The sequence below is a fragment of the Ochotona princeps genome, chromosome 13 (genome assembly GCF_030435755.1).
Source record: "Ochotona princeps isolate mOchPri1 chromosome 13, mOchPri1.hap1, whole genome shotgun sequence".
NCBI lineage: Eukaryota > Metazoa > Chordata > Mammalia > Lagomorpha > Ochotonidae > Ochotona > Ochotona princeps.
In genome coordinates, this window is record NC_080844.1 from 3,780,136 (window position 1) to 3,910,492 (window position 130,357).

At 50.1% G+C, this 130,357-nt stretch overlaps 3 protein-coding genes, 1 long non-coding RNA gene and 2 pseudogenes across 4 annotated transcripts; all 6 read left to right on the forward strand.

Moving 5' to 3' along the window:
* Positions 1–27,516: 27,516 nt before the first annotated feature.
* Positions 27,517–45,446, forward strand: LOC131481757 (USP6 N-terminal-like protein). The gene is made up of 16 exons (XM_058671881.1): positions 27,517–27,861; positions 28,430–28,499; positions 28,656–28,741; positions 30,256–30,295; positions 30,727–30,807; positions 31,230–31,337; positions 32,012–32,121; positions 32,471–32,519; positions 33,491–33,611; positions 34,245–34,339; positions 34,743–34,808; positions 35,460–35,559; positions 35,876–36,028; positions 37,574–37,958; positions 45,192–45,291; positions 45,378–45,446. Exons 1-16 carry the CDS (start codon positions 27,839–27,841, stop codon positions 45,444–45,446), a joined length of 1,656 nt encoding a protein of 551 aa, XP_058527864.1. The 5' UTR covers positions 27,517–27,838.
* Positions 45,447–61,316: 15,870 nt separating this feature from the next.
* LOC131481758 (USP6 N-terminal-like protein) lies at positions 61,317–79,050 on the forward strand. The gene is made up of 15 exons (XM_058671882.1): positions 61,317–61,614; positions 62,183–62,252; positions 62,409–62,494; positions 64,010–64,049; positions 64,474–64,554; positions 64,980–65,087; positions 65,763–65,872; positions 66,222–66,270; positions 67,254–67,374; positions 68,008–68,102; positions 68,506–68,571; positions 69,223–69,322; positions 69,637–69,789; positions 71,818–72,013; positions 78,963–79,050. The coding sequence occupies exons 1-15, from the start codon at positions 61,592–61,594 to the stop codon at positions 79,048–79,050; spliced, it is 1,386 nt and encodes a 461-aa protein (XP_058527865.1). The 5' UTR covers positions 61,317–61,591.
* An 813-nt stretch (positions 79,051–79,863) lies between these two features.
* On the forward strand, positions 79,864–80,994 carry LOC131481641 (ribosome biogenesis protein BMS1 homolog; annotated as a pseudogene).
* A 16,227-nt stretch (positions 80,995–97,221) lies between these two features.
* LOC131481759 (TBC1 domain family member 26-like) lies at positions 97,222–103,088 on the forward strand. Its single transcript, XM_058671883.1, has 10 exons — positions 97,222–97,358; positions 97,931–98,000; positions 98,157–98,242; positions 99,506–99,545; positions 99,970–100,050; positions 100,476–100,583; positions 101,259–101,368; positions 101,718–101,766; positions 102,738–102,858; positions 103,054–103,088. Exons 1-10 carry the CDS (start codon positions 97,336–97,338, stop codon positions 103,086–103,088), a joined length of 723 nt encoding a protein of 240 aa, XP_058527866.1. The 5' UTR covers positions 97,222–97,335.
* A 282-nt stretch (positions 103,089–103,370) lies between these two features.
* LOC131481642 (uncharacterized) lies at positions 103,371–104,723 on the forward strand. The gene is made up of 3 exons (XR_009246468.1): positions 103,371–103,586; positions 103,989–104,054; positions 104,706–104,723. It is a non-coding gene; the product is annotated as an uncharacterized LOC131481642 (long non-coding RNA).
* An 11,050-nt stretch (positions 104,724–115,773) lies between these two features.
* LOC131481643 (ribosome biogenesis protein BMS1 homolog) lies at positions 115,774–116,927 on the forward strand (annotated as a pseudogene).
* Positions 116,928–130,357: the final 13,430 nt, after the last annotated feature.

Consider the following 130,357-nt stretch of genomic DNA (forward strand, 5'->3'; position numbering starts at 1 on the left):
GCAGTTGATAAAATACAAAATTGAAAAAGCCAGTAATTAAACCATTGCACAAATATTAATGCAGTTATCTGTTGATGCCACACTACTTCTATGGAATTATTGTTAAAACCCGTGTTCAAGGTTGCTAAGAAAGGTGAAGGTTGTGAAAGAACTTAAGAATAACCAACTGATTTGGAACAATTAAAAGATAATATAAAAGCTTTTCAGAAATAAAGTTAGCCCGCAAAGAGAGGAGATCTGGAACTAGACCTAGTATAATGAGGTACCCTGACACTTTGGACCATGAAACCAGTTATTAAACAAACAAACAAAAAAACTTGTTTTGTCTGGACCAAAGAAAATCCCTGCATTCCTTTGTTTGATATGCAAGTTTTGCAGAAGGAACATGGCTGATGTAGGAAGCATTAAGTCAGTGGAGCCTCTGACTGACAGCACTACAGTGACTCTGAGAATTACCTTGCCAGTTATGCATTGAACAACAAATTTCACCTCAGCAGAAGTGGCAGGAATCGAGAGTGACCAACAATTGTGGACCTGGAGTGGTATATCTAAGGAGGGATGTGCCCACTGAGGGACAATATGCAGGCCCCGGTCTCCCAAGGAATAACTCCACAGCTTAGCTTGTTTCTCAGAGCATAACAGGATTGGTAATTTTGGCCTGATACATCTAGCCACTGGCTTAACCGCAAGTTCCTGCTTCCTATTTGTCAAGTTATCTGCCAGGGGATTGGATAAAACTCAAGGGATTTAGGGTGGCCACTAGAGGATTGGATAAACACTAGGAGGAACTGAAGGGATTTAGGGTTGCCACTACTGGGAGGAACTCGAAGGATTTAAGGTGGCCGCTTGAGGACTGGATAAACACTGGGAGGAGCTAAGCAGAGTATAAAAGAAAGCCTGGAGTTGCAATAAAGATCAATCTGTCATCGATCGGCATTCGGTGTACTGCGTGTTGTCTTGTGTTGTCTCTCTCTGCGTTGTCTTTTGTGTAACCCTAGTCCCTCCGCTCGGCTCGGGGTACGTGGCGACGCGGGCGTTGCCAACAACAATATGGATTTCTCACAGAGGAACTTCATGGGTCAGAGATAGACATGCCAGAAAGCATTATGATGGAGGAGCAAATCCATACCCTCTGGGGAAATGGGGCTCAGCCTGGTGTCCTGCCTTGTAGAATTGTCGGTGATTTGGTACGGGGATTACTGGCTACAACTAGACTCACTGAGTCACATGAAAGTATCAGGGACCCAAGCCTTTGAGGCATCAAACCTGCCTCCCTGTGCACTTGTCTTAGTCGGAAGTTGGAACTAACTACAGAGCTGAGACCTGAACCCAGGAACTTCCGCATGTGATGTGGGCATCCTAAGGGACATCTGCAGTTCTAGGTCATACACCTGCCTGGAAACAGGCACTGTGAGTGACGAAGGCTTAGTAGACAAAGAGGAAATGGCCCTCTCAGTGGAGCTGCAACCTGCATGAACAAATGGGCAGAACTGAAAAGAGAAATAATATTTTTTCTTTTTTAAGATTTATTTTGGTTTTTATTGGAAAGGCAGATTTACAGAGAAGGAGATAGAAAGATCTTCTGTCTGCTGGTTCACTCCCTAAGTGTTTGCAGTTACTGGAGCTGAGCTGATCTGAACCAAGGAGTCAGGAGCTTCTGGGTCTCCTGCACAAGTACAGGGTCTCGGGGCTTTGGGCCATCATCTACAGCTTTCCCAGGCCACAAGCAGGGAGTTGGATGGAAAGTGGAGCAGCCAGATAGGAATCAATTCCCATAAGATATCCTGCTGCATGCAGAGCAAGGATTTCACCACAGCCATTGTACTGAGCCCAAAACATAATTTCATAACCCCAGCTGGGGATTTAAATGTCTCTTAATGACTGTCAGAAGATCTGTGATGGAGTGCAGCCAAGTGGTTTGATAGCTTCCCATAGCAGACCCTGAGCCCTGCTCTTCCTGCCTCCTCCCTTGCCATTTAGGTTAATTGAATACTCCAAACCACCTCTAGAGGTTCAGCAGGCTCTCCCACCCTTCCTTCGTCTTACACAATATTCAAGTTGATTGACAACACAGAAATGTCTCCTGAGACTGAGCGTGTGGCCCCTCATGCCTCTTAACACACTCAAGTTAATTAATTATAGGAAATCTTGGGGCTCAGGTGGATCCCTTCCTGCCTCTTGCCATTTTGTTAATTGAATGCTTGAAAACTATACTGCTCTTTTCAATCTGATCAGTGACATCCTGTGACTCCTGCAGTGTACAGGGAGCTGATATTGCCAAGCTTGGCCAATCAAGACTCCTAACAGCTCAGAGTTGTATCCGGTGTGATCCTTCTCACTGTCTGCAAGATCTCTGGGATCAGCAAGGCCCTGGATGCCAATACAGGAGGATACAGGAGTCAGAGACAGTGTCCAAAGTGTTCAGTGCTGCTGCTATCTGAAATGGACTTCCCTGGCTAGTTGCTTGCTTGGTCAGCTCCTTTTCTTCCCACATGCCTCAGCTTTATTGTCACCTGTTCAGAAGACAGCTTGTGGGGCCGTGAGGTCCAGGTGATCACACCCATATGTCTGGTTATGCTCCAATCCAGTGTCCAGGTTACTTTATTCACAGTATTTGCACTTTTACTGGTTTGCCTGCGACATCACTATCCCTTGTATCTGCAGGGAATTGGTTTGGGGGCAACCCACGGACACTACAGCCTGCATATGCCCCACTTTATTGTATAAAGTAGTATAGCATTGGCATAATATAATGGAGCAGCCAGGTAGAGAGCTCTAATATCATGCAACTTAGGGTTTTTTCCCCTGAATATTTTCTTCCTGTAGTATGTTGAAACTCTGTATGTGTGATATGTGGACACGTAGGGCTGGCTGTACATTGCACCTTTTATCCGTGTGAACTCAAACGTGTCTTGTTCACTGTATGTCCCTGGATGTGACAGAGGGCTTAGCCTTCAAAGGGACCTGAAGAAATATTTCTTTGATGAAGGACATGAATGCATGAAAATTCTAGAGTCTTAAGTGGCTTTTTTTTTTAGTTGCCCATCTACTAAGTGGAGATAGCATCAGGTGGGCATACTTTTTTTAATTCAGTTTTGTTTTTATTCTGACAGTTTGATACTTTGCAAAGCCAGAGAGAATCATAAGGTTTGCTTGTTTTTTTTATTCTTTATTTTATGACAGTTTAATAGGCATTAAGGTTCCCCTCCCAACCCCATCCCCGTTGTTCTCCCCTCCAGTCTTTCAATAGGTGTCTCAAGTATCCTCAGAAGTTCATCACACTGCCACAAGTATTCATTATTTATCTCAAACTCAAATTAAGTGGGACTAGATATTGTCTCTACTCACTTAGCCATGCGGTTATTTTTGTTTAAGATTTACTTCACCTGTTTTAAAGGTAGAGTTTTACTTATTTGAAAGGCAGCCCCAGCTTGGGCAGGCCAAATGCAGGAGCTTTCTCTGGTTTCCCACGTGGGCGGCAGTGGCACAAGCACTAGCATCCACTCCTAGGCCATTAATTTGAGCTGAATTGGAAGCGGAGTTAGCTAGGAGGTGAACCTCTTCCCCTTGTACCTCATCAGTTCTGGTCCCCAGCACCCTGGAGTGCTGAGAGGACCAGGAGGGGCCAGGCCTCTGATGCAGACACACACCTGCCCACAGCTTCCCACCATCGCCAGGGCAATCCCTCAGGTCAACCCAGGCAGGCACCCCAACCCTCTTTTCCAATTCTACCATAGAGGGGTGTACAGAGGGAGAGGACTGTGTGACATGGGACATACTGTGTCCACAGCCTGTCTGAGGCTGCCCAGGGTGGACATGCCATGCGCTTGGCACCCACCTGAACTATCTTCCACTGCCTGCAGGGCAGTGGTTCCCCATGCAGGTGCAGCCTGGGTGTTAACAACTGCCTGCAGAGCCTGGGGCCAAGGAGCCACTGATGGGTTCCGAGGCCTGAGCCTGGCATCTCTGTGTCACTCTCAGGTACAGTCCAGCCCCTGAAGGGCTGTGAGACCAAGGTCTTGTCATCCCGTGTGCCCCTTCAGCCCAGGCTGTGGCAGCAAAGTCTGTACTGACTGTGCATGAGGAAGACTTCCCTGTCTGCCCTGTGATCTCAGCAGACCGAGGCATGTATCAGAGCTGCCGGTGGAAGCCCAGGTATGTGTCATGTCTTTAAAAAAAATAGTTTTTATTTTCAGATGATGTGGTTATTCAAAAATATCACTAAAACAGACTATAATAAATAAATTTTTACAAGATCATAGGATGTAATTCAATACAGAAATCAAAACCTTGTATATATAAGAACAAAAATTAATTCAAAATACATATATATGTATATATTGTTATTTTTATTTGAAAAAGATGAAAGAGAGCGGGAAATTTTTTTTTAAAGATTTATTCATTTTATTACAGACAGATATACAGAGAGGAGGAGAGACAGAGAGGAAGATCTTCCGTCCGATGATTCACTCCCCAAGTGAGCCGCAACGGGCTGGTGCGTGCCGATCCGAAGCCGGGAACCTGGAACCTCTTCCGGGTCTCCCACGTGGGTGCAGTGTCCCAATGCATTGGGCCGTCCTCAACTGCTTTCCCAGGTCACAAGCAGGGAGCTGGATGGGAAGTGGAGCTGCCGGGATTAGAACTGGCGCCCATATGGGATCCCGGGGCTTCCAAGGCGAAGACTTTAGCCGCTAGGCCACGCCGCCGGGCCCGAGAGCGGGAAATTTTTTTGTGTGTCTTGGAACTAGGTGTGGAGCCCCAGTTTGTTCCTGATATTCTAATAAGAAATCTGAGTGTTCCAGATGATGTCATAACTGCCGTGCCAAATATTTACCAAAAAGTTTAAGTTTTAAAAAGTCCCTTTAAAGCAGCAGGAATTCACAGGAATAAATGTAACAGAAAAGGCAAAACCTCTGTCTTTAATATTACAAAATATTGTTGGAAAAAAACTAAGTGGAAATACATACCATGTTCATAAATAACTAATATTGTCAAAATCAATTCTTTCTAAATTTAATAGCTCTAACATAATCTTACTAAACCTACATAAAAGAAGATACATGAATTATCAGTGAGATATAAAGATACCTCATACTATTCAGGCAAGTTGGGCAACCTTTATTCTGCCAGGGGCTATTGGATATTTATGAAGTCATTTGCAGGCCATACAAAGTTATCAACTTCAAAATTAACGTTGCCACAAATTTCTCGCATTTGGGTATCTCCCCAACCCCCCGGGAAGTAGGTTGTTAGGGTGCATTCCTGGGTTAAGTCTGTGAAATCTAGAGTCGGAGACTTGAAATCCCAGAGCGCTGAGTTTATGGGAAAATAATTTCATCAGTGAGAGCATGCCCCAAAATGTGAAGTGGCGGTATTAAGAAAATTCGAAAATCAGGATTTAAAAAATTCAGTTTCAAAGCAATGTGTAAGTTTCTGAATTGTTTTATTGGAGGCTGGAATTGTTCAGGCATTTACCGAGACAGCATGCTTGGTGTTGGGAAACTCACCCCCTTTCCAGCTTGTCCACTTGGCGCCTCTGAAAGAGCAAGAATTGGAGGTTGCCTGGGTGGAGGGTGCCCTAAGGTCACCTCACGGAATCTGCTTTCTCTATTCAAAGGAGGCTCACTTTCTTGTTCATGGGTTGCATTTGGGCAATCTACTTCCTTTCTCTGGCTTTTAGTTTCTGTTACAAAGTTGGTTATTGCTTCATCTTTAAGGATGCTTGTCGCGAAGCTGCTAGATACAGTTTCCATACAAAATCAAACATAAGTAAGAAATGCATTTTTCACAAGAATATCACATGAGGTCAGACTGATCACTAAAACTAATCACTGTGTGAAAAGCATGTTCAGCCAGGCTTATTGTGATTTTTTTTTTTGGCAAATTTGCTCCCACATTTTTCTCTCCATTATGTTAGTGCCAGGAAGAAATTAACTGAAGTATACCAGATAAAAAAGCAGTTAACTGAGATAAGAAACCCTCCTTGTTGGTAGGAGTTCCTGGGAGTGATTCCTCTCTCCCTGTGGCCCTTTTACTGTTTTTCTGCACTGTGTAAGTTCTGTTTCTGTGCCAGGCATTCAGGGCGGCAGGTGAGCTGCCACTGATGGACTTGGGTTTGGTTCCTGACTCCAGCTGGCTGCTCATGTCACCCTGGAGACAACAGGTGATGATGGAGCACGTACTTGGGTCCCTGCCACCCACGTGGGAGAACTGCATTTCCTTGTCAGCCTTGTCTGGAACCAGCTATTGTGGGAATCTGAGCAGTGAACTAGCAGGTAGGAGATCTCTGTCTCTCTTTCAAAGAGAATTTTTAATAAGTAAATAAAAGTAAATTCTGTTTCTGCCCTAATACATGTTTAGTTCTTTATATTTGGTGGTAACAAAATGTCTGAAAGCAAATATTTTCAGAATTTGTACAAATCTGAGTTTGCATCTCTGTGTGTGTGTTTATGTACATGTATGCTCCCCCTTGTAGTAGATAGTTTACAACCTTGCCTGTTCTCCGGCTGTATGATTGGCTTTTGAAAGCAGTGAACTGTCCTGATGACATAAAACCTGCCAGGAAGTTGTTCTGATCCTGGATGGAGGTGGTGTTGGGAGTGGAGTATGGACAAAGACCAGGATATAGATGTAACCATTTATATTTTAGCCACTTGTTGTCTTCACTGTGTTGAAGAGTTTCCTTTTTTATTTTGTGAAGGCAGTATTTTATTTTATCTGGAAGGCGGGAGGGAGGGAGGGAATGAGAATGAATATGAATATGAATATGAATATGAATATGAATGAATATTAATGAAGAGGAGAAGAAATCTTCAGTCCACTGGCTTACTCCCCCAATGCCCACAGTGGTCAGGAGCAGTCTCAGGTTGAAGCCAGGAGTCTAGATCTACATCCAAGTCAGCAGCAGGGGTGGCAGGTCTCAGTCCTTGAAGCTTTCATCTGCTGCATTAACAGGAAGTGAAATTGGAAGCAGAATAACCAAGACTCCAGGCACTCAAAGCCTTGACAACCCCTGTACCAAATACCTATGCTAGGAGTATAATTTTTAATGTTTATTTAATTGTATTTGTAACAGGCCGGTATAGACACAAATGCAGATGGGCAGGAATCTCCTTTCTGTTGATTCACTCCCCAGATGCCTGAAATTGGTACCCTAAACCCCAGCCAGGTCTCTTGTGTGACAGGGATGTCACTACTCCAGTGATTCCTCTGCCTGGTCCCTCTGCTTCCCAAAGTGCACATTACAGGAAGCCCCAAACCAGAACCTGTGTGGTTATCACTTGAACCACCAGGCACACTTCTGGAGAGTTTTGTTTTGTTGTTTAAACTAGACCAGCTCTTTATTCCTCTTATCATGAAATGCCGGAATTTTCAGGTTCATCTATTCCCTCAGTGGTAAGGAGAACATCTCAGTGCTGTGAGCCAGGCTGGTGTGGAGACCAGGCCCTGGCTGTCCAGGTGCTTGTCTCTGCTGAAAGGGTGACTTCCCATGCTGTGCAGGTTATATGAGGAGGCCACAGGGCTGCAAAAGCTATAGGGATTGCAAGCAGGTGACTGTCCCTCAGGTTGATAGGTGGACAGGGCTCCGCAGAGGAGGTGGCATTTAATCCATGCCACTGGTTGGAGTTGAGTCGGGGAGACAGGTGGACAGAAAGGTGCGAAGTGGTGAAGGGCAGGGAATCCCTCTTCTGGGGTCTGTAACACACACACTGTGTTGGCTGTAATGGGTTCTTGGTAGGTAACTAGTTAGTGAGCATGGGACCTGAGAGACTCCTGGCAGGCTCTGCTGGAGCCCCTCACCACACAGGAACACACACACACCCTCCACTCCCTTCCAGGATGACCCCATGTGGCTGAGGCTCAGCACACCTACTCCCATGATGACCAAGTGAGCTCCCTCCCCATGCAGGTGCCAGGAAGTGTTCTTGGAGGTCCCCACACCCATGGAGCCCCATCCAAAGCCCCAGCCCCATCTTCATTTCCACACCAGCTTGGGAATACTTGAGTGCAGTTGTTGGTGTGTAGTGTTTTGTTCCCTGTGGTGCTCTTGTGTGAGTTAATCTGTACTGGAATGTCACTACTTCACTGTCTGCATATGTTAGAAAGACCTTCCATTGTCTATGAGGTTTTTTGAAAAGTTATCTGTGAACTATGTCACATGTCAAAAAAAACCTATATTCAAAACAAAACCTGATTATCCATACAGATGAAACTTTCTGCATCTGTTTCACTGCTCTCCTTGATAATATTAACTTACCTGCATACAGCCCCCAAATATTGCTTGCTTTTTAATATTTTTGAGCTGTACATAAATGACATCATGTTCTGTGGATTTTTCCCATAATTAATTTTTGGCCGACCAGGTTGCTCAGTCTGTGCTGTTTTGTGTTGAGACAGTCTCTGGGATCTAGAACTAGGCCTGAAGTTGTTGCTGGTTGTGTGTATACATCAGTAATCAAAGCATATTTTTCAAGACTTATTATTTATCTTTAAAAGGCAGCTTTACAGAGCAAAGGAGAATACATGAAGAACTCTTGTACCTCAACTGCAATGAGAATGATCATTTAAAAATGGACAAAGGATTTGATTAGATACTTCTGGGACAAAAGTGGTCCATAGGCACTTCAGAGTTGTCATTTAGCTGTGGTGCTGAGGTCAGGATCCTGGCATGCCACCCTCACAGAGAGGAAGGGCCTGGGACAAGGTCATGCACAGAGATCTGAAATCCATCCATAGGCTTAACAAACTATTTTCCCATGAACACTTTAAGGTTTTCCTGTTTAGAGCTGTCTCGGTCTCACTTGAGTGTTAATGGTTCTGGGGAGAGCCCTGGCTGGGACCACCAACTCTGGGAAAGTGGTCAGGGTGTCTGGGGCATTTGCAGGAAAGATGCTGAGTGTCTGAGTACTGCAGACACAGGGTGCATTGGAACAGGTGCCCCCACAGTCTGGGGAAGGGGAATCAGACGCAAGCAGGCAGCCGATAACCAAGATGTTTTCAGGTAGCACCAAGTGCCATGAAGAATATCAATGAGGGCAGGGTGGTAGCTGTGGCATGGAGGATGTTCTTCAGGTGGGATTGCTAGAGAGGCTTCATCTTGGAGCTGGTATTTGAGCAGAAGCAGGAGAGCTGTCAGGCCATGCAGGGGGCAGTACATGCAGACAGAGGCTATTTCCAAACACATAAACAATTTGCATACACAGCCTGGTGAAGTATTCTGGTTGAAATAAGATTTTAAATAGTTTTTCTTGTGTTCCTTTTTGTTTGCTTGACCTACCAAGGATGATATATTTGCTACCAAGAAAAAGAGAGAAAGAGAAGGAGAGAATGATGGAATTCAGCTACTTGATGGTAATATTGATATCTTTGTTTTCCTACCTGACCGTAAAACTGAAAGAAAGACCCAGAAAGAAAGTGGAAGCTCATTCCATCATTGATGATGACATGGCACTAGAAAAGTGTTGGGTATTCTTCTCTGCCACCTTCATGCTGGCTCTTTGATGGAAAAAGTGTCCTGGCCAGTTTCCTTCAGATTTGTCATGCAGTCTTGAGTTTTAATGAGGATGGGTGAGTACTTGGAATCCTTTTTGTGAAGCATCAAGTAACAAGAAGATGCCTGGAATTTGGCCTTCCGGGACAACTGAAATTGTAGCTTAGTGCACTCTGCCAGGCCCGTGTAGTACTGAGGTAGTAAGGGACTGCTCAGAAGTTACTTTGTGGGCTACCACATCCTGAGAGTACTGTGTTGGGGCTGAGGCAGCTGCCTGAGTCCAGCTGTGTCCACAGAGCTTGGACAGGGTGCAGGCAGCAGTCTGAGGGTACTGTGTCAGGGCTGAGACAGCTACCTGTGTCCAGCTGTGTCCACAGAGCATGGGCAAGGTGCAGGCAGCAGTCTGAGGGTGCTACCTCAGGGCTGAGGCAGTTGCCTGAGTCCAGCTGTGTCCACAGAGCATGGACAGGGTGCAGGAGAGGCACAGGACTGCCTGGAAGGGAGTTGCTGACACAGCATTCACCTCACTGACCCCTGAATACAGCTGAATACAGTTGTCTTCCCTCCATGGCACAGCTTGATTTGTGGGTTGGGACACATGGCCCACCCACCTTCCTGATCTGGAGGTTGACTTGGGGTTGACATGGTGTCATGCCTTTCTGTAACCTGTGTGCTTGTCCCCACCTGCTTTCTGGTGCACAGGAGTAGGACCTTCATCCATTTCTGTTACTACCGAGAAATAAGGTGTACTTAACTGTAGCAGGGTCATACAACAGACAAGATGTCACATGTGAACAACAATCCTTGAGGGCAATGGACTTTAGCAGTTGGGTGTGTGACACGCAGGCATGGTGACATGAGTTTTTGTACCTGTAGGTGTAGCCCTACATGCTCTAACTAGAAGACCATGCTTCTGGTGCATCAGCTGCTGGATGTGTTTCTGTGCAGGTGCAGAGAGATCCACTTCCTTGCTGTTCTGTTTCAACTTGATTGGGCTTACAGCAGATATGGTAGTATTTGGGGCATTTAGGAAATGAATCTGCGACTTTCATGGGTAGGCAGGGAATCCCGGTCACAGCAGTTGTCAGACAGGTGAGTTCATCATTGCTTGGGAGCTCCAGCCTAGTCAGGACCTGGTTGGGTGAAGAGAAAGACAGACTTGATGAGGCTTAGCAGTATGAGGAGGTTTCCACTGACACCCAAAGAGTCTTCTGTGAGTCCTCGGGGACTTGTTAGGCACTCCCCGATTTTGTAGAGTTTTGTGCGGACATGGAGCTAATGTTGTGGAAGATGACCCATGTGTTTGGGCTCCTGCACACATGTAGGAAAGCTACGGTCATTTGGAGAAAGTGCCAGTGGATGAAAGATCTGTCTTTTATGCTCTCCTCTGTGACTTTTTGAAATAAGTAAATCTTAGAAGTGTCTTGTTGGGAACACAACCACCGTGTTCATTACTGTCTCACTGCCTGCACTGCAGACTTGAGTAGATGTAACAAGAAACTGGGTAGCCCACAAGTAAACATAATTTTGCCTGCCACTCTATAGAAACAGCTTGCTGGTGGTTTTGTTTCAGGACACCTGCTCCACCTTTGTGGCTCTTACACTGTCCTGAGGCTGAGGTAGGAAGGACCCAGGTAAGGGCAGGGAGCAGGACAGAGAATGGGAATGTGAGGCTCGCAGCAACAACACCACCCAACAAAACTTGATCTGCGCGCCCCCAAGAGTAGCTGGCAGATGCCATGGCCAGCCTTACTTGTCCCTTAAAAGCACAGTGGGTGTTGTAAAACCTGTGGGGCAGGGTCATGCCCTGGGTATATTCATGCATGGTCATGCACTAAAATGAGCTTGACTGCCAGAGCACAGTTCCTGGAGCAATGCGGTCCTTGACCCTAGATGGACCAGATAGCCTCACAGAAACCCTGAGGAGTGCCTCAGCTGGGATAGTGAGGGCAGGGGGCCTGTGTCAGATTGGAAGACCCAAGTTGAGACCATCCCAGTTGGTACGAACTGGCAGGCTTGTGACTAGGGCATAAGGGCATTGGCAGAGCTGGACAGGCCAGGCTGCTGATGCCCCCTGGCTCAGCTCCTCTTTCAGTTATAACCAGAGGACCTCCTTCTAAGAGCCCAGTGGGTCACATGGGTCCTGGATTCAAGTGTGTGCCGGAGTCACATCAAGGAAACAAGGCTGCTGGGCCTTGTTTCCTCCCAGCCCACCATGCAGCGTTACAAACCCCAGGTGAGTCATGCTGCTGCAATGGTGAGGGAAGAGAATCTTGGCTGGAGCAGTAACATCAGGTCGGGATTGAGAGGGCTGGCTGGAGTTGGCATAGAGGCCTGAGCCCACATCGAGCTGCCGAGTTGGATTGAGTTGGAGGGCCCAGGCAGGTCGGAGGTACCTGGCTAAGGCGGAGTGGCTGCACTGGAGCTGGACAGCTCTTCCTTAACCCCCACACCCCCCAGGCTCAGCTCCTTTTCCAGTTTTCTTAGACCTGAAGGACTGCCTACCAGAAGCAATGAGGGGTCACGTATGAGTGGGCTCACATATGGATGGCGTCCTACCCTAGGACCAGTCTGGCTACCATGACTGGGTTCCCTCTGTGATCCTTGTCCTTGGACAGACTGACATCCCCCCAGAACCCCATGTGAGTTGCGCTGCAGAAATGGTAAAGGGTAGAGGGACCAGACCAGGACAGACAGGCTCTGTCAGGATCCAGAGGACAGCCTACCCAGAAGTGCACAGGATTGCTTGGGTGCCAGGCTCACATGCATGTCAGGGTCACGTGAGTACAGTGACCCTGCTGCAGGGCCAGCTGGCTTCTGGGACTTGAGTCCTCCAGTGGATTATGTATCCCCACGTAACCCCAGGTGAACCTTGGGAACTGAGGTGATGAGGGTGGCAGGCAGGACTGGAGAGGGTAGAGTGGTCAGGCTGGTGCTAGAAAGGCCTGCCCAGGCCAACTGGGTTCCCAGGCTCAACTTTCTTCCAGTTTTCTAGGAGCCAGAGGGCTACCAGCCCAGAGCATGTGTGGGGTCACATGCTAGGGTCATGTTCTGGTTTCCGGGAGTTGATTTCCCTGCCAGGACTCAGTTTCTGAGCAACAGTGGCCTTTGAACCTGGACAGACCGCATGGCCCTGCAGAAGCTCAGGTGAGCTATGTGGCCTGATGGTAAAAGTGGAGGGCCCACACTCCGTGGTACATGCCAGGCCCAGGTAGCAGCAATCTCCAGAAGTGAACACCCACTGGGAAGGGGCCTGCCAAGGATCCATGCTTGCTAAGGTCATCTTTGTGAGGGGTCACACCACAGGACCAACTTGGATGCTGGAACTTGTTTCCTGGAACACTGTGGTCTTGGCCTTGGATGGATCATGCAGCCTGTGGAAACCCTGATGAGCAGTACAGATTAGATAATGAGGGTGGAGAGCCTGGGCCAGGATGAAGACCCCAGGCTGGGGCCTAGGCACTGGGTCTAGTCAGGGCAGATGGGTAGGCCTGAGGCTAGGGCATGGGGGCTGGGCTAGGGCTGGACAGGCTGGGGTCTCAACTGCCTCAGCCTCTAGGCATTGCTCCTCTTCCTGTCTTTCCAGTTGTGGATGAACAGGTGATGGATGACCTAAAGTATGGGAATGTCCCAGGTTGTTGGAGGAGAGCCCCAAGGAGCAACCAGAGCTGGTTGGTGGCAGCCGACATGAATGTGAGAGACTGGCCTGAGGATGGTGGATGGTGCTGGGAGGATGGGAGCCCTGAAGACCCAGGCACCCAAGGCAGCTCAGTGAGGGCAGTGGCCTCCAGCTGCCACAAGAAGAGGGCAAGCCCGCAGGAGCCAGGAAGCTGAGGCTGGTGACTTAAAGGGCCCTGTGAGCAGCATTTATGAATGATAACAGGGTTACTGCACACATGGTGTGTCCTGTAGCTTATAGGACGGCAGGAGAGCTGCAGGAATTGGTGGCCCCAGCGTCTACTGACCGTGCCCTGGTATTGTCCAATGCCACCTAGTCTTGGTGCCACCAGGAGAAGTGTCCAGCACACACCACAGCTTCTTTTGTGTTGTGAGGATAACGTGTGTACTAGCTAATGCGTGTGCTTGCCTTTGGAACAGCTGCTGCAGTGTCTATGGGATTTCTCCCAGCAGACCATCTCTAGGACATGTGAAATCGAGAAATAAGTAGACAGGCTCATCCGGGAAGCCAAACCCACAGACCCCCATCTGCACCATGCGCCTTCACTGACTTCTAACACCCAGGTCATCGAATATGTGAGTTGTTTTGTTACTTTGCCTAGATTATTCATCCTTCCATGGGGAGCTGGAGATGATGGGGTTTGATGTGATATGTTCTTAGGCTGCTATTCAAGCTTCTTTTTAGAATTAATGCCAGAATTTTTTATTGGTGCTACATTTTTTTTTAATTTTTATTTTTCATGAATCAGTTCCATAGTCTCAGGGATTTCCCCTGCCACCCTCTCCATTTCTCCTCTCAGCCCATTGTTTTCCCCTATGCTATGACAGTGGTGTAGTGCTTCAGTAACAGTCACAAGTCCATCATCCTGCTATTTAAGTATATCGTCACAGGGTACATATAGACAATGGTAGAAAGCTCAACATCTCAGGGTCAGGATATGTTTAACAGTTTCATTGGGAGTTCATCATTTATTCAGGAGTAGAGATGCATACTACAGTGTATCCTGGTATGCTAGCCTCCAGTGCGTAGCTATCCATGAGAATGTCTATATGTACTTGCTTATCTAATATCCATTTGTTTTGTATTTTGCGTGAAAACCGCCTTAATTCAGAGAGAACATATGGTATTTATCCTTTGGGGACTGGCCATAATCTCCATATGGGGCAATTTTGTTGCAAATGGTAGAAAACTGCTTTTACTGGCTGTGTAGTATTCCATTGAGTCATTGTACCACAGTTTCTTTATCCATTTCTCTTTCAATGGACCTCTGGGTTGTTTCCATGATTGCTATTGTGGATTGTGCTGTTGTAAGTAAGAGGATGCAGGTCACTTGCTCATGCAGATTTTACTTCCTTTGGAAATATTCCCAGGAGTGAGATAGCTGGGTGATATGGTGGATCAGTTTTCAGTAGTCTTAGCATTCTCTCTAATGACTTCAATAGTGGCTGCACTAAGCTACACTTCCACCAACAGTGGAATAATGTACCTTTCCCCATACCCATGCCAGCACATTTGTTAATTGACTTATGAAGCCAGACCAGTCTCACTGGAGTTAAGGGGAAGCTCTGTGTGGTTTTTCTTTGCAGTTCCCTAATAGCTAGAAAGCCTGATCATTTTTTCATCTCTATTAGCCATTTAAATTTGTCCTTTTAGAAAATGCTCGTTCTCTTACCCCATCTTTTAAGAGTTGTTTGTTTTGCTGTCATTGAGTTTCTGAAGCTCTTTGTAAATCCTAGACATTATTGCCCTATCTGCTGTGTAGTATGCCAAGTTATTTTTTTCGTTCTGTTGGTTGCCTGTTCAGTTTGTTGATCATTTTCATTGCTGTGAAGAGGTAGTCTGATATAGCTCCATTTGTTTATTTTGGCTTTAACTGCCTGTGCCTTTAGTGATTTTCTCTAAGAAGTCTTCACCTATACATATAAGAGTGCTTCCTATGTTGTCCGCTAATGGTTTGATTTATGTCCTTGATGCACTTAGAGCTGATTTTTGTTTAAAGTGAAAGGTGGGTATTTTATATTTTCCTTCTGCAAGCAGATACCCAATTGTCCCTACAGCAAGTTTGAAGAGACACAACTTATTTCCCTGGGTTATTTTCTGTCCAGTTGTGGAAAATTAGTTATCTGTACATGTGTGGGCTCACTTCAGGGGTTTCTGTTCTATTCCACTGATCTCTGTTTTTTGTTGTTGTAAATTTATTTCTTTTTATTATTATCATTTTATGATACAGTTCCATAGGCACTGGGATTTCCCTTATCCCCTCTCCAATTTCCCCTCCCCACACTGAGTTTCCCTAAATCATTACTATAGTATATATTTTCATACACAGTCATATGTCCATCATAGTGGGCATGGACAATGGCAGAGAGTCCAGCATCCTATTGTCAAAATACAGTAAACAGTTTCATTGGGAGTCCATCTTTGGAAGTAGAGATGCGTACTGATATCCTCACATCTGGATATGGTAGCCTCCATTACACAGTTACCATACATCCCCTCAAATGAAAAGTCACAAAACAAAATCAACAACAGGAAGAAAAAAGAAAAAAGAAATTAACAACACCATGAAGTTAAATAACATGCTACTGAATGACTAATGTGTCGCCAAAGAAATGCAAATCAAGTCCTTCTTGAAGAAAATGATGCTACTATATGATCTATGAGTCATTCAAGAATTTAATCAGAAGAAAATGTTTTGGAGAGATAAAACTGACAAAAAAAATTAACATCCATGAGATATAGTTCCCGCTGATCTTTGTTGGTGAAATGTGTCTCCCGTTGGAAACAAATGGATTGATTTTGTTTTTTAATTCAGTCTACTCATTGTGACGTTTGATTGATAAGGTTAAGCTATCTACATTTAGAGTTAATAGGTATGGATGATAATTTGGTTCTGTCATTTTAGAAATGGGTTGCTCATTGATTTAGTCTTCTGTTACTTTACTGGGATGTTCTTCGCATTTGCCTTTGGTTTCAGTAGGCACTATTTATTTTCTCTGTCAAGAGAACATCTTTGGGCCCGGCGGCGTGGCCTAGCGGCTAAAGTCCTCGCCTTGAACACCCCGGGATCCCATATGGGTGCAGGTTCTAATCCTGGCAGCTCCACTTCCCTTCCAGCTCCCTGCTTGTGACCTGGGAAAGCAGTCGAGGACGGCCCAAAGCTTTGGGACCCTGCACCCGCATGGGAGACCCGAAAGAGGTTCCTGGTTCCCATCATGGGATCGGCACGCACCAGCCCGTTGCGGCTCACTTGGGGAGTGAATCATCCGATGGAAGATCTTCCTCTCTGTCTCTTCTCCTCTGTGTATATCTGACTGTAATAAAATAAATAAATCTTTTAAAAAAGAGAGAGAACATCTTTAAGTATCACTTGGAGGGCTTGGAAGAGGCATTTTTTAACTTTTCTGTGGAAGAATTTTCTTTTTCATTTTCAAAGACAAAGGAAAGTTTTGCTGGGTACGTTATCCTGGGCTGACAATGTTTTGCTTTTAGAATCTGGATTATGTCACTCCATTCTCTCTGACCTGTAGTTTCCTGTGAGAGGTCTCCTATGACTTTAATTGGCATTCCTTTATATGCCAATTGATTTTTTCATGGGCACATTTAAGGATCTTTTCCTCATGTTCGATTGAAGAGAGCTTGATTACCATGTATTGTGGTGAAAAACGCATTTGGTCAACACTATTGGGAGTTCAGTGTCCCTCCCGCATGTTGTTTCCCAATGCTTTCTCCAGATTAGGGAAATTTTCCTTTATTATTTCATTAAATACATTTGCAAACTCAGCTTCTCTTTCTGCACCTTCTGGAACTCCCACAACTCTTAAATTTGGCCTTTTAATAGTGTCTTCGAATTCTTGAATAGTTTTTTAAGTCTGATACAGCTGTGCTTCCAGCTTTGTTTGTTTGTTTCTCCCTGGTGACAGGAATATCTTCTAATTCTGACATTCTTTCTTCTGCCTCCTTCACTCTGTTATTGAGACTCTCTATAGTACTTTTAATTTGCTCCACTGTATTCTTCATTTAATATATATTAGCTTTCATTTGATTCATTTTCTATGTGATATATTCCTTAAATTCCTTCAATGCATGCTTTACATGCTTCTCATTGTTGACAAAAAGTTTTATAACAAGTGTTTTAAATTCTGTATCCCCCATTTTCTTGATGTCTTCCTCAGTGAACACTAAGGTTGACAAAGGTTTTTACTCCTTTGCAGTAGAGTCTTCGGTAATATATATTGGGCCTTTGTCTCTTATTTTGCTCTTGGTCATTGTGCTTCTGGTTAGTAGAGGCTTCTCCTTGGGGCAGGTTTCTAGAATGTGTCACCCACAGGCCTACAGTTCGATTTTACTAATTGCAGTTGGTACACGGCTCTTTGTTTGCAGTCACTTGTGCCTCTCCCTCCAGCAAATTCTAGGTCTGGGTTGTTATTTTGTATTTCCACCATTCTCTCCATAACACCAGCTCCTGGCTCACCAGTCTCCACCTCCTGTGATACCGTGCTGAGGCTGCACTGTTGTCTACACAACCTTTCTCCCACTTCTGGTTGGAGCAGTTCCCAGGATTAGGGAGACACCAGGTGTCCGATATAGCTAGAATGTTGGTGGTACTGATCTTGCCAGAACCTGTTGGCCGTCAGATCTGAGGGCCACATGCACTTTTTATTTTGACCCATACGATAACAACATAGTTGGTATTATTTTCCTGTAGGACCAGTGCAGTTCACTCAGCTCAGTGAGTTCTCACTGAGTTCAGTGCATGCACAGCTCACTGTTGTCCCTGCAGTCCTAAATTCTTTGCTACACTGTATAAAATAGTACCTGATGTGCCAGTACTAGAGTTCTTGATCTGCTGGCCATCAGATCTGAGGGCTACCCATACCTGTATTGGGTAGAACCTGCAGAATGCCACATTGTTGCAATTCACTGAGTCAGAAATGAGTTTACTTCCAGCTCCTTGCATGCACAGTGCTGTCCATAGCCTTTGCCTCCGTAAATAAAATGGCGCACAATATGGCTCTAGGGGGTTGACTGGGCTGTGAAATTCACCCTGTTCCCGCACTGCCCATCTGGGATCTACTGCTCTGTCTCTGCTCCTGGTCAAATCAAACGGACCAGCAGGACAGGCAGTTCTTTATCTGGGTTCACCCCCTGAGCTCCCCCAGTGAAAGTCCCTGCCCACCTGGTTGCTGGTGGAGTTCTGGCTGCCGTTCAATTCAGATTGCCATTCTCTGAATGCTGCTGGAGTATCCATCACGGCAATACCTCACGTTGTGTCTGCTACTTTCTTGTTTCTACCAGTCTCAAGGTACCCCTCCACTATTGTTCTGTCCTCTCCTGTTTCCTGGAATGTGGCCTCTTTGCTTCACACTAGCTAATATTTCTCCATCTGTTTAAATGTGACCTTACCCTATTCTGCCATCTGGATTCTCTGATCTCTGTTTTTGTAACCATTATATGTTACTTTATAAAAAGTTCTGTGGGCACTTGATTGGAATATTTTTCCTGTTCTCAAGTTGTATACATGTTTTTCTACATTTTTATACTGGTCAGACAGGGATAAAAACACACTGGATAGTGGACCTAACCTGGAAAACTTTTGTAAAAAAACATTTTGTGGTAACATAGCCAGGACCATTTGCAATGTGTGAGACGTGGCTGTTTTCAGGCAACAGGTGAATCGAGGAGTGCAGCAGAGGCTGTGAGGTCTGCAAACCCCAATACATTACCAGTTGGATGACCCTTGCATTAGAGCCTATACTAGATCCTCTGGGTCTCGTTTACAATTTTAACCATATTAATTGTACTATTCAGATTTCTTCATATATTTTCCCCTTCAAAACTGTTCAGTTCCATTTGTTTAGAACTGAGTAGCATGTTAAATGTTTATTCCTTACTTAGAAAGTTTTTCTTTTACACATTTACAAGTGCCAGGATCCCATATGGCCACTGGTTCATGTCCAAGCTATTCTACTTCCAATCCAGCTACCTGCTTGTGGCTTGAGAATGCGATACAGGAGGGCCCAAAGCCTTGGGACTCTGCACCCGTGTGGGACACCCATAGACGCTCCTGGGTCCTGGATTTGGATCAGCTGTACTCGGTCCATTGTCACCATTTGGGGATGGAAGATCTTTGTGTCTTTCTTTCTCTCCATAAGTCTGATCTGCCTTTCCTATAAAAATTTTTAAAATTTTAAAGAAAATATAAGCCAGCTGTTGCATATATCAGTAGATATAATATGACATGCTGACATAAATATCTTGCAACAGGAAAACCAGTGATTTACTGATAGAAGTTGTAAGGATTCTAGAGTTACACAGTCCAAGATGACCAGACTAAATGTAGTGGTAAAATTTGGGGTGAATAGCATGTTCATTGAAAGGAAGAAAAACTCTACAATATTTTGATAAAATAAAAACCTGAAAAACTCCAGTGATTAATCTATTGTACAGATGTTAATGCGATTATCTGTTGATGCCACTCTACTCCTTCTAAGGAATTATTGTTAAAGCCAATTTTCAAGGTGGTTAGGAAAGCTTAAAGTTGTGAATGAACTGAAGAATAACCAACTGATTTGGAACAATTAAAAGATAATATAAAAGCTTTTCAGAAGTTAAGTTATCCAGCAAAGAGAGGAGATCTGAAACTAGACCTAGTATAATGAGGTACCTTGACACTCTGGGCCATGAAACCAGTTATTTAAAAAAAAACACACACACACAAAAACAAAAACAAACCACTTGTTTGGACCGAAGAAAATCCCTGCATTCCTTTGTTTGATATGCAAGTTTTGCAAAAGAAACATGGCTGATGTAGGAAGTGTTAAGTCATTGGAGCCTCTGACTGGCAGCACTACAGTGACTCTGAGAACTGCTGTGCCAGTTCTGCATTGGACAAATTTCACCTCAGCAGAAGTGGCAGGAATCGAGAGTGACCAACAATTGTGGACCTGGAGGTGGTATATCCAAGGAGGGGATGTGACCACTGAGGGACAATGTGGGTTCCTCACAGAGGAACTTCATCAGGCAGAGAGACTTGCCGGAAAACATTCTGAGGGCAGAGCAAATCCATACTCTCTGGGGAAATGGGGCTCAGCCTGGTGTCCTGCCTTGCAGAATTGTTGGTTCACGAGTGGATCAGTCACACTGCAGAAGGTGTTACTGAGTGGTAACAGCTATGTGAGGAGCAGACAGCCTTGTCTTAAGAGAAGGAACTGGGATTGCATTGGCCTAGCACGCAGAAGGGGAAGCTGCAGTGCTGGCTGTCAGATGCTCTGCAGAGGAAAAAAAACGCAATTCAGTTATTTACTTGTTTGTGCGCCATGACTAGTGGCTTTGCCATGTGGCCACAAAAATGGAAAAAACCATGTTGTTAAAGGAATGGTAAGGTTATTTGGTCCAGGGATTACTGGCTAAAGTAGACTCATTGAGTCACATAGAATTGATGTTACCCACGTTGCAGCCTACTGAGACGGTAATACTCCTGAAGAGTATTAAGCGAATTAGGCAGACAGATTAACCAGAACTAAGCAGTTGAGATTCCATTAATTTTGGACCAACCAAAAAAGGAAAGAAAAATTATGAAATTGAAAAAATTTGAGGTTCCTGTAGTAAAATTCATATAGCACAGTTTATACCAAAATCATGTGGGGTTTTTTTTCCTGTTTTTCATGCATTAATTTTGTTGCAAAGTCACCAAGTGTATTGATTTTATTTGAAAGGCAGAGTTACCAAGTTAGAGGGAGAAACAGAATCTTCCTTCTCTTAGTTCACGCCCCAAATGGCCACAGCAGCTGACGCTGGGTCTACTCACAGCTGTGAACCATTAGCCTCTTCCAGGTCTCCCCTGTGGATGCAGGGGCCCCAGGATGTTGTAGCAGCCTCCGTTGCCTTTTCCTGCCATAATCAGGGAGAATCAGAAACGGAGCATCCGCAACTGAGAGTGTTGTTTAAATGGGATACTAGCAATCCAGGTGAAGGCTCAGTGTGCTGTGCCACCATGCCACCCTGAGCCCCATATCCCCCAACTACACATTAAGAAAACATCGGAATCCACAAGAGTCTATGGCAGAGTTAAGTTATGTTATTAAGTAGGACATCATCTCAAACACGCACATGGACATTTCACAGGTTCATCTTAAGACTTTTAGAACAATAGAAATGTTACCACTGCACCATGGTTCTCTCACTAGTGACAATGCTGTGTACGAGGTGGAGTCTTCCTGCTCCAGGGCTGTAACCACTTTCCCAAGGCCACGCCTAGGTCAGGTGGGGTGAGAGCTGCACAGCCCACATAGGCTGTGGGTCAGCAAAAGCAGCCTGAAGATGCTCCACGTGATGAGACCCCAGCCCCCTGAACTCCACAAGGCTTAGGAGGATTGTTTCCGTAGGAGGGTGAGGCAGGGGACAGCCAAAAGGGAGCGTTAGCTACCTGAGGGGGCTGAGAGGAGTGCGTCCTTACCTCATCCACCTCTGCCTCCACCTGAGCTTTGCTGCTTGTCCCACTTCTGCTCTCCTATGAAGTGCACTTTCTTTTCCTACAGTAACCTTTTGTTGTAGACATGGTCTCTGTGAGCTGCATTTAGTTCACTGAAGTTCCAAAGAACCTGCACCTAGTCCCTGCGGTGCTCTTCTTGACTCTCTCAGCAATCTCTTAGATGAGCCTGTCAGGTCCTGTGCCTTGAAGTAAAGCATAACAAGAAATCTGCCACCTTCCAGAGAGCTCTCTCGGTCCTTCCAGCTTGTCAGTAATGCTGGAGTGCTTGGGGAAACCCTCCAACATTCAGTAGGCGTCATAAGGCAGGGCCATCTTGTGGATGCTTCCTTGTCCTCTATAGCTGTTGAACCTGAAACCTTGCCAGGCTCCTGTGGGAAGACATTAGCCTGGTGGTGTCTGGGAAGGTTGTGACTCCCAAAGCACTCAGCTGGTGGCTGTGAAACTGAGGGAAGGAGACATTGCACCAGGCGAAAATATGGGGCTTGCTCCCTGTCTCGGGGGTGCTTGCCATGTGGTACCCAACTTGAGGGCTCATGACGGAAGCCTTGTTCCTTCCTTTGCTCGTGTGTCAGTCTGTCCTTTGGTGGGTAGGTGTGCTTGGCCGGGCTCATTTGCCTAACCTACATCTTGCATTTTTTGCTTTTTCCTATTTACACATTATTTACCGTAAAGAGATTTATTAACAACAATAAGATTCAGCCAAGAGAACATTTGTTTCATCTCTGAACATATACAGGTCATAGACAGGGAGCAAAGTTTTGCCCATGATTTCTTCTGTCGCTTTGCTTGGTGTAGTATTCGTCTTATCCTGTAAGAAGCTACTAAGTGACTTTTCAAAGTATTCAGGGAGGATTTTCCTAAATGGCAGTTTTTGAGTCTCGATGAAGTGCAAATATAGCTGCTTCAACCTTCTTTCCTCCATTGGCAAGTGAATTATTTAAGGAATGGGCAAATGGAAGTTGTTCTCCAATGTTATCAAGTGTAGGAAATGTCAGCTTTATGGGGAGAAGGGAAGGAATGCTTCACGTATGATTTGATTGTAAATTTAGAGAAACTGCAAACAATGTGCAGGGGTGGGGTTAAAGAGAAGTTTATTTAGGTGTAAACATTTTTGGCATCCAGGCATTTTTTAATGTGTGTGTTCATAAACTGAAGGCCATTTCTGTAACTTTTCCTAAAGATTGCATAAGTAAATGTTTTTATTAATGCTTATTTATGAATTTTTGAAAGGAAATACATAGGGAGAGTGGAGAAGAAGAGAGTTCTACCATCTGCTGATTCACTCCCTGAATGTCCTCAACAGCCTGGAGCTGGTCCAATCTCAAGCTAGGATATTCTTCCGGGTCTCCCACGTGGGTGCAGGAGCCCAAGGCTTTGGGCCGTGCTTGACTGCTTTCCCAGGTCATTAGCAGGGAACTGGATTAGAAGTAAAGCAGCCAGGACATAAGTCAGTACCCATATGGGCTGCTGTCATGGCACATGGAGGTATACCCTATTACTCCATAGTGATGACCCCAGAACTCATTCTTAATCTCCAGTACACTAGGACCTCTTGTGAATGCCTTGCCATTCATTTCCGTTCATGAGTGTTTTGGTACTTCAGTTTCAACATGTGAGGAAGGAGACATAAGGATGACCCCAGCCACTCTCCTCAGGCTTTGAGTGCATCCCCCAGTGCTAACACAGCAGAAGCTCTGTCTTTTGCTGAACCCCCCCAGCCTGCAGGATTGTGTTACAGCAGCATACCACTGGCCCATGCACCCTGTGCCATGAAGAGGAGACTGGCCATACCCAGAATGTAAAGGTGACAGTACACAGGCTGCTACAGAGCTTAGAGGGGGTGGCTCAGGCCAGGAGAGTCCAGCTGTCCATAGTGCACAGGGTGGCAGCTGAGCAGGTGCCTCACTGAGAACCAGGACTACTTGGTTCACAGCAAAGTGGAGCCCACAGTGACTTGGAGGCGACCAAACCCTTGTCCAGAATCCAAAGGCTGCACCCCTTGCTCCGTACGTGGTTCCACAGTGAAGCTCTTCCACTGGTGGCTGAGGCTGGATGCTCTCCCTGGGTCTCCTCTGATGTGGACACAGGTGCTGAAGACTCTTGTGGTCATGGCTGGGATCCAGTGTGAGGAGACTGGGAATAGCACATGGGGCAATACATGAGTGCTGTTTGGTGAGGCCTGTTTAGGAGTTGAGGGGCTTCTGTAAGCTTCCCAGATGGTAAACTCAGAGCTGGATCAAAAATAGAGCAATGGTGCAGTAGCCTAATGGCTAAAGGTAACAATTGTAGGGCTTAATTTCTCAGTTGTTGTTTGCTTTGAAGTATTTTTATGTCATTCTCAAATACCAATGAGAGCTTTGCTGGGTATTTTATTTTGGGCTGATAGTTTTTTTCTTATAGGATCTAGAATATGAGATTCCATTCTCTTCTGGCCTGAAGGGTCTCCTCTGAGAGGTCAGGAGAAAGACTCATTGGTGTTCCTCTCTGAGCTATCTGGCCTTTCTCATGTGCGTGTTTTAATACCTTTCCTTCATGTCCAGCTAAGGGGGCTTGATTTACAGCATGACATGGTGGGGATCACTTCTAGGCAAGACTATTTGTGACCCTCTTGCCTTCCTGTATTTGTTTTCCTATTTCTTCAGATTGAAAAAAGTTCTCATTTATTATTTCATTGGTTGTATCCTGCAATCCTGCTTTTCTTTCCATGTGTTCAGGAACTCCTGTCACCCATATGTCTGACCTTTGATGGTGTCACTCAATTCTTGCCTGGTTTGCTTAGCTTTACGCAATTGCTTTACTCAATTTCTTTTCCATATTTCTGATCAAATAAGGTATCTTTCAGTTCTGGAATTCTTGTCCCTCACTCCTCGTGTTGATGCTTTCTGTTGTATTTTTAATTTGCACTGTTGCATTCTTCAAGTATTTCAAATGATTCTGCTTTAAAGCTTGTTTCTGCTGTGTAATGCATTTTTTAAATTCTTGTTGTCACTTGTTCTTCTGTTACCCATGGCCATTGTCTTTCTGATCTGTGTGTTTTTTCTTCATGTAGGCTCAGTGTTTACATTGTTTCTTTTCCTAGTTTATGGGCAGATCTTACTGATCCTGTTCAGAACCTGCTTGCCTGTCATTCCCAATCCCGGAGGCTGGCCAGGCACTAAGCCGATCACTGCAGGGAGCTTCAGCCTCAGATTCCCATGCTGTGGTCCCACCTCGGCTTCCATGGTCAGCACAGCCCCAGTTGCTTCTCTGCACACTGGGTGTTCCCAGGTCATGGCCATAGTTTCATCTGCTTAGTTCTCTCTCTCTCATGGGTCCAGCAACACTCATGACCGGGAAAGCTATTGCAGTGACTTTAAACTGTGCCTCTCTTGGATCTTTCCTTATTCTGCCCTAGTCATGACCAGTCTAGCTTCAGATGAATTGAGAGACTTCTCAAAAATGACAACAAAATTAAGTCCCTTTTCTTGGATGAAGGGGATTCAAAGTGGACTTACTTTTGTTAATACCCAGTAGCAGAGACTCCTGCTGTGTGCATCTATACTTCCACTGTGGCACTAGGCCCAGGATGGGGCCTCTGGGATCCTGGTGCTGCAGACTTTGGGGTGGGCCTTTAGGAAGGCACCAGAGTTTGTGGAGCCACAGAGCTGCACACCAAATTATAGCTGCTTTACTCTGTCCTACCCCACTCCTGGCCCATGGCACCCCAAGGCTGTGTTGGGATAGCAATATTGTTCTTTTCTCCAGCTGTGGTGAGAACCGCTCACCATCAGTATGTGTCCACTTAAAAGCCTGCCTTCCTGGCAACTGGCTGAGCAATGAGAATCCAGCATTGAAAAAGCCCTCATCCTACCTCATCCAAAACTGGAGTGCCTGGGATCACGACCTGCTTCAACTTCTGATTGAGCATTCTGCTAAGTGTACCCTGGAAGGCAGCTCATAATTTGTGTCCATGCTAACCCTTAAGGAGATCTGAATGGAGCTCCTGAATGCTGGTTTTGATCTAACCCAGCCTGGCTGTCCTGGGGATTTGGGGAGTGAGCCGGCAGGTTGAAGACATCTCTGTCTCTTACCTCTTTGTGTGGCTCTGCCTTTCAGCTAAATAAGAATAAACTCTTTTTTGAAAAAGAAAAAAAAATGCCTGCCTTCCCTGAATGGTTCCTTCCCATCACACCCAGCCTCCTGGTGCCCCAAATATTTCTCTATCCCTAGGCAGCCTACACTTCCCCTGCTGCCTTGTGCATGCCTGCAAGAGTGTCCTAATGCATACCTGTATACATGATCACACTTGGACTCTGGTTCTGCATTTCCTGCCAGAATCTACACAGCTGATTCAAATCCAGGCTCTGCCGTGGCACCAAGTTGGGTTCACACAAGTTTGCTGGGAGAAAAGGGCCTCGGGAAGTCTGGGTTCTCCGGGCTCTGAGCATCAAAGGTGAGCATAACCAGTCCACGTGCTGGGAGGGCTGAGCTGCTGCTGACAGTGACACCTCTGTCCTACAGGACTGAGCAGCCTGGCAGTCAGCACTGTGGGCAGGTGTAAGCCTGTAGCTGCTCCTGACCCCACGAGCTGTCCCTTGTCAGCAGTAGCATGGTGTCACCAGGATGTGGCTGCATCAGGAGCTGCTCTGCAGAGTTCACAGTGTTTCGTCCATCAAGACCTAGTCTGTGTCAGGGAAAAGAGCCTGCTTCCCGCTCTGGACAGTGTGGGCCAGGCCAGCGTGGGGTCCTCTGCAGTCCATGCTATGCTGGCTGCTCCCCTCCATCCCAGAGGACCTCCTGGTGCTCAACAGCTGAAGCAACAGGAAGAGAGGCAGGAACAAAGCAGGGGAGCTGGCTGGCATTGGAGGTGCGATGGGGTGGGCATCTTCTAGGGCAGCAGGTTGTACCCCTGGGAATCCCTGGTCAGGACATTGCAGTCACAGCCACAGATGTGTTGCCTAGGTGTTCTTAGGCTCTTCCCTTTTACTTAGAAAGCCTTTTAGCTGCAGAAACCAACACAGCAGAAATAAGTGGAAAAGTTTATTCAGAGAGTGAAACAGAAACTAAAGTGGAGAAACAGGAAGAGGGGTGAGGGAGAGAGGATACATTGTATCCTGAGGGAAAGAAATTGCTCCCTTTCTTAGGCTCTGCCTGCAAGACCCAAGACAGCAGGGGAGAGGAGCTGAAGAGAGAAAAGCCCAAGGCATGAAGCAGCACCAGAGGGCCAAAAGGACCAAGAGAGATTAAACCCCTCCTTCTATGGACTTTTCTAGGGCTTGAGAGGGTGTGGCCAATCACAGTGTAACCCTGCCATGCCCTCCACATGCCAGGCCCAGGTGATGATGGGTACTCACTAACTGACAAACTGACACATGGTGGGTGAAAACTATTACCCTGGTGGGGAAAGTGTGTCTTCCAGACTCATGACCCTAAACTACTGAATGCCTAGACCATATCATATGGACAGGCCTGTGTGGATTACCCGGTGCTGACTTGGTTCAGAAGGAAGAAGCCTGTGCTACAGACATGTCATGTGGGCAGTGGTTGGACTCCAGCTGCCACACTCCTGACTCAGCTCCCTGCTCATGTGCCTGGGCGAGAGGAGAAGATGGCCCAAGTGCTGTGGATCTACGCCCTTGTGGGAGACTCAGCTGAAGCTCCTGGCTCCTGACCTCAGCCTGGCCCAGACCTGCCTGTTGTCATCTTCTGGGGAGGTAACTGACACATGGAAAAGATCTTTTTTGCGGTTTTTTTTTCTCATTCCCTTTCTAGGACTTTGCTTTCAGGTAAAACTTTATCGTTATGTAATTGAAGATGCTTTCACACTTGTAGTACACTCTAATGAAAGCAGGAAAAGGAAGGAGAGCTTGAGGTGCAGGTTTCCTGGCATGTGGGAGTATCTGAGCAGGTGGTGCAGGGCACTGGCACCCCTGGGTCCATGGGACCCCAGCCACAGCCTTCTCTCTTCAACTGGCCCTGGGGAGGCCACTTGCTCCAGCTCTAGTGGCAGTTAGTGAAGCCATGGTTTAGAACCCTGGGCCGCATGCCAGATGCTGCCCTGTGATTGGCTGGCAAAATGCCGTGACATCACAGTCACTGGGAATTTTAAACCGGGACATGAGGCAGTCTGGCCAGTAGTGCATCAACTGAGCTGCTGAACTGCTGTTGGTAGCGAAGGCTGGAGCACAGCTGAAGGATGCAGACTGGTTCGCGATGGAGGTGAGTGGGACGTGAGCTCTGTGTGTGCTGTGGCATGGGGACCATCACTCCCAGGGGGTGACACTGATCTCAGCTGTCTGTTTGCATGAGTGATGGCCCTAAGCCCTCAGTGGAGACCTGTGAGTAGGGCTTGTTTACACTTGTCCTTTCTCATGGCTGTGCTGTGTGTTAGTGTGGGTCCGTGTGGGTCTATGTGGGTCATGGGCTCAAGAGTCCAACTTATGGACAGATGTTATGTCAGGTGGGGGGCAGAGGACACTGCTCTGAGAGCCCTGGATGTGGCAGTGGAACGGGAGACCTCTGACCTGAGTTGTGGCTCTCCTATTAGTTGGATGCTAAGCAGAGCAGGAGTGTCCTCCTTGGGCAGGTGAGGCTAGAGGGTGGCTGTCCCTGCCCCATCTTCCCTCTGTCCACATGCCCTGAGCAAGTCAGCATCCTCATTCCAGGCCACCATGGGCCTGCAGGTTCGGGTGTGGGGCTGCGCCTTCTGTGATCATGGGGACAGATGTGAGACCGCAGTCCCCATGACTCTGCTAGGCTGGGTCACATTTGGCCATTTGTCTTCCAGATTGGGCATGGTCGCTGTGAGGGCCCGACGGGACCGTGAGCAAGCAGCGACAATTGCCAAATATGAGCAGGTACAACCAGGGTGCTGGGCAGAGGAGGTGGGTCCTGCCTGAAGTGTGTGTCTGTGAGTGCATGAACCAGCCTGTCTGCGGGCACAGAGGAGAGTGGTTCAGCTCTGAGGGGCTCTGAGCACCCTGGTTATTCACCCTGTTCCCTCTTGACTGCAGGGCCACCAAGGTGTGGCTCTATCTGAGCCTGAAGAAGAGGATGATGACAGCGGCCGCCTCTTCCCAGACAGGCTTGGATTTCTACAGTGAGTCATTCGCAGCCCTGCTCCTTCCAGGCCAGGGAACCATTTCAGTGTGTCCTGCTTGAGGCTGAACACCTGTCCCCAGGTCCCTACCTGGGCCCACACTGCAGTCACAGTGCAGGCTCTGGTCAGCATTGGAGCAGATCAGAGACACCCAGCAAGTGACTCAGGACTCAGGGAGGGACCGAGCTGGACATGGGGCAGCAGCTGGACACTCAGAGGCCTGTTTGTGTTGAGGACAGAGGGTAACCTGAGGGTCCAGCTCTGTTTCCAAGGCCCATAGCCTGGGCATCTGCATTCCACTGCTGCATCCAGTGTCAGCATATAAGCCTGGCAGATGAGCACACATCCTGGGTGTTTGTGGCCATGCTAAAGTCCTGCTGAAGGGTTAGGCCTGAGGGAGAGCCAGGGCTGTGACTTCCAGGGCTCTACCCAGCACAGGTTGCAACAGAGATACCAGGCTGGGGGGCTTGCAGGTGAGGGCACAGGAGCTCTGGCTGTGCTGGGAGGAGAGTGGTCATTGTGGTACAGGACCTAGTTTGAGGCTGTTCAGCCAGTTGTCCAGGGTAAGAGAAGCCCTGTAGCTGGGGTGCTGGGCTCAGGTCACCAGGAGGGGCAGAACCTCGAGATGCTTCAGGATGTGTCCTTCTGGCTCACCTCAGGACCAGGATTAAGCAGGGCTGGTTCTGGCTCCTCGGTATGACAGGAAAAGTGTCCAGAGAGGGTGGTCATGGTCTCAGCTGTCAGATGAGGGACATGGATGGGAGCTCACATTTGGGTGACAAGTGCACCAGGGAGGAAGGTGAACAAGGGAGACACACCAGGGAAGGGTGTGATGGTGTCCTGTTCATGGGCAGGTGCACCCTCCCTGCACTGGGTACTGCAGGGCAGGTGCTGGATTTGCTGAGTCCTCAGATCACTTCTTGAGGATGGCTGATGGTCACACCCAGACCCTCAGCCCAGGGCAGCCTGTCCCTCCTCAAGAGAGCACTGTCATGAATTTCATCTGGATCTCCCATGAGGGTGACAGGGACCCAAACACTTGGGTTATCTTCCTCTACTTTCCCAGGTCATTAGTTGGGAGCTGGATCGGAAGAGGGGCAGCTGGAATTTGAATTGGCACCCATAGTGGTTGCCTGCACTTCAGAAGGGGGATTTGCTTGCTGCACCACAAATCATCTTTTAAAAAAAAAAAATAAAAATTTAACACAAAATTAAAAAAAAAAAAAAAGAGAGAGCACTGTCCCAGCAGCTGCCAAGGGGCCTGCTGCACTCCTGAGTTGTGGCCTGACTTGGGACATTGAGCCCCCATGGACTGTGAGGGTGGGTGCCTGAGCAGAGATGCCCTGTGCTCACGGTCAAGGCCCCTCCTGGTTGTGCACTGGCAGCATGGTTGCCTCTTCCGTTCCCTTCTCTGTTGCCTGGACTGAGGTGGGACACTGGTTCTTCCCCAGCCTGCTTTGGATGTAGAAGTGTGTGTGTGGAACCTTCCCTCACATCTGCCTCTCCCCTTCCAGTGAGAAGATGCTGCTTCAGGACAGTGTCCTCGGGACTAAGGTGAGAAGGAGTCCTTGGCCCGGGGCATGTTCTCAGGGGGCCACAGGAGTCCCTGGCTGTGGACAGTTGAAGCCCCTTGAGGTTTTGCCCATGCAGAAATGACAGGCCCGAGTGGGGACACTAACTCATCACCTGTCCCAAACTGACTGCAGCTCTGGGGAACCTGGCCTGTAGCCACCTTGACCCAATGGTGTGATGGTGGCAGCCTTGACTGTAGTTTGGGGAACTCAGCCTTGACAAAAGGCTGTGCTGTGACAGAGTCCAAGCCCCAGGCGCCCCTCCACCCCCAGAGGCAACGGTTTCAGGGCTCAGGGTCTGCACCTTTCCTTTCTCCTCCCATGAGTCCTCCCAGGGCTCCAGAGTGGCATCCAGGGGCCATCCTCTGGGGTCAGCAGCTGACCTCACACCATCCTTCCTCTCTCCTTTTGCAGCAGAAACATATGGAAACTCGGAGACTCCAAAAGTGGGTCAAAATGTTGAAGAATTATACCAAATATTGTGACAGCAAGAAGGTACCATGAAGGGAGGGTCCATGGGGAACACATGCAGCAGAGCAGGGATGGGTGGTGGCCTTTGCTGGACTGGACACCTGCCTCCCAAAAGCCTGGGGCAACTGTCCTGCCGTAGACATGGGTCACCTGCACCCCTTTACCATTCTCACATGTGACTCTCCTGGTACACAGTCCAGTGTCACCACTGGGACAAATCCCAGACATGGACCAACATGCCTCCTCATGCTCCATAGGGAGCAGGCAGTGCATAGCAAGCCTGGATCCTCAGCCCCTCCTCTCACCGTGGGTCACCAGGCCCAGGCAGATCCTCCCTCTGCTGACACAGCACGAAGTCCATGGCTTCCCCCTCCTGACACCTCCCGCTGCACACCCTTCCCGGAGCAGCCATGGACCCATACACCTGATCTCCTCTCTCCCTGCAGTTCCATCGGAGATGCTTCAAAGGAATCCCCAGCCAGGTGCGGGGAAGCATCTGGATGCTAATGCTTGATGTGAACACAAAGAAAGCCCAGAACGTGGGGAAGTACAAGGTATGGATGTGCACTCAGCCCACAATACACCTGGCCTGCCAGGTGGCATCAGGCAACTGGGTCCCCTGTGGTAGATAGTGCTGCATTGGAGCCTGGGGAAACATCCTGTCTTGATCCCCATGGATCTTGGGAGCAGGGTCCAAGTGGTGTTGCCAGGCTTGCCCTCCCATGTCTTGATTTTGTGCTACCCTTGGACCTAAACTTGAAGACTAATCATTGCCCAGAGAAGGCTCAGCGCCAAGGGCAACTTGTGATGTCTTGATGGGGATGGGCCCCACTTACACGGATAGCACTGAGAGCTCGTCATGCTGGGACAGACAGGACCTGAGCTGCTGTGAGGAGGCTCTGGGGCCTGAAGGTCGCTGAGGTGGAGATGCACCTGGGACGTGCTGTGGGTGGCAGGGTGTACTACAGAGGGACCTTGCTGGCTTGACACTCATTGTGCAGACCCTTGGACGGTTCCTTGTGCAGGGCTGTTGGGCATTGGGGGTGACATGGGTGCTAAGGTGAGGTGAGCAGCCCAGACCCTCCCTAGACTCCAGACCCCCAGGGCAATAAGCTTCCTGCAGGACCCTCCCCATCACCTGAAGTGCTGCTATGCATGGGGTGCCTGCATGGCAGGGGGCATTTTCCTGCTCCTCAGGCTCCTTCCTGCCCTTGGCCCTACCCTGCAGGCAATGAAGGAGCAGTCCAGGCTGCAGTCAACGCCATTCGACCAGATCAACTGGCCTGTGCGAGGGAGCTTCCGAAATCACCTGCTGTTCCAAGAACGCAATGGAGCCAGGTGAGGCCTGTGGGCTGGAGGGGCCCTAGGGATGAGGAGGAGCCAAGGTCCTGGGGAGATGGGGTTCTTGGGAGAGGCTAAGCAACAAACCTCAGAACAGTTCATTTACAACAGAAACAAAAGGGATGCAAGTGTCTTGATTTGCAGCAAACTCTGATTCCTTGCCAAAAGACCCTGTGGAGAGAGTGCAATGAAAAGAAAACAAAGCAACCAAAGTGCCCTGAGTACATCCTGGCTTCTGTGGCAGAGAAGTGTCCTGGGCCTTTGGTGGGCTGGCAGTGTCAGGGAGGCAGGGCTGCACTGAGAGCCTCAGCAGGGAAGGAAACACCACCCCTCCTCTCTCTTACAGGCAGCAGGCTTTGCTTGATGTTTTGATGGCCTACACCGTGTACAACCCTGTGAGTATTCCTGGATCAGCTCCGCAGGTCCTGTACCCAGGCTGCGCATCCAGGGTGAACCTTGTCACAGAGAGCCAAGGCTGCCTTGTTGGGGCCTCTCCAAACCACAAGTGAGAGAGCAAGTGTAGAGACCAAGCTAATGGCTCCCTGGGACCAAGCCCACGTTCCAGAACGGTAAAGTTGTTCCTTGCTCCTGGACTGTGCTTCATATTCCAGATGCAGGCAGGGTTGGTGATGCTCCACTGAGTACCGGCATTCCATAGGCTGATGGGCAACCTGGGTGACTGTGCTGTGATGTTCCTTGTTGAGTTTTGATCCTCCTGATGCCATTGTACCCGTCAGTCACCTGTTCAGGTGCCACTGGTCTGAATTCCCCTCCACAAGTGCCACAGCCATGCCCACCCACTCAGACCTTTCCCATGAAGGGAATGGCTGCCAGACTCCTCAGCTGACCCCAGCAAGGTCTGGGCCTCCCATCCTCCTGACCTGTCCCAGGCACCCTGTCGCATGCCTGTGAGAGACATATTCAGGCAGCCTGGATCCACACCCAGGCCTTGTCCATTCTCTTTCCTAGCCCGTGCAGGCCTAACCCTGCTGCTGCTTCCTCCTGTCTGAAATGGTGCCCTTGTAGCGTGCACACACAGAGCACAGAGTTCCAGGGGTTTCTGTGGGGTGGAGACTGGATTCCCACAGCTGCCTGCCCCACCCTGAGATCTAGGAGGTGCACATGGGTTGTTGCCTCTGGTCTCCCCAGTCACTGCCTGTGCTCTGGCCTTGAAGGCTTCTCTCCAGGGACTCTGAGACCTGGTGTATGCTCCAGTGCTCAAAGTCATGGCACCCAGGGACAAGAGAGGCTCAGTGACTCCCTCCAACATTTTCCTACTCTCTTCAGCACATGAGCAAACCCTCCCAGGAAGGTGGCCGAAGCCCTAGCCAGAGAGGTCTCTGAATGTTGTTCTGGGTTCTTGCAGGAGGTGGGCTGTGGCCAAGGCCTGAGCCATCTAGTGGCGCTATTGCTGATGTGGCTGAGCGAGGAAGACACATTCTGGGCTCTGGTCCAGCTGATGGAGAACAAAAAATATGCGATGTCTGGTAGGTGGATGGGAAGGGTGGGCTCCCTGCACAGCCCAGTACTTCATGGACACAAATCCACATGACTAGAGCTTTAATCCTCACTGTCATGCCCTGGGTGTGGAAGCCAATCTCCCCTTGGAGGATTGCTGAGAAGCCAGGGCTAGCAGAAGCCTCCTCTATTGAGCTGTTCAAGCCTTCCCCATGATCCTGCAGTCTTCCCTTACTGTCCTGTGTGTGGGAATCTCTAGGCCAATGAGTCCTGTCTGTGTCCACGTGACTCATGCCTCCACTTGCCTCTGTGCCTCACATTGGTCTACATGCACACCTGCCACTAAGCCACACCTGATACTCCAGGAGGCAGCATCCCCTCTAAGGTCACCCCCTTCTCACTCCTGCTTGTTGGAATGGTTGTAAGGTACCTAGCTTGAATATGTTCCCAGCAGACACTTGGGGGCAGTCAGGGTTGGATCCCACACAGTCCTACATGCACCCACATTCTAACGTTTCTCGGCCCGGCTCTCTGTCCACCCTCCTGCCCCTTGAGAGCCTCTCCCAGCCCTGGGTGCTCAGCAGGATCTGCTCCTCCCTGTAGCTCTGTTGCCTTCCTGGGTAGAAGCTCTGACCCAAGGGCTGGGGACTGATTCTTCTCAGGTCTCTACGCACGCGGATCACCAAAGCTGAAGACACTGCAGAACCACCTGGGAGATATTGTGCACCGCACCCTCCCGGCTCTCGAGCAACACCTGGTGAGCAAAGGGCCTCCTTGACTTGTTACTAGGGCTCCGCAATCATACCTGCGGGGGGGCGGGGAGGTGGGGGTGGGGCGGGGTGTAACAATAGGCTCTCAGGCCCGTTTGTTGGTGTGGGAAAGTCATTCATTCAACAAGGTTTTCCAATCACCTAGATGTGTGGCAGTGGGGGCCTTTGTTACCCTTTGCAGCATGTGGTCCCTGGGGTTGCATAGATGTAAGGGAGACTCTCCTGAAGGAGAAGAGATTGGTGGCAGTTTCCCTTCAGGAGCCTGTGTGGCTGTGAGGAGCACAGACACCTGCTGCTGGGCTTGCCGCACCATGGGGCCCTGCCATGGGCTCAGGCCAGGGGGAGTTCAGGCCTGCTTCTGGCCCTCACCTCCCTCTGCCTCTTCCTCAGGAGCAGCAGGGACTCAACCTCCAGGACTGCACGGCACACTGGTTTACTCAGTGTTTTCTGGATGTGGTAAGTGCAGCCCCAGTGACACCTTACCCAGAGGAATTCCTACCTCAGTAACTAATCTCCCACCCCAGTGTCCACTTGCCCACAGCAGAGAAGAGCCCCCACAGTCCCAGCAGACAGTATAGAGGGCGAAGCCTGTACCCAATCAGCTGCCCTGCCCTTCAGGATTTGCCAGGTTGAGTCTGAGGCTGAGGGCCAGCAGGGAAGGGACAGGTCCCAGGAACACACATGCTGCGAATCCTGGTGAAGGCCAGAACCCTGCAGGAGGAGGCAGGAGATCCCCAAGGCCCTGGGCTGTCCCCCAGGATGCAGCTGGGCTAATGCCGCCTCACTCCTGGAAGGTAGCCTGGACTTGACCCTGCTGAGCCCTCACCCTCAACCAGGTGTGGGGTCTCTAGCATCCCCCATGGCTCCAAGGGCACAGAGCTCTTGATGGACCCCTGGGTCCTGGTTGTGCTCCTGAGGTCTCACCCCTCCTCTCTCTGGGCCTCAGCCCCTCAGTGAGCTGGGAACTAGCCAGCAGACATGGTCCCACCCAGCAGTGGGATAAGTTCCCGTGATAGAGCTTGGGGCCTGCTGTGATCACCACTCCCTCGTCAGGGCCTGCACACCCTCCCCACTGTGGCCCTGCTCAGGCCCTGCTCTCTCCCCCAGGCTCCATTCCCCCTGGCACTGAGGATGTGGGACATCTTCGTCCTGGAAGGGCAGCATGTGCTCACCACCATGGCCTACACGATGTTGAAGGTTCACAGAAGTAAGTCCTCAGGGCCCCAAGAAGGCAGGGTGCTGGGGATGAGGAACTGGGTCCTCGTTTCCATCCATCACAAGTGAGCAGGGAGGAGGCTGGCAAGATGAGGTCTCTTGCTTCTCGGGCACCTTGGGAGAGGCTCTGGATGCCCCTGCACTACCCCACACCAGCCGAGCACACAGTCCACAGGGAGACCTGGGCAGGGCATTCTCCCCTCGTCAGTCCCCTCCTTTCACCTCTGGGTAACCCAGCAACATCAGCAGTCCTGGCTGTGGGGAACCCCTGTGACCTCTCCCAGCCTCACACCCTCCCTCATGCCTAGGGCGCCTGCTGAAGATGACCAGGGACCACCTGCAGGAATTCCTCCAGGAGAGCCTGAAGCAAGTCTGGACCCCGGGCGATGACATTGTCATCAAGCAGCTCCAGGCCTCAAAGCATGAGCTGCGGAAGCTGCACTGTCTCCTGCCTCCCCAAGGTGAGTCCAGCACAGGAATTCAGCCTGATTTCCCTTGGGTGTGTCCACGGTTGGAGGGCCCAGGGCTGGCCATCAGACCCCAGGGCCTTCTCCCTCTTCTGTGTCACCCTTGGTCTCCCCCTGCTGCTCAGTTCTGCTCCAGAAGCTTCTGAGCACAAGGCCTGGCTGGGCCCCAGGCAGTCCCAATGTGTTCCTCAGGGTCGAGAGAGGGTTGGGGTGATGGCTGGCCTGCTTCACCTCAGTAGCACCCAATGCCTGTTGTCCAGGCTGTGGGGGTGTCCTAAAGGCCTTCATAGACTTGTGTCCTTGGCTGAAGTCATTGTGGGGGTGAAGGCCAGACCCTGCCTTAAGCACCCCAACTCAGGACAGGAAAAGAGCCCTCATGGGACTGCAGGGTCTTCCTGGGACTCCCACTCTTGAGCCACATGAGCAGTGGTCCTGCCTGGCCTGGGGTGGCCTTTCCCTGATTGGGACCAACACAGGTGCGGAGCGTGATGTCAACAGCTGTGTGCATCCAGGATCCTCATAGGACAGAGGTGTTGGCAGGGATGGAGGGAAATGGGGTTGTGGCTGACTCTGTGCAGTGGTGGCCAAGGTATGTAGGCGCTGGATCGCTCCAACCATCAGAGATCCCCTGGAAGGCCCAGGTGCCCTGGGAAGCAGGGACTGCAGAAGCAGGGACTGTAGCTCCCAGGGCAGACACCAGGGTGTAGCTGAATGCAGGGGTATAGGCCCAGCGTGGAGCCCATGTCTCTGAGGACACAGAGGGCAGCATGACCTGAAGCATCACCCTCCTGTGTGAGATGGTAGGGAGGGTCCTGGTTTTTGTTGATGCTTGCTGCTGTAGCTGACCTGAGAGCCTAGATGGGCACGTAGAACAGAGATGGGTTTGTGCAAGTATGGAGGCTGCAGAGGCAGGCCCAGGTGCAGGCCTGTGCATGTCCTGGTGAGGCACAGCTGTGCGTCCAAGCAGGTGCGCTCCTGTGTCTTCGGGCACAGAGATGCTGAATGTGAGTCTTGCAGCTAAGAGCCAGTGCTCTGTGCTTGGGTGGCAGTGACTCAAGGGCAGAGGACACAGCTCAGCCCTGCCACCTTTTGTGAGGTGTATGCCCTGACCCCAAGTGCTCTGCCTGTGGCCTCATCTGTCCTGAAGTCCAAGCTCCGACCTCAGGCACCTGAGGAGTCACTTCCATCCCTGCCATTTAGGAGGGACACAAGTGCTCCTACTAAGCCATTCCCATGTCAGGGCACAGGGCAACCTGGGGGTCAGCTTACAGGAACCTCACTGGGTCCTGAGGGGATGCCAGGTGTCCCCAGAGCTAGACTGAGAGGCAGGTAGGTGGGCCATGCACCCCAAGGGGTGTGTCCGGCATAGCCTGAGGTGTTCCCAACACTGTCCTGTTTCAAGATACACATATTTTCCCTCTGGAGTCAGCAGCCTAGAGGGTGTCCTCAGTGTCACCCCATGTTACAAGGTCCCCAGGGACCCTACTCTCAGGCCTCATGGTGTAGGTAGAGCAGCCAATCTCTGTCTTTTCCTTTCAGCAAAGCCCAATGAGTCCTGCAGCCTGTGTCTGGGGCTGCCACGTGTTTCTCTGGAGCAGATGCCTCCTCCAAAGACACTGAAACCTTCCAATATGACTGCAGAGAGCTCATGCGAGCAGAATAGGGAGATAACTTCTCACCCAGAGGGGACTGCTCATCCTGAAAGTTCCTCTCTCCACATGGTTTTGAAGAGCAGCCCAGAGGAGGAGGATGAGAACTCTACAGAAGGAAACACCAAGGGCCGGGGCTCCGGCTCCTGTGGGGTGACCTCCGAGTGTGAGGGATCTTCTGACATCTCCCCGCACTGCGGGAGAGCATGGAAAGGGAGAAGGCTGTCCACCTGGGCCAGCAACTCCTGTCTCAGGCTGCCTGCCAAAGGCACAGGGTGCCTGTCCCCTGTGCTGCGTAGCCAGCAGGGCCTGGTGGCCCCTTCCACACCTGCCCTAGTCTGGCTGGTACCTGTTCTCATTCATTCACCTGCAGCCCCAGCGGTGGGGCTCAAGACCTCACACCTAAAGAGCGTCCTTGGCAGCCCACCTTGCCGCGGGGACAGTCCCAGCCTGAAGCCTGCTAGAGTCATTGCTTTGCGAGGACCACAGCCCTGGGTGCCCTCGCCTACCAGTAGCTGCCTTGCCATCCGCTCCCTGAGGCAGCTGCAGCTCTCCAGGATGCTGCAAGAGTGGGCTCACAGCACACCCTATTTCTCCGTGTTGGCCTCCATGATGCAAAGAGCTCCCTTCAGGGGCTTCTGTCCCCTCTCCCTGAGGGGTGTCACCCTTGGCCAACTCATGCGCTGAAACCATTCGGGTCTCATGGTTGTTTAGAGTGCCCTGAACAGTCCACACTCAGGGTACTATGCCAGGCCCCGTTGGCCGGCAAGCTCTTCACCCCGAACCTCAGACCTTTACCCATGATCTGACCCTGCATTAAATCATTTGTTTTGAACATACTTGCTCCTGTTTTGTGTCCTCACACCCAGCTCCAGCTGAGCTTCCCCTGCTTCCTCACGTGCATTTAGGTTCTACACACCCAGCCCCTGGAAAGCCCTGCTCAGGACAAGCACTGGTCATGTCTGTGCTCTGTCCTGGGCTGTCCTGATGCCAGGGCCCCTTGCTTACTGCCCTGGCTCTCCCTGTCTTGCTGAACCTCCCAGAGCCCAGCTCCTCCCCTCCTGGGCCAGGGAGAGGGCACCAGGCCTGCTGGGTATGTGCCAGGGTAGTGGCAGAATCCCACCAGGGGAAGGGACTGCCGTGGACACGTAGCACCCAGAGCCTTGGGCAGTGGGAGGCGGCAGTACTGCTGCTTTTTCTCATGAGTTTTCTCAGCTGTCCAGTGCCAGTTATTCAGCATTGCATGCATTACTTCCAAGGCATTTGTAAGAACTAGTAGCTGGGGTCTGTCCTGCTGGCAGAACAGGTTAATCTTGCCAGCGCCTGAATCCTGTAAGAGGACCATTTCTATCCCAGCGCTTCCAATTTTGATACATCTCCCTTCTTTGTTTTAGCATTTATGTATTTTGATTGCAACATCATACATACAGAGGAGAGACAGAAAGGACGTTCTTCCGTCCAATGATTCAGTCCCCAAATGACTACAACATACGGTGCTGAGCCAATCTGAAGCCAGGAGCCAGGAGTTGTTTTGGTTCTGCCACACAGATGCAGTATCCTAGGCTTTGGGCTGTCCTCTACTACTTTCCCAGGTCACAAGCAGGGAGCCAGATGAGCAGCAGGGCTGCCAGGATTAGAACCAGTGCCCATATGGGAACTGGGTGTGTTCAAAGCGAGGACTTTAACCTCTCAGCCTCTGCATTGTGTCTCTCCATCACTCTTCTTATGGCCTAGGAAAGCAGTGGAGGATGGCCCAAGTCTTCGCACCCCTGCACCCATGTGGGAGACCTGGAAGAAGTTCCTGCCTGAGGGTCCGTGAACCCTGGGAGCAAGGGATCCCTTGGGGCATGGGTAACCTGGCCCAGGTCCTTGGCCCACTTGCCCAGTACTTGCCAGGTCCATGAGCCCCTGGGGTGAGGGCTCTGGCAGGGCCCTGCTCACTTGGCCTGAGTCCTTAGGCCCACCTGTAAGAACTGGTCCTCCTCAGTGGAAAAGATGGACTAGTGGACAGCCGGCCCAGATCCACATAGAGCTGCACATTGAGGCCTGCAGAGGACATCTGGTACTGTGCAAGAGGAAGGAGGCAGAACAAATTGGACACCTACCCTAGGAAATATCTTTGTGAATGTAGACTCTAAGGCCGATTATGTCCAATGGACAGTGAAAGGGTTCCCTCATCCTTGGACCAGCGAGATCAGCAGCATTTTAAAATTGTCAAAGCCACCTGGTCAGATCCCTCAGTGTGTGCCACATCAGGACCCTAGGTTAATATCGGGTGGCAGTTTCCCATGCCTGGGGACTGGGACACTTGGGAGGTTATCATGACTTCTGCCATTTTTCTCTCCACAATAACCCCTCCTAGTGAAAATCAGAAGGAACAACATTTGGAAACACAGATCACATGCACTTTTCCCTGACCCATCGTCTTCCGGCTCTGATCAACTATGTACATGATAGCTAAAAATATTTAAAATTAAAAAGCTTTTTAAAGTTCCTGGCTTAGGATTGGCTAAGCTCTGGCCATTTCAGCCATTTAGAAGTATATCAAAAAGGAAAAAAATAGGAAAGGAAAGAAAACGGGGACTTCTTTCTTTCATTCTCTTTGTAAATCTGGTTTTCAAATAAATATGAATAAATTGATTTCAAAAACAGGGTACTAATTGAAGGAAAGTGTTAAAAATGAAAATGTCGGCAAAGGTGATCTCAGCTAATTAGGTATTTTCAATGTTCACCCCTCCTAGCTGCACTGTACACATTGATTGATTGATTGATTTCCTGGCTAGAAAGCTAGAATGTAGATAGGAAAAGCAATGTCATTTCATCTTAATGACAGTCCTTGAAACAGGGGTTATTATGTTTAGCCTACCTCTTCCAAATGGGGAAATGGGCATCCCAAGGCTCAAGGCCTCTCTGCTGTCTCGTGCCAGCACTTCTGCTTGTGCTAACAGCTTACTCCGCCTGCACTGGGACTTGAGTGAAGAGGGAAGCTTCTTATCCAGGCTCTTGAATGGGTCTGGAAAGACAGCAATGAGGCTCCTGAGTGGAGGTGTTGGGTGAAGAGCAGGGGCAGCAGCACCTTGGAGCGAGAAAGCCAGGTCACTAGGTACCATACGAGGTGTGGATGACTTCTCCATTTCCTGAGCCTGTCCACCTCCTGTTGGGCTAAGTGAATGATGTGCCACCACCTGGTAAGGAATGTCCCTGAGGAGCAGCTGGGTCAGAAGAAGGGGGAAGCCTTTCAGAAGTCATGAACAGAGGCTCCCCATTCAGACACTGACTCTCAAGTAGAGTCATGTGGCCTTGCAATGGCCTCCCACAGCCTTGTCTGTCAACTGGGACTAGTAGCAGCCACCTGTCTCACAAAGCCATGGAGAGGTTTAAAGGAATATGTTGTAGTAGAGTACACCAAAAGGTTTATAGAAACGTGAAATGAAATACACATTTTTGTACAGAAGATTTTTGAAATTGCTCTTTTTATCCTCTGACATGTGTTTATTTGAAAGGCAGAGCCTCCCACATGATCGCAGGGAACTAAATACTTGAGCTACCTGCCACTATTCCCTGGCATATTAGCAGAAAGCTGGACTGCAAGTGGAGCAGTTGGAACTCAATGTAGCTCCCACGTGGGCTGCTGGCACTGCAGGAAGTGGCCCACCCTGCCTACAGTGCCAGTTGCATAGTTTTTTTTTTCTTAACATGCATTTGTCATCATCTTTTTGAAGAGACACTCATGTGCCTGGATTTCAACATTTTTTTACATGGAAATAAACTCACTCTTTCATTGCATTTCCATGAACTCTCTGAAGCTTCCTCGCGTACATGCAAAACCCTTGGCTCAGCAGTTCCTGGTGCACACTATACATATAATGCATGCCACTCCTTATTCTCTCTCTCTCTCTCTCTCTCTCTCTCTGCCTCTCTCTGTTTCTTTATGTTTGACACTGTATTTTTTTAAAGATTTATTTTTTTTTATTACAAGATCAGATATACACAGAGGAGATACAGAGAGGAAGATCTTCCGTCCGATTATTCACTCCCCGAGTGAGCACAACGGCCGGTGCTGTGCCGATCAGAAACCGGGAACCAGGAATCTCTTCCGGGTCTCCCACATGGGTGCAGTGTCCCAATGCATTGGGCCATCCTCGACTGCTTTCCCAGGCCACAAGCAGGGAGCTGGATGGGAAGTGGAGCTGCCGGGATTAGAACCAGCGCCCGTATGGGATACTGTCGCGTTCAGTGTGATGAATGTAGCCACTAGGCCACGCTGCCGGGCCCGATACTGTATTTTCTTTTATTAAGGGGAACCTATGATATCTGACCATTTGGGATTGGCTCATTTCCCTTAGCATAAGAGAATCCAGTTCGGCCCATTTGCCTATGAAGAAATGTATTTCATTTTCTTTCCTTTTTTTTTAAAGATTTATTTATTTTTATTTCAAAGTCAGATATACAGAGAGAAGAGACAGAGAAAGTTATTCCATCCAATCATTCACTCCCCAAGTAGACGGAACAGCTGGTGCTATGCCAATCTGGAGCCAGAAGCCCAGAAGTTCCTCCAGGGCCCCACATGGATGCAGGATCCCAAACCATTGGGCTGCCCTCCACTGCTTTCCCAGGCCACAAGCAGGGAGCTGGATGGGGAGGGAAACTGCCAGGATTAGAACCGTTGCCCTCATGGGAATCTGGCATGTTCAAGGTGAGGACTTTAGCCGCAAGGCCACGCTGCCGGGCCCCTCATTTTCTTGTAATAGCTGAGTAGTATTCCGTAGAGCAGATGAACCAAAGTTTCCTTATCTAGTCTTCTGTGGATGGGCATTTGGTTGCTTGTGTGTTTTTACAATTATTGATTGTGCTGCTATGAACCTGTGGGTGCATGTTGCTTTCTTGTGTAACAGGTCTTTTGGATATATTCCTAGATGTGCTCTTGCTGGTCATATGGAATGCAGATTTTCAGCTGTCTGAATATTCTCCATACTGATTTGCATAGAGGTTGCACACCCTGCAGTCCCACCAACAGTTCTGACTGTGGTCACTGTGTTCACTGGCTCTATACTTGGGGGAAATATGATGGAAGTGTGGCAGAGACTGATATGTTCAGATATGGAGACAAAGTGCTGTATGTCTCTATGCATCCAGAGCAAAGATGGGTTCCCAGAGCAAGACTTAAAAATATGCTAAGTGTAGGATGATGGACTCTCTGACGTTGTCCAAGGCTACATTGTCTGGAAACAGATTGATCACAGCGTGATGGACTTAGGACTGTTCATGAAGGACACCCATTGTAAAACTAGAGGGAAACCAATAAGGAGCAGGGAACTGGGGAAGGGGTGGGTGTAATGCCAGAGCCTATGGAAAAGCATCATAAAACAGAAATACAATAAGATGAAAGAGTGAATGTTCTCTGCTGTCAAACTACATGGATTCTATGACGTGTTCCCCCATGTTGCATCTGGTACTCACATTCGTGGCATATTGCACCACTGTATTAGTACCATACTTTTAAAAAAAGATTTATTTTATTAGTATAGCAAAGTCAGATATACGGAGAGGAGGAGAGACAGAGAGGAAGATCGTCCACTCACTGAATCACTCCCCAAGTGGCTGCAATAGCCAGAGCTGAGCTGATTCGAAGCAAGGAACCTGGAGCCTCTTCCAGGTCTTCCACGCAGGTGCAGGGTTCCCGGCTTTGGGCTGTCCTTTACCGCTTTCCCAGGCCACAAGCAGAGAGCCAGAAGGGAAGTGGGGCTGCTAGGATTAGAACAGAACTCATATGGGATCCCAGTGCATGCATGGCAGTGAGGACTTGAGCCACTAGGCTAATGCATCCAGTCTGAACACATATTTTGTACAAAAAAGATTTACTAATCTTTATTAGAAGGGCAGATCAGAGAGGAGGAGAGACAAAGAGAAAAACCCCTGCCCACCGGTTCACTTCACTTCCCAAATGGCCTCAATGGACAGAGCTGAGCAAAGCCAAGAATCCAGTGCTTCTTCTGGGTCTCTCATGTGAGTGCAGGGTCCCAAGGCTTTGGGCCATCCTCTAATGCTTTCCAAGGCCACAGGCAGGAAGCTGGATGGGAAGTGAAGCAGCAAGAACTTCAACTAGCGCCCTTTGGGCATCCCAGAGCTTGCAAGGGGAGGATTTAGACACTGACCAGGCACGTAACTTGCTTCTTTTCTTCACATTTTCATCAATGGTTTCCCCCTTTTGACCAGTGCTATGAGCTTTCTTGTAGTGCCTTTCAGTGTCTGTTCCTACTGCCAGCATGGAGGAGATGTGCATGCTGTGTCCTGAGAGATAGGCTGAGCCACTTTCAGGATGGTCACCTGAATTTACATTCCCGTTAGAAAGTTAGACTTTCAGGCCCGGTGTGGTAGCCTAGCAGCTAAAGTTCTCAACTTGCATAGGCGAGAATCCTATATGGGCACTGCTTGCCATCCAGCTCCCTGCTTGTGGCCTGGGAAAGCAGTCAAGAACGACCCAAAGCCTTTGGAATCTGCAGCTGCTTGGGAGACCCAGAAGAAACTCCTAGTTCCTGGTTTTACCTTGGTTCAGCTCCAGCTGTTGCAGCTGCTTGGGGAGAGAATCATCTACGGAAGATCTTCCTCTCTGTCTCTCCTCTTTGTATGTCTGATTTCTCAAAAGCCATTTAAAAAGTTTAAAAGATTTATTTACTTCTTTATTTATTTTGATTGGAAAGGCAGATATACAGAGAGGAGAAGAGACAGAGAGGAAGATGTTCCATCTGATCGTTCATTCCCAAGCGGCTGCACAGGCTGGAGCTGAGCCAATCTGAAGCCAGGAGCCTCTCCTGGGTATCACATGTGGGTGTAGAGTCGAAGGCTTTGGGCCATCTTTGACTGCTTTCGCAGGCCACAAGCAGGGAGCTGGATTAGAACTGACGTCCATATGGGATCCTGACACATTCAAGGCAAGGACTTGAACTGCTATGCTATCGCACCAGACCCAATAACAATTTTTTCGGTTTAAGAAAAGAAGTTGACACATGCACAGGATCCCTCTGCCTTCTGTTCGAGGGCAGTGGTGGGTGCAGGAATATCCAGCAACAAGTTTTGCAGGAATGCATGTGATTGGCTGGGCTGGGGACAGCTCTGAGTGGTCCTGTTGAGGGGTGGGCATAAGGTGCTGGTTTCTGGGTGTGCTTTACAGGTTACTTGGTGCGAATCTCCTGACAGGTTCCACAGCACAGGAAGAGCGACACTGCAGCTGGCGAATGGGAATCGCCAGGCCTGGGGTTCCACATGGCCCCTTCGGGGTTTCCGTCCCTGAGCGAGGATCCAGCTGGCACTGCCCTGGCCCTTGGCGGGGCTCGGGGTGCAAGGCGCGGGTCACCCCAGCAACCAGGCCAACACAGACACAGCGCCTCCTCAGCACCCCGCGTCCACAGCGTCTGCGCGCGCTCAGCGCCCACCGGCCCCGCTTCCGGCTGCCGCCTACAATGCGTTCCTCCGCCGGCCCCTTTCTTGTTCTCCCTGTGTTTCCGTAGCCGGCGCAGTGAGTGTGGGACCGCCTTCCGCTTCCGGCGGCGTGCGTGCGGGCGTGAGGAGGAGCAGCAGTTGCGTGCGAGCGGCTCAGTGGCGCGGGCTGTGCGGGCGTGCGGGGAAGGCGCGTGTGGGTGCGGGGCGGGCGGCGCGGTGAGACCTCCCGCGGGCCTCGAGGGCGGTCCTTGCAGCAAGCGGCTCGCGAGTGGGAAGTGGACAGTGGGGACCTGCTGGAGAGGGGACTCCGGAGAGGTGAGTGAGCAAGGGCGGGGACAGCGGGGTGTGGGGTGTGGGTGCTGAAGTGGGGACAGTGGTGTGGGGTGTGGGTGCTGTGTGGGGAGAGTGGGGTGTAGGGTGCTGAAGTGGGGACGGGGGTGTGGGGTGCTGGGTGGGGACAGCGCGGCCGTGCGGTGTTGGGTGCTGAGGGGCCGACAGTGGAGTGCTGGGTGGAGACAGTGGGGTGTGTGGTGCTGGGGGTGGGGACAGCGGGGCCTTGAGGTTGGGGTGCTGAGGTGTGGATGACACAGCCGTGGTGGTGGGGGCGTACTTTGCTGTGACAGTGTGGCCGTGGATGTGGGTTGCTGTGTGCGGACAGTGCGGATGTGGGGTGTCGGGTGCTGTATGGGGAACTTCGCTGCCATGGGGTGGTGAGTGTTGTGGTTGGGGATAGCACGGCCATGAGGTGTGGGGTTCTGAATGTGCATCGGCACATTCGTGGGGTGAAGGGTGCTGAAGTGGGGACATCGCGGCTGCGGTGCGTGGGCTGCTGGGTGGGGACAGTGGGACTGTTGGGGGTGGGGAGAGCGCGGCCGTAGGATGTGGGGTGCTGATTGTGGACAAGGAGACCTTGCAGTGCTGGCTGTGCGGTGGGGTTTGTGGAGGGCATTTAAACACATTGTGGGATGGCGAGCTCCTGGCAGAGATGCTGCGGGCAGGTTCCTAGCTGCTTCTGTTCATTTGGGGTCCTTTCCCATGGGGTACGGCCGACTGTAAGCTGCTGTGTTCACTGCCGGTGCCAGGTAGTTTTGAGTCAGTTCCTTGTGCAGCCCTGAGCGCACACCATGGAGACCAAGGACCAGAAGAAGCACCGGAAGAAGCACAGTGGGCCCAAGGCCGAGAAGAAGAAGCAGCGCCATCTGCAGGAGCTACAGCTGGGAGAGGAAGAGGATGCCCGCAGGAGGAACCCCAAGGCCTTTGCCGTGCAGTCGGCGGTGCGGATGGCACGCTCCTTCCACAGGTGGGTGGGAACAGGGAGCTGGTAGTGCTGGCACTTGGGCTAAGGAGTTGGCTGTGGCTCTGAAGGAGCTGCGTGTTCCGGCAGGTGCCTTGTCTCAGATCCGGGTGGGCGGCTGTTCCCATGGAAGCTTCCTCTCCTGTGAGCCCTTTCTGCTGGTTTGTGCATACTGGCTGGTGACTTTGTCTAAGAGAGAAACATTGGTGGAATTTAATTGATAAAATAAAATGTTTCTCTGAAATGTAAGCGACCTCTGTCCCTTTTAGGGTGCTTTCATGTCATTGTATGAAATACTGAATTGGCAGTATTGAATCCTTGAATAGCTTTAGGGAGCGAGTCCTTGCTGTGTGTCCCACCACCATGGTATAGTTCACACATTATGCATTCATGTCAGTTTAGGAATTATTCTTGTCCTCATTTTACAGGTCAGAAATTGGAGGCCCAGCAAGCAAGTGACTCTACTTTTATACCCAGGAAAGGAGGAGAATTTAGCTCCCAAATATCAATTCTTGTCCATTAGTGATATACAGCCTCGGTGTTTCCGTTTTACTTAGGAAACAGATTGATCTGTCTACAGTGCTCCACTCCCTAAGTCCTGTAGGCTTGTGTGTGTTGACTGTTGGGGCCAGAAATGATCCAAGTGAGTTAGTTCCACCTGTCAATTGTCTGCTCTGTCTGAGATCTATGCTTGCAAGGGCCTTATCTTCTTTTCTATTGTGTAAGTCAATGTGCTTTTTTTTTTCTATTCTTTTTTGAAATAAATAGGACCCAGGATTTGAAGACAAAAAAGCATCACATTCCAGTGGTTGATTGAACTCCCCTGGAGCCCCCACCCATAGTAGTGGTGGTGATGGGGCCCCCGAAAGTTGGCAAGAGCACTTTGATCCAGTGCCTCATCCGGAACTTCACCAGGCAGAAGCTGACAGAGATCAGGGGCCCTGTGACCATTGTATCAGGTGAGGGGTGCTGCTGCGGAGCCTAAAGCTTCACGTCCCGTTCCCCGGGAAACTGATGGACACGTGCTGGTGGCAGGCATTAGTTTGTCTGGTTGATTTGGCCTTGGCCAATGAGCTGCTTGGGGATGCTGTTGGGCCTGGGCAGGCTGGCGTGTCATGGTGAGCCGGTTGATGTAGCAGACAGTGTGCACCTGCTGTGTGCTAAGTGCCGCTGGCCCTGGTGAGACATGTTCTTGTGATGGTGAGAGGGGAATTTCCTTTTTTGCTGTAAGCACTTGTGCTTTCTGGGGGTGGAGGGGAGATGTTGGATTTTGTGCTTGAGGTAGCATTTGGAGTCTCGTGGCACAGGGGTGATACAGATTGAGACTTTTCCTTCTCTTTGGGGCATTCTTGGTCATCTCCTGTTTATCTTGATGCAGGGATGGTTGTTCGTCGGTGGACATGTAGTTGTGTTAGGTTTGTGGGTGTTCTTGGCTGTAATGAGAGCACAGAGACATTGGATGGGGCTGCAGACCAGCGGGGCCATGGTCTACATGGAGCCCTTCCAGTCACCGTCTTACCTGTTGGAGCGCTTTACTCACCTGGGTAGGCTTTTCGTAGTGTTCTAAAAAAAAAAAAAACCCAGAACAAATAAACTAAGATGTGATTTGCTGTACACAGCTTGTTCTCTTAAGAACAGATATTTTTTGTCTTGCGCAAGTCAACTGATGCAACATTTTATTGGGTGTGATTTTAAAGTGTCGGAATTAATGGGTGTAAAGTCTTTTCCCTGGGGTTCCCTAATAGTAAAATGTAGCTGTTTTCATTTACAGGTAAAAAGCGCAGACTCACCATCATCGAATGTGGGTGTGACATTAACATGATGATTGACCTGGCCAAAGTAGCAGATCTGGTAAGGCAGTGGGTGTGGCCTGGGTTTCTGACGGGGACTGAGAGCAGTGTGTGACAGGCTGTTTAACCCTCGTGGAAGGGAAGAATGTTTAGTGATTAGGAGGTTTGGTGAGTATGCTAGTGGATCCAGAAGATGGGGTTGAGTTATTGTTGTTCTTAGCATAAACATGAAGTTAGTAAAGGGAGAGCTATTTTAAAGCAAACCACAGGATGGAGAAAATCTTTGGTGAACGTTGCTGATCAAAGCTCATTAGTTTATAGACGCACATTCCCACAGATGAAGCAGTAAGAAAGGTGCAGGGCAGTGTTAGAACAACCTTCTGCAAGGTTAGTTTGCATAACCCTGAGTGCGTCCTGGAAGTGAAGAGGTGTGAGCTTCTTATCACATAGACATTGCAGCTTCCAGCAGTTAGAAAACATGGAAGGATGAGAACCGTGCTGTTCAGCAAACATGAAGTCATGTACACACAGGCCAAAACCATCCCGATCAGGAATTTGAGGGTGGGAGATCTCTCCTTTTTGTTTCGTGTATTCAGTTTTGCTGGGGAACTGTTTGGTTTAGGGAGCTGTGAATTTTGCCTTTTGGTGGAAGACTCCTAAAATTTTTTCAAAAAGCAAATATAGTGTTATAAAAACTGTCAGAGTCCGAAGTTGCAGTCAAGTTTTGGACCTCTACTTACTTGCTATGAGTGAAAACTCATACTGTTTTCAACACAAAATAGCATGAACTAACTCAGTGTGTGTATGTAAATGATTGAAACAGTCAAATGTAAAAGTTATTAATTTTTCTTTATGTAAAATATATCACATTCTATTTTTTAATAGCATACATATGAAGAGAGATTGTCTTTTGTGTGTGTGTTTTAATGTTTTCCAAAGGAACACATGCATTTGGTACAATACTCAGACTGGATCCAGTTTCCACAGACTACATACACATTATCTTTGACCTCTGGTTCCATTCAAAGCAGTATCCTTCCAAATGCCTAGGAACCCAAGACTCCTTCAAAACCACAAATAGTAATTCGTCATATGTACTGTTTGTGTTTGAATTGTATCCCATATTTTTCAGATCCATCATCACGGAGTACCGTGGCTCAGACTTTATTGTGTGGTTTGTCTGCACCATCATTCATGAACATGGCTCATGTGGTTGCTGTGTTCTGGATGGCAGAAAGCCTCCTATATTATGAGGAAGGCCCATCTGTCACATGGGGTTCAGTGTGTGCATGCTCATGTGTGTACTGGAAGGGTCATAAAGACTGTGATTTGGTCAATGGAGGTTGGCAGCCAAGGAAGCCAAGTTGCTTCCTACCTGTTCTTCCTGTCCTACAACAAATGGGTTTGCCTGTTGGTATCTCATGGTGTGAGGCAGAGTGTCAGGATACTCTGTAGCAAGTCCCCTGGACTTGAACTTGTTCCATTGTGACTGCGGAATTGTGCAGGCTTGGCCTGTAGTCTGCAGAGGTTTGTGTGCCTTCTCACAGCTGCTAGTAACCCACCGTGGTGTCTGTCCAGATGAGAGCGTGTGAGTGAGATGCAGCCAGTGGGCCAGGCATAAATGATGTGTTTCACTTCCAGGTCTGAAGCGCAATGGTCTCCGGGGCAGCACTTGTATTCTCTTGTTGTCTGTGAGCTTCTCTCATGCTGCCCTCCACCGAGGGTCAGATGCTCACTGCCTGCCAGGGACGCCTTCAGATTCCTGTTCAGATGTGCCATCCGGAAGCCACACTCGTCAGAGAGAAGCAGTGTGGAGATGACAACGTAAAGAAGCCTTTACCAAAAAGTGGTTTCTCTTTGAACCTCAAGTAAGTAAAAGTAGAGTAAGAACCTCCACGACAGCTGCTTTTCTGAAAAATGGCAGGAAAATGTGCCTAAGGCTTTTTAAAATAACTCATAATGAGGAAAACTGAATTTAGAAAACACAAAGGAACCAATTTGGGGGAAAAAGTGTTTAGATTGTGGTAACAAATTTTTGGTTAAATATAAACTATTTGCTAGTATGTAAGGCACTTCAGAATCCATACTTTATAAAACATCACAAATGCTTGGGATAAATCAGGCATAGTAAAATAAGCTTATGTAAAAGTTCTTGTGCTGTGGAGAACTTTACTTTTACGTGGTGAGCACATTGCATGGCAGATATAATTTCTGCATGTTTTCCTTTTTCATTTTTCTGGTTTTTTCAAGATTATCTTTAGTACAAAGTTAGATAAATAGAGACAGGAGGAGAGACAGAGAGAAATCTTCTGTCTAATAATTCACTCCCCAAGTAACTGCAACGGCCGGAGCTGAGCTTATCCGAAGTCAGCAGACTGGAGCCTCTTCCAGGTCTCCCACGCAGGTGCAGCATCCCAAGGCTTTGGGCCGTCCTCGACTGCTTTCCCAGGCCAAGCTGGGAGCTGGATGGGAAGCGGGCCTGCCGGGGTTAGAACCAGTGGCCATATAGGATCCCAGCACCGTTAAAGGGAGGATTTTAGCCGCTAGACCATGGCACCAGGCCTCTATTTTTTTAATTTTTCTTTGAAAGTCAGATACACAGAGAGGAGGAGAGACAGGGATGAAGATCTTCTGTCCGTTGATTCTCTCCCCAAGTGACTGCAGTGGCCAGAGCTGAGCCAATCCAAAGCTAGGAGCCTCTTCCTGGTCTCCCACAAGGCTGCCGGACCCAAGTGCTTTGGGCCATCCTGGAGTGTTTTCCCAGGCCACAAGCAGGGAGTAGAACAAGCGCCTATATAGGATTTCGGCACTTGCAAGGCAAGGACTTTAGCTGCTCGGGTACTCCGCCAGGCCTTGTATTTACAATTTCGTTGGAACTAAACAGAATCACTGAAATCTCAAAAACTTATAATTCAAAACCCCAAGCGATTTTTTTTTTGAGATTTATTTATTTTGATTGGAAAGTCAGATTTACAGAGAGGAGGAGAGACAGAGAGGAAGATAATCCTTCCGATGGTTCACTCCCGATGCGGCCACAATGGCTGGAGCTGAGCCAAATGAAGCCAGGAGCCCAGAACTCTTCCAGGTCTCCCACATGGGTGCAGGGTCCAAGGCTTTGGGCCATCCTTGACTGCTTTCCCAGGAGACATACAGGGAGCTGGACGGCAAGCAGGGCTTCCGGGATTAGAACCGGTGCCCATATGGGATCCTGGCGCACACCAGGCAAGGATTTTAACCCTATGCTATCACGCCAGGCCCCCAAACAATTATTTTTAAAGACTTCCTTTAATTTTATTGGAAAACAAAAGAGTAAGAGAGAGAGAGGAAGACAAAGAAGGATCTTGTATCTGGTATTTCACTCCCCAAATGCGGCAATGATGGACCTGGGCCAGTCCACAATCAGCCTCTTCTGTGTCCTCCAAATGGGTGCAGGGTACCTATGGGATAATAGCATCATAGGTGGTGGCTAAAACCCATTATATCCCAGTGCTGGCCCCAAGGACATATTTCTCTAAAGCTACTTCCATGCAAATGTCATAGTCAAGAACACAATTTTTATATTCAGCACAAGCTTGAGTTAATTTTGAAAGCAATCTAGGGCACTGCCCACTCCATGCAGTAACTTTGAACCTTACAGAGGCCCAAGAGTTCCTGTCACTTCTTTTTCATCCTCTAAAGCTGTAAGGATTGATTCTTAGCTCCTGGATCACTGAAGAACAGACTATGGGCCGGGTTTGACCTGTGCGTTGTGGTTCGAAGACAGCTACGGTCTGGTTAACAGCTCATCTAGACTTTGGAACCAGACTTCCTGGCCTCAAATTTCAGGTGTGTGGTATGTGACCTGTGACAAAGGCCTGTGCATCTGTTGTTCAGTTTTCTTCTGAGGAAAAAGGCAGTTTCCGGTAGGGATTAGGTTCTATGAGCATCTGCTAGGGGCTTAGACCCAAGCAGAGAACATTGTAAGTGTTAGCTCTTGTACAGGAGAGTAACTTCCTTGCATCAGATCTATAAGAATATTTACAAAATGTTGCTACACCACACACAGCTGCTGCTTTGTCAATTGTCAAAAATGGTCCATGTTTTCCATGACTTTCAGTTCTCCTTCTTCCATGCCTACGTCGACCCAGCCTTGGCATCTGGGGACCCTTTGATGTGGATTACCATGTTCCTTGGACTTGCCCTCACCGATTTGGTTGTTAACATAAGTGTGAACATATGTTTACATATCATACAATTCACTCTTTGATGGAGTTTGTAAATAGACACAGTCACATGATGGTACACCATGTTTGGATATAGAACATTTCCATCACCACAAATGTCTTCCACTGTCTCTTGCAGCTGACTTCTTTCCTCAGCTCCAATTTCTAGCAAGATTCCTATATTAGCAATCCCTATACTTTTGCTGTTTGTATGGTGCCATGTCAGTAGAATCAAATAGGATGCAATCTGTCGTATGTGGGGTGCGTCTGAAATCCATTCATGTAGTTTCCGCATCAGTAGATCATCTCTTTACTGCAGAGTGACATTCTGTTGTTTGGGAACAGCTTCATTTGCTTTTGCATTCACCTGGTGAAGGTCATGTGATTTTTTTTTTTTCCAGTTTTTGTCTATTATCAGTAAGGTTTGTCTGAACTTCTATATGGAAATATCTGTGGGTTAGATTTTTCACCTGTAATGCAAATATCCAGCAGTGATGTTGTGGCGCTGTATGCTAGATGCCTGTTTAGCTTCATAAGAAGCTACTAAACAGCTTGTCAAAAGGTTGTAGTCCATTGCATTCCTACCAGCAACATGTGAGAATTCTAGTTTCTTCCTATCTTTGCCAACACTGCTCATTGTCCAGTTTTTTACTTACAGCTGTCTTATTGGCTGTGTACTGTTATCCTACTGAGGGTTTGATTTGCATTTTGGGGAACTGATAGTGCTAAGAATCTTTCTGGACTCACTGATCATTGATACACTTGCTATGGTCAGTTGCAGTTCTTTTGCCCATTTTGAGGGGGTAGCTCTTCTGATGTTTAAGTTATGAGTGGTCTTTACATTTCAGGATTATGAATTCAAGTCTATAAGTAAGTGTTTTTGCAAACATTTTCTTTTCTCATACGGTCTTTCTCTTTAGTTTCTTAGCAGTTGCTGTCAGAGAGTGAAAGCTGAATTTTGATGTTGCCCATTTTTTTTAAAGATTTATTTATTTTGGGCCCGGTTGCATGGCCTAGTTTCTAAAGTCCTCGCCTTGAACGCCCCAGGATCCCATATGGGCGCCGGTTCTAATCCCGGCAGCTCCACTTTCCATCCAGCTCCCTGCTTGTGGCCTCACAAAGCAGTCGAGGACGGCCCAAAGCTTTGGGACCCTGCACCCGCGTGGGAGACCCGGAAGGGGTTCCAGGTTCCCGGCTCCGGATCGGCGCAGCACCGGCCGTTGCGGTCACTTGGGGAGTGAATCATTGGACGGAAGATCTTCCTCTCTGTATATCTGACTTTGTAATAAAATAAATCTTTAAAAAAAAAAGATTTATTTATTTTTATTGGAAAATCAGACATATGGAGAGGAGGAGAGAGAGAGAAGAAGATCTTTTGTCCGATGATTCACTCCCCACATCAGCGCAGCAGCCAGTGCTGAGCCAATCCAAAGCCAGGAACCTGCTCCACATCTCCCACACAAAAGAAGGGTCCCAAAGCAGGTAGCTGGATCGGAAGTGGAGCTGCCGGGAATAGAACTGGCGCCCACATGAGATCCCAGTGCTGTTCAAGGCGAGGACTTTAGCCGCTAGGCCATCATGCTGAGCCCTTGATGTTGCCCATTTTATGTGGTTTTTTTTTTGCTTTCTGGATCATATTATGAGGATTGACCGTGTGTTTGGAACCCGGCACGTCAGAGACCCACAAGATTGATTTGCTGTATTCTTTGAAAAGTTTGATATTTTAGCAATAAATATATATGTATGATTGATTCATTTTAGGTTAACTTTTTTGTAGTATAGGGTCAGATTTCAAGTTAGCATTTTCGTCTATGGATATCTAGTTGTGCATAAGCATTGATTCAGAAGACTGCTCCTCATTGGCATCTTTGTCAATGACTTTAATCTGTATACCTATTTCCATCCCTGTCTGCTGTTCCTAAAGTTGTGTTTTTCTACAGTGTCATCTAGGTGGAATCCCAGACTGCATAAGCTTTTATGTCTCTGCGGTGCACTTGAGGTGTGTTGATGTCATTGTATACATCCGTAGTATATGCCCTTTGACCCCTAAGTGACATTGCATTGCTGGAGATATCTCAGTTTACTTTTTCTTTCATCTGTGGAAGATAATTAGATTTGTTTTCACTTTTTTTAACCTGCTGTTAGTAAAGTTCCTGCTCTGTTGCAGTCAACTCTGTGTTTATTCTTATTCATGTCATCCTGACAACTATAAATAAATTTAAATTGTGAGGTCACATACCATTTTCCCTCTTTCATTTCCCCAAGTGGTTTTCTCTCTTCTAAGACCTTGGTTTCTTTGTACAGATTTCAGGATCAGCTTGTCAATCTCTTAAGAAAATGCAATAGATTTTTTTTCTTGGTATTATCCACATGCGAGTTTCTTCAAATGAGGCTGTCATTTTTTTTTTCTTTGATACTAATGCATATTCCAACCTTTGTTCTTAGGATTGCATGCACTCCCATGTGCATGGCACTCCAAGGCAAGCCTGAATGAAGTGTAACTTGCACATGATAAAGTTACGACTGGTTCTTTTGAAAGATATCTGCCTTTTCCCACCCCCAATCCTCTAATGCATCAGAAACAGCATTGGGAGCTCATTGTGTCAGTCAGCCTGTTGTGTGTCCTAGGATCATCATTCACCATACATCATCTAACCCTCATAGAGCTCAGTGAATGCCCCTTTAGGATCCCATTCTCACCATTGAATGAGCTCATTCAATCCCGTGTATTCCCTTCTGCATTCAAACTCTTTATGTAAGCCTTGTGTTCACCGTAGTGGTTGGTTGGTATGTCTTACACATGAATTTCTTGACCATGGAAAATTATATCATCTATCCTTACTCATATTCATCTGTTTTATAGGTAACTGAGAAGAGTCTATTTTAAAACTTATACCCAGGCACACCCCTAGTGGGCAGGGAGCTCAGTGAGTGTGGGCGATCACCCCTGGATCTGGCCTGCCACCTGTTGTGCGTGACCCACAGCCTGCCTGCCAGCCGTGAGTATTGTATGTGACCTATGACATGATTGGAGGGTCTAAAGAGATAGACGTGCCTACTAGCCAATGACAGTGCCATTGCTCAGTGGCAGGACTGTTGGCAGACAGACCCCTGCCATCCCCTTTCTTAGTGTGTATAAGTTTGCACTTGCATTACAATAAACGGACATGTTGCATCAGACTGTGTGGTTGTTCTTGATACTAAAGAACACTGTCGCCTTACTCCTGGATGTTTATGAGGACCTGCAGCTGGGAATGCCCTGAGAAGTGGGACCACACTGCCTCGGGCCCAGATCCTTCTGGGTTGTGTGGCATCTGGGAAGAGCCTGCAGAATGCCTGGGGAAGGGAATTTGTAGACATTTTGAAGAGGGTGCCGCCAAGAGCATGTTTCATAGGTGTAGGATGACTTCTGGGGACTTTGCCCGATCAAGCCACTGCATTCATAGGTCGTCAAGGGAGCTGACCTGGTCTGGGAGCTGGCCTGGTAAAGGAACTTTGGGGACTCTACTGCTAGGCTACAGTTGCACTGGTGAGCAGGAGAGCTGGGGTGGAGACAGGTCAGGTTAGACAAGACTGCAGCACCAGTCAGCATGTGTGCGGACCAGGTGTGGGGCAGGCTGGATTGGGCTAGGATACATTACCTGCTGGATCTCCTGAGAGCCAGAATGCAGTGAGCATCACAGAGTTAGGCTGGAGGCAGGTTGTTCTGGGCTGGCTTTCAGCACGTGCTGGTGTGTGAGGACAAGGCGTGTGGTGGGCTGGGCTGGGCTAGGCCGAAGCAACCCCAGTTCCTACGAGCACTGGAGCTGGGGGCAGAACTGCCCGTGCAGCTGCACCCACTGTTATGTGCATTGGCTGATGCAGATTATGGATCCAACCTGAGCCTGAACCAGTGGAGCACAAGAGTCAAGTTGGAAGACTCCAGATGAGATTTCTTAGGGGACTCCCCAACTAGACCACTGGACTCAAACCCTGGCATCAGGGAGAACTACAAGATACGTGGTCTGACCTTGGAGTGCACGTGTCAGGGCTGGGCCTCCTCATTTGCCAATGCCCATGCACTAGAGAACATACCCGGATGCACATGAAAGTCATGACAGCCAGCTGCTCTGAGCCAGAAGAGGACATGGAGTAACTCATCAAAAGATGGGAAACAGACAGATGACACACCTGTGCTGCACAAGCTTTGCAGCAAATGCCCAAGTCTGTGGATGCCCTGAAATCTACCCGGTTGTCCAATGGACCGTGAAAAGGTTTTCTCAGCCCTGTGGCAATGAAGCCAGCAACTGTGGAAACAATATTGAAAACAACACCTTAAACCCTTATGACCATGACTGTGGAGATGTCTATTAGTCACTGCAGTTCTGATCATTTTTACCTAAACTATTTTAGGCCAGTGTATTATAAAAGCCCATAATGATATTATTCCTGAACTGATCATCTAGTTGTTAGGGAAGAGCCCTGTGTAGATAACAATACTTGAAAGAGGTGTCAGGGCCAGCATTGTGATGCAGTGGATTGGGCCACTGCTTCCGGTGTTGGCATCTTTTATCAGAGTTCCACTTCCAATCCAGCTTCCTGCTGACTCACCCAGGAACGCAGTGGAGGATGGCTCAGGTACCTGGGTCCCTGGCACCATGTGGAAAACCAGGATGGAGTTCCTGGTTCCTAATTTGAGCCTGATGCAGCCTCAACTGCTGTAGCCATTTGGGGAGTGGACCAATTGATGAGAAGAGCTCTCTCTCTCTCTCTCTCTCTCTCTCTCTCTCTCTCTCTCTCTCTCTCTCCTTCTCCATCTGTAACCTTGACTTTGAAATAAATCCTTGACAAAGTAACAAAGTGGTGTTGTCTACTTTCTGGTATGGTAAAGGCCCTGACTGACTACTTTGTGAAAAGGGTCACTAAGCTCACAGTTGCAGAGGTTTGCCAGAGCATAGCGCCACCATCTGGTGGCTCCAGTGGAGGCCCATGCCAGCACAATGGTAGCAACCTGAGTGATGGGGATGAGCTAGTGGCCCATGCCTACAGGAGATGCACCAACCCCTCTCTGAGGGACAAGTCTGGTCCCCAAGGGTCTGACCTGCTCCTGTGAGGGAGAGAGGCTCCCGTGACTGACTGATGTTTCACTAAGTGGCACCTCTCTTAATTTAATGTTTTTCTTTTTATTAGAAAGGCAGATTTAGAGGAGGAGCGACAGAGAGAAAGATCTTCCATCCACTGGTTGACATCATAAGTGGCTTCAACAGCCAGAGCTGAGCTAATGTGGAGCCAGGAGCTGCTTCTGCATCTCCCACTTGGGTTCAGAGTACAAAGGCTGTGAACCATGTTCCGACATTTTTCCAGGCCATATTCAGGGAGCTGGGTGGGAAGTGAAGCCGCTGGGACACATACCAATACCCGTATGGGATCCCACTTGTTGCCAGGCGAGGATTAGCCAATTGAGCCATCACACTGAGCCCAAAGGACTACCTCATCCTCTCCATACTGACACCAAGTTCCAGCACATGCACCTTTGAGGGACAGACCACAGTCCAATCCTTAGCAAGGGATAAGCATGTGCATCAGCTTCACTTTAGATATTTTCCTGGAGGATTTGTTCCAGCCTCACTTCTTGGTTCTGTAAGTGTTTTCACATAAGTAATGTAATCTGGGACATTTGGGGCATCTGAGGTCAAACCCAATACAAATATTCTAGGTAGGCCAGAACGAGAGAAGACGCCATTGCACGCAGAAAACTGAGTAACCTACAAGGAACAGAAAACATCAAGAGAATATTGTGTAAAACAGCCTGAGAAAATAAGAACACAATGTCTGCTAACTCACATAACTGACCACATGAAGTGCCAGGAGGACTAACTACGTGATGGCACACAAGTGGTTTAACAGGGGACCTGCTGTTCCTACACTCAAGCTCAGCTCCCATCTGCACTGCTGGCATTGAGCTGATTCATCCCATAGGCTTCCCAACTTGAGCTGGGGCAGCCCCGCTGTCTCCTGCCCTGCCAAGGTGAGCCCAGCCCAGGACTCTGGCCTGACTCTCCCTGAAGATCCAGGCCTGGCAAGCCGGCCACAGGGCCTCTGCCTCTTGTGTATTGCCCTCCTTATGCCATGCTGCTCATTTCTGCTTGAGAACCTTCTAGGCCTGCCTGGGCCTCGAGCAGCTTCCAGATGTGCTCCTCAGGGGTCAGGCAGGATTGGGGTGCTGACATTCCCACAATATCTCTGCAGCATCCCACTCCTGGGGGCCGGGTTGTGGGGCTCACCTGAAGGCTGCTGTGCTCCCGGGTGTTCAGCTGAGCTCACCATGGGAATGGAAGTCATTCCCATCTCTGAGCATGCTCACCCAGGACAGGACTAGGGCCCTCCTGGGACTGCAGAGCCTTCCTGGGACCCCCATTCTCCAGCCACATGAGCAATGGGCCAGCCTGCCCCAGGCCGACCTTTCCCTGATTGGCCCTACTGCACATGCTCAAGCCTGATGCTCACAGCAGTCTGCGCTCAGGACACTTACAGAGCAGACGTCCACTCTGGCTTCCACTCCAGGGCCTGGAGTCCCCACTTAGGCAATGGTAAAAATGTGATGCCCACACATGAAGTCAGGGAACGTGAGCCTTGCAGGGAGGGGATCTCTGGTGCCTTGGGCCTCACTGCACAGGGACAGCCACAACCCCTCTCCATCCCTGGTCACACCTCAGGACAGTCCCACAGCGCATCTGAAAGCTGTGTGAGGCCCAGGGCAGGCCTTGTGAGCAGAGCTTCTGAAGGAGAACTGAGGCAGGCACCAGAGAATTTGTGGAGCCACAGAGCTGCACAGCTGATTATAGCTGCTTCACTCTGTCCCAGCACACTCCTGGCCCATAGCACCACAACGCTGTGTCTCATCAGCAGCTTTGCTTTCCTGCCGCTGCACTGAGAACCGCCCACCATCTGTGCATGTCCACTGATCAGCCTGCATTCCCTGTCTGGATCCCTCCCACTCACCGGGCCTGCTGGTGCCCAGAAGACTCCTCTTTGCCTAGGCAGCCTTCACTCCCCCTTCTGCCTTGTGCATGCCTGCAGCAGTGTCCTAATGCATACCTACATACATGACCACATTTGGACTCTAGTTCTGCCTTACCTGCTGGAATCTAGAGAGCTGGTCCAGATCAGGCTCTCACCACCACCACCAGCCCACACTCACTTTGGTTCACACATCCCCATCTCAGGTATCTCAGGTTCCTTTCAGGGATTAGGGTGCACACCTGCTGGGTTCCTGGGTCTGGCATAGACCTGACTCACGGTTTTTGTCTTTGAAGTCTCCCCCTCTAAACTTTCACAGCCAAGGCACACAGGGAAGGGATGTTCATGACACACAGAAGAACATGGGAGCCACTCAGGGTAGAAGACAACTCCTTCTGGAGGACTGGGAGAGCAAGCACCAGGAAGTCTGGGTTCTCTGGGCTCTGAGCATCAAGCAGTGAGCATAACCAGTGCACGTGCTGGGAGGGCTGAGCCGCTGCTGACAGTGACACCTCTGTCCTACAGGGCTGAGCAGCCTGGCAGTCAGCACTGTGGGTGGGTGTGAGCCTGTAGCTGCTCCTGACCCCACGGGCTGTCCCTTGTCAGCAGTAGCATGGTGTCACCAGGATGTGGCTGCATCAGGAGCTGCTCTGTGGAGTTCACAGTGTTTTGTCCATCGAGACCTAGTCTGTGTCAGTGTGGACAGTGTGGGCCAGGTCAGCTGGGGATCCCCTGCAGTCCATGCTACGCTGGCTGCTCCCCTCCATCCCAGAGGACCTCCTGGTGCTCAACAGCTGAAGCAGCAGGAAGAGAGGCAGGAACAAAGCAAGGGAGCTGGCTGGCATTGGAGGTGCGATGGGGTGGGCATCTTCTAGGGCAGCAGGTTGTACCCCTGGGAGTCCCTGGTCAGGACATTGCAGTCACAGCCAAAGATGTGTTGCCTAGGTGTTCTTAGGCTCTTCCCTTTTACTTAGAAAGCCTTTTAGCTGCAGAAACCAACACAGCAGAAACAAGTGGAAAAGTTTATTCAGAGAGTGAAACAGAAACTAAAGTGGAGAAACAGGAAGAGGGGTGAGGGAGAGAGGATACATTGTATCCTGAGGGAAAGAAATTGCTCCCTTTCTTAGACTCTGCCTGCAAGACCCAAGACAGCAGGGGAGAGGAGCTGAAGAGAGAAAAGCCCAAGGCATGAAGCAGCACCAGAGGGCCAAAAGGGCCAAGAGAGATTAAACCCCTCCTTCTATGGACTTTTCTAGGGCTTGAGAGGGTGTGGCCAATCACAGTGTAACCCTGCCATGCCCTCCACATGCCAGGCCCAGGTGATGATGGGTACACACTAACTGACAAACTGATACATGGTGGGTGAAAACTATTACCCTGGTGGGGAAAGTGTGTCTTCCAGACTCATGACCCTAAACTACTGAATGCCTAGACCATATCATATGGACAGGCCTGTGTGGATTACCCGGTGCTGACTTGGTTCAGAAGGAAGAAGCCTGTGCTACAGACATGTCATGTGGGCAGTGGTTGGACTCCAGCTGCCACACTCCTGACTCAGCTCCCTGCTAATGTGCCTGGGCGAGAGGAGAAGATGGCCCAAGTGCTGTGGATCTACGCCCTTGTGGGAGACTCAGCTGAAGCTCCTGGCTCCTGACCTCAGCCTGGCCCAGACCTGCCTGTTGTCATCTTCTGGGGAGGTAACTGACACATGGAAAAGATCTTTCCTGTGGTTTTTTTTTTTTTCTCATTCCCTTTCTAGGACTTTGCTTTCAGGTAAAACTTTATCATTATGTACATGAAGATGCTTTCACACTTGTAGTACACTCTAATGAAAGCAGGAAAAGGAAGGAGAGCTTGAGGTGCAGGTTTCCTGGCATGTGGGAGTATCTGAGCAGGTGGTACAGGGCACTGGCACCCCTGGGTCCATGGGACCCCAGCCACAGCTTTCTCTCTTCAACTGGCCCTGGGGAGGCCACTTGCTCCAGCTCTAGTGGCAGTTAGTGAAGCCATGGTTTAGAACCCTGGGCCGCATGCCAGATGCTGCCCCGTGATTGGCTGGCAAAATGCCGTGACATCACAGTCACTGGGAATTTTAAACCGGGACATGAGGCAGTCTGGCCAGTAGTGCATCAACTGAGCTGCTGAACTGCTGTTGGTAGCGAAGGCTGGAGCACAGCTGAAGGATGCAGACTGGTTCGCGATGGAGGTGAGTGGGACGTGAGCTCTGTGTGTGCTGTGGCATGGGCACCATCACTCCCAGGGGGTGACACTGATCTCAGCTGTCTGTTTGCATGGGTGATGGCCCTAAGCCCTCAGTGGAGACCTGTGAGTAGGACTTGTTTACACTTGTCCTTTCTCATGGCTGTGCTGTGTGTTAGTGTGGGTCCGTGTGGGTCTATGTGGGTCATGGGCTCAAGAGTCCAACCTATGGACAGATGTTATGTCAGGTGGGGGGCAGAGGACACTGCTCTGAGAGCCCTGGATGTGGGAGTGGAACGGGAGACCTCTGACCTGAGTTGTGGCTCTCCTATTAGTTGGATGCTAAGCAGAGCAGGAGTGTCCTCCTTGGGCAGGTGAGGCTAGAGGGTGGCTGTCCCTGCCCCATCTTCCCTCTGTCCACATGCCCTGAGCAAGTCAGCATCCTCATTCCAGGCCACCATGGGCCTGCAGGTTCGGGTGTGGGGCTGTGCCTTCTGTGATCATGGGGACAGATGTGAGACCGCAGTCCCCATGACTCTGCTAGGCTGGGTCACATTTGGCCATTTGTCTTCCAGATTGGGCATGGTCGCTGTGAGGGCCCGACGGGACCGTGAGCAAGCAGCGACAATTGCCAAATATGAGCAGGTACAACCAGGGTGCTGGGCAGAGGAGGTGGGTCCTGCCTGAAGTGTGTGTCTGTGAGTGCATGAACCAGCCACTCTACGGGCACAGAGGAGAGTGGTTCAGCTCTGAGGGGCTCTGAGCACCCTGGTTATTCACCCCGTTCCCTCTTGACTGCAGGGCCACCAAGGTGTGGCTCTATCTGAGCCTGAAGAAGAGGATGATGACAGCGGCCGCCTCTTCCCAGACAGGCTTGGATTTCTACAGTGAGTCATTCGCAGCCCTGCTCCTTCCAGGCCAGGGAACCATTTCAGTGTGTCCTGCTTGAGGCTGAACACCTGTCCCCAGGTCCCTACTTCGGCCCACACTGCAATCACAGTGCAGGCTCTGGTCAGCATTGGAGCAGATCAGAGACACCCAGCAAGTGACTCAGGACTCAGGGAGGGACCGAGCTGGACATGGGGCAGCAGCTGGACACTCAGAGGCCTGTTTTATTGAGGACAGAGGGTAACCTGAGGGTCCAGCTCTGTTTCCAAGGCCCATAGCCTGGGCATCTGCATTCCACTGCTGCATCCAGTGTCAGCATATAAGCCTGGCAGAGGAGCACACATCCTGGGTGTTTGTGGCCATGCTAAAGTCCTGCTGAAGGGTTAGGCCTGAGGGAAAGCCAGGGCTGTGACTTCCAGGGCTCTACCCAGCACAGGTTGCAACAGAGATACCAGGCTGGGGGGCTTGCAGGTGAGGGCACAGGAGCTCTGGCTGTGCTGGGAGGAGAGTGGTCATTGTGGTACAGGACCTAGTTTGAGGCTGTTCAGCCAGTTGTCCAGGGTAAGAGAAGCCCTGTAGCTGGGGTGCTGGGCTCAGGTCACCAGGAGGGGCAGAACCTCGAGATGCTTCAGGATGTGTCCTTCTGGCTCACCTCAGGACCAGGATTAAGCAGGGCTGGTTCTGGCTCCTCGGTATGACAGGAAAAGTGTCCAGAGAGGGTGGTCCTGGTCTCAGCTGTCAGATGAGGGACATGGATGGGAGCTCACATTTGGGTGACAAGTGCACCAGGGAGGAAGGTGAACAAGGGAGACACACCAGGGAAGGGTGTGATGGTGTCCTGTTCATGGGCAGGTGCACCCTCCCTGCACTGGGTACTGCAGGGCAGGTGCTGGATTTGCTGAGTCCTCAGATCACTTCTTGAGGATGGCTGATGGTCACACCCAGACCCTCAGCCCAGGGCAGCCTGTCCCTCCTCAAGAGAGCATTGTCATGAATTTCATCTGGATCTCCCATGAGGGTGACAGGGACCCAAACACTTGGGTTATCTTCCTCTACTTTCCCAGGTCATTAGTTGGGAGCTGGATCGGAAGAGGGGCAGCTGGAATTTGAATTGGCACCCATAGTGGTTGCCTGCACTTCAGAAGGGGGATTTGCTTGCTGCACCACAAATCATCTTTTAAAAAAAAAAATAAAAATTTAACACAAAATTAAAAAAAAAAAAAAAAAAAGAGAGCACTGTCCCAGCAGCTGCCAAGGGGGCCTGCTGCACTCCTGAGTTTGGGCCTGTCTTGGGACATGGAGCCCCCATGGACTGTGAGGGTGGGTGCCTGAGCAGAGATGCCCTGTGCTCACGGTCAAGGCCACTCCTGGTTGTGCACTGGCAGCATGGTTGCCTCCTCCCTTCCCTTCTCTGTTGCCTGGACTGAGGTGGGACACTGGTTCTTCCCCAGCCTGCTTTGGATGTAGAAGTGTGTGTGTGGAACCTTCCCTCACATCTGCCTCTCCCCTTCCAGTGAGAAGATGCTGCTTCAGGACAGTGTCCTGGGGACTAAGGTGAGAAGGAGTCCTTGGCCCGGGGCATGTTCTCAGGGGGCCACAGGGGTCCCTGGCTGTGGACAGTTGAAGCCCCTTGAGGTTTTGCCCATGCAGAAATGACAGGCCCGAGTGGGGACACTAACTCATCACCTGTCCCCAAACTGACTGCAGCTCTGGGGAACCTGGCCTCTAGCCACCTTGACCCAATGGTGTGATAGTGACAGCCTTGACTGTAGTTTGGGGAACTCAGCCTTGACAAAAGGCTGTGCTGTGACAGAGTCCAGGCCACAGGCGCCCCTCCACCCCCAGAGGCAACGGGTTCAGGGCTCAGGGTCTGCACCTTTCCTTTCTCCTCCCATGAGTCCTCCCAGGGCTCCAGAGTGGCACCCAGGGGCCATCCTCCGGGGTCAGCAGCTGACCTCACACCATCCTCCTTTTGCAGCAGAAACAAATGGAAACTCGGAGACTCCAAAAGTGGGTCAAAATGTTGAAGAATTATACCAAATATTGTGACAGCAAGAAGGTACCATGAAGGGAGGGTCCATGGGGAACACATGGAGCAGAGCAGGGATGGGTGGTGGCTTTTGTTGGACTGGACACCTGCCTCTCAAAAGCCTGGGGCAACTGTCCTGCCGTAGACATGGGTCACCTGCACCCCTTTACCGTTATCACAGGTGACTCTCCTGGTACACAGTCCAGTGTCACCACTGGGACAAGTCCCAGACATGGACCAACATGCCTCCTCATGCTCCATAGGGAGCAGGCAGTGCATAGCAAGCCTGGGTCCTCAGCCCAGCCCCTCCTCTAACCTTGGTCATCAGGCCCAGGCAGATCCTCCCTTTGCTGACACAGCACAGAGTCCATGGCTTCCCCCTCCTGACGCCTCCCGCTGCACACCCTTCCCGGAGCAGCCATGGCCCCATTCACCTGATCTGCTCCTCCCTGCAGTTCCATCGGAGCTGCTTCAAAGGAATCCCCAGCCAGGTGCGGGGAAGCATCTGGATGCTAATGCTTGATGTGAACACGAAGAAAGCCCAGAACGTGGGGAAGTACAAGGTATGACTGTGCGCTCAGCCCACAATACACCTGACCTGCCAGGTGGCATCAGGTAACTGGGTCCCCTGTGGTAGATAGTGCTGCATTGGAGCCTGAGGAAACATCCTGTCTTGATTCCCGTGGATCTTGGGAGCAGGGTCCAAGTGGTGTTGCCAGGCTTGCCCTCCCATGTCTTGATTTTGTGCTACCCTTGGACCTAAACTTGAAGACTAATCATTGCCCAGAGAAGGCTCAGCGCCAAGGGCAACTTGTGATGTCTTGATGGGGATGGGCCCCACTTACACGGACAGCACTGAGAGCTCGTCATGCTGGGACAGACAGGACCTGAGCTGCTGTAAGGAGGCTCTGGGGCCTGAAGGTCGCTGAGGTGGAGATGCACCTGGGACGTGCTATGGGTGGCAGGGTGTACTACAGAGGGACCTTGCTGGCTTGACACTCACTGTGCAGACCCTTGGACGGTTCCTTGTGCAGGGCTGTTGGGCATTGGGGGTGACATGGGTGCTAAGGTGAGGTGAGCAGCCCAGACCCTCCCTAGACTCCAGATGCCCAGGGCAATGAGCTTCCTGCAGAGCCCTCCCCAACACCTGAAGAGCTGTGTGGATGTGGGGTGCTTGCGTGGCAGGGGGCATTTTCCTGCTCTTCAGGCTCCTTCCTGCCCTTCGCCCTGCCCTGCAGGCAATGAAGGAGCAGTCCAGGCTGCAGTCAACGCCATTCGACCAGATCAACTGGCCTGTGCGAGGGAGCTTCCGAAATCACCTGCTGTTCCAAGAACGCAATGGAGCCAGGTGAGGCCTGTGGGCTGGAGGGGCCCTAGGGATGAGGAGGAGCCAAGGTCCTGGGGAGATGGGGTTCTTGGGAGAGGCTAAGCAACAAACCTCAGAACAGTTCATTTACAACAGAAACAAAAGGGATGCAAGTGTCTTGATTTGCAGCAAACTCTGATTCCTTGCCAAAAGACCCTGTGGAGAGAGTGCAATGAAAAGAAAACAAAGCAACCAAAGTGCCCTGAGTACATCCTGGCTTCTGTGGCAGAGAAGTGTCCCGGGCCTTTGGTGGGCTGGCAGTGTCAGGGAGGCAGGGCTGCACTGAGAGCCTCAGCAGGGAAGGAAACACCACCCCTCCTCTCTCTTACAGGCAGCAGGCTTTGCTTGATGTTTTGATGGCCTACACCGTGTACAACCCTGTGAGTATTCCTGGATCAGCTCCGCAGGTCCTGTACCCAGGCTGCGCATCTAGGGTGAACCTTGTCACAGAGAGCCAAGGCTGCCTTGTTGGGGCCTCTCCAAACCACAAGTGAAGGAGCAAGTGTAGAGACCAAGCTAATGGCTCCCTGGGACCAAGCCCACGTTCCAGAACGGTAAAGTTGTTCCTTGCTCCTGGACTGTGCTTCATATTCCAGATGCAGGCAGGGTTGGTGATGCTCCACTGAGTACCGGCATTCCATAGGCTGATGGGCAACCTGGGTGACTGTGCTGTGCTGTTCCTTGTTGAGTTTTGATCCTCCTGATGCCACTGCACCCGTCAGTCACCTGTTCAGGTGCCACTGGTCTGAATTCCCCTCCACAAGTGCCACAGCCATGCCCACCCACTCAGACCTTTCCCATGAAGGGAACGGCTGCCAGACTCCTCAGCTGACCCCAGCAAGGTCTGGGCCTCCCATCCTCCTGACCTGTCCCAGGCACCCTGTCGCATGCCTGTGGGAGACATATTCAGGCAGCCTGGATCCACACCCAGGCCTTGTCCATTCTCTTTCCTAGCCCGTGCAGGCCTAACCCTGCTGCTTCTTCCTCCTGTCTGAAATGGTGCCCTTGTAGCGTGCACACACAGAGCACAGAGTTCCAGGGGTTTCTGTGGGGTGGAGACTGGATTCCCACAGCTGCCTGCCCCACCCTGAGATCTAGGAGGTGCACATGGGTTGTTGCCTCTGGTCTCCCCAGTCACTGCCTGTGCTCTGGCCTTGAAGGCTTCTCTCCAGGGACTCTGAGACCTGGTGTATGCTCCAGTGCTCAAAGTCATGGCACCCAGGGACAAGAGAGACCAGTGGCTCCCTCCAACATTTTCCTACTCCGTTCCATGCATGACGAAACCCTCCCAGGAAGGTGGCCAAACCCATCGGAGACTACCCCAGCCAGAGAGGTCTCTGAACGTTGTTCTGGGTTCTTGCAGGAGGTGGGCTGTGGCCAAGGCCTGAGCCATCTAGTGGCGCTATTGCTGATGTGGCTGAGCGAGGAAGACACATTCTGGGCTCTGGTCCAGCTGATGGAGAACAAGAAATATGCGATGTCTGGTAGGTGGATGGGAAGGGTGGGCTCCCTGCACAGCCCACTACTTCATGGACACAAATCCACATGACTAGAGCTTTAATCCTCACTGTCATGCCCTGGGTGTGGAAGCCAATCTCCCCTTGGAGGATTGCTGAGAAGCCAGGGCTAGCAGAAGCCTCCTCTATTGAGCTGTTCAAGCCTTCCCCATGATCCTGCAGTCTTCCCTTACTGTCCTGTGTGTGGGAATCTCTAGGCCAATGAGTCCTGTCTGTGTCCACGTGACTCATGTCTCCACTTGCCTCTGTGCCTCACATTGGTCTACATGCACACCCGCCACTAAGCCACACCTGATACTCCAGGAGGCAGCATCCCCTCTAAGGTCACCCCCTTCTCACTCCTGCTTGTTGGAATGGTTGTAAGGTACCCAGCTTGAATATGTTCCCAGCAGACACTTGGGGGCAGTCTGGGTTGGATCCCACACAGTCCTACATGCACCCACATTCTAAGGTTTCTCGGCCCGGCTCTCTGTCCACCCTCCTGCCCCTTGAGAGCCTCTCCCAGCCCTGGGTGCTCAGCAGGATCTGCTCCTCCCTGTAGCTGTGTTGCCTTCCTGGGTAGAAGCTCTGACCCAAGGGCTGGGGACTGATCCTTCTCAGGTCTCTACACACGCGGATCACCAAAGCTGAAGACACTGCAGAACCACCTGGGAGATATTGTGCACCGCACCCTCCCGGCTCTCGAGCAACACCTGGTGAGCAAAGGGCCTCCTTGACTTGTTACTAGGGCTCCGCAATCATACCTGCGGGGGGGCGGGGAGGTGGGGGTGGGGCGGGGTGTAACAATAGGCTCTCAGGCCCGTTTGTTGGTGTGGGAAAGTCATTCATTCAACAAGGTTTTCCAATCACCTAGATGTGTGGCAGTGGGGGCCTTTGTTACCCTTTGCAGCATATGGTCCCTGGGGTTGCATAGATGTAAGGGAGACTCTCCTGAAGGAGAAGAGATTGGTGGCAGTTTCCCTTCAGGAGCCTGTGTGGCTGTGAGGAGCACAGACACCTGCTGCTGGGCTTGCCGCACCCTGGGGCCCTGCCATGGGCTCAGGCCAGGGGGAGTTCAGGCCTGCTTCTGGCCCTCACCTCCCTCTGCCTCTTCCTCAGGAGCAGCAGGGACTCAACCTCCAGGACTGCACGGCACACTGGTTTACTCAGTGTTTTCTGGATGTGGTAAGTGCAGCCCCAGTGACACCTTACCCAGAGGAATTCCTACCTCAGTAACTAATCTCCCACACCAGTGTCCACTTGCCCACAGCAGAGAAGAGCCCCCACAGTCCCAGCAGACAGTATACAGGGCCAAGCCTGTACCCAATCAGCTGCCCTGCCCTTCAGGATTTGCCAGGTTGAGTCTAAGGCTGAGGGCCAGCAGGGAAGGGACAGGTCCCAGGAACACACATGCTGCGAATCCTGGTGAAGGCCAGAACCCTGCAGGAGGAGGCAGGAGATCCCCAAGGCCCTGGGCTGTCCCCCAAGATGCTGCTGGGCTAATGCCGCCTCACTCCTGGAAGGTAGCCTGGACTTGACCCTGCTGAGCCCTCACCCTCAACCAGGTGTGGGGTCTCTAGCATCCCCCATGGCTCCAAGGGCACAGAGCTCTTGCTGGATCCCTGGGTCCTGGCTGTGCTCCTGAGGTCTCACCCCTCCTCTCTCTGGGCCTCAGGCCCTCAGTGAGCTGGGAACTAGCCAGCAGACATGGTCCCACCCAGCAGTGGGATAAGTTCCCGTGATAGAGCTTGGGGCCTGCTGTGATCACCACTCCCTCGTCAGGGCCTGCACACCCTCCCCACTGTGGCCCTGCTCAGGCCCTGCTCTCTCCCCCAGGCTCCATTCCCCCTGGCACTGAGGATGTGGGACATCTTCGTCCTGGAAGGGCAGCATGTGCTCACCACCATGGCCTACACGATGTTGAAGGTTCACAGAAGTAAGTCCTCAGGCCCCAAGAAGGCAGGGTGCTGGGGATGAGGAACTGGGTCCTCGTGTCCATCCATCACAAGTGAGCAGGGAGGAGGCCAGGAAGATGTGGCCTCTTGCTTCTCGGGCACCTTGGGAGAGGCTCTGGATGCCCCTGCACTACGCCACATCAGCCAAGCACACAGTCCACAGGGAGACCTGGCAGGGCATTCTCCCCTCGTCAGTCCCCTCCTTTCACCTCTGGGTAACCCAGCAGCATCAGCAGTCCTGGCTGTGGGAAACCCCTGTGACCTCTCCCAGCCTCACACCCTCCCTCATGCCTAGAGCGCCTGCTGAAGATGACCAGGGACCACCTGCAGGAATTCCTCCAGGAGAGCCTGAAGCAAGTCTGGACCCCGGGCGAGGACATTGTCATCAAGCAGCTCCAGGCCTCAAAGCATGAGCTGCGGAAGCTGCACTGTCTCCTGCCTCCCCAAGGTGAGTCCAGCACAGGAATTCAGCCTGATTTCCCTTGGGTGTGTCCACGGTTGGAGGGCCCAGGGCTGGCCATCAGACCCCAGGGCCTTCTCCCTCTTCTGTGTCACCTTTGGTCTCGCCCTGCTGCTCAGTTCTGCTCCAGAAGCTTCTGAGCACAAGGCCTGGCTGGGCCCCAGGCAATCCCAATGTGTTCCTCAGGGTCGAGAGAGGGTTGGGGTGATGGCTGGCCTGCTTCACCTCAGTAGCACCCGATGCCTGTGGACCAGGCTGTGGGGGTGTCCTAAAGGCCTTCATAGACTTGTGTCCTTGGCTGAAGTCATTGTGGCGGTGAAGGCCAGACCCTGCTTTAAGCACCCCAATTCAGGACAGGAAAAGAGCCCTCTTGGGACTGCAGGGCCTTCCTGGGACTCCCACTCTTGAGCCACATGAGCAGTGGTCCTGCCTGGCCTGGGGTGGCCTTTCCCTGATTGGGACCAACACAGGTGCAGAGCATGATGTCAACAGCTGTGTGCATCCAGGATCCTCATAGGACAGAGGTGTTGGCAGGGATGGAGGGAAATGGGGTTGTGGCTGACTCTGTGCAGTGGTGGCCAAGGTATGTAGGCGCTGGATCGCTCCAACCATCAGAGATCCCCTGGAAGGCCCAGGTGCCCTGGGAAGCAGGGACTGCAGAAGCAGGGACTGTAGCTCCCAGGGCAGACACCAGGGTGTAGCTGAATGCAGGGGTATAGGCCCAGCGTGGAGCCCATGTCTCTGAGGACACAGAGGGCAGCATGACCTGGAGCATCACCCTCCTGTGTGAGATGGTAGGAAGGGTCCTGGGGCTTGTCCATGCTTGCTGCTGTAGCTGACCTGAGAGCCTGGATGGGCACGTAGAACAGAGACGGTTTTGTCTAAGTGTGGAGGCTGCAGAGGCAGGCCCAGGTGCAGGCCTGTGCATGTCCTGGTGAGGCACAGCTGTGCATCCAAGCAGGTGCGCTCCTGTGTCTTCGGGCACAGAGATGCTGAATGTGAGTCTTGCAGCTAAGAGCCAGTGCTCTGTGCTTGGGTGGCAGTGACTCAAGGGCAGAGGACACAGCTCAGCCCTGCCACCTTTTGTGAGGTGTATGCCCTGACCCCAAGTGCTCTGCCTGTGGCCTCATCTGTCCTGAAGTCCCAGCTCCGACCTCTGGCACCTGAGGAGTCACCTCCATCCCTGCTATTTAGGAGGGACACAAGTGCGCCTACTAAGCCATTCCCATGTCAGGGCACAGGGCAACCTGGGGGTCAGCTTACAGGAACCTCACTGGGTCCTGAGGGGATGCCAGGTGTCCCCAGAGCTAGACTGAGAGGCAGGTAGGTGGGCCATGCACCCCAAGGGGTGTGTCCGGCATAGCCTGAGGTGTCCCCAACACTGTCCTGTTTCAAGATACACATATTTTCCATTGGGGGTCATCTGTCTAGAGGGTGTCCTCAGTGTTACCCCATGTGTCAAGGTCCCCAGGGACCCTACTCTCAGGCCTCATGGTGTAGGTAGAGCAGCCAACCTCTGTCTTTTCCTTTCAGCAAAGCCCAATGAGTCCTGCAGCCTGTGTCTGGGGCTGCCACGTGTTTCCCTAGAGCAGATGCCTCCTCCAAAGATACTGAAACCTTCCAATATGACTGCAGAGAGCTCGTGTGAGCAGAATAGGGAGATAACTTCTCACCCAGAGGGGACTGCTCATCCTGAAAGTTCCTCTCTCCACATGGTTTTGAAGAGCAGCCCAGAGGAGGAGGCTGAGAACTCTACAGAAGGAAACACCAAGGGCCGGGGCTCCGGCTCCTGTGGGGTGACCTCCGAGTGTGAGGGATCTTCTGACATCTCCCCGCACTGCGGGAGAGCATGGAAAGGGAGAAGGCTGTCCACCTGGGCCAGCAACTCCTGTCTCAGTGTGACTGCCAAAGGCACAGGGTGCCTGTCCACTGTGCTGCGTAGCCAGCAGGGCCTGGTGGCCCCTTCCACACCTGCCCTAGTCTGGCTGGTACCTGTTCTCATTCATTCACCTGCAGCCCCAGCGGTGGGGCTCAAGACCTCACACCTAAAGAGCGTCCTTGGCAGCCCACCTTACCGCGGGGACAGTCCCAGCCTGAAGCCTGCTGGAGTCATTGCTTTGCGAGGACCACAGCCCTGGGTGCCCTCGCCTACCAGTAGCTGCCTTGCCATCCGCTCCCTGAGGCAGCTGCAGCTCTCCAGGATGCTGCAAGAGTGGGCTCACAGCACACCCTATTTCTCCGTGTTGGCCTCCATGATGCAAAGAGCTCCCTTCAGGGTCTTCTGTCCCCTCTCCCTGAGGGGTGTCACCCTTGGCCAACTCATGCGCTGAAACCATTCGGGTCTCATGGTTGTTTAGAGTGCCCTGAACAGCCCACACTCAGGGTACTATGCCAGGCCCCGTTGGCCGGCAAGCTCTTCACCCCGAACCTCAGACCTTTACCCATGATCTGACCCTGCATTAAATCGTTTGTTTTGAACATACTTGCTCCTGTTTTGTGTCCTCACACCCAGCTCCAGCCGAGCTTCCCCTGCTTCCTCACGTGCATTTAGGTTCTACACACCCAGCCCCTGGAGAGCCCTGCTCAGGACAAGCACTGGTCATGTCTGTGCTCTGTCCTGGGCTGTCCTGATGCCAGGGCCCCTTGCTTACTGCCCTGGCTCTCCCTGTCTTGCTGAACCTCCCAGAGCCCAGCTCCTCCCCTCCTGGGCCAGGGAGAGGGCACCAGGCCTGCTGGGTATGTGCCAGGGTAGTGGCAGAATCCCACCAGGGGAAGGGACTGCCGTGGACACGTAGCACCCAGAGCCTTGGGCAGTGGGAGGCGGCAGTACTGCTGCTTTTTCTCATGAGTTTTCTCAGCTGTCCAGTGCCAGTTATTCAGCATTGCATGCATTACTTCCAAGGCATTTGTAAGAACTAGTAGCTGGGGTCTGTCCTGCTGGCAGAACAGGTTAATCTTGCAAGCACCGGAATCCTGTAAGAGAACCATTTCTATCCCAGCGCTTCCAATTTTGATACATCTCCCTTCTTTGTTTTAGCATTTATGTATTTTGATTGCAACATCATACATACAGAGGGGAGGAGAGACAGAAAGGACGTTCTTCCGTCCAATGATTCAGTCCCCAAATGACTACAACATACGGTGCTGAGCCAATCTGAAGCCAGGAGCCAGGAGTTGTTTTGGTTCTGCCACACAGATGCAGTATCCCAGGCTTTGGGCTGTCCTCTACTGCTTTCCCAGGTCACAAGCAGGGAGCCAGATGGGAAGCAGGGCTGCCAGGATTAGAACCAGTGCCCATATGGGATCCGGGTGCGTTCAAAGCGAGGACTTTAACCTCTCAGCCTCTGCATTGTGTCTCTCCATCACTCTTCTTATGGCCTAGGAAAGCAGTGGAGGATGGCCCAAGTCTTCGCACCCCTGCACCCATGTGGGAGACCTGGAAGAAGTTCCTGCCTGAGGGTCCGTGAACCCTGGGAGCAAGGGATCCCTTGGGGCATGGGTAACCTGGCCCAGGGCCTTGGCCCACTTGCCCAGTACTTGCCAGGTCCATGAGCCCCTGGGGTGAGGGCTCTGGCAGGGCCCTGCTCACTTGGCCTGAGTCCTTAGGCCCACCTGTAAGAACTGGTCCTCCTCAGTGGAAAAGATGGAGTAGTGGACAGCTGGCCCAGATCCACATAGAGCTGCACATTGAGGCCTGCAGAGGACATCTGGTACTGTGCAAGAGAAAGGAGGGCAGAACAAATTGGACACCTACCCTAGGAAATATCTTTGTGAATGTAGACTCTAAGGCCGATTATGTCCAATGGACAGTGAAAGGGTTCCCTCATCCTTGGACCAGCGAGATCAGCAGCATTTTAAAATTGTCAAAGCCACCTGGTCAGATCCCTCAGTGTGTGCCACATCAGGACCCTAGGTTAATATCGGGTGGCAGTTTCCCATGCCTGGGGACTGGGACACTTGGGAGGTTATCATGACTTCTGCCATTTTCTCTCCGCAATAACCCCTCCTAGTGAAAATCAGAAGAAGGAACAACATTTGGAAACACAGATCACATGCATTTTTCCCTGACCCATCGTCTTCCCATCCTATGATAGCTAAAAATATTTAAAATTAAAAGCTTTTTTAAGTTCCTGGCTTAGGATTGACTAAGCTCTGGCCATTTCAGCCATTTAAAAGTATATCAAAAAGGAAAAAAATAGGAAAGGAAAGAAAATGGGGACTTCTTTTTTTCCTTCTCTTTATAAATCTGGTTTTCAAATAAATATGAATAAATCGATTAAAAAACAGGGTACTAATTGAAGGAAAGTGTTAAAAATGAAAATGTCGGCAAAGGTGATCTCAGCTAATTAGGTATTTTCAATGTTCACCCCTCCTAGCTGCACTGTACACATTGGTTGATTGATTGATTGATTTCCTGGCTAGAAAGCTAGAATGTAGATAGGAAAAGCAATGTTATTTCATCTTAATGACAGTCCTTGAAACAGGGGTTATTATGTTTAGCCTACCTCTTCCAAATGGGGAAATGGGCGTCCCAAGGCTCAAGGCCTCTCTGCTGTCTCGTGCCAGCACTTCTGCTTGTGCTAACAGCTTACTCCGCCTGCACTGGGACTTGAGTGAAGAGGGAAGCTTCTTATCCAGGCTCTTGAATGGGTCTGGAAAGACAGCAGTGAGGCTCCTGAGTGGAGGTGTTGGAGTGAAGAGCAGGGGCAGCAGCACCTCGGAGTGAGAAAGCCAGGTCACTAGGTACCATACGAGGTGTGGATGACTTCTCCATTTCCTGAGCCTGTCCACCTCCTGTTGGGCTAAATGGATGATGTGCCACCACCTGGTAAGGAATGTCCCTGAGGAGCAGCTGGGTCAGAAGAAGGGGGAAGCCTTTCAGAAGTCATGAACAGAGGCTCCCCATTCAGACACTGACTCTCAAGTAGAGTCATGTGGCCTTGCAATGGCCTCCCACAGCCTTGTCTGTCAACTGGGACTAGTAGCAGCCACCTGTCTCACAAAGCCATGGAGAGGTTTAGAGGAATATGTTGTAGTAGATTACATACAAATGTTTATAGAAATGTGAAATGAAATACACATTTTTGTACAGAAGATTTTTGAAATTGCTCTTTCTATTCTTTGAGATATGTTTATTTGAAAGGCAGAACCTCCCACATGATCGCAGGGAACTAAATACTTGAGCTACCTGCCACTATTCCCAGGCACATTAGCAGGAAGCTGGACTGCAAGTGGAGCAGTTGGAACTCAATGTAGCTCCCATGTGGGCTGCTGGCACTGCAGGAAGTGGCCCAACCTGCCTACAGTGCCAGTTCCATAGTTTTTTTTTTTCTTAACATGCATTTGTCATCATCTTTTTGAAGAGACACTCATGTGCCTGGATTTCAACATTTTTTTACATGGAAATAAACTCACTCTTTCATTGCATTTCCATGAACTCTCTGAAGCTTCCTCGCGTACATGCAAAACCCTTGGCTCAGCAGTTCCTGGTGCACACTGTACATATAATGCATGCCACTCCTTATTATTCTCTCTCTCTCTCTCTCTCTCTCTCTCTCTCTCTCTCTCTGTTTCTTTATGTTTGACACTGTATTTTTTTAAAGATTTTTTTTATTACAAGATCAGATATACACAGAGGAGATACAGAGAGGAAGATCTTCCGTCCGATTATTCACTCCCCGAGTGAGCACAACGGCCGGTGCTGTGCCGATCAGAAACCGGGAACCAGGAATCTCTTCCGGGTCTCCCACATGGGTGCAGTGTCCCAATGCATTGGGCCGTCCTCGACTGCTTTCCCAGGCCACAAGCAGGGAGCTGGATGGGAAGTGGAGCTGCCGGGATTAGAACCAGCGCCCGTATGGGATACCGTCACGTTCAATGTGAGGAATGTAGCCACTAGGCCACGCTGCCGGGCCCGATACTGTATTTTCTTTTATTAAGGGGAACCTATGATATCTGACCATTTGGGATTGGCTCATTTCCCTTAGCATAAGAGAATCCAGTTCGGCCCATTTGCCTATGAAGAAATGTATTTCATTTTCTTTCCTTTTTTTTTTAAAGATTTATTTATTTTTATTTCAAAGTCAGATATACAGAGAGAAGAGACAGAGAAAGTTATTCCGTCCAATCATTCACTCCCTAAGTAGACGAAACAGCTGGTGCTGTGCCAATCTGGAGCCAGAAGCCCAGAAGTTCCTCCAGGGCTCCACATGGATACAGGATCCCAAACTATTGGGCCATCCTCGACTGCTTTCCCAGGCCACAAGCAGGGAGCTGGATGGGGAGGGAAACTGCCTGGATTAGAACCGTTGCCCTCATGGGAATCCAGCATGTTCAAGGTGAGGACTTTAGCCGCAAGGCCACGCTGCCAGGCCCCTCATTTTCTTGTGATAGCTGAGTAGTATTCCGTAGAGCAGATGAAGCAGAGTTTCCTTATCCAGTCTTCTGTGGATGGGCATTTGGTTGCTTGTGTGTTTTTACAATTATTGATTGGGCTGCTATGAACCTGCGGGTGCATGTTGCTTTCTTGTGTAACAGGTCCTTTGGATATATTCCTAGATGTGCTCTTGCTGGTCATATGGAATGCAGATTTTCAGCTGTCTGAGTATTCTCCATACTGATTTGCATAGAGGCTGCACAGCCTGCAGTCCACCAACAGTTCTGACTGTGGTCACTGTGTTCACTGGCTCTATACTTTGGGGGAAATATGATGGAAGTGTGGCAGAGACTGATATGTTCAGATATGGAGACAAAGTGCTGTATGTCTCTATGCATCCAGAGCAAACATGGGTTCCCAGAGCAAGACTTGAAAATATGCTAAGAGTAAGATGATGGACTCTCTGACATTGTCCATGACAACAATGTGGGGAAGGAAACACATCGATCACAGCGTGATGGACTTAGGACTGTTCATGAAGGACACCCATTGTAAAACTAGAGGGGAAACCAATAAGGAGGAGGGAACTGGGGAAGCGGTGGGGGTAATGCCAGGGCGTATGGAACTGCATCATAAAAGATAAATACAATAAGATGAAAGAGTGAATGTTCTCTGTTGTCAAACTAAATGGATTCTACGACGTGTTCCCCCATATTGCTGCATCTGGTACTCACATTCATTGTATATTGCACCACTGTATGAGTACCATACTTTAAAAAAAAAAGATTTATTTTATTAGTATAGCAAAGTCAGATATATGGAGAGGAGGAGAGACAGAGAGGAAGATCATCCACTCACTGAATCACTCCCCAAGTGGCTGCAATGGCCGGAGCTGAGCCGATTCGAAGCAAGGAACCTGGAGCCTCTTCCAGGTCTTCCACGCAGGTGCAGGGTTTCAAGCTTTGGGCTGTCCTTTACCGCTTTCCCAGGCCACAAGCAGAGAGCCAGAAGGGAAGTGGGGCTGCTAGGATTAGAACAGAACTCATATGGGATCCCAGTGCATGCATGGCAGTGAGGACTTGAACCACTAGGCTAATGCATCCGGTTTGAACACACATTTTGTACAAAAAGATTTATTAATCTTTATTAGAAGGGCAGATCAGAGAGGAGGAGAGACAAAGAGAGAAATCCCTGCCCACCGGTTCACTTCCCAAATGGCCTCAACGGACAGAGCTGAGCAAAGCCAAGAATCCAGTGCTTCTTCTGGGTCTCCCATGTGAGTGCAGGGTCCCAAGGCTTTGGGCCATCCTCTAATGCTTTCCAAGGCCACAGGCAGGAAGCTGGATGGGAAGTGGAGCAGCAGGAACTTGAACTAGCGCCCTTTGGGCATCCCAGAGCTTGCAAGGGGAGGATTTAGACACTGACCAGGCACATAACTTGCTGCTTTTCTTCACATTTTCATCAATGGTTTCCCCGCTTTTGACCAGTGCTATGAGCTTTCTGGTAGTGCCTTTCAGTGTCTGTTCCTACTGCCAGCATGGAGGAGATGTGCATGCTGTGTCCTGAGAGATAGGCTGAGCCACTTTCAGGATGGTCACCTGAATTTACATTCCCGTTAGAAAGTTAGACTTTCAGGCCCGGTGTGGTAGCCTAGCAGCTAAAGTTCTCAACTTGCATAGGCGAGAATCCTATATGGGCACTGCTTGCCATCCAGCTCCCTGCTTGTGGCCTGGGAAAGCAGTCAAGAACGACCCAAAGCCTTTGGAATCTGCGGCTGCTTGGGAGACCCAGAAGAAACTCCTGGCTCCTGGTTTCACCTTGGCTCAGCTCCAGCTGTTGCAGCTGCTTGGGGAGTGAATCATCAGACAGCTCTTCCTCTCTGTCTCTGTCTTCCTCTCTGTCTCTCCTCTTTGTGTGTCTGATTTCTCATTTAAAAAGTTGAAAAGATTTATTGACTTCTTTATTTATTTTGATTGGAAAGGCAGATATACAGAGAGGAGAAGAGACAGAGAGGAAGATGTTCCATGGGATGGTTCACTCCCAAGCGGCTGCACAGGCTGGAGCTGAGCCAATCTGAAGCCAGGAGCCTCTCCTGGGTATCCCATGTGGGTGTAGAGTCCAAGGCTTTGGTCCATCTTTGACTGCTTTCCCAGGCCACAAGCAGGGAGCTGGATTAGAACTGACGTCCATATGGAATCCTGACACATTCAAGGCAAGGACTTGAAGTGCTATGCTATCGCACCAGACCCAATGACAATTTTTTTTTTTTAAGAAAAGAAATTGACACATGCACAGGATCCCTCTGCCTTCTGTTCGAGGGCAGTGGTGGGTGCAGGAATATCCAGCAACAAGTTTTGCAGGAATGCATGTGATTGGCTGGGCTGGGGACAGCTCAGAGTGGTCCTGTTGAGGGGTGGGCATAAGGTGCTGGTTTCTGGTTAAACTTTAGAGGTTACTTGGTGCGAATCTCCTGACAGGTTCCACAGCACAGAAAGAGCGACACTGCAGCGGGCGAATGGGAATCGCCAGGCCTGGGGCTCCACATGGCTCCTTCGGGGTTTCCTCCCTGAGCGAGGATCCAGCTGGCTCTGCCCTGGCCCTTGGTGGGGCTCCGGGTGCAAGGCGCGGGACACCCCAGCAACCAGGCCAACACACAGAGCCTCCTCAGCACCCCCGCGCACACTGCGCCTGCGCGCGCTCAGCCCCTCAGCGGCCCCGCTTCCTGCTTCCGGCTGCAATGCGTTCCTCCGCCGGCCCCTTTCTTGTTCTCCCTGTGTTTCCGCAGCGGGCGCAGTGAGTGTGGGACCGCCTTCCGCTTCCGGCGGCGTGCGTGCGGGCGTGAGGAGGAGCAGCAGTTGCTTTCGGGCGGCTAAGTTGGGCGGGCTGTGCGGGCGTGCTGGGAAGACGCGTGTGGGCGCGGGGCGGGCGGCGCGGGGAGGCCTCCCGCGGGGCTCGAGAGCGGTGCTTGCAGCAAGCGGCTCCCGAGTGGAAAGTGGACAGTGGGGACCTGCTGGAGAGGGGACTCCGGAGAGGTGAGTGAGCAAGGGCGGGGACAGCGGGGTGTGGGTGCTGTGTGCGGAGAGTGGGGTGTAGGGTGCTGAAGTGGGGACAGGGGTGTGGGGTGCTGAGGTGTGGATGACACAGCCGTGGGGGGGTACTTTGCAGTGACAGCGCGGCCGTGGGTGTGGGTTGCTGTGTGCGGACAGTGGGTTGTGGGGTGCAGGGCGATGACTGCGCGGATATGGGGTGTCCGTGCTGTGTGGGGAACATCGCTACCCTAGGGTGCTTAGTGTTGTGGTTGGGGATAGCGTGGCCATGGGGTGAAGGGTGCTGAAGTGGGGACAGCACGGCTGCGGTGCGTGGGGTGCTGAAGTTGGGAACACTGGGCTGCTGGGGGTGGGAAGAGCGCGACCGTGGGGTGTGGGGTGCTGATTGTGGACAAGGAGGCCTTGCAGTGCTGGCTGTTGCGTGGGGACAGCGAGGCTGTGCGGTGGGGGGTGCGGAGGGGATGGAAACACAGCTGTGGGATGGCGAGCTCCTGGCAGAGATGCTGCGGGCAGGTTCCTAGCTGCTTCTGTTCATTTGGGGTCCTTTCCCATGGGGTACGGCCGACTGTAAGCTGCTGTGTTCACTGCCGGTGCCAGGTAGTTTTGAGTCAGTTCCTTGTGCAGCCCTGAGCGCGCACCATGGAGACCAAGGACCAGAAGAAGCACCGGAAGAAGCACAGTGGGCCCAAGGCCGAGAAGAAGAAGCAGCGCCATCTGCAGGAGCTACAGCTGGGAGAGGAAGAGGATGCCCGCAGGAGGAACCCCAAGGCCTTTGCTGTGCAGTCGGCGGTGCGGATGGCACGCTCCTTCCACAGGTGGGTGGGAACAGGGAGCTGGTGGTGCTGGCACTTGGGCTGAGGAGTTGGCTGTGGCTCTGAAGGAGCTGCGCCTTCCGGCAGGTGCCTTGTCTCAGATCCCGGTGGGCGGCTGTTCCCATGGAAGCTTCCTCTCCTGTGAGCCCTTTCTGCTGGTTTGTGCATACTGGCTGGTGACTTTGTCTAAGAGAGAAACATTGGTGGAATTTAATTGATAAAATAAAATGTTTCTCTGAAATGTAAGCGACCTCTGTCCCTTTTAGGGTGCTTTCATGTCATTGTATGAAATACTGAATTGGCAGTATTGAATACTTGAATAGCTTTAGGGAGCAAGTCCTTGCTGTGTGTCCCACCATCATGGTATAGTTCTTACATTATGCATTCATGTGAGTTTAGGAATTATTCTTGTCCTCATTTTACAGGTCAGAAAATGGAGGCCCAGCAAGCAAGTAACTAATTCTATAACCCAGGAAAGGAGGAGAATTAAATTTAGCTCCAAAATATCAATTCTTGTCCATTAGTGATATACAGCCTCGGTGTTTCCGTTTTACTTAGGAAACAGATTGATCTGTCTACAGTGCTCCACTCCCTAAGTCCTGTAGGCTTGTGTGTGTTGACTGTTGGGGCCAGAAATGATCCAAGTGAGTTAGTTCCATCTGTCAATTGTCTGCTCTGTCTGAGATCTATGCTTGCAAGGGCCTTCTTTTGTATTGTGTAAGTCAATGTGCTTTTTTTTTTTCTTTTCTTTTTTGAAATAAATAGGACTCAGGATTTGAAGACAAAAAAGCATCACATTCCAGTGGTTGATTGAACTCCCCTGGAGCCCCCACCCATAGTAGTGGTGGTGATGGGGCCCCCGAAAGTTGGAAAGAGCACTTTGATCCAGTGCCTCATCCGGAACTTCACCAGGCAGAAGCTGACAGAGATCAGGGGCCCTGTGACCATTGTATCAGGTGAGGGGTGCTGCTGCGGAGCCTAAAGCCTCACGTCCCGTTCCCCGGGAAACTGATGGACACATGCTGGTGGCAGGCGTTAGTTTGTCTGGTTGATTTGGCCTTGGCCAATGAGCTGCTTGGGGAGGCTGTTGGGGCTGGGCAGGCTGGCGTGTCATGGTGAGCCCGTTCATGTAGCAGACAGTGTGCACCTGCTGTGTGCTAAGTGCCGCTGGCCCTGGTGAGACATGTTCTTGTGATGGTGAGAGGGGAATTTCCTTTTTTGCTGTAAGCACTTGTGCTTTCTGGGGGTGGAGGGGAGATGTTGAGTTTTGTGCTTGAGGTAGAATTTGGAGTCTCGTGGCACAGGGGTGATACAGATTGAGACTTTTCCTTCTCTTTGGGGCATTCTTGGTCATCTCCTGTTTATCTTGATGCAGGGATGGTTGTTGGTCGGTGGACATGTAGTTGTGTTAGGTTTGTGGATGTTCTTAGCTGTAATGAGAGCACAGAGACATTGGATGGGGCTGCAGACAAGCGGGGCCATGGTCTACATGGAGCCCTTCCAGTCACCGTCTTACCTGTTGGAGCGCTTTACTCACCTGGGTAGGCTTTTCGTAGTGTTGTAAATAAAAAAAAAAAAAAAAAAAAAAAACCAGAACAAATAAACTAAGATGTGATTTGCTGTACACAGCTTGTTCTCTTAAGAACAGATATTTTTTGTCTTGCGCAAGTCAACTGATGCAACATTTTATTGGGTGTGATTTTAAAGTGTCGGAATTAATGGGTGTAAAGTCTTTTCCCTGGGGTTCCCTAATAGTAAAATGTAGCTGTTTTCATTTACAGGTAAAAAGCGCAGACTCACCATCATTGAATGTGGGTGTGACATTAACATGATGATTGACCTGGCTAAAGTAGCAGATCTGGTAAGGCAGTGGGTGTGGCCTGGGTTTCTGACGGGGACTGAGAGCAGTGTCTCACAGGCTGTTTAACCCTCGTGGGAGGGAAGAATGTTTAGTGATTAGGAGGTTTAGTGAGTATGCTAGTGGATCCAGAAGATGGGGTTGAGTTATTGTTGTTCTTAGCATAAACATGAAGTGAGTAAAGGGAGAGCTATTTTAAAGCAAACCACAGGATGGAGAAAATCTTTGGTGAACGTTGCTGATCAAAGCTCATTAGTTTATAGACGCACATTCCCACAGATGAGGCAGTAAGAAATGTGCAGGGCAGTGTTAGAACAGCCTTCTGCAAGGTTAGTTTGCATAACCCTGAGTGCGTCCTGGAAGTGAAGAGGTGTGATCTTCTTATCACATAGACATTGCAGCTTCCAGCAGTTAGAAAACATGGAAGGATGAGAACCGTGCTGTTCAGCAAACATGAAGTCATGTACACACAGGCCAAAACCATCCCGATCAGGAATTTGAGGGTGGGAGATCCCTCCTTTTTGTTTCGTGTATTCAGTTTTGCTGGGGAACTGTTTGGTTTAGGGAGCTGTGAATTTTGCCTTTTGGTGGAAGACTCCTAAAATTTTTTCAAAAAGCAAATATAGTGTTATAAAAACTGTCAGAGTCCTAAGTTGCAGTCAAGTTTTGGACCTCTACTTACTTGCTATGAGTGAAAACTCATACTGTTTTCAACACAAAATAGCATGAACTAACTCAGTGTGTGTATGTAAATGATTGAAACAGTCAAATGTAAAAGTTATTAATTTTTCTTTATGTAAAATATATCACATTCTATTTTTTAATAGCATACATATGAAGAGAGATTGTCTTTTGTGTGTGTGTTTTAATGTTTTCCGAAGGAACACATGCATTTGGTACAATACTCAGACTGGATCCAGTTTCCACAGACTACATACACATTATCTTTGACCTCTGGTTCCATTCAAAGCAGTATCCTTCCAAATGCCTAGGAACCCAAGACTCCTTCAAAACCACAAATAGTAATTCGTCACATGTACTGTTTGTGTTTGAATTGTATCCCATATTTTTCAGATCCATCATCACGGAGTACCGTGGCTCAGACTTTATTGTGTGGTTTGTCTGCACCATCATTCATGAACATGGCTCATGTGGTTGCTGTGTTCTGGATGGCAGAAAGCCTCCTATATTATGAGGAAGGCCCATCTGTCACATGGGGTTCAGTGTGTGCATGCTCATGTGTGTACTGGAAGGGTCATAAAGACTGTATTTGGTCAATGGAGGTTGGCAGCCAAGGAAGCCAAGTTGCTTCCTACCTGTTCTTCCTGTCCTACAACAAATGGGTTTGCCTGTTGGTAGCTCATGGTGTGAGGCAGAGTGTCAGGATACTCTGTAGCAAGTCCCCTGGACTTGAACTTGTTCCATTGTGACTGCGGAATTGTGCAGGCTTGGCCTGTAGTCTGCAGAGGTTTGTGTGCCTTCTCACAGCTGCTAGTAACCCACCTTGGTGTCTGTCCAGATGAGTAGTGTGAGTGAGATGCAGCCAGTGGGCCAGGCATAAATGATGTGTTTCACTTCCAGGTCTGAAGCGCAATGGTCTCCGGGGCAGCACTTGTATTCTCTTGTTGTCTGTGAGCTTCTCTCATGCTGCCCTCCAGCGAGGGTCAGATGCTCACTGCCTGCCAGGGACGCCTTCAGATTCCTGTTCAGATGTGCCATCCGGAAGCCACACTCGTCAGAGAGAAGCAGTGTGGAGATGACAACGTAAAGAAGCCTTTACCAAAAAGTGGTTTCTCTTTGAACCTCAAGTAAGTAGAGTAAGAACCTCCACGACAGCTGCTTTTCTGAAAAATGGCAGGAAAATGTGCCTAAGGCTTTTTAAAATAACTCATAATGAGGAAAACTGAATTTAGAAAACACAAAGGAATCTTTTTTTAGGGAACAAATGTTTAGATTGTGGTAACAAAATTTTAGTTAAATATAAACTATTTGTGAGCATGTAAGCCACTTCAGAATCCGTACTTTATAAAACATCACAAATACTTGGGATAAATCAGGCATAGTAAAACAAGCTTATGTAAAGTTCTTGTGCTGTGGAGAACTTTACTATTACATGGTGAGCACATTGCATGGCAGATATAATTTCTGCATGTTTTCTTTTTTCATTTATTTTTTAAGCTTTTTTTCTTTTTCAAGATTATTTTTAGTACAAAGTTAGATAAATAGAGACAGGAGGAAAGAGAGAAATGTCTTCTGTCTGATAATTCACTCCCCAAGTGACTGCAACGGCCGGAGCTAAGCTTATCCGAAGTCAGCAGACTGGAGCCTCTTCCAGGTCTCCCACGCAGGTGCAGCATCCCAAGGCTTTGGGCTGTCCTCAACTGCTTTCCCAGGCCAAGCTGGGAGCTGGATGGGAAGCGGGGCTGCCGGGGTTAGAACCAGTGGCCATATAAGAAGGATCCAAACACCTTCAAGGAGAGGATTTTAGCCGCTAGGCCACGGCACTAGCCCCTGGTTTTTAATTTTTCTTTGAAAGTCAGATACACAGGAGGAGGAGAGACAGGGATGAAGATCTTCCGTTCGTTGATTCTCTCCCCAAGTGTCTGCGTGGCCAGAGCTGAGCCGATCCAAAGCCAGGTGCCTCTTCCTGGTCTCCCACAGGGCTGCCGGACCCAAGCGCTTTGGGCCATCCTGGAGTGTTTTCCCAGGCCATAAGCAGGGAGTAGAACAAGCGCCTGCATAGGATCTCAGTGCTTGCAAGGCAAGGACTTTAGCTGCTAGGCTGCTACGCCAGGCCGTGTATTTCCATTTTCATTGGAACTAAACAGAATCACTCAAATCTCAAAAACTTCTAATTCAAAAGCGAAAGGGTTTTTTTTTTAATAAGATTTATTTATTTTTATTGGAAAGTCTGGTTTACAGAGAGGAGGAGAGACAGAGATCAAGATCTTCCATCCCATGGTTCACTCCCCAAGCGGCTGCCATGGCTGGAGCTGAGCCAAATGAAGCCAGGTGCCAGGAGCTCTTCCAGGTCTCCCACATGGGTGTAGGGTCCAAAGCTTTGGGCCATCCTCGACTGCTTTCCCAGGTCACATGCAGGGAGCTGGATGGCAAGCGGGGCTTCCGGGATTAGAAGCGGCACCCATATAGGATCCTGGTGCATACGACTACGCTATCACACCAGGCCCCAAAACATTTTTTTGTTGAAGACTTCCTTTAGTTTTATTTGGGAAAAAAAAAAAGAGTAAGAGAGAGAAGGGAAGACAAAGAAGGATCTTGTGTCTGGTATTTCACTCCCCAAATGCGGCAATGAATGGACCTGGGCCAGTCCACAATCAGCCTCTTCTGTGTCCTCCAAATGGGTGCAGGGTCCAAAGGTGCCCCTATGGGATAATAGCATCATAGGTGGTGGCTAAACCCATTATTTCCCAGTGCAGGCCCCAGGGACATATTTCTCTAAAGCTACTTCTATGAAAATGTCATAGTCAAGTATACAATTTTTATATTCAGCACAAGCTTGAATTAAGTTTAAAAGCAACCTAGGGCAATGAGATGTATTTTTGAGTTACTGTTTTATGTGGTTCATGCCTTCCCACTCTTCTTCTCCCCATGTCCCCTTCGTGCCATTTTACTCCATATTCTTTGCACAAATGGTGCTCTCTAAGAATGTAGCCCCCTAGATTGATGTTTTGAAACGTGTGAGTGTCTAAGGTTTGACTCTGCCAGCCCTAACTGCTGTGTAACCCCAGACACCATTTGCAGGCAACTCATTTGTCTTTGTCTTTATTTCCCAACTGAGGGACAGTGAGGGGGATCTCGGTTTTTGTCTCGTGTCAAAGAAGAATTTCCATGCGGATGGGAGCAGTGAGCAGTGGTGAGATTTATTGAAAGTGCGAACTCCTGCCACAGCAGTCAGGAGGGGGACTTGAAGGAGGAGTTGCTCCAGAGGCCCGGGGCACTGCCCTGTTACCTCCAAAGTGGCTCTCTCTGGCTCTTTTCTGAATAGCAGACCTCTATTTCACCAGTCGTAGCACAGGCAGAATGACAGCCAGAGAACTAGGATAACTCTTCTGCTTCTCCCAGACCAAACTAAGTACCATGAAGACAACCTCCAGAAAGAAGCAAGCACCTTTTCCACTCTTGAAAGGGGTTCTGCCCCTTTCTCGCTCTGCGAGGGGCCTGCCAGAACTGCCTGTGAGCTGTCCAGCTCCTCACATCCCCCAACAACCCTGCTCAGAGGAATGGACCCTCACTGCTGTTAGGAGTATGGGACAGTGACCAGGGACCCTTGGAGGGAGTCTCCGTGAAAGTCACTGCTGTCATCCCAGCTCCTCACTGCTTGTCAGCATGAAGCACTGTTATTGTCAATGGTGCTGTAGTACGTGAGTTAGCACACATTTTCGATTAAAGGTCATCTGGTAAATATTTTAATAGTTTTTTCAAGCTGATTTTAGAAAGAGGGCTTCCATCTGCTGGTTCACCCCCCAGTAGCCTCCAGTGGCCAGTGCCAAAGTCAGGAGCTGGGGACTCAATCCAGGACTGGCACATGGATGGCAGGAACTCAGCCAGTTGAGTCATCCCCTGCTGCCTCAGCGTCACAGTCAAGAAGCTGGAGCTGGAGTGGTGATCTAGAGCCCAGTGGTAGCCTGGGTCCTGGGCAGATGCAGTCTTCACTGTGTCTTAGCCACCAGCTAAATGCCCACTCTGTGCAGTAACTTTGAACCTTACAGAGGTCCAAGAGTTCCTGTCACTTCTTTTTCATCCTCTAAAACTGTAAGGATGATTCTTAGCTCCTGGATCACTGAAGAGCAGACTATGGGCCGGGTTTGACCAGTGGGCTGTGGTTTGAAGACAGCTACGGTCTGCCTAACATCTCATCTAGACTTTGGAACCAGACTTCCTGGCTTCAAATTCCAGGTGTGTGGTATGTGACCTGTGACAAAGGCCTGTGCATCTGTTGTTCAGTTTTCTTATGAGGAAAAAGGCAGTTTCCGGTAGGGATTAGGTCCTATGAGCATCTGCTAGGGGCTTAGACCCAAGCAGAGAACATTGTAAGTGTTAGCTCTTGTAGGGGGAGAGTAACTTCCTTGCATCAGATCTATAAGAATATTTACAAAATGTTGCTACACCACACACAGCTGCTGCTTTGTCAATTGTCAAAAATGGTCCATGTTTTCCATGACTTTCAGTTCTTCTTCTTCCATGCCTACGTCGACCCAGCCTTGGCATCTGGGGACCCTTTGATGTGGATTACCATGTTCCTTGGGCTTGCCCTCACCGATTTGGTTGTTAACATAAGTGTGAACATATGTTTACATATCATACAATTCACTCTTTGATGGAGTTTGTAAATAGACACAGTCACATGATGGTACACCATGTTTGGATATAGAACATTTCCATCACCACAAATGTCTTCCACTGTCTCTTGCAGCTGACTTCTTTCCTCAGCTCCAATTTCTAGCAAGATTCATATATTAGCAATCCCTATACTTTTGCTGTTTGTATGGTGCCATGTCAATAGAATCAAATAGGATACAATCTGTCGTGTGTAGGGTGCGTCTGAAATCCATTCATGTAGTTTCCGCATCAGTAGATCATCTCTTTACTGCAGAGTGACATTCTGTTGTTTGGGAACAGCTTCATTTGCTTTTGCATTCACCCGGTGAAGGTCATGTGATTTTTTTTTTTCCAGTTTTTGTCTATTATCAGTAAGGTTTGTCTGAACTTCTATATGGAAATATCTGTGGGTTAGATTTTTCACCTGTAATGCAAATATCCAGCAGTGATGTTGTGGCGCTGTATGCTAGATGCCTGTTTAGCTTCATAAGAAGCTACTAAACAGCTTGTCAAAAGGTTGTAGTCCATTGCATTCCTACCAGCAACATGTGAGAATTCTAGTTTCTTCATATCTTTGCCAACACTTCTCATTGTCCAGTTTTTTTACTTACAGCTGTCTTATTGGCTGTGTACTGTTATCCCACTGAAGGTTTGATTTGCATTTTGGGGAACTGATAGTGCTAAGAATCTTTCTGGACTCACTGATCATTGATACACTTGCTATGGTCAGTTGCAGTTCTTTTGCCCATTTTGAGGGGGTTGCTCTTCTGATGTTTAAGTTATGAGTGGTCTTTACATTTCAGGATTATGAATTCAAGTCTATAAGTAAGTGTTTTTGCAAACATTTTCTTTTCTCATACGGTCTTTCTCTTTAGTTTCTTAGCAGTTGCTGTCAGAGAGTGAAAGCTGAATTTTGATGTTGCCCATTTTTTTTAAAGATTTATTTATTTTGGGCCCGGTTGCATGGCCTAGTTTCTAAAGTCCTCGCCTTGAACGCCCCAGGATCCCATATGGGCGCCGGTTCTAATCCCGGCAGCTCCACTTTCCATCCAGCTCCCTGCTTGTGGCCTCGCAAAGCAGTTGAGGACGGCCCAAAGCTTTGGGACCCTGCACCCGCGTGGGAGACCCGGAAGAGGTTCCTGGTTCTTGGCTTCGGATCGGCGCAGCACCGGCCGTTGCGGTCACTTGGGGAGTGAATCATTGGACGGAAGATCTTCCTCTCTGTATATCTGACTTTGTAATAAAATAAATCTTTAAAAAAAAAAGATTTATTTATTTTTATTGGAAAGTCAGACATATGGAGAGGAGGAGAGAGAGAAGAAGATCTTTTGTCCGATGATTCACTCCCCACATCAGCGCAGCAGCCAGTGCTGAGCCAATCCAAAACCAGGAACCTGCTCCACATCTCCCACACAAAAGAAGGGTCCCAAAGCAGGTAGCTGGATCGGAAGTGGAGCTGCCGGGAATAGAACTGGCGCCCACATGAGATCCCAGTGCTGTTCAAGGCGAGGACTTTAGCCGCTAGGCCATCATGCTGAGCCCTTGATGTTGCCCATTTTATGTGGTTTTTTTTTGCTTTCTGGATCATATTATGAGGATTGACCGTGTGTTTGGAACCCGGCACGTCAGAGACCCACAAGATTGATTTGCTGTATTCTTTGAAAAGTTTGATATTTTAGCCATAAATATATATGTATGATTGATTCATTTTAGGTTAACTTTTTTGTAGTATAGGGTCAGATTTCAAGTTAGCATTTTCGTCTATGGATATCTAGTTGTGCATAAGCATTGATTCAGAAGACTGCTCCTCATTGGCATCTTTGTCAATGACTTTAATCTGTATACCTATTTCCATCCCTGTCTGCTGTTCCTAAAGTTGTGTTTTTCTACAGTGTCATCTAGGTGGAATCCCAGACTGCATAAGCTTTTATGTCTCTGCGGTGCACTTGAGGTGTGTTGATGTCATTGTATACATCCGTAGTATATGCCCTTTGACCCCTAAGTGACATTGCATTGCTGGAGATATCTCAGTTTACTTTTTCTTTCATCTGTGGAAGATAATTAGATTTGTTTTCACTTTTTTTAACCTGCTGTTAGTAAAGTTCCTGCTCTGTTGCAGTCAACTCTGTGTTTATTCTTATTCATGTCATCCTGACAACTATAAATAAATTTAAATTGTGAGGTCACATACCATTTTCCCTCTTTCATTTCCCCAAGTGGTTTTCTCTCTTCTAAGACCTTGGTTTCTTTGTACAGATTTCAGGATCAGCTTGTCAATCTCTTAAGAAAATGCAATAGATTTTTTTTCTTGGTATTATCCACATGCGAGTTTCTTCAAATGAGGCTGTCATTTTTTTTTTCTTTGATACTAATGCATATTCCAACCTTTGTTCTTAGGATTGCATGCACTCCCATGTGCATGGCACTCCAAGGCAAGCCTGAATGAAGTGTAACTTGCACATGATAAAGTTACGACTGGTTCTTTTGAAAGATATCTGCCTTTTCCCACCCCCAATCCTCTAATGCATCAGAAACAGCATTGGGAGCTCATTGTGTCAGTCAGCCTGTTGTGTGTCCTAGGATCATCATTCACCATACATCATCTAACCCTCATAGAGCTCAGTGAATGCCCCTTTAGGATCCCATTCTCACCATTGAATGAGCTCATTCAATCCCGTGTATTCCCTTCTGCATTCAAACTCTTTATGTAAGCCTTGTGTTCACCGTAGTGGTTGGTTGGTATGTCTTACACATGAATTTCTTGACCATGGAAAATTATATCATCTATCCTTACTCATATTCATCTGTTTTATAGGTAACTGAGAAGAGTCTATTTTAAAACTTATACCCAGGCACACCCCTAGTGGGCAGGGAGCTCAGTGAGTGTGGGCGATCACCCCTGGATCTGGCCTGCCACCTGTTGTGCGTGACCCACAGCCTGCCTGCCAGCCGTGAGTATTGTATGTGACCTATGACATGATTGGAGGCTCTAAAGAGATAGACGTGCCTACTAGCCAATGACAGTGCCATTGCTCAGTGGCAGGACTGTTGGCAGACAGACCCCTGCCATCCCCTTTCTTAGTGTGTATAAGTTTGCACTTGCATTACAATAAACGGACATGTTGCATCAGACTGTGTGGTTGTTCTTGATACTAAAGAACACTGTCGCCTTACTCCTGGATGTTTATGAGGACCTGCAGCTGGGAATGCCCTGAGAAGTGGGACCACACTGCCTCGGGCCCAGATCCTTCTGGGTTGTGTGGCATCTGGGAAGAGCCTGCAGAATGCCTGGGGAAGGGAATTTGTAGACATTTTGAAGAGGGTGCCGCCAAGAGCATGTTTCATAGGTGTAGGATGACTTCTGGGGACTTTGCCCGATCAAGCCACTGCATTCATAGGTCTTCAAGGGAGCTGACCTGGTCTGGGAGCTGGCCTGGTAAAGGAACTTTGGGGACTCTACTGCTAGGCTACAGTTGCACTGGTGAGCAGGAGAGCTGGGGTGGAGACAGGTCAGGTTAGACAAGACTGCAGCACCAGTCAGCATGTGTGCGGACCAGGTGTGGGGCAGGCTGGATTGGGCTAGGATACATTACCTGCTGGATCTCCTGAGAGCCAGAATGCAGTGAGCATCACAGAGTTAGGCTGGAGGCAGGTTGTTCTGGGCTGGCTTTCAGCACGTGCTGGTGTGTGAGGACAAGGCGTGTGGTGGGCTGGGCTGGGCTAGGCCGAAGCAACCCCAGTTCCTACGAGCACTGGAGCTGGGGGCAGAACTGCCCGTGCAGCTGCACCCACTGTTATGTGCATTGGCTGATGCAGATTATGGATCCAACCTGAGCCTGAACCAGTGGAGCACAAGAGTCAAGTTGGAAGACTCCAGATGAGATTTCTTAGGGGACTCCCCAACTAGACCACTGGACTCAAACCCTGGCATCAGGGAGAACTACAAGATACGTGGTCTGACCTTGGAGTGCACGTGTCAGGGCTGGGCCTCCTCATTTGCCAATGCCCATGCACTAGAGAACATACCCGGATGCACATGAAAGTCATGACAGCCAGCTGCTCTGAGCCAGAAGAGGACATGGAGTAACTCATCAAAAGATGGGAAACAGACAGATGACACACCTGTGCTGCACAAGCTTTGCAACAAATGCCCAAGTCTGTGGATGCCCTGAAATCTACCCGGTTGTCCAATGGACCGTGAAAAGGTTTTCTCAGCCCTGTGGCAATGAAGCCAGCAACTGTGGAAACAATATTGAAAACAACACCTTAAACCCTTATGACCATGACTGTGGAGATGTCTATTAGTCACTGCAGTTCTGATCATTTTTACCTAAACTATTTTAGGCCAGTGTATTATAAAAGCCCATAATGATATTATTCCTGAACTGATCATCTAGTTGTTAGGGAAGAGCCCTGTGTAGATAATAATACTTGAAAGAGGTGTCAGGGCCAGCATTGTGATGCAGTGGATTGGGCCACTGCTTCCGGTGTTGGCATCTTTTATCAGAGTTCCACTTCCAATCCAGCTTCCTGCTGACTCACCCAGGAACGCAGTGGAGGATGGCTCAGGTACCTGGGTCCCTGGCACCATGTGGAAAACCAGGATGGAGTTCCTGGTTCCTAATTTGAGCCTGATGCAGCCTCAACTGCTGTAGCCATTTGGGGAGTGGACCAATTGATGAGAAGAGCTCGCGCTCTCTCTCTCTCTCTCTCTCTCTCTCTCTCTCTCTCTCTCTCTCTCTCTCCTTCCTTCTCCATCTGTAACCTTGACTTTGAAATAAATCCTTGACAAAGTAACAAAGTGGTGTTGTCTACTTTCTGGTATGGTAAAGGCCCTGACTGACTACTTTGGTTTTTTTTTGGTTTTTTTTGTTTTTTTTTTTTAATTATTTATTATTTAACTTCAGTAATTACATTGTATTATGTGACACAGTTACATAGATACTTGGGTTCTCCCCACCCCTCCCCAAACCCTCCCACCATGGTGGATTCCTCCACCTTGTTGCATAACCACAGCTCAAGTTCAGTTGAGATTTCCCCATTGCAAGCGTATACCAAACATAGAGTCCAGCATCTTATTGTCCCGTCAAGTTCAACGGCTTCTTAGATATACCCTCTCTGGTCTGATGACAGAGCCAGCAGAGTATCATCCCAGTCAATTGAAAGCTCCAACATACCATCAGCAAAAATTTACATCATTATGGAATTAATTGACATAGTAATGAGTAACCAATATGTTAAAAGTAAATGCGGGTTCCCAGCCACCTTCTGTGACCACCTCACCTATACTTCAATTTTAGTTTATACACAACATATAACATTCAAAACATAACATGTTATACATAACATCATATCATCTTAAATTAAGGCAAACATGTGGTATTTAACCTTTTGGGATTGGCTCATTTCCCTTAGCATTATGGTTTCCAGTTTGGCCCATTTGGCCACAAAGAACTGCATTTTGTTTTTTTTAATAGCTGAAAGCACCAACGACACTTGTTGGCGAGGTTGCGGGGAAAAGGGAACCCTACTCCACTGCTGGTGGGGCTGCAGGCTGGTACAGCCTCTATGGAAATCAGTATGGAGAATATTCAAACAACTCAAATTCAACATACCGTATGATCCAGCAATAGCACTCCTAGGAATATATCCACAACACTTGTTCTATGAGAAACCAACATGCACTCCTATGTTCATAGCAGCACAATCAGTAATTGCAAAAACATGGAAACAACCAAAATGCCCATCAACAGAGGATTGGATAAGAAAGCTATGGTTCATCTACTGACTGACTACTTTGTGAAAAGGGTCACTAAGCTCACAGTTGCAGAGGTTTGCCAGAGCATAGCGCCACCATCTGGTGGCTCCAGTGGAGGCCCATGCCAGCACAATGGTAGCAACCTGAGTGATGGGGATGAGCTAGTGGCCCATGCCTACAGGAGATGCACCAGCCCCTCTCTGAGGGACAAGTCTGGTCCCCAAGGGTCTGACCTGCTCCTGTGAGGGAGAGAGGCTCCCGTGACTGACTGATGTTTCACTAAGTGGCACCTCTCTTAATTTAATGTTTTTCTTTTTATTAGAAAGGCAGATTTAGAGGAGGAGCGACAGAGAGAAAGATCTTCCATCCACTGGTTGACATCATAAGTGGCTTCAACAGCCAGAGCTGAGCTAATGTGGAGCCAGGAGCTGCTTCTGCATCTCCCACTTGGGTTCAGAGTGCAAAGGCTGTGAACCATGTTCCGACATTTTTCCAGGCCATATTCAGGGAGCTGGGTGGGAAGTGAAGCCGCTGGGACACATACCAATACCCGTATGGGATCCCACTTGTTGCCAGGCGAGGATTAGCCAATTGAGCCATCACACTGGGCTCAAAGGACTACCTCATCCTCTGCATACTGACACCAAGTTCCAGCACATGCACCTTTGAGGGACAGACCACAGTCCAATCCTTAGCAAGGGATAAGCATGTGCATCAGCTTCACTTTAGATATTTTCCTGGAGGATTTGTTCCAGCCTCACTTCTTGGTTCTGTAAGTGTTTTCACATAAGTAATGTAATCTGGGACATTTGGGGCATCTGAGGTCAAACCCAATACAAATATTCTAGGTAGGCCAGAACGAGAGAAGACGCCATTGCACGCAGAACACTGAGTAACCTACAAGGAACAGAAAACATCAAGAGAATATTGTGTAAAACAAGCCTGAGAAAATAAGAACACAATGTCTGCTAACTCACATAACTGACCACATGAAGTGCCAGGAGGACTAACTACGTGATGGCACACAAGTGGTTTAACAGGGGACCTGCTGTTCCTACACTCAAGCTCAGCTCCCATCTGCACTGCTGGCATTGAGCTGATTCATCCCATAGGCTTCCCAACTTGAGCTGGGGCAGCCCCGCTGTCTCCTGCCCTGCCCTCCCAAGGTGAGCCCAGCCCAGGACTCTGGCCTGACTCTCCCTGAAGATCCAGGCCTGGCAAGCCGGCCACAGGGCCTCTGCCTCTTGTGTATTGCCCTCCTTATGCCATGCTGCTCATTTCTGCTTGAGAACCTTCTACGCCTGCCTGGGCCTCGAGCAGCTTCCAGATGTGCTCCTCAGGGGTCAGGCAGGATTAGGGTGTTGACATTCCCACCGTATTTCTGCAGCACCCCACTCCTGGGGGCCAGGTTGTGGGGCTCACCTGAAGGCTGCTGTGCTCCCGGGTGCTCAGCTGAGCTCACCATGGGAATGGAAGTCATTCCCATCTCTGAGCATGCTCACCCAGGACAGGACTAGGGCCCTCCTGGGACTGCAGAGCCTTCCTGGGACCCCCATTCTCCAGCCACATGAGCAATGGCCCAGCCTGCCCCAGGCCGACCTTTCCCTGATTGGCCCTACTGCACATGCTCATGCCTGATGCTCACAGCAGTCTGCACTCAGGACACTTACAGAGCAGACGTCCACTCTGGCTTCCGCTCCAGGGCCTGGAGTCCCCACTTAGGCAATGGTAAAAATGTGATGCCCACACATGAAGTCAGGGAATGTGGGCATTGCAGGGAGGGGCTCTCTGGTGCCTTGAGGACTCACTGCACAGGGACAGCCACAAACCTCTCCATCCCTGGTCACACCTCAGGACAGCCCCACAGTGCATCTGAAAGCTGTGTGAGGCCCAGGGCAGGCCTTGTGAGCAGAGCTTCTGAAGGAGAACTGAGGCAGGCACCAGAGGATTTGTGGAGCCACAGAGCTGCACAGCTGATTATAGCTGCTTCACTCTGTCCCAGCACACTCCTGGCCCACAGCACCGCAACGCTGTGTCTCATCAGCAGCTTTGCTTTCCTGCCGCTGCACTGAGAACCGCCCACCATCTGTGCATGTCCACTGATCAGCCTGCATTCCCTGTCTGGATCCCTCCCACTCACCGGGCCTGCTGGTGCCCAGAAGACTCCTCTTTGCCTAGGCAGCCTTCACTCCCCCTTCTGCCTTGTGCATGCCTGCAGCAGTGTCCTAATGCATACCTACATACATGACCACATTTGGACTCTAGTTCTGCCTTACCTGCTGGAATCTAGAGAGCTGGTCCAGATCAGGCTCTCACCACCACCACCAGCCCACACTCACTTTGGTTCACACATCCCCATCTCAGGTATCTCAGGTTCCTTTCAGGGATTAGGGTGCACACCTGCTGGGTTCCTGGGTCTGGCATAGACCTGACTCACGGTTTTTGTCTTCGAAATCTCCCCCTCCAAACTTTCACAGCCAAGGCACACAGGGAAGGGATGTTCATGACACACAGAAGAACATGGGAGCCACTCAGGGTAGAAGACAACTCCTTCTGGAGGACTGGGAGAGCAAGCACCAGGAAGTCTGGGTTCTCTGGGCTCTGAGCATCAAGCAGTGAGCATAACCAGTGCACGTGCTGGGAGGGCTGAGCCGCTGCTGACAGTGACACCTCTGTCCTACAGGGCTGAGCAGCCTGGCAGTCAGCACTGTGGGTGGGTGTGAGCCTATAGCTGCTCCTGACCCCACGGGCTGTCCCTTGTCAGCAGTAGCATGGTGTCACCAGGATGTGGCTGCATCAGGAGCTGCTCTGTGGAGTTCACAGTGTTTTGTCCATCAAGACCTAGTCTGTGTCAGTGTGGACAGTGTGGACCAGGTCAGCTGGGGATCCCCTGCAGTCCATGCTATGCTGGCTGCTCCGCTCCATCCCAGAGGACCTCCTGGTGCTCAACAGCTGAAGCAGCAGGAAGAGAGGCAGGAACAAAGCAAGGGAGCTGGTTGGCATTGGAGGTGCGATGGGGTGGGCATCTTCTAGGGCAGCAGGTTGTACCCCTGGGAGTCCCTGGTCAGGACATTGCAGTCACAGCCACAGATGTGTTGCCTAGGTGTTCTTAGGCTCTTCCCTTTTACTTAGAAAGCCTTTTAGCTGCAGAAACCAACACAGCAGAAACAAGTGGAAAAGTTTATTCAGAGAGTGAAACAGAAACTAAAGTGGAGAAACAGGAAGAGGGGTGAGGGAGAGAGGATACATTGTATCCTGAGGGAAAGAAATTGCTCCCTTTCTTAGGCTCTGCCTGCAAGACCCAAGACAGCAGGGGAGAGGAGCTGAAGAGAGAAAAGCCCAAGGCATGAAGCAGCACCAGAGGGCCAAAAGGACCAAGAGAGATTAAACCCCTCCTTCTATGGACTTTTCTAGGGCTTGAGAGGGTGTGGCCAATCACAGTGTAATCCTGCCACCCCCTCCACATGCCAGGCCCAGGTGATGATGGGTACTCACTAACTGACAAACTGACACATGGTGGGTGAAAACTATTACCCTGGTGGGGAAAGTGTGTCTTCCAGACTCCTGACCCTAAACTACCTGAATGCCTAGATCAGATCCTGTGGACAGGCCTGTGTGGATTACCCGGTGCTGACTTGGTTCAGAAGGAAGAAACCTGTGCTACAGACATGCCATATGGGCAGTGGTTGGACTCCAGCTGCCACACTCCTGACTCAGCTCCCTGCTCATGTGCCTGGGCGAGAGGAGAAGATGGCCCAAGTGCTGTGGATCTACGCCCTTGTGGGAGACTCAGCTGAAGCTCCTGGCTCCTGACCTCAGCCTGGCCCAGACCTGCCTGTTGTCATCTTCTGGGGAGGTAACTGACACATGGAAAAGATCTTTCCTGTGGTTTTTTTTTTTTTTCTCATTCCCTTTCTAGGACTTTGCTTTCAGGTAAAACTTTATCGTTATGTAATTGAAGATGCTTTCACACTTGTAGTACACTCTAATGAAAGCAGGAAAAGGAAGGAGAGCTTGAGGTGCAGGTTTCCTGGCATGTGGGAGTATCTGAGCAGGTGGTACAGGGCACTGGCACCCCTGGGTCCATGGGACCCCAACCACAGCCTTCTCTCTTCAACTGGCCCTGGGGAGGCCACTTGCTCCAGCTCTAGTGGCAGTTAGTGAAGCCATGGTTTAGAACCCTGGCCCGCATGCCAGATGCTGCCCCGTGATTGGCTGGCAGGATGCCGTGACATCACAGTCACTGGGAATTTTAAACCGAGACATGAGGCAGTCTGGCCAGTAGTGCATCAACTGAGCTGCTGAACTGCTGTTGGTAGCGAAGGCTGGAGCACAGCTGAAGGATGCAGACTGGTTCGCGATGGAGGTGAGTGGGACGTGAGCTCTGTGTGTGCTGTGGCATGGGGACCATCACTCCCAGGGGGTGACACTGATCTCAGCTGTCTGTTTGCATGGGTGATGGCCCTAAGCCCTCAGTGGAGACCTGTGAGTAGGGCTTGTTTACACTTGTCCTTTCTCATGGCTGTGCTGTGTGTTAGTGTGGGTCCGTGTGGGTCTATGTGGGTCATGGGCTCAAGAGTCCAACTTATGGACAGATGTTATGTCAGGTGGGGGGCAGAGGACACTGCTCTGAGAGCCCTGGATGTGGGAGTGGAACGGGAGACCTCTGACCTGAGTTGTGGTTCTCCTATTAGACAGTTGGATGCTAAGCAGAGGAGGAGTGTCCTCCTTGGGCAGGTGAGGCTAGAGGGTGGCTGTCCCTGCCCCATCTTCCCTCTGTCCACATGCCCTGAGCAAGTCAGCATCCTCATTCCAGGCCACCATGGGCCTGCAGGTTCGGGTGTGGGGCTGTGCCTTCTGTGATCATGGGGACAGATGTGAGACCGCAGTCCCCATGACTCTGCTAGGCTGGGTCACATTTGGCCATTTGTCTTCCAGATTGGGCATGGTCGCTGTGAGGGCCCGACGGGACCGTGAGCAAGCAGCGACAATTGCCAAATATGAGCAGGTACAACCAGGGTGCTGGGCAGAGGAGGTGGGTCCTGCCTGAAGTGTGTGGTTGTGAGTGCATGAACCAGCCTCTCTGTGGGCACAGAGGAGAGTGGTTCAGCTCTGAGGGGCTCTGAGCACCCTGGTTATTCACCCTGTTCCCTCTTGACTGCAGGGCCACCAAGGTGTGGCTCTATCTGAGCCTGAAGAAGAGGATGATGACAGCGGCCGCCTCTTCCCAGACAGGCTTGGATTTCTACAGTGAGTCATTTGCAGCCCTGCTCCTTCCAGGCCAGGGAACCATTTCAGTGTGTCCTGCTTGAGGCTGAACACCTGTCCCCAGGTCCCTACCTGGGCCCTTGCTGCAGTCACAGTGCAGGCTCTGGTCAGCCTTGGAGCAGATCAGAGACACCCAGCAAGTGACTCAGGACTCAGGGAGGGACCGAGCTGGACATGCGGCAGCAGCTGGACACTCAGAGGCCTGTTTGTGTTGAGGACAGTGGGCAGCCTGAGGTCCAGCTCTGTTTCCAAGGCCCATAGCCTGGGCATCTGCATTCCACTGCTGCATCCAGTGTCAGCATATAAACCTGGCAGATGAGCACACTTCCTGGGTGATTGTGGCCATGCTGAAGTCCTGCTGAAGGGTTAAGCCTGAGGGAGAGCCAGGGCTGTGACTTCCAGGGCTCTACCAAGCCCAGGTTGCAACAGAGATACCAGGCTGGCGGGCTTGCAGGTGAGGGCACAGGAGCTCTGGCTGTGCTGGGAGGAGAGTGGTCATTGTGGTACAGGACCTAGTTTGAGGCTGTTCAGCCAGTTGTCCAGGGTAAGAGAAGCCCTGTAGCTGGGGTGCTGGGCTCAGGTCACCAGGAGGGGCAGAACCTCGAGATGCTTCAGGATGTGTCCTTCTGGCTCACCTCAGGACCAGGATTAAGCAGGGCTGGTTCTGGCTCCTCGGTATGACAGGAAAAGTGTCCAGAGAGGGTGGTCATGGTCTCAGCTGTCAGATGAGGGACATGGATGGGAGCTCACATTTGGGTGACAAGTGCACCAGGGAGGAAGGTGAACAAGGGAGACACACCCGGGAAGGATGTGATGGTGTCCTGTTCATGGGCAGGTGCACCCTCCCTGCACTGGGTACTGCAGGGCAGGTGCTGGATTTGCTGAGTCCTCAGATCACTTCTTGGGGATGGCTGATGGTCACACCCAGACCCTCAGCCCAGGGCAGCCTGTCCCTCCTCAAGAGAGCACTGTCCCTGCAGCTGCCAAGGGGCCTGCTGCACTCCTGAGTTGTGGCCTGACTTGGGACATTGAGCCCCCATGGACTGTGAGGGTGGGTGCCTGAGCAGAGATGCCCTGTGCTCACGGTCAAGGCCACTCCTGGTTGTGCACTGGCAGCATGGTTGCCTCCTCCCTTCCCTTCTCTGTTGCCTGGACTGAGGTGGGACACTGGTTCTTCCCCAGCCTGCTTTGGATGTAGAAGTGTGTGTGTGGAACCTTCCCTCACATCTGCCTCTCCCCTTCCAGTGAGAAGATGCTGCTTCAGGACAGTGTCCTGGGGACTAAGGTGAGAAGGAGTCCTTGGCCCGGGGCGTGTTCTCAGGGGGCCACAGGAGTCCCTGGCTGTGGACAGTTGAAGCCCCTTGAGGTTTTGCCCATGCAGAAATGACAGGCCCGAGTGGGGACACTAACTCATCACCTGTCCCCAAACTGACTGCAGCTCTGGGGAACCTGGCCTGTAGCCACCTTGACCCAATGGTGTGATAGTGACAGCCTTGACTGTAGTTTGGGGAACTCAGCCTTGACAAAAGGCTGTGCTGTGACAGAGTCCAGGCCACAGGCGCCCCTCCACCCCCAGAGGCAACGGGTTCAGGGCTCAGGGTCTGCACCTTTCCTTTCTCCTCCCATGAGTCCTCCCAGGGCTCCAGAGTGGCACCCAGGGGCCATCCTCCGGGGTCAGCAGCTGACCTCACACCATCCTCCTTTTGCAGCAGAAACAGATGGAAACTCGGAGACTCCAAAAGTGGGTCAAAATGTTGAAGAATTATACCAAATATTGTGACAGCAAGAAGGTACCATGAAGGGAGGGTCCATGGGGAACACATGGAGCAGAGCAGGGATGGGTGGTGGCTTTTGTTGGACTGGACACCTGCCTCTCAAAAGCCTGGGGCAACTGTCCTGCCGTAGACATGGGTCACCTGCACCCCTTTACCGTTATCACAGGTGACTCTCCTGGTACACAGTCCAGTGTCACCACTGGGACAAGTCCCAGACATGGACCAACATGCCTCCTCATGCTCCATAGGGAGCAGGCAGTGCATAGCAAGCCTGGGTCCTCAGCCCAGCCCCTCCTCTAACCTTGGTCATCAGGCCCAGGCAGATCCTCCCTTTGCTGACACAGCACAGAGTCCATGGCTTCCCCCTCCTGACGCCTCCCGCTGCACACCCTTCCCGGAGCAGCCATGGCCCCATTCACCTGATCTGCTCCTCCCTGCAGTTCCATCGGAGATGCTTCAAAGGAATCCCCAGCCAGGTGCGGGGAAGCATCTGGATGCTAATGCTTGATGTGAACACGAAGAAAGCCCAGAACGTGGGGAAGTACAAGGTATGACTGTGCGCTCAGCCCACGATACACCTGACCTGCCAGGTGGCATCAGGTAACTGGGTCCCCTGTGGTAGATAGTGCTGCATTGGAGCCTGAGGAAACATCCTGTCTTGATTCCCGTGGATCTTGGGAGCAGGGTCCAAGTGGTGTTGCCAGGCTTGCCCTCCCATGTCTTGATTTTGTGCTACCCTTGGACCTAAACTTGAAGACTAATCATTGCCCAGAGAAGGCTCAGCGCCAAGGGCAACTTGTGATGTCTTGATGGGGATGGGCCCCACTTACACGGACAGCACTGAGAGCTCTTCATGCTGGGACAGACAGGACCTGAGCTGCTGTAAGGAGGCTCTGGGGCCTGAAGGTCGCTGAGGTGGAGATGCACCTGGGACGTGCTATGGGTGGCAGGGTGTACTACAGAGGGACCTTGCTGGCTTGACACTCACTGTGCAGACCCTTGGACGGTTCCTTGTGCAGGGCTGTTGGGCATTGGGGGTGACATGGGTGCTAAGGTGAGGTGAGCAGCCCAGACCCTCCCTAGACTCCAGATGCCCAGGGCAATGAGCTTCCTGCAGAGCCCTCCCCAACACCTGAAGAGCTGTGTGGATGTGGGGTGCTTGCGTGGCAGGGGGCATTTTCCTGCTCTTCAGGCTCCTTCCTGCCCTTGGCCCTACCCTGCAGGCAATGAAGGAGCAGTCCAGGCTGCAGTCAACGCCATTCGACCAGATCAACTGGCCTGTGCGAGGGAGCTTCCGAAATCACGTGCTGTTCCAAGAACGCAATGGAGCCAGGTGAGGCCTGTGGGCTGGAGGGGCCCTAGGGATGAGGAGGAGCCAAGGTCCTAGGGTGATGGGGTTCTTGGGAGAGGCTAAGCAACAAACCTCAGAACAGTTCATTTACAACAGAAACAAAAGGGATGCAAGTGTCTTGATTTGCAGCAAACTCTGATTCCTTGCCAAAAGACCCTGTGGAGAGAGTGCAATGAAAAGAAAACAAAGCAACCAAAGTGCCCTGAGTACATCCTGGCTTCTGTGGCAGAGAAGTGTCCCGGGCCTTTGGTGGGCTGGCAGTGTCAGGGAGGCAGGGCTGCACTGAGAGCCTCAGCAGGGAAGGAAACACCACCCCTCCTCTCTCTTACAGGCAGCAGGCTTTGCTTGATGTTTTGATGGCCTACACCGTGTACAACCCTGTGAGTATTCCTGGATCAGCTCCTCAGGTCCTGTACCCAGGCTGCGCATCCAGGGTGAACCTTGTCACAGAGAGCCAAGGCTGCCTTGTTGGGGCCTCTCCAAACCACAAGTGAGAGAGCAAGTGTAGAGACCAAGCTAATGGCTCCCTGGGACCAAGCCCACGTTCCAGAACGGTAAAGTTGTTCCTTGCTCCTGGACTGTGCTTCATATTCCAGATGCAGGCAGGGTTGGTGGTGCTCCACTGAGTACCGGCATTCCATAGGCTGATGGGCAACCTGGGTGACTGTGCTGTGCTGTTCCTTGTTGAGTTTTGATCCTCCTGATGCCACTGTACCCGTCAGTCACCTGTTCAGGTGCCACTGGTCTGAATTCCCCTCCACAAGTGCCACAGCCATGCCCACCCACTCAGGCCTTTCCCATGAAGGGAATGGCTGCCAGACTCCTCAGCTGACCCCAGCAAGGTCTGGGCCTCCCATCCTCCTGACCTGTCCCAGGCACCCTGTCGCATGCCTGTGGGAGACATATTCAGGCAGCCTGGATCCACACCCAGGCCTTGTCCATTCTCTTTCCTAGCCCGTGCAGGCCTAACCCTGCTGCTGCTTCCTCCTGTCTGAAATGGTGCCCTTGTAGCGTGCACACACGGAGCACAGAGTTCCAGGGGTTTCTGTGGGGTGGAGCATGGATTCCCACAGCTGCCTGCCCTACCCTGAGATCTAGGAGGTACACATGGGTTGTTGCCTCTGGTCTCCCCAGTCACTGCCTGTGCTCTGGCCTTGAAGGCTTCTCTCCAGGGACTCTGAGACCTGGTGTATGCTCCAGTGCTCAAAGTCATGGCACCCAGGGACAAGAGAGGCTCAGTGGCTCCCTCCAACATTTTCCTACTCTCTTCAGCACATGAGCAAACCCTCCCAGGAAGGTGGCCGAAGCCCTAGCCAGAGAGGTCTCTGAATGTTGTTCTGGGTTCTTGCAGGAGGTGGGCTGTGGCCAAGGCCTGAGCCATCTAGTGGCGCTATTGCTGATGTGGCTGAGCGAGGAAGACACATTCTGGGCTCTGGTCCAGCTGATGGAGAACAAAAAATATGCGATGTCTGGTAGGTGGATGGGAAGGGTGGGCTCCCTGCACAGCCCACTACTTCATGGACACAAATCCACATGACTAGAGCTTTAATCCTCACTGTCATGCCCTGGGTGTGGAAGCCAATCTCCCCTTGGAGGATTGCTGAGAAGCCAGGGCTAGCAGAAGCCTCCTCTATTGAGCTGTTCAAGCCTTCCCCATGATCCTGCAGTCTTCCCTTACTGTCCTGTGTGTGGGAATCTCTAGGCCAATGAGTCCTGTCTGTGTCCACGTGACTCATGTCTCCACTTGCCTCTGTGCCTCACATTGGTCTACATGCACACCCGCCACTAAGCCACACCTGATACTCCAGGAGGCAGCATCCCCTCTAAGGTCACCCCCTTCTCACTCCTGCTTGTTGGAATGGTTGTAAGGTACCCAGCTTGAATATGTTCCCAGCAGACACTTGGGGGCAGTCTGGGTTGGATCCCACACAGTCCTACATGCACCCACATTCTAACGTTTCTCAGCCCGGCTCTCTGTCCACCCTCCTGCCCCTTGAGAGCCTCTCCCAGCCCTGGGTGCTCAGCAGGATCTGCTCCTCCCTGTGGCTCTGTTGCCTTCCTGGGTAGAAGCTCTGACCCAAGGGCTGGGGACTGATCCTTCTCAGGTCTCTACACACACGGATCACCAAAGCTGAAGACACTGCAGAACCACCTGGGAGATATTGTGCACCGCACCCTCCCGGCTCTCGAGCAACACCTGGTGAGCAAAGGGCCTCCTTGACTTGTTACTAGGGCTCCGCAATCATACCTGCGGGGGGGCGGGGAGGTGGGGGTGGGGCGGGGTGTAACAATAGGCTCTCAGGCCCTTTGGTGGTGTGGGAAAGTCATTCATTCAACAAGGTTTTCCAATCACCTAGATGTGTGGCAGTGGGGGCCTTTGTTACCCTTGGCAGCATGTGGTCCCAGGGGTTGCATAGATGTAAGGGAGACTCTCCTGAAGGAGAAGAGATTGGTGGCAGTTTCCCTTCAGGAGCCTGTGTGGCTGTGAGGAGCACAGACACCTGCTGCTGGGCTTGCCGCACCATGGGGCCCTGCCATGGGCTCAGGCCAGGGGGAGTTCAGGCCTGCTTCTGGCCCTCACCTCCCTCTGCCTCTTCCTCAGGAGCAGCAGGGACTCAACCTCCAGGACTGCACGGCACACTGGTTTACTCAGTGTTTTCTGGATGTGGTAAGTGCAGCCCCAGTGACACCTTACCCAGAGGAATTCCTACCTCAGTAACTAATCTCCCACCCCAGTGTCCACTTGCCCACAGCAGAGAAGAGCCCCCACAGTCCCAGCAGACAGTATAGAGGGCGAAGCCTGTACCCAATCAGCTGCCCTGCCCTTCAGGATTTGCCAGGTTGAGTCTGAGGCTGAGGGCCAGCAGGGAAGGGACAGGTCCCAGGAACACACATGCTGCGAATCCTGGTGAAGGCCAGAACCCTGCAGGAGGAGGCAGGAGATCCCCAAGGGCCTGGGCTGTCCACCAGGATGCAGCTGGGCTAATGCCGCCTCACTCCTGGAAGGTAGCCTGGACTTGGCCCTGCTGAGCCCTCACCCTCAACCAGGTGTGGGGTCTCTAGCATCCCCCATGGCTCCAAGGGCACAGAGCTCTTGCTGGATCCCTGGGTCCTGGCTGTGCTCCTGAGGTCTCACCCCTCCTCTCTCTGGGCCTCGGCCCCTCAGTGAGCTGGGAACATTCCAGCAGACATGGTCCCACCCAGCAGTGGGATAAGTTCCCGTGATAGAGCTTGGGGCCTGCTGTGATCACCACTCCCTCGTCAGGGCCTGCACACCCTCCCCACTGTGGCCCTGCTCAGGCCCTGCTCTCTCCCCCAGGCTCCATTCCCCCTGGCGCTGAGGATGTGGGACATCTTCGTCCTGGAAGGGCAGCATGTGCTCACCACCATGGCCTACACGATGTTGAAGGTTCACAGAAGTAAGTCCTCAGGGCCCAAGAAGGCAGGGTGCTGGGGATGAGGAACTGGGTCCTCGTGTCCATCCATCACAAGTGAGCAGGGAGGAGGCCAGGAAGATGTGGCCTCTTGCTGCTCGGGCACCTTGGGAGAGGCTCTGGATGCCCCTGCACTACCCCACACCAGCCGAGCACACAGTCCACAGGGAGACCTGGGCAGGGCATTCTCCCCTCGTCAGTCCCCTCCTTTCACCTCTGGGTAACCCAGCAACATCAGCAGTCCTGGCTGTGGGGAACCCCTGTGACCTCTCCCAGCCTCACACCCTCCCTCATGCCTAGGGCGCCTGCTGAAGATGACCAGGGACCACCTGCAGGAATTCCTCCAGGAGAGCCTGAAGCAAGTCTGGACCCCGGGCGATGACATTGTCATCAAGCAGCTCCAGGCCTCAAAGCATGAGCTGCGGAAGCTGCACTGCCTCCTGCCTCCCCAAGGTGAGTCCAGCACAGGAATTCAGCCTGATTTCCCTTGGGTGTGTCTACGGTTGGAGGGCCCAGGGCTGGCCATCAGACCCCAGGGCCTTCTCCCTCTTCTGTGTCACCCTTGGTCTGCCCCTGCTGCTCAGTTCTGCTCCAGAAGCTTCTGAGCACAAGGCCTGGCTGGGCCCCAGGCAGTCCCAATGTGTTCCTCAGGGTCGAGAGAGGGTTGGGGGTGATGTCTCTCCTGCTTCACCTCAGTAGCACCTGATGCCTGTTGTCCAGGCTGTGGGGGTGTCCTAAAGGCCTTCATAGACTTGTGTCCTTGGCTGAAGTCACTGTGGGGGTGAAGGCCAGACCCTGCCTTAAGCACCCCAACTCAGGACAGGAAAAGAGCCCTCTTGGGACTGTAGGGCCTTCCTGGGACTCCCACTCTTGAGCCACATGAGCAGCGGTCCTGCCTGGCCTGGGGTGGCCTTTCCCTGATTGGGACCAACACAGGTGCAGAGCATGATGTCAACAGCTGTGTGCATCCAGGATCCTCATAGGACAGAGGTGTTGGCAGGGATGGAGGGAAATGGGGTTGTGGCTGACTCTGTGCAGTGGTGGCCAAGGTATGTAGGCGCTGGATCGCTCCAACCATCAGAGATCCCCTGGAAGGCCCAGGTGCCCTGGGAAGCAGGGACTGCAGAAGCAGGGACTGTAGCTCCCAGGGCAGACACCAGGGTGTAGCTGAATGCAGGTGTATAGGCCCATTGTGGAGCCCATGTCTCTGAGGACACAGAGGGCAGCATGACCTGGAGCATCACCCTCCTGTGTGAGATGGTAGGGAGGGTCCTGGTTTTTGTCCATGCTTGCTGCTGTAGCTGACCTGAGAGCCTAGATGGGCACGTAGAACAGAGATGGGTTTGTGCAAGTATGGAGGCTGCAGAGGCAGGCCCAGGTGCAGGCCTGTGCATGTCCTGGTGAGGCACAGCTGTGCGTCCAAGCAGGTGCACTCCTGTGTCCTCGGGCACAGAGATGCTGAATGTGAGTCTTGCAGCTAAGAGCCAGTGCTCTGTGCTTGGGTGGCAGTGACTCAAGGGCAGAGGACACAGCTCAGCCCTGCCACCTTTTGTGAGGTGTATGCCCTGACCCCAAGTGCTCTGCCTGTGGCCTCATCTGTCCTGAAGTCCAAGCTCCGACCTCTGGCACCTGAGGAGTCACCTCCATCCCTGCCATTTAGGAGGGACACAAGTGCGCCTACTAAGCCATTCCCATGTCAGGGCACAGGGCAACCTGGGGGTCAGCTTACAGGAACCTCACTGGGTCCTGAGGGGATGCCAGGTGTCCCCAGAGCTAGACTGAGAGGCAGGGCAGGTGGGCCATGCACCCCAAGGGGTGTGTCCGGCATAGCCTGAGGTGTCCCCAACACTGTCCTGTTTCAAGATACACATATTTTCCATCGGGGGTCATCTGTCTAGAGGGTGTCCTCAGTGTTACCCCATGTGTCAAGGTCCCCAGGGACCCTACTCTCAGGCCTCATGGTGTAGGTAGAGCAGCCAACCTCTGTCTTTTCCTTTCAGCAAAGCCCAATGAGTCCTGCAGCCTGTGTCTGGGGCTGCCACGTGTTTCTCTGGAGCAGATGCCTCCTCCAAAGACACTGAAACCTTCCAATATGACTGCAGAGAGCTCATGCGAGCAGAATAGGGAGATAACTTCTCACCCAGAGGGGACTGCTCATCCTGAAAGTTCCTCTCTCCACATGGTTTTGAAGAGCAGCCCAGAGGAGGAGGCTGAGAACTCTACAGAAGGAAACACCAAGGGCCGGGGCTCCGGCTCCTGTGGGCTGACCTCCGAGTGTGAGGGATCTTCTGACATCTCCCCGCACTGCGGGAGAGCATGGAAAGGGAGAAGGCTGTCCACCTGGGCCAGCAACTCCTGTCTCAGGCTGCCTGCCAAAGGCGCAGGGTGCCTGTCCCCTGTGCTGCGTAGCCAGCAGGGCCTGGTGGCCCCTTCCACACCTGCCCTAGTCTGGCTGGTACCTGTTCTCATTCATTCACCTGCAGCCCCAGCGGTGGGGCTCAAGACCTCACACCTAAAGAGCGTCCTTGGCAGCCCACCTTGCCGCGGGGACAGTCCCAGCCTGAAGCCTGCTGGAGTCATTGCTTTGCGAGGACCACAGCCCTGGGTGCCCTCGCCTACCAGTAGCTGCCTTGCCATCCGCTCCCTGAGGCAGCTGCAGCTCTCCAGGATGCTGCAAGAGTGGGCTCACAGCACACCCTATTTCTCCGTGTTGGCCTCCATGATGCAAAGAGCTCCCTTCAGGGGCTTCTGTCCCCTCTCCCTGAGGGGTGTCACCCTTGGCCAACTCATGCGCTGAAACCATTCGGGTCTCATGGTTGTTTAGAGTGCCCTGAACAGCCCACACTCAGGGTACTATGCCAGGCCCCGTTGGCCGGCAAGCTCTTCACCCCGAACCTCAGACCTTTACCCATGATCTGACCCTGCATTAAATCGTTTGTTTTGAACATACTTGCTCCTGTTTTGTGTCCTCACACCCAGCTCCAGCTGAGCTTCCCCTGCTTCCTCACGTGCATTTAGGTTCTACACACCCAGCCCCTGGAGAGCCCTGCTCAGGACAAGCACTGGTCATGTCTGTGCTCTGTCCTGGGCTGTCCTGATGCCAGGGCCCCTTGCTTACTGCCCTGGCTCTCCCTGTCTTCCTGAACCTCCCAGAGCCCAGCTCCTCCCCTCCTGGGGCCAGGGAGAGGGCACCAGGCCTGCTGGGTATGTGCCAGGGTAGTGGCAGAATCCCACCAGGGGAAGGGACTGCCGTGGACACGTAGCACCCAGAGCCTTGGGCAGTGGGAGGCGGCAGTACTGCTGCTTTTTCTCATGAGTTTTCTCAGCTGTCCAGTGCCACTTATTCAGCATTGGCATGCATGACTTTCAAGGCATTTGTAAGAACTAGCAGCTGGGGTCTGTCCTGCTGGCAGAACAGGTTAATCTTGAAAGCGCCGGAATCCTGTAAGAGGACCATTTCTATCCCAGCGCTTCCAATTTTGATACATCTCCCTTCTTTGTTTTAGCATTTATGTATTTTGATTACAACGTCACACATACAAAGGGGAGGAGAGACAGAAAGGACGTTCTTCCGTCCAATCATTCAGTCCCCAAATGACTACAACATACGGTGCTGAGCCAATCTGAAGCCAGGAGCCAGGAGTTGTTTTGGTTCTGCCACACAGATGCAGTATCCCAGGCTTTGGGCTGTCCTCTACTACTTTCCCAGGTCACAAGCAGGGAGCCAGATGGGAAGCAGGGCTGCAAGGATTAGAACCAGTGCCCATATGGGATCCGGGTGCGTTCAAAGCGAGGACTTTAACCTCTCAGCCTCTGCATTGTGTCTCTCCATCACTCTTCTTATAGCCTAGGAAAGCAGTGGAGGATGGCCCAAGTCTTCGCACCCCTGCACCCATGTGGGAGACCTGGAAGAAGTTCCTGCCTGAGGGTCCGTGAACCCTGGGAGCAAGGGATCCCTTGGGGCATGGGTAACCTGGCCCAGGTCCTTGGCCCACTTGCCCAGTACTTGCCAGGTCCATGAGCCCCTGGGGTGAGGGCTCTGGCAGGGCCCTGCTCACTTGGCCTGAGTCCTTAGGCCCACCTGTAAGAACTGGTCCTCCTCAGTGGAAAAGATGGAGTAGTGGACAGCTGGCCCAGATCCACATAGAGCTGCACATTGATCCCTGCAGAGGACATCTGGTACTGTGCAAGAGAAAGGAGGGCAGAACAAATTGGACACCTACCCTAGGAAATATCTTTGTGAATGTAGACTCTAAGGCTGATTATGTCCAATGGACAGTGAAAGGGTTCCCTCATCCTTGGACCAGCGAGATCAGCAGCATTTTAAAATTGTCAAAGCCACCTGGTCAGATCCCTCAGTGTGTGCCACATCAGGACCCTAGGTTAATATCGGGTGGCAGTTTCCCATGCCTGGGGACTGGGACACTTGGGAGGTTATCATGGCTTCTGCCATTTTCTCTCCACAATAACCCCTCCTAGTGAAAATCAGAAGAAGGAACAACATTTGGAAACACAGATCACATGCACTTTTCCCTGACCCATCGTCTTCCGGCTCTGATCAACTATGTACATGATAGCTAAAAATATTTAAAATTAAAAAGCTTTTTAAAGTTCCTGGCTTAGGATTGGCTAAGCTCTGGCCATTTCAGCCATTTAGAAGTATATCAAAAACGAAAAAAATAGGAAAGGAAAGAAAATGGGGACTTCTTTTTTTCCTTCTCTTTGTAAATCTGGTTTTCAAATAAATATGAATAAATTGATTTAAAAAACAGGGTACTAATTGAAGGAAAGTGTTAAAAATGAAAATGTCGGCAAAGGTGATCTCAGCTAATTAGGTATTTTCAATGTTCACCCCTCCTAGCTGCACTGTACACATTGATTGATTGATTGATTGATTTCCTGGCTAGAAAGCTAGAATGTAGATAGGAAAAGCAATGTCATTTCATCTTAATGACAGTCCTTGAAACAGGGGTTATTATGTTTAGCCTACCTCTTCCAAATGGGGAAATGGGCGTCCCAAGGCTCAAGGCCTCTCTGCTGTCTCGTGCCAGCACTTCTGCTTGTGCTAACAGCTTACTCCGCCTGCACTGGGACTTGAGTGAAGAGGGAAGCTTCTTATCCAGGCTCTTGAATGGGTCTGGAAAGACAGCAGTGAGGCTCCTGAGTGGAGGTGTTGGAGTGAAGAGCAGGGGCAGCAGCACCTTGGAGTGAGAAAGCCAGGTCACTAGGTACCATACGAGGTGTGGATGACTTCTCCATTTCCTGAGCCTGTCCACCTCCTGTTGGGCTAAATGGATGATGTGCCACCACCTGGTAAGGAATGTCCCTGAGGAGCAGCTGGGTCAGAAGAAGGGGGAAGCCTTTCAGAAGTCATGAACAGAGGCTCCCCATTCAGACACTGACTCTCAAGTAGAGTCATGTGGCCTTGCAATGGCCTCCCACAGCCTTGTCTGTCAAATGGGACTAGTAGCAGCCACCTGTCTCACAAAGCCATGGAGAGGTTTAAAGGAATATGTTGTAGTAGATTACATACAAATGTTTATAGAAACGTGAAATGAAATACACATTTTTGTACAGAAGATTTTTGAAATTGCTCTTTCTATTCTTTGAGATATGTTTATTTGAAAGGCAGAACCTCCCACATGATCGCAGGGAACTAAATACTTGAGCTACCTGCCACTATTCCCAGGCACATTAGCAGGAAGCTGGACTGCAAGTGGAGCAGTTGGAACTCAATGTAGCTCCCATGTGGGCTGCTGGCACTGCAGGAAGTGGCCCACCCTGCTTACATTGCCAGTTCCATAGTTTTTTTCTTAACATGCATTTGTCATCATCTTTTTGAAGAGACACTCATGTGCCTGGATTTCAACATTTGTTTACATGGAAATAAACTCACTCTTTCATTGCATTTCCATGAACTTTTTGAAGCTTCCTCACGTACATGCAAAACCCTTGGCTCAGCAGTTCCTGGTGCACACTGTACATATAATGCATGCGACTCCTTATTATTCTCTCTCTCTCTCTCTCTCTCTCTCTCTCTCTCTCTCTCTCACACACACACACACTCTCTCTCTCTCTCTCACTCTGCCTCTCTTTCTTTATATTTGACACTATTTTTTTAAGATTTATTTATTTTTATTACAAGGTCAGATATACACAGAGGAGATACAGAGAGGAAGATCTTCCGTCCGATTATTCACTCCCCAAGTGAGCACAACCGGGAACCAGGAATCTCTTCCTGGTCTCCCACATGGATGCAGGGTCCCAAACCATTGGGCCATCCTCGACTGCTTTCCCAGGCCACAAGCATGGAGCTGGATGGGAAGTGGAGCTGCCGGGATTAGAACCAGCGCCCGTATGGGATACCGTCGCGTTCAATGTGATGAATGTAGCCACTAGGCCATGCTGCCGGGCCCGATACTGTATTTTATTTTATTAAGGGGAACCTATGATATCTGACCATTTGGGATTGGCTCATTTCCCTTAGCATAAGAGAATCCAGTTCGGCCCATTTGCCTATGAAGAAATGTATTTCATTTTCTTTCCTTTTTTTTTTTAAAGATTTATTTATTTTTATTTCAAAGTCAGATATACAGAGAGAAGAGACAGAGAAAGTTATTCCGTCCAATCATTCACTCCCCAAGTAGACGAAACAGCTGGTGCTATGCCAATCTGGAGCCAGAAGCCCAGAAGTTCCTCCAGGGCTCCACATGGATGCAGGATCCCAAACCATTGGGCCATCTTCGACTGCTTTCCCAGGCCACAAGCAGGGAGCTGGATGGGGAGGGAAACTGCCAGGATTAGAACCGTTGCCCTCATGAGAATCCAGCGTATGCAAGGTGAGGACTTTAGCCGCAAGGCCACGCTGCCAGGCCCCTCATTTTCTTGTGATAGCTGAGTAGTATTCCGTAGAGCAGATGAAGCAGAGTTTCCTTATCCAGTCTTCTGTGGATGGGCATTTGGTTGCTTGTGTGTTTTTACAATTATTGATTGTGCTGCTATGAACCTGCGGGTGCATGTTGCTTTCTTGTGTAACAGATCTTTTGGATATATTCCTAGATGTGCTCTTGCTGGTCATATGGAATGCAGATTTTCAGCTGTCTGAATATTCTCCATACTGATTTGCATAGAGGTTGCACACCCTGCAGTCCCACCAACAGTTCTGACTGTGGTCACTGTGTTCACTGGCTCTATACTTGGGGGAAATATGATGGAAGTGTGGCAGAGACTGATATGTTCAGATATGGAGACAAAGTGCTGTATGTCTCTATCCATCCAGAGAAAAGCTGGACTCCCAGAGCAAGACTTAAAAATATGCTAAGTGTAGGATGATGGACTCTCTGACGTTGTCCAAGGCTACATTGTCTGGAAACAGATTGATCACAGCGTGATGGACTTAGGACTGTTCATGAAGGACACCCATTATAAAACTAGAGGGAAACCAATAAGGAGCAGGGAACTGGGGAAGGGGTGGGTGTAATGCCAGAGCCTATGGAAAAGCATCATAAAACAGAAATACAATAAAATGAAAGAGTGAATGTTCTCTGCTGTCAAACTACATGGATTCTATGACTTGTTCCCCCATGTTGCATCTGGTACTCACATTCATGGCATATTGCACCACTGTATTAGTACCATACTTTTAAAAAAAGATTTATTTTATTAGTATAGCAAAGTCAGATATACGGAGAGGAGGAGAGACAGAGAGGAAGATCATCCACTCACTGAATCACTCCCCAAGTGGCTGCAATAGCCAGAGCTGAGCTGATTCGAAGCAAGGAACCTGGAGCCTCTTCCAGGTCTTCCACGCAGGTGCAGGGTTCCCGGCTTTGGGCTGTCCTTTACCGCTTTCCCAGGCCACAAGCAGAGAGCCAGAAGGGAAGTGGGGCTGCTAGGATTAGAACAGAACTCATATGGGATCCCAGTGCATGCATGGCAGTGAGGACTTGAGCCACTAGGCTAATGCATCCGGTCTGAACACACATTTTGTACAAAAAGATTTACTGATCTTTATTAGAAGGGCAGATCAGAGAGGAGGAGAGACAAAGAGAAAAATCCCGGCCCACCGGTTCACTTCCCAAATGGCCTCAACGGACAGAACTGAGCAAAGCCAAGAATCCAGTGCTTCTTCTGGGTCTCTCATGTGAGTGAAGGGTCCCAAGGCTTTGGGCCATCCTCTAATGCTTTCCAAGGCCACAGGCAGGAAGCTGGATGGGAAGTAGAGCAGCAAGAACTTGAACTAGCGCCCTTTGGGCATCCCAGAGCTTGCAAGGGGAGGATTTAGACACTGACCAGGCACATAACTTGCTTCTTTTCTTCACATTCTCATCAATGGTTCCCCCCTTTTGACCAGTGCTATGAGCTTTCTGGTAGTGCCTTTCAGTGTCTGTTCCTACTGCCAGCATGGAGGAGATGTGCATGCTGTGTCCTGAGAGATAGGCTGAGCCACTTTCAAGATGGTTACCTGAATTTACATTCCCGTTAGAAAGTTAGACTTTCAGGTCTGGTGTGGTAGCCTAGCAGCTAAAGTTCTCAACTAGCATAGGCGAGAATCCCATATGGGCACTGCTTGCCATCCAGCTCCCTGCTTGTGGCCTGGGAAAGCAGTCAAGGACGACCCAAAGCCTTTGGAATCTGCGGCTGCTTGGGAGATCCAGAAGAAACTCCTGGCTCCTGGTTTCACCTTGGCTCAGCTCCAGCTGTTGCAGCTGCTTGGGGAGTGAATCATCAGACAGCTCTTCCTCTCTGTCTCTCCTCTTTGTGTGTCTGATTTCTCAGAAACCATTTAAAAAGTTGAAAAGATTTATTGACTTCTTTATTTATTTTGATTGGAAAGGCAGATATACAGAGAGAAGAGACAGGAAGATGTTCCATGGGATGGTTCACTCCCAAGCACAGGTTGGTTCACTGCACAGGCTGGAGCTGAGCCAATCTGAAGCCAGAAGCCTCTCCTGGGTATCACATGTGGGTGTAGAGTCCAAGGCTTTGGTTCATCTTTGACTGCTTTCCCAGCCCACAAGCAGGGAGCTGGATTAGAACTGATGTCCATGTGGGAACCTGACACATTCAAGGCAAGGACTTGAAGTGCTATGCTATCGCACCAGACCCAATAACCACTTTTTTTTTTAAAGATTTATTCATTTTATTACAGCCAGATATACACAGAGGAGGAGAGACAGAGAGGAAGATCTTCCGTCTGATGATTCATTCCCCAAGTGAGCCGCAACGGGCCGATGCGCGCCGATCCGAAGCCAAGAACCAGGAACCTCTTCCGGGTCTCCCACGCGGGTGCAGTGTCCCAAAGCATTGGGCCGTCCTCAACTGCTTTCCCAGGCCACAAGCAGGGAGCTGGATGGGAAGTGGAGCTGCCGGGATTAGAACCGGCGCCCATATGGGATCCCGGGGCTTTCAAGGCGAGGACTTTAGCCGCTAGACCACGCCGCCGGGCCCTCACTTTTCTTTTTTCTTAAAGAAAAGAAATTGACACATGCACAGGATCCCTCTGATTCTGTATAAGGCAGTTTAAGGGCAGTGGTGGGTGCAGGAATATCCAGGAACAAGTTTTGCAGGAATGCATGTGATTGGCTGGGCTGCAGACAGCTCAGAGTGGTCCTGTTGAGGGGTTTCGTCCCTGAGCGAGGATCCAGCTGGCGCTGCCCTGGCCCTTGGCGGGGCTCGGGGTGCAAGACGCGGGACACCCCAGCAACCAGGCCAACACAGACACAGCGCCTCCTCAAGACATCGCGCCCATTGCGAGGACTCCTTGCTTGGTATATGTTTGACAAGGAAAGAATCTTGATTGAATTTGAACTGTAATACTGCATCAAGGTGGAGGAATACACAAGGGGGGAGGGGAGAGGGAGGGGTGAGGGGATTCCGAGAGCCTATGAAACTGTCACATAATGCAAAATATAAAAAAAAGACCTCGCGCCAACTGCGCCTGCGCGCGCTCTCAGCCCCTCACCAGCCCGGCTTCAGGATGCCGCCTGCAATGCGTTCCTCCGCCGGCCCCTTTCTTGTTCTCCCTGTGTTTCCGTAGCCGGCGCAGTGAGTGTGGGACCGCCTTCCGCTTCCGGCGGCGTGCGTGCGGGCGTGAGGAGGAGCAGCAGTTGCGTGCGAGCGGCTCAGTGGCGCGGGCTGTGCGGGCGTGCGGGGAAGACGCGTGTGGGCGCGGGGCGGGCGGCGCGGGGAGCCCTCCCGCGGGCCTCGAGGGCGGTCCTTGCAGCAAGCGCCTGGCGAGTGGGAAGTGGACAGTGGGGACCTGCTGGAGAGGGGACTCCGGAGAGGTGAGTGAGCAAGGGCGGGGACAGCGGGTGTGGGTGCTGTGTGCGGAGAGTGGGGTGTAGGGTGCTGAAGTAGGGACAGGGGTGTGGGGTGCTGGGTGCAGACAGCTCGCTTGAGGTGTAGGGTACTGAGGTGTGGATGACACAGCCGTGGGGGGGTACTTTGCGGTGACAGCGCGGCCGTGAGTGTGCGTTGCTGTGTGCGGACAGTGGGTTGTGGGGTGCAGGGCGATGACTGCGCGGATATGGGGTGTCGGTGCTGTGTGGGGAACATCGCTACCCTAGGGTGCTTAGTGTTGTGGTTGGGGATAGCGTGGCCATGGGGTGTGGGGTGCTGAAGTGGTAACAGCACTGCTGCGGTGCGTGGAGTGCTGAAGTTGGGAACACTGGGCTGCTGGGGGTGGGAAGAGCGCGACCGTGGGGTGTGGGGTGCTGATTGTGGACAAGGAGGCCTTGCAGTGCTGGCTGTTGCTTGGGGACAGCGAGGCTGTGCGGTGGGGGGTGCGGAGGGGATGTAAACACAGCTGTGGGATGGCGAGCTCCTGGCAGAGATGCTGCGGGCAGGTTCCTAGCTGCTTCTGTTCATTTGGGGTCCTTTCCCACGAGGTGCGACCGACAGTAAGCTGCTGTGTTCACTGCCGGTGCCAGGTAGTTTTGAGTCAGTTCCTTGTGCAACCCTGAGCGCGCACCATGGAGGCCAAGGACCAGAAGAAGCACCGGAAGAAGCACAGTGGGCCCAAGGCCGAGAAGAAGAAGCAGCGCCATCTGCAGGAGCTGCAGCTGGGAGAGGAAGAGGATGCCCGCAGGAGGAACCCCAAGGCCTTTGCTGTGCAGTCGGCGGTGCGGATGGCACGCTCCTTCCACAGGTGGGTGGGAACAGGGAGCTGGTGGTGCTGGCACTTGGGCTGAGGAGTTGGCTGTGGCTCTGAAGGAGCTGCGCCTTCCGGCAGGTGCCTTGTCTCAGATCCCGGTGGGAGGCTGTTCCCATGGAAGCTTCCTCTCCTGTGAGCCCTTTCTGCTGGTTTGTGCATACTGGCTGGTGACTTTGTCTAAGAGAGAAACATTGGTGGAATTTAATTGATAAAATAAAATGTTTCTCTGAAATGTAAGCGACCTCTGTCCCTTTTAGGGTGCTTTCATGTCATTGTATGAAATACTGAATTGGCAGTATTGAATACTTGAATAGCTTTAAGGAGCAAGTCCTTGCTGTGTGTCCCACCATCATGGTATTGTTCACACATTATGCATTCATGTGAGTTTAGGAATTATTCTTGTCCTCATTTTACAGGTCAGAAAATGGAGGCCCAGCAAGCAAGTAACTAATTCTATAACCAAGAAAGGAGGAGAATTAAATTTAGCTCCCAAATATCAGTTCTTGTCCATTAGTGATATACAGCCTCGGTGTTTCCGTTTTACTTAGGAAGCAGATTGATCTGTCTACAGTGCTCCACTCCCTAAGTCCTGTAGGCTTGTGTGTGTTGACTGTTGGGGCCAGAAATGATCCAAGTGAGTTAGTTCCATCTGTCAATTGTCTGCTCTGTCTGAGATCTATGCTTGCAAGGGCTTTATCTTCTTTTGTATTGTGTAAGTCAATGTGCTTTTTTTTTTCTTTTCTTTTTTGAAATAAATAGGACTCAGGATTTGAAGACAAAAAAGCATCACATTCCAGTGGTTGATTGAACTCCCCTGGAGCCCCCACCCATAGTAGTGGTGGTGATGGGGCCCCCGAAAGTTGGAAAGAGCACTTTGATCCAGTGCCTCATCCGGAACTTCACCAGGCAGAAGCTGACAGAGATCAGGGGCCCTGTGACCATTGTATCAGGTGAGGGGTGCTGCTGCGGAGCCTAAAGCCTCACGTCCCGTTCCCCGGGAAACTGATGGACACATGCTGGTGGCAGGCGTTAGTTTGTCTGGTTGATTTGGCCTTGGCCAATGAGCTGCTTGGGGAGGCTGTTGGGCCTGGGCAGGCTGGCGTGTCATGGTGAGCCCGTTGATGTAGCAGACAGTGTGCACCTGCTGTGTGCTAAGTGCCGCTGGCCCTGGTGAGACATGTTCTTGTGATGGTGAGAGGGGAATTTCCTTTTTTGCTGTAAGCACTTGTGCTTTCTGGGGGTGGAGGGGAGATGTTGAGTTTTGTGCTTGAGGTAGAATTTGGAGTCTCGTGGCACAGGGGTGATACAGATTGAGACTTTTCCTTCTCTTTGGGGCATTCTTGGTCATCTCCTGTTTATCTTGATGCAGGGATGGTTGTTGGTTGTGGACATGTAGTTGTGTTAGGTTTGTGGATGTTCTTAGCTGTAATGAGAGCACAGAGACATTGGATGGGGATGCAGACCAGTGGGGCCATGGTCTACATGGAGCCCTTCCAGTCACCGTCTTACCTGTTGGAGCGCTTTACTCACCTGGGTAGGCTTTTCGTAGTGTTGTAAATAAAAAAAAAAAAAAAAAAAAAAAAACCCAGAACAAATAAACTAAGATGTGATTTGCTGTACACAGCTTGTTCTCTTAAGAACAGATATTTTTTGTCTTGCGCAAGTCAACTGATGCAACATTTTATTGGGTGTGATTTTAAAGTGTCGGAATTAATGGGTGTAAAGTCTTTTCCCTGGGGTTCCCTAATAGTAAAATGTAGCTGTTTTCATTTACAGGTAAAAAGCGCAGACTCACCATCATCGAATGTGGGTGTGACATTAACATGATGATTGACCTGGCTAAAGTAGCAGATCTGGTAAGGCAGTGGGTGTGGCCTGGGTTTCTGACGGGGACTGAGAGCAGTGTGTGACAGGCTGTTTAACCCTCGTGGAAGGGAAGAATGTTTAGTGATTAGGAGGTTTGGTGAGTATGCTAGTGGATCCAGAAGATGGGGTTGAGTTATTGTTGTTCTTAGCATAAACATGAAGTGAGTAAAGGGAGAGCTATTTTAAAGCAAACCACAGGATGGAGAAAATCTTTGGTGAACGTTGCTGATCAAAGCTCATTAGTTTATATAGACGCACATTCCCACAGATGAAGCAGTAAGAAATGTGCAGGGCACTGTTGGAACAGCCTTCTGCAAGGTTAGTTTGCATAACCCTGAGTGCGTCCTGGAAGTGAAGAGGTGTGAGCTTCTTATCACATAGACATTGCAGCTTCCAGCAGTTAGAAAACATGGAAGGATGAGAACCGTGCTGTTCAGCAAACATGAAGTCATGTACACACAGGCCAAAACCATCCCGATCAGGAATTTGAGGGTGGGAGATCTCTCCTTTTTGTTTCGTGTATTCAGTTTTGCTGAACTGTTTGGTTTAGGGAGCTGTGAATTTTGCCTTTTGGTGGAAGACTCCTAAAATTTTTTCAAAAAGCAAATATAGTGTTATAAAAACTGTCAGAGTCCGAAGTTGCAGTCAAGTTTTGGACCTCTACTTACTTGCTATGAGTGAAAACTCATACTGTTTTCAACACAAAATAGCATGAACTAACTCAGTGTGTGTATGTAAATGATTGAAACAGTCAAATGTAAAAGTTATTAATTTTTCTTTATGTAAAATATATCACATTCTATTTTTTAATAGCATACATATGAAGAGAGATTGTCTTTTGTGTGTGTGTTTTAATGTTTTCTGAAGGAACACATGCATTTGGTACAATACTCAGACTGGATCCAGTTTCCACAGACTACATACACATTATCTTTGACCTCTGGTCCCATTCAAAGCAGTATCCTTCCAAATGCCTAGGAACCCAAGACTCCTTCAAAACCACAAATAGTAATTCGTCACATGTACTGTTTGTGTTTGAATTGTATCCCATATTTTTCAGATCCATCATCACGGAGTACCGTGGCTCAGACTTTATTGTGTGGTTTGTCTGCACCATCATTCATGAACATGGCTCATGTGGTTGCTGTGTCCTGGATGGCAGAAAGCCTCCTAAATTATGAGGACACCCATCTGTCACATGGGTTCAGTGTGTGCATGCCCGTGTGTGTACTGGAAGGGCCATAAAGACTGTGATTTGGTCAATGGAGGTTGGCAGCCAAGGAAGCCAAGTTGCTTCCTACCTGTTCTTCCTGTCCTACAACAAATGGGTTTGCCTGTTGGTATCTCATGGTGTGAGGCAGAGTGTCAGGATACTCTGTAGCAAGTCCCCTGGACTTGAACTTGTTCCATTGTGACTGCGGAATTGTGCAGGCTTGGCCTGTAGTCTGCAGAGGTTTGTGTGCCTTCTCACAGCTGCTAGTAACCCACCTTGGTGTCTGTCCAGATGAGTAGTGTGAGTGAGATGCAGCCAGTGGGCCAGACATAAATGATGTGTTTCACTTCCAGGTCTGAAGCGCAATGGTCTCCGGGGCAGCACTTGTATTCTCTTGTTGTCTGTGAGCTTCTCTCATGCTGCCCTCCAGCGAGGGTCAGATGCTCACTGCCTGCCAGGGACGCCTTCAGATTCCTGTTCAGATGTGCCATCCGGAAGCCACACTCGTCAGAGCCAAGCAATGTGGAGATGACAATGTAAAGAAGCCTTTACCAAAAAAAAAAGTGGTTTCTCTTTGAACCTCAAGTAAGTAAAAGTAGAGTAAGAACCTCCACGACAGCTGCTTTTCTGAAAAATGGCAGGAAAATGTGCCTAAGGCTTTTTAAAATAACTCATAATGAGGAAAACTGAATTTAGAAAACACAAAGGAATCTTTTTTTAGGGAACAAATGTTTAGATTGTGGTAACAAAATTTTAGTTAAATATAAACTATTTGTGAGCATGTAAGCCACTTCAGAATCCGTACTTTATAAAACATCACAAATACTTGGGATAAATCAGGCATAGTAAAACAAGCTTATGTAAAGTTCTTGTGCTGTGGAGAACTTTACTATTACATGGTGAGCACATTGCATGGCAGATATAATTTCTGCATGTTTTCCTTTTTCATTTATTTTTTAAGCTTTTTTTCTTTTTCAAGATTATTTTTAGTACAAAGTTAGATAAATAGAGACAGGAGGAGAGAGAGAAATGTCTTCTGTCTGATAATTCACTCCCCAAGTGACTGCAACGGCCGGAGCTAAGCTTATCCGAAGTCAGCAGACTGGAGCCTCTTCCAGGTCTCCCACGCAGGTGCAGCATCCCAAGGCTTTGGGCCGTCCTCGACTGCTTTCCCAGGCCAAGCTGGGAGCTGGATGGGAAGCGGGCCTGCCGGGGTTAGAACCAGTGGCCATATAGGATCCCAGCACCGTTAAAGGGAGGATTTTAGCCGCTAGACCATGGCACCAGGCCCCTATTTTTTTAATTTTTCTTTGAAAGTCAGATACACAGAGAGGAGGAGAGACAGGGATGAAGATCTTCCGTCCGTTGATTCTCTCCCCAAGTGACTGCAGTGGCCAGAGCTGAGCCAATCCAAAGCTAGGAGCCTCTTCCTGGTCTCCCACAAGGCTGCCGGACCCAAGTGCTTTGGGCCATCCTGGAGTGTTTTCCCAGGCCACAAGCAGGGAGTAGAACAAGCGCCTATATAGGATTTCGGCACTTGCAAGGCAAGGACTTTAGCTGCTCGGGTACTCCGCCAGGCCTTGTATTTACAATTTCGTTGGAACTAAACAGAATCACTGAAATCTCAAAAACTTATAATTCAAAGCCCCAAGCGATTTTTTTTTTAAGATTTATTTATTTTGATTGGAAAGTCAGATTTACAGAGAGGAGGAGAGACAGAGAGGAAGATAATCCGTCCGATGGTTCACTCCCGATGCGGCCACAATGGCTGGAGCAGAGCCAAATGAAGCCAGGAGCCCAGAACTCTTCCAGGTCTCCCACGTGGGTGCAGGGTCCAAGGCTTTGGGCCATCCTTGACTGCTTTCCCAGGCCACATACAGGGAGCTGGACGGCAAGCAGGGCTTCCGGGATTAGAACCGGTGCCCATATGGGATCCTGGCGCACACCAGGCAAGGATTTTAACCCTACGCTATCACGCCAGGCCCCCAAACAATTATTTTTAAAGACTTCCTTTAATTTTATTGGAAAACAAAAGAGTAAGAGAGAGAGAGGAAGACAAAGAAGGATCTTGTATCTGGTATTTCACTCCCCAAATGCGGCAATGATGGACCTGGGCCAGTCCACAATCAGCCTCTTCTGTGTCCTCCAAATGGGTGCAGGGTACCTATGGGATAATAGCATCATAGGTGGTGGCTAAAACCCATTATATCCCAGTGCTGGCCCCAAGGACATATTTCTCTAAAGCTACTTCCATGCAAATGTCATAGTCAAGAACACAATTTTTATATTCAGCACAAGCTTGAGTTAATTTTAAAAGCAATCTAGGGCACTGCCCACTCCATGCAGTAACTTTGAACCTTACAGAGGCCCAAGAGTTCCTGTCACTTCTTTTTCATCCTCTAAAGCTGTAAGGATGATTCTTAACTCCTGGATCACTGAAGAACAGACTATGGGCCGGGTTTGACCTGTGCGTTGTGGTTCGAAGACAGCTACGGTCTGGTTAACAGCTCATCTAGACTTTGGAACCAGACTTCCTGGCCTCAAATTTCAGGTGTGTGGTAGGTGACCTGTGACAAAGGCCTGTGCATCTGTTGTTCAGTTTTCTTCTGAGGAAAAAGGCAGTTTCTGGTAGGGATTAGGTCCTATGAGCATCTGCTAGGGGCTTAGACCCAAGCAGAGAACATTGTAAATGTTAGCTCTTGTAGGGGAGAGTAACTTCCTTGCATCAGATCTGTAATATTTACAAAATGTTGCTACACCACACACAGCTGCTGCTTTGTCAGTTGTCAAAAATGGTCCATGTTTTCCATGACTTTCAGTTCTCCTTCTTCCATGCCTACGTCGACCCAGCCTTGGCATCTGGGGACCCTTTGGTGTGGATTACCATGTTCCTTGGGCTTGCCCTCACCGATTTGGTTGTTAACATAAGTGTGAACATATGTTTACATATCATACAATTCACTCTTTGATGGAGTTTGTAGATAGACACAGTCACATGATGGTACACCATGTTTGGATATAGAACATTTCCATCACCACAAATGTCTTCCACTGTCTCTTGCAGCTGACTTCTTTCCTCAGCTCCAGTTTCTAGCAAGATTCCTATATTAGCAATCCCTATACTTTTGCTGTTTGTATGGTGCCATGTCAATAGAATCAAATAGGATACAATCTGTCGTGTGTGGGGTGCGTCTGAGATCCATTCATGTAGTTTCCGCATCAGTAGATCATCTCTTTACTGCAGAGTGACATTCTGTTGTTTGGGAACAGCTTCATTTGCTTTTGCATTCACCCGGTGAAGGTCATGTGATTTTTTTTTTCCAGTTTTTGTCTGTTATCAGTAAGGTTTGTCTGAACTTCTATATGGAAATATCTGTGGGTTAGATTTTTCACGTGTAATGCAAATATCCAGCAGTGATGTTGTGGCGCTGTATGCTAGATGCCTGTTTAGCTTCATAAGAAGCTACTAAACAGCTTGTCAAAAGGTTGTAGTCCATTGCATTCCTACCAGCAACATGTGAGAATTCTAGTTTCTTCATATCTTTGCCAACACTTCTCATTGTCCAGTTTTTTACTTACAGCTGTCTTATTGGCTGTGTACTGTTATCCTACTGAGGGTTTGATTTGCATTTTGGGGAACTGATAGTGCTAAGAATCTTTCTGGACTCACTGATCATTGATACACTTGCTATGGTCAGTTGCAGTTCTTTTGCCCATTTTGAGGGGGTTGCTCTTCTGATGTTTAAGTTATGAGTGGTCTTTACATTTCAGGATTATGAATTCAAGTCTATCAGTAAGTGTTTTTACAAACATTTTCTTTTCTCATACAGTCTTTCTCTTTAGTTTCTTAGCAGTTGCTGTCAGAGAGTGAGAGCTGAATTTCGCTGTTGCCCATTTTTTTAAAAAGATTTTTTTTTATTATTATGAAGTCAGACATACAGAGAGGAGGAGAGACAGAGAAGATCTTTCATCCGATGATTCACTCTCCACTTGAGCGCAACGGCCTGTGCTGAGCCAATCCAAAGCCAGGAGCCAGGAAGTTCCTCCAGGTCTCCCACACGGGTGCAGGGTCCCAGAGCATTGGGCCATCCTCGACTGCTTTCCCAGGCCACAAGCAGGGAGCTGGATGGGAAGTGGACCTGCCGGGAATACAACTGGCACCCATATGAGATCCCAGCGCTATTCAAGGCGAGGACTTTAGCCGCTAGGCCACGCCACCTGGCCCTTGATGTTGCCCATTTTATGTGTTTTTTTGCTTTATGGATCATATTTTGGGAATTGACTGTGTTTTTGGAATCTGACTCATCAGAGACCCACAAGATTGATTTGCTATATTCTTTGAAAAGTTTTATATTTTAGCCATAAATATATATGTATGATTCATTTTAGGTTATCTTTTTTGTAGTATAGGGTCAGATTTCAAGTTAGCATTTTCGTCTATGGATATCTAGTTGTGCATAAATATTGATTCAAAAGACTGCTCCTCATTGGCATCTTTGTCAATGACTTTAATCTGTATACCTATTTCCATCCCTGTCTGCTGTTCCTAAAGTTGTGTTTTTCTACAGTGTCATCTAGGTGGAATCCCAGACTGCATAAGCTTTTATGTCTGCGATGCACTTGAGGTGTGTTGATGTCATTGTATACGTCCGTAGTATATGCCCTTTGACCCCTAAGTGACATTGCATTGCTGGAGATATCTCAGTTTACTTTTTCTTTCATCTGTGGAAGATAATTAGATTTGTTTTCACTTTTTTTTTTTACCTGTTATCAGTAAAGTTCCTGCTCTGTTGCAGTCAACTCTGTGTTTATTCTTATTCATGTCATCCTGACAACTATAAATAAATTTAAATTGCGAGGTCACATACCATTTTCCCTCTTTCATTTCCCCAAGTGGTTTTCTCTCTTCCAAGACCTTGGTTTCTTTGTACAGATTTCAGGATCAGCTTGTCAATCTCTTAAGAAAATGCAATAGATTTTTTTTCTTGGTATTATCCACATGCGAGTTTCTTCAAATGAGGCTGTCATTTTTTTTTTCTTTGATACTAATGCATATTCCAACCTTTGTTCTTAGGATTGCATGCACTCCCATGTGCATGGCACTCCAAGGCAAGCCTGAATGAAGTGTAACTTGCACATATAAAGTTACGACTGGTTCTTTTGAAAGATATCTGCCTTTTCCCACCCCCAATCCTCTAATGCATCAGAAACAGCATTGGGAGCTCATTGTGTCAGTCAGCCTGTTGTGTGTCCTAGGATCATCATTCACCATACATCATCTAACCCTCATAGAGCTCAGTGAATGCCCCTTTAGGATCCCATTCTCACCATTGAATGAGCTCATTCAATCCCGTGTATTCCCTTCTGCATTCAAACTCTTTATGTAAGCCTTGTGTTCACCGTAGTGGTTGGTTGGTATGTCTTACACATGAATTTCTTGACCATGGAAAATTATATCATCTATCCTTACTCATATTCATCTGTTTTATAGGTAACTGAGAAGAGTCTATTTTAAAACTTATACCCAGGCACACCCCTAGTGGGCAGGGAGCTCAGTGAGTGTGGGCGATCACCCCTGGATCTGGCCTGCCACCTGTTGTGCGTGACCCACGGCCTGCCTGCCAGCCGTGAGTATTGTATGTGACCTATGACATGATTGGAGGGTCTAAAGAGATAGACGTGCCTACTAGCCAATGACAGTGCCATTGCTCAGTGGCAGGACTGTTGGCAGACAGACCCCTGCCATCCCCTTTCTTAGTGTGTATAAGTTTGCACTTGCATTACAATAAACGGACATGTTGCATCAGACTGTGTGGTTGTTCTTGATACTAAAGAACACTGTCGCCTTACTCCTGGATGTTTATGAGGACCTGCAGCTGGGAATGCCCTGAGAAGTGGGACCACACTGCCTCGGGCCCAGATCCTTCTGGGTTGTGTGGCATCTGGGAAGAGCCTGCAGAATGCCTGGGGAAGGGAATTTGTAGACATTTTGAAGAGGGTGCCGCCAAGAGCATGTTTCATAGGTGTAGGATGACTTCTGGGGACTTTGCCCGATCAAGCCACTGCATTCATAGGTCTTCAAGGGAGCTGACCTGGTCTGGGAGCTGGCCTGGTAAAGGAACTTTGGGGACTCTACTGCTAGGCTACAGTTGCACTGGTGAGCAGGAGAGCTGGGGTGGAGACAGGTCAGGTTAGGCAAGACTGCAGCACCAGTCAGCATGTGTGCGGACCAGGTGTGGGGCAGGCTGGATTGGGCTAGGATACATTACCTGCTGGATCTCCTGAGAGCCAGAATGCAGTGAGCATCACAGAGTTAGGCTGGAGGCAGGTTGTTCTGGGCTGGCTTTCAGCACGTGCTGGTGTGTGAGGACAAGGCGTGTGGTGGGCTGGGCTGGGCCGAAGCAACCCCAGTTCCTACGAGCACTGGAGCTGGGGGCAGAACTGCCCGTGCAGCTGCACCCACTGTTATGTGCATTGGCTGATGCAGATTATGGATCCAACCTGAGCCTGAACCAGTGGAGCACAAGAGTCAAGTTGGAAGACTCCAGATGAGATTTCTTAGGGGACTCCCCAACTAGACCACTGGACTCAAACCCTGGCATCAGGGAGAACTACAAGATATGTGGTCTGACCTTGGAGTGCACGTGTCAGGGCTGGGCCTCCTCATTTGCCAATGCCCATGCACTAGAGAACATACCCGGATGCACATGAAAGTCATGACAGCCAGCTGCTCTGAGCCAGAAGAGGACATGGAGTAACTCATCAAAAGATGGGAAACAGACAGATGACACACCTGTGCTGCACAAGCTTTGCAGCAAATGCCCAAGTCCGTGGATGCCCTGAAATCTACCCGGTTGTCCAATGGACCGTGAAAAGGTTTTCTCAGCCCTGTGGCAATGAAGCCAGCAACTGTGGAAACAATATTGAAAACAACACCTTAAACCCTTATGACCATGACTGTGGAGATGTCTATTAGTCACTGCAGTTCTGATCATTTTTACCTAAACTATTTTAGGCCAGTGTATTATAAAAGCCCATAATGATATTATTCCTGAACTGATCATCTAGTTGTTAGGGAAGAGCCCTGTGTAGATAACAATACTTGAAAGAGGTGTCAGGGCCAGCATTGTGATGCAGTGGATTGGGCCACTGCTTCCGGTGTTGGCATCTTTTATCAGTTCCACTTCCAATCCAGCTTCCTGCTGACTCACCCAGGAACGCAGTGGAGGATGGCTCAGGTACCTGGGTCCCTGGCACCATGTGGAAAACCAGGATGGAGTTCCTGGTTCCTAATTTGAGCCTGATGCAGCCTCAACTGCTGTAGCCATTTGGGGAGTGGACCAATTGATGAGAAGAGCGCTCTCTCTCTCTCTCTCTCTCTCTCTCTCTCTCTCTCTCTCTCTCTCTCTCTCTCCTTCCTTCTCCATCTGTAACCTTGACTTTGAAATAAATCCTTGACAAAGTAACAAAGTGGTGTTGTCTACTTTCTGGTATGGTAAAGGCCCTGACTGACTACTTTGTTTTTTTTTTTGTTTTTTTTTTTTTAATTATTTATTATTTAACTTCAGTAATTACATTGTATTATGTGACACAGTTACATAGATACTTGGGTTCTCCCCACCCCTCCCCAAACCCTCCCACCATGGTGGATTCCTCCACCTTGTTGCATAACCACAGCTCAAGTTCAGTTGAGATTTCCCCATTGCAAGCGTATACCAAACATAGAGTCCAGCATCTTATTGTCCCGTCAAGTTCAACGGCTTCTTAGGTATACCCTCTCTGGTCTGATGACAGAGCCAGCAGAGTATCATCCCAGTCAATTGAAAGCTCCAACATACCATCAGCAAAAATTTACATCATTATGGAATTAATTGACATAGTAATGAGTAACCAATATGTTAAAAGTAAATGCGGGTTCCCAGCCACCTTCTGTGACCACCTCACCTATACTTCAATTTTAGTTTATACACAACATATAACATTCAAAACATAACATGTTATACATAACATCATATCATCTTAAATTAAGGCAAACATGTGGTATTTAACCTTTTGGGATTGGCTCATTTCCCTTAGCATTATGGTTTCCAGTTTGGCCCATTTGGCCACAAAGAACTGCATTTTGTTTTTTTTAATAGCTGAAAGCACCAACGACACTTGTTGGCGAGGTTGCGGGGAAAAGGGAACCCTACTCCACTGCTTGTGGGGCTGCAGGCTGGTACAGCCTCTATGGAAATCAGTATGGAGAATATTCAAACAACTCAAATTCAACATACCGTATGATCCAGCAATAGCACTCCTAGGAATATATCCACAACACTTGTTCTATGAGAAACCAACATGCACTCCTATGTTCATAGCAGCACAATCAGTAATTGCAAAAACATGGAAACAACCAAAATGCCCATCAACAGAGGATTGGATAAGAAAGCTATGGTTCATCTACTGACTGACTACTTTGTGAAAAGGGTCACTAAGCTCACAGTTGCAGAGGTTTGCCAGAGCATAGCGCCACCATCTGGTGGCTCCAGTGGAGGCCCATGCCAGCACAATGGTAGCAACCTGAGTGATGGGGATGAGCTAGTGGCCCATGCCTACAGGAGATGCACCAGCCCCTCTCTGAGGGACAAGTCTGGTCCCCAAGGGTCTGACCTGCTCCTGTGAGGGAGAGAGGCTCCCGTGACTGACTGATGTTTCACTAAGTGGCACCTCTCTTAATTTAATGTTTTTCTTTTTATTAGAAAGGCAGATTTAGAGGAGGAGCGACAGAGAGAAAGATCTTCCATCCACTGGTTGACATCATAAGTGGCTTCAACAGCCAGAGCTGAGCTAATGTGGAGCCAGGAGCTGCTTCTGCATCTCCCACTTGGGTTCAGAGTGCAAAGGCTGTGAACCATGTTCCGACATTTTTCCAGGCCATATTCAGGGAGCTGGGTGGGAAGTGAAGCCGCTGGGACACATACCAATACCCGTATGGGATCCCACTTGTTGCCAGGCGAGGATTAGCCAATTGAGCCATCACACTGGGCTCAAAGGACTACCTCATCCTCTGCATACTGACACCAAGTTCCAGCACATGCACCTTTGAGGGACAGACCACAGTCCAATCCTTAGCAAGGGATAAGCATGTGCATCAGCTTCACTTTAGATATTTTCCTGGAGGATTTGTTCCAGCCTCACTTCTTGGTTCTGTAAGTGTTTTCACATAAGTAATGTAATCTGGGACATTTGGGGCATCTGAGGTCAAACCCAATACAAATATTCTAGGTAGGCCAGAACGAGAGAAGACGCCATTGCACGCAGAACACTGAGTAACCTACAAGGAACAGAAAACATCAAGAGAATATTGTGTAAAACAAGCCTGAGAAAATAAGAACACAATGTCTGCTAACTCACATAACTGACCACATGAAGTGCCAGGAGGACTAACTACGTGATGGCACACAAGTGGTTTAACAGGGGACCTGCTGTTCCTACACTCAAGCTCAGCTCCCATCTGCACTGCTGGCATTGAGCTGATTCATCCCATAGGCTTCCCAACTTGAGCTGGGGCAGCCCCGCTGTCTCCTGCCCTGCCCTCCCAAGGTGAGCCCAGCCCAGGACTCTGGCCTGACTCTCCCTGAAGATCCAGGCCTGGCAAGCCGGCCACAGGGCCTCTGCCTCTTGTGTATTGCCCTCCTTATGCCATGCTGCTCATTTCTGCTTGAGAACCTTCTACGCCTGCCTGGGCCTCGAGCAGCTTCCAGATGTGCTCCTCAGGGGTCAGGCAGGATTAGGGTGTTGACATTCCCACCGTATTTCTGCAGCACCCCACTCCTGGGGGCCAGGTTGTGGGGCTCACCTGAAGGCTGCTGTGCTCCCGGGTGCTCAGCTGAGCTCACCATGGGAATGGAAGTCATTCCCATCTCTGAGCATGCTCACCCAGGACAGGACTAGGGCCCTCCTGGGACTGCAGAGCCTTCCTGGGACCCCCATTCTCCAGCCACATGAGCAATGGCCCAGCCTGCCCCAGGCCGACCTTTCCCTGATTGGCCCTACTGCACATGCTCATGCCTGATGCTCACAGCAGTCTGCACTCAGGACACTTACAGAGCAGACGTCCACTCTGGCTTCCGCTCCAGGGCCTGGAGTCCCCACTTAGGCAATGGTAAAAATGTGATGCCCACACATGAAGTCAGGGAATGTGGGCATTGCAGGGAGGGGCTCTCTGGTGCCTTGAGGACTCACTGCACAGGGACAGCCACAAACCTCTCCATCCCTGGTCACACCTCAGGACAGCCCCACAGTGCATCTGAAAGCTGTGTGAGGCCCAGGGCAGGCCTTGTGAGCAGAGCTTCTGAAGGAGAACTGAGGCAGGCACCAGAGGATTTGTGGAGCCACAGAGCTGCACAGCTGATTATAGCTGCTTCACTCTGTCCCAGCACACTCCTGGCCCACAGCACCGCAACGCTGTGTCTCATCAGCAGCTTTGCTTTCCTGCCGCTGCACTGAGAACCGCCCACCATCTGTGCATGTCCACTGATCAGCCTGCATTCCCTGTCTGGATCCCTCCCACTCACCGGGCCTGCTGGTGCCCAGAAGACTCCTCTTTGCCTAGGCAGCCTTCACTCCCCCTTCTGCCTTATGCATGCCTGCAGCAGTGTCCTAATGCATACCTACATACATGACCACATTTGGACTCTAGTTCTGCCTTACCTGCTGGAATCTAGAGAGCTGGTCCAGATCAGGCTCTCACCACCACCACCAGCCCACACTCACTTTGGTTCACACATCCCCATCTCAGGTATCTCAGGTTCCTTTCAGGGATTAGGGTGCACACCTGCTGGGTTCCTGGGTCTGGCATAGACCTGACTCACGGTTTTTGTCTTCGAAGTCTCCCCCTCCAAACTTTCACAGCCAAGGCACACAGGGAAGGGATGTTCATGACACACAGAAGAACATGGGAGCCACTCAGGGTAGAAGACAACTCCTTCTGGAGGACTGGGAGAGCAAGCACCAGGAAGTCTGGGTTCTCTGGGCTCTGAGCATCAAGCAGTGAGCATAACCAGTGCACGTGCTGGGAGGGCTGAGCCGCTGCTGACAGTGACACCTCTGTCCTACAGGGCTGAGCAGCCTGGCAGTCAGCACTGTGGGTGGGTGTGAGCCTATAGCTGCTCCTGACCCCACGGGCTGTCCCTTGTCAGCAGTAGCATGGTGTCACCAGGATGTGGCTGCATCAGGAGCTGCTCTGTGGAGTTCACAGTGTTTTGTCCATCAAGACCTAGTCTGTGTCAGTGTGGACAGTGTGGACCAGGTCAGCTGGG

What these genes read in the sequence shown, in the direction of transcription:
- LOC131481757 (XM_058671881.1), top strand. Translation starts at nt 27,839, where the DNA reads ATGCAGACTGGTTCGCGATGGAG. An exon ending in GATGTTGAAGGTTCACAGAA is followed by an intron (nt 35,560 to 35,875) that starts GTAAGTCCTCAG and finishes CCTCATGCCTAG; the next exon opens with GGCGCCTGCTGAAGATGACC. An exon ending in GCGGCTCAGTGGCGCGGGCT is followed by an intron (nt 45,292 to 45,377) that starts GTGCGGGCGTGC and finishes CGGTCCTTGCAG; the next exon opens with CAAGCGGCTCGCGAGTGGGA.
- LOC131481758 (XM_058671882.1), top strand. Translation starts at nt 61,592, where the DNA reads ATGCAGACTGGTTCGCGATGGAG. An exon ending in CTCAGTGTTTTCTGGATGTG is followed by an intron (nt 68,572 to 69,222) that starts GTAAGTGCAGCC and finishes TCTCTCCCCCAG; the next exon opens with GCTCCATTCCCCCTGGCACT. An exon ending in GATGTTGAAGGTTCACAGAA is followed by an intron (nt 69,323 to 69,636) that starts GTAAGTCCTCAG and finishes CCTCATGCCTAG; the next exon opens with AGCGCCTGCTGAAGATGACC.
- LOC131481759 (XM_058671883.1), top strand. Translation starts at nt 97,336, where the DNA reads ATGCAGACTGGTTCGCGATGGAG. An exon ending in CAGACTGGTTCGCGATGGAG is followed by an intron (nt 97,359 to 97,930) that starts GTGAGTGGGACG and finishes TTTGTCTTCCAG; the next exon opens with ATTGGGCATGGTCGCTGTGA. An exon ending in CAAAAAATATGCGATGTCTG is followed by an intron (nt 102,859 to 103,053) that starts GTAGGTGGATGG and finishes ATGATCCTGCAG; the next exon opens with TCTTCCCTTACTGTCCTGTG.